The sequence below is a fragment of the Wolffia australiana genome, chromosome 4 (assembly GCF_029677425.1).
Source record: "Wolffia australiana isolate 7733 chromosome 4, ASM2967742v1".
Taxonomy (NCBI): Eukaryota; Viridiplantae; Streptophyta; class Magnoliopsida; order Alismatales; family Araceae; genus Wolffia; species Wolffia australiana.
The window spans coordinates 21,945,595-22,089,773 of record NC_135838.1 but is presented as its reverse complement, the minus strand read 5'-3'; the positions used below and the strand labels follow the sequence as shown (position 1 = coordinate 22,089,773).

Sequence of the window (144,179 nt, the reverse complement as noted above, 5' to 3'; positions counted from 1 at the left end):
CTTTTCCCGTAACTTCTGCAGACCCTAGATAATTTATTGCATAGTGATAGCAGTGCGACACCAAACTTCCGTTTCTCTCTTTATTTCGTACGTACAAATGGTAAGGATACAAAAGACATATATCCTATATACGCGAGTCATGATACAAATATTTTTGGCGGAGTCTGTCGGTGAACCTCTAGACGCAGACTTGTCCGCCGCTACTCGCCTCCAGGGACGCCAAGAATATTCCTACTACTGGCCTGGCCCGAAACTACAGTTATATTCTGAAGAAAGCTGGTACGGCAAAGCGAATAAAAAAGTTTCTCTCTACAGCAATATCACGTTCAAAATGGTGGGGATAGACTAAGTATACGTATTTGTACATACTAGGAATACAGTCTAGATCTGATGGATAAGTATGAACGGTAATGTACTTGGATTGATTGTCTACTCTTCTGTTCCTTTTTCAACTTCATTAGTTTTCAGCTCCCTTTGCTGGAACTTTGCTAGAATCCCAGGTATTCTCCCAGAGTACCCATTTGTTTAGATTTTGCATTCCATTTATCTAACACCACCTTTTTCTCGGCTTGATCTTACCTCTTTTTACTAGGTATTTAATCCAGGATAACTATCTGTTAAAACCTTTGAAAGTTTATGTTGTGGGACTCGATAGAGGAATTCGTTAATTCGTTTAATTAATTCCAATTGATATTAAGAAAATATTCCTGGAGGGTGATCTGAATGGGTTTAATCCTATAGAAAGGAACTAAGTCGATGAGGCGTGATTTAACAAAGACAATTAGGGAATAACTATGATATCCCTAACTTAACGGAAGTAGAAGATTTGAAATAACCAATCAAAGTATAGCACACGGAATTGTAAGGCCAACAACCACTCAAAGCAAATAAACAATTATGATGAACCAACAAATATCTCAAAGTTAAGGCGTCATAAGGTAATTAGGAGAAGGGAGCCAATAGCTTGGTTGTTCTGGTGTGAATGGCATTGACTGATGTTGATTTACAGCTCCACAGACAGGCGTGAATAAGCAGATGAGAAGATGTGGGAAGCAGATATAATGGGAGTGAAAGATTTGGTTGGCGAGAGAAGATGTTAACGTGTCATATGAGGGGGGTGGTGGTGAAGTGTGGAGATTTAACTCGAAAGGTAGATCAAATCAGGCGCGAGAATGGATGAAGATATGAAGACGGAAGAAAATGAAAGGCGAGGTGGAGATTATGGAGATGAAACGAAGGTGTGTGGTCAATGAGGTCAAGGGTTAGATGTTAGGAAGATAAGGTATGGAAGAAAGGGAGGGCTTTTCGGTGTTGAAGACGAGAAGTTGCTATAACCATTTTCCATTGTCGTTATCCCTAGAGAATCATTCTTCTGTAATAAACAAACATCATAACAATTCGCAAGACAAAATGTTCATATAGACACGCTCATCGGCCTTTTAAAGGAAAAGAAACATATAGTTACAAAGTAAATTAACCATGGATGGCTTAAGAAAAGGTTGTAGAGAGAACAGGTGGAATTGGCCGTTTATGTGGCAGAAAATAATGGGAGAAAGGTACAGGAGAAGATTATGAAAAAAGTCAAATTTGGAAGTTATAGAGAAAAGAGGAAGAAAGAAAATTAATGAGGGAAGAGAGTAGTGGCATATTCAATAATAGTGGATGGTTAAGAGGATGAAATAATGGATCGAAAGAAAGAGAATAGGTGGAGAACAAAAGTCAAAGAAAGTGGCTGAGTGCGGAGAGAGACAAAAAGAATGTGAGAGAGAGAGGAAAAAAAAGTTAATGGTAAGAGAGAGAGAAAGAGAAAGGGAGAGAAGGTGGGAGAGGGAAACGCTAAACATTTCCCATCAAATTATTTTGTGAAACTCTTAATCTCTCATTATATTGGATATACTTGGGGCAGTAGAAGTCATCGTAGTGTAACAGCTTAGAGATTCATTACAATTTCATCTACAGTGTAATGACTTAGAGAAAATAGATCTGTTTAGAAAAAAATGTTTTACATGTGATATTGAGTAGGGCTATGAACTACATAGTTAAAAAATGGGAAACACACAAAACATAAAATGATCGAACTTCAAATTTATCATCTCATCCCCTTTACTCTCTTGATCAACAATCATGACCAATTGGAAGAATTGGGTTTTTAAGGAGTTTAAAGATGATGAAAGAGAATAGAAAGTACAATCCTATCAAATCGTAAATGCTAAAGGGTAAATTGATTAAAAGTTGCAACACCCAACCTTTGATTCCCCACTGTCCAAGTCAATAGTCAAGATTAGATAAGAAATATGACTTTTTAACAGGTTGTTATGCTTGGTAAAAATAATCCTACATACACCATAAATCAGCGTTCTCAAGTACATTGCGAATCAAAATCGCAAAAACCTAGAAGGTAAAAATAAGCCCAAAACTTTATTTATTTTTTCAATTAAAAGAAACTTCAGAAGCTAAAATTGCTGATCTGAGTTACAAATACTTATGTTATGACTTGTAATTGGAAAAAGTTAAATCATGCGGCCTGGGATACATAATTCCCAAATACAGTAAACGAACTGAAATCAAAACTTGCTGTGCCATGTCAATTAAATAAATTGAAAAAAACTATTTTTTCATTTTTATTAAATAACATCAACACAAAACCAAGTACTTATGTTATGGATTATAAATGAAAATATCTGAATTTACCAGACTACTTATTCAGAATATTTGATTTTTTAGTTCAAATTAGAAAACTATTTGTGTATTGGCTCTAACAATTGAATAATACAAACATTCAACCAAAAATATTGTTATGTGAACATATCCATCGAGATTGATCCCAGTTAGTCACGATTGCACAAATATGATTTTGTCCTGTGTACTAGAGGCCAAAAAGTCATTGAATTTATTACTTTTATAAATTATTTTCTGAATTAAAAAGGAAAAAACCTAATTTTTATAGAAATGTCCAGTCAATTTTTGGACATCCATGTTTTACACTCATTTTCTAACATGACTTTTCACATAAACTATTTATCCTGAATAAGAACTTTAATTGGTACAGAGAAGTTACAAAACTAGTTCCTACTCAGTATGGATAATTATGATGTGTCATAGAAATACTGTATCAGTATGGATACACATGTTGCATACCGTACTTTAATTTGCTCTCACTCTTGATGGTCAATCTGTTGGACTGAAATAAGCAAGTGTTTGCTGTAATATATATTTATAAATATACATTTACATGAAATTAAAATACATTAAAGACAACTCGACAACTTCTAAATGTGAATAAAGTTATTTAAGTCATTTCTTACAAGTTGTCTTCAAAAATATCATTAATTGGAGGCCAAAAAATGAACCTTTATTGTCAGTAGTTATCCTACAGTTATATAATCCTTCATCTGCACAGAACTCCCAAATGACTTAGCATATAATTAAATCTCAAGGCCGAATACATTCTAGTTCATAATAATGCATAAGAGGGATGATTGGAGAATATCCTACCTGATGTCTACACACTCTGGCGAGAGATTAAATATATCTTATTTCTGGAGTCAATTTCCTCTTATATTAAGGGCATAAAGTACCATCTTCACAACTCAATTGCCTCTGTGTACTTCCCGCTATATCTGAGATATGAATAAATTGAAAATTGTAATTAGAGACTAGTACATCATAGTAAAAACATATCCATCTATCCATACAGATAATTCCAGTGAGAGCTTTACCTTACGAGTACCCATTATAGGATATAGGATCAATCATACTTATCATATAACTTAGATGAGATTGTGTTCTCAAAGATTTCAATGTCCTTCTTGAGTATCATTTGAAAATAATATTTAGAAAAATTTTTTAAAGACTACTGATCACTATATTATGATCACATCATAATTAACTCAGTCATTATGTGTTGTGAAGGACCTTATTATTAGCATCACACAATAATCATGATGGATAAATATTGATTTCAATAAAATTAAACATTATAATGATGTTTGATAGGCTTGATAGTCAAGTAATATCCATCCTTTAATGATACCCATTTGCGCAATGTTTCATTATATTTTAATTTTTTTTGTAAAACTATCTTATTTCAATTGAATGTATAAAAACAGGATAAGGAATAGTCACGATGTGAAGCATGTATATTTGTTAACATGCATATTATTGGAATATTTTGATCAAATTTATATATTGTCTATTTGAAGGATGATACTTTATTTAAAACCACTCTCCATGGAGACGATCTGTACGCATCACTAGGTAGATTTACTAGAGTGAGTACATAATGTATTTTATTGATTAAAATAAAAAACACCAAAAATAAATTAAAACCCTAATGTTGAGCTTATCAATATTCACACCCAAAAGGAAAATTTCTGACTGGATTATACCTCTTGTGTAGTCTATAGAGATATTTGAGACAGAAATCTTGATTAAATATTGCACAACATCTCACAAAACAAGTTTAATTCTTTTTATTCAAACTATTTAATTCATAATTCTAAACTATTAATATTATTTTGATGCATCAAAAATATTGATATTCATTATTATTTTACGGATATTATATAATACAGATATGAACATTTAGCAATAGCTTTATAAATCTTGACATCCACAATTCTATATATATTAGTTAAACATGATTTTGAAAAATTATCTGCCAGGATATAAATTTTAGAAATATATTTTGGTGAAAAATATTATTTTCTTCAATATATTTTAAAAAATTGATGCAATTAAAAATCATAATATGATGTGTGATAACCTAAGCTCCAATAAATAATAAAAAATAAAGCAAAATTTATCCAATCCAACAAAAAAATATAATTTTGTCAAAATTCCCCATCAATTATAAAATTAGAGCTTAAATTTGCATTAGCTTTGCACAAAAAATAAAAAGTTTAAACTATCGACCATTGATTCCTTAAAATTTTGCTCATTTGTCTGCATGATATAATCATTGAGGTCATTATATCATCACCACTTCAATGTCATTAGTAGCTGTATGCCCCGTATGTTTCATGTGGATCATTTGAAGTTGATTGTGGCATAACAGTTAGAAAAGAATCTGTCTTCTCAGTCACTGATACGAATTCATTTACAATCCTTACTTACCTAGATACTTGTGTTCACATGTTTTGTTTTTCCAGAACAACAGCATTGGCATCTTGATTCGGAATTGAATTGATGTACACATCTTGCCTCACTAAAAAAGACATGAGCCCTTTGAGCTGGACAAAATCCTATAGCCAGAAATGTCCTCATAATTTTATGATCAATGGTGAAGTTGGACATTTGTAATAGTGTATGCTTGTAATTTATGATCTTGTTCAGGCAGTTACAATTAATTTTCTCACCTACATATCAAGATAAAGAATGTAAATAGCGGGATAGATTCCGTGACATAAATCAGAAATGGGAAACCTAATATTAAGTTCAGCTATGTATGGATATTGGTTTCTATAGTACCAATATCCAATATCACAATAAGTCCTCATATCATCATATTCCTTCATCTCAAGGATCAGATGAAAATCTCAGATATTGGTTTTTCTGATATTTAACTAATAACTATAAAATACAGCTTAAATAAGTTATAATATTAGTGTGAAACATTAAATTTCTAACAAAGATATTTGGCTTTTATCTTCTTCTCGATATACATAATAGGTGCTTCATTTATGGTGAATTATTTCAAATGAGAATATTGAGAGGCAATAACAAGACATAAATGATCAACGTTAGCAGGGAATTTTACTAGCGCCCCTAGGATCAAAAACAGTTATGTTCGCGACATTTAAGGTACGGAATGAGCCATATATTAGGTTAATTATAAGGTTTAATTCAATTCCATGTTATAAAACAATATTTATAATTTTATGAATGAACGCAGAATGAATAACCGTTGAATCCGCAAGGTCAAGTATTGAATCAATGATTATGTAATATAATTTCTAATTAATTTGATATGTTTTAATTGAAATAAATCTAATTTAATGGAAAAATTATGTAAATTTTAATAAAATAATTTTAAAATAATTAGAAAATAATTCTTCTGAATTATTCTGAATTTATAAACTGATGTTGAAAATTGTAATAGAATTGTATCATTTTAGATGAAAATATTGATGCCTTGCATCTAAAGAGTTAAATGATAAATATAACGACATCTTTAAAACATGAAATGAATAACCTAGATTGAAGGAATCATGGATGTGATCCATGTTGAGGTTATTCATTTCATATTTTAATGATGTCATTGTGATTATCATTAAACTAAGTGGATATTTTTCACAAAACTCCCCCAAACTTTAGCATATCTTTTGACATCCAAAAGACCATTTGTGTATGACCCTCTAGGCCCATCTACAAGACATCATTGGGTTCTTAGGTTTGAGGGACACTTACACAACCGTGACCTCAATCAACTTGATTGACAATATCCTATTCGATAGACCCTCGAGAAGGGTATTTGAATAGAATAGCACAATCTAACCTCACTCATATGATAAGTATGGCCAGTTCCGTAACCATTAGTGTCGATACACTAAGGATAGATAGTAGTTACTCTTTAGTGGAAAGATTATAATGAACGGATCCATATGAACCTCTGAATGGTATTATACCAAATTGTCTAATAGGTTGATTCACATCACTGTAGTGTCATTGCTCAGACCTAAGACACCAAAGACGTCATGTAGATGGGCACTTGTAATTTGACTATGATGTACAAGTCTCTAATCGGAGGATTCTAAACATTATTAGTTCAGCTGCATCAAGAAATTCATAAAGGTGATAGAGTGGTCAAGATGGGATCGTCCATCCTCAGTGGCATCCAAAGGAAGCTGATGCGATGAAGTCCTTGGCCAAGGTAGTGAAATATCAAATAAGAGTTTTATGATGATTTCCGAATGCATCTGTTCAAACTCACATGACTAATTAGGGTTTTAAAGTTCAACATTCCTGTAGTCATCTTAGGAGAATCAAGGAGATGAGGGACTATGCATACACAGTAACTGATGATGAACAAATTCCATGAGGGAGTCGATGCATACTCCCTGGTGTCTTCTAGAGCATGAGGTATAGCTTGGCATCTCGCAAGTTGTAGGCCTAACCTATCGATTTGGTTAAATTTATCTGACAGTGATGATATAGATCATTAATTTGGAAGGGCACTAAAAGTTGTTGGGCAGCCCTTTTTTTGGACGTCGAAAGAAATACTTAAGTTTTTGGGGATTTTTATGAAAAATACCTATTTAGTTAAAATAGAGGAATGCCTTGAAGAAAATTCCCCCATGGCAAGAATTGTTCATGGGCCTTTTGCTTCTTCTCCCTCCTCCCCATAGTTCCACTCCATTTCAAGTGTGATCCACATGACATAATGATGACGAGGGAGGTAGAGAAGATCTCGTCAAGATGAAGGAGATTTGACATGTTGAGGGTCATGTGGATATTTCTAGAGGCTGTACACATGAATAACTCCACATGACTTGTTTCAGGATCCAAGAAATCACTGATGTGACAGTTGCCCAAGTGATTTGTTTCATGTTTTAATGGTGATACTACAATTTCGTTAAAGTCTTTGATTATTGGTTGTTTTGAGTTCTTCATCGAGATCCAGGCCTCTAGAACCTAATAGCTAGAAATTACTATTCTATCCGGATACTTTGATGTCCTCCATGATTTTCATTCAAATAATAATGTTCAGGGCACGTGCTTAACGATTGGTGATCTCTGTATTATGATCTCTTCATAGTTCAAGAAGTCGTATCATGTATTCATGGACTTCATTATAAGTATTCCATGTGCACTATAATGAATAGATTCTATCAGTGAATACGGAAAACTATAAACCTATAATGAATACATCCTACCCTCATTCCACTTATATTTACATCAGAAATAATGACTAATGCTAAATAATTAACTTTGTCTATGCTTCGTTGTGCTAGGTGATAGTTGGAGTGGTATGAATGGAGTGAGCAAATGGTTTTCACCATCAAGAGCTATGGAAGATATGGCCATTGATGCATGTTGATGATCAACATAGTTGTAAATGGAATGTGCACTGGTGAAACCCTATGATGTTGGTCATGATAACTGATAAGCAGAAATTTAGGTGGTTAACCTAGTCGATGTGTAATTTTAAGACTTATGCAATAAAATTTATAATTAACCCTCATTTACTTATTGCTGATGTAAATTGGTGAGTACAAGGTCGAACCACAGAGAAGGCTTAATGATTAAGGTTGAGTTTAAAGAAAATTAATAGTTTGGAAAGTGGATTAGGTGTAAAGAGTGTCAAAGAAGATAATTAATCTTATGTGATTGTTTAATTTAAATAATTTATATGTATAAATTCTTAATTATTAATTATAAGAATTATGAACTTATAACATATATTAGGATGATATTTAAATGGTGGAATGAGAATAGGATGGGAGTAATGAATGGATGTGATGAAGAAACCCTAATGAGGGCTTTCCTATGATAAGCCTAATGATGAATGGGTGGTATAAGCTATTTATCCCTACTCATAAGGTTTAATAACTTGTAACAGAGAGTGAAGTGATATGAGAATGCAAAATGGATAGAAATAGGGAGCCATCAGAGCATGTCACATCATCCATCATTTTAGGGCATGAAATTGACTTGTTCCACAAGAAAAGAGAGCCACCAGGTTGTTCCACATCATCCCTCCTTAAAGGGCCTCAACTTTGGAAATACGTTGGAAAACATCAAATATAATCTATAAAATTCTCTAAAATTGAAAATTACTTTATCTACAACTCCATTTTGAATCAAATGTTTACCAAATAAATCATTTTTAAAGATACTATTTAATTCCATCTTTATAAACATCAAGTTATAATGAATTTAATGCAAGAATAATTATTTAGTGGACATATGTATTTTTTGTAAAAATTACATAAACGTCATGATGGTGCATATAAAAATAGCTTAATTATGATCAAAATGCATCAAAATAAACATAAATTATCAGGCCTATTTGCAATTTATCAATAACCTTGAAGAAGTGACAATGATGTAGTCAGAAAAATACGAAGATCACACTAAAAAACAAACAAAAAGAAGAAATAAATGAGATGAGGAAGACACATAAGGAAAAATATAGCATTTAAGGATAGTGAAAAATAACAATAAAAATCAAATATAAAAATAAAATTAATGCATGCAGAAAAAATGGATGAAATCAAATAAGAGACAAGAAGAGAATAAGAAAAAGGAACACAAAGAATGAAATATAAATAAAGGAAGATAAAGATAATGAGGAAATGTGGAACACAAAATAGTAAAAATTTATAGAGAAGAAAAAGCAAGAACATTGAATCAGAGGAAGAAATGAAGAACCTAAAAAAGAAAAAAATTGCGGAAAAATAATAATAATAAATAAAATAATACAAAATAAAATAATAAAAAATAAAATAAAAAAAAAATATGAATTAATTGAAACAATAAAAATAAAATATATGATGATAATTTAAAAACAAGTATATGAATAAAAATAAAACTAAGAAAAATTGAACTGTAAAACTAAAAAAAAAAAGTTGAAATTTATAACTAAGGAAAATGATTAACATATTAGGTAGAAAAATAAAAAAATATATGTGTATCAGATACTCTCTGATAGATTAGGACATATGTCGAGGAAATAATCATCAATTTATGACCTTATTTGTACTAATATAGCTTCTGCTGGTGTTTAATGATGATTTCTTTTATTTAGTAATTTTTTCTTTTGAACTCTATCTGGAAAGTACTATTCTGATGCACACTTGATGATTTAGAAAGATATTCAAAGGATGATGTCAGGACAAGGTTGATTATGCCGTGACTCTTAAGTTCCAGTTTTTTCCCGCTTGTAAATTCTTCAATCCTTGATCAACTATTATGATCATAGATTATAATATTCTAGGTCAGAATTAAACTTTATGTTCAAAAAAATGCCAAAACTATCATTAAAAATCTCCAAATGGTTTATCTTCAACAAAGGTTCTTGATGGGGAGTTCTAGGTCACAATTCTAAACGCTATGAATTTCAGATGATATAAGAAAAAACATGTTGTTCAAAATTTACTGAAAAAAGCCTATATAATTCTTTAGAAGGTGAGATATTTATAGTACAATTTTTCACCAAGAGAGAGAGAGAAGAGGTGATGTGAAATTAGGGCTTAATCTACTTAAAGTTTTTCTATTCACTTCATGAGACATCAAAGATGAAACCAATCATTGTATTTCTCCATGAATTTAGCTTCAAAATATTCCTAAATATTATGGTGGACATACGAAACCATCTTCTTTAATTGAGATAGGACCTGATTATGAACATTCCATTAAAATCTCGTGCTCTAAACTTATGATTTGGGCAATTGACCAGATGGTCAAACATCACAAGTGTATAAATGGTTAAATCCACATGCATATGACATGTGGATTTAACTATTTTGAAGGCCATGTATGTGGGCCTACTTGTTTGTAATGTTTGGGCCTTTATGTTTGGCCACATGTATTTGTGTGTGTGCACCGATGTGGGCCTGTGTGTGGGCCTCTCCTTTTTAGAGGGTAAGGGGCCCAACATGTGGGCCTTCCCTTTCATTCTACGAGGGCGGGCCCATATTTAATGCCTACATAAGGGGGTTAATTGTTTCTTTTTTGTTATATTTTATTTTTACTTGTAAGTCATTATTAGTGACTTTGCCACCGCGTTTTGGGACGCCTCTGTGAAACCCTAGCCCATTATATGCCGCCACCACAATCCCCGCCACTTCCATCACTGGATAGCCATCACAACCATCGTCATTGCAAATCTGGCCAGAAGGATTGCCTCCCCCCCGAAGAAGGTCACACATCAATTGTGTTGTCGACCATCGCTCGCAGATTGTGCATGCTCCACACGCAAGTGCGTCATTTGTGCTGCCATCCTGCCATTGGAAAAGGTTACACTTCCTTCGCATTCACGGGCTTCATGACATCACTGCCACCATGACAATGCTACACTGTCAGTAGTGAGCTCGCCGTCATGCTTGCCTCAACAATGTACTACCAGTAGTCACATCATCATTTTCTCTCCGGCTGAAATTTGCAACCACAAGCTACCACTGCCACTGTACGCTTCAGCATGCTGTTGCATGTCATGTTGCCCCTTCGCATCGCCTAGCCACGCCATCGACCGCCATGCCGCTTGGCACCCTAGACACCTTTGTGACGCCGATGCCCCAGCCCTTGATAATCTCAAAATTTAGGGTTTTAATTTGTCATCGTTAATTGATATTATTCAATGTAAAATATATTTAAACGTACTTAGGAGTATTTAGCTAGTGATGAGTACAGATTGTCTCCATAGGGAACAATGATTAAGGATACAATTTTCTTACTATGTTGAGTAACCATAGGAAAAAGATAAATATAAAGATATAATAAGGGAGATATTGAAATTGTGTAAAAGGTTATAATTCAAACTTAAAAATTATCAAAGAATAGAGGAAGTAAAAGAAGAGTTACGAGATGTGTTACAAGGATAAGGTAAATGACGTTATGGGTAGGATGGTGTTCAAGTGCATGAACATGTGTGATGGTAGAGCGAGAGACAAGATGATGGGTACGGAAGGCAGTAAAATGATAGTGAAAATATAATAATAAGCCCTGATTAAATTAATGACAATGTCGGGAAAAGAACAATGTAAGGCGAAGACACTTACCTTAGATCCTTAGGTTCCACCAGGATCACGGCGATTTGCGAGTGTCAGTAAGATTCCCCTCTTCTGTAATGCTTCTTCCAACACACCCAAGACACCAAGAACACAATTGATGGATCTTAAAAGACACTATCTTTCAATCAGCCCACACAAGTAGGAGAATGAATATTTTTACTAGTAGGAAGCAAGTTATAAATAAAAATGAAGAAAATAGATGTAGATTAAGTGAATATTATGCCCCTTCAGGGTATGAGCCACTTATTAAGATTAATGCATCTATAGACGAGGGCTCAAAATTTAAAATTGATCAGTATATGATTCAATAATTCCCTTACTTTCATGGTTTATATCAGGAAGAGCCATATAAACATTTGGAAGAATTTGCTTTGATTTGTCAAACATTTCACTTCCGTAATGTTACAAATGAGGTTATTAAAATGCGATTATCTCCGTTCAGTCTTAGAGATAAAACTAGAAGTTGGTTTACATCTCTACCTCTGAACTTTGATTCATATGGAAATCAAATTATTAAAAAAATCTACTAAGTTGAAAAGACAAATTCATATGGATGACGGATAAGAGAATTTTGTCAAGGGCCCGATGAATTCTTAGGTGAATCATAGGAAAGGTTAAAGAGTTAACCCAAAAATGTCCACTCCATGGAATAAAATATTGAGAAATTGTTCAAATTTCTATGCAGGATTAAGAGATCAGGACAAACAGATGATTGACACCGCCTGTGGAGGTATATTTATGCATAAATATTTAGATGAAGCACTCAACATTTTAAAAATACTAATAGATAATGATTCATATTATGCTGCTCTTAATTGTAATGGGAGAAGTGCAAATTCTAAGAGAGGTTGGATGATTGATGTAAGGGCTATATAACCGAATACACAAATTGATCAACTACTAAAAGCTATTTCTGACTCAAGTACACACATTGATAGGTTAAAATCACCTAATTCTTCTCATCCTTATCAAATGGATATTTTACTTCTCCATCATTGCTCTAGTGCTGATCATGTAAAAATATATTTCCCATTGCATGAGTATGTTATGGCTATTGATCGGTCCAAGATGAATAGGCCTATAACTCAAAATTCTTAGAATCCTAGAGATAGTGGATATCCCAAGAATAACATGTCTAGGAATACCTATCAAAATTCTCTTCCTTTTCAACAAGAACAAAGAATTTTTTATCCAAGGCCCAACTACAATAACTTTAAGCAAACTATTAAACCCTTTTGTATGATGAGTTTTATAAGAATGCACAGGAGAAACAATGTAAAATGGAGCAAATGCAAGCTCAATTGATTGTAATGCTCCAAGAATTCAAGAAGGAAATGAAGCGGATGAGAGAAGAAAATAACTCGAAAGCGGACCTCAAACAAAAAGGTAAAGTACACAAAATGGATTCCCTATTAATGAAACTGGTTGATTCGTAACTCAACCTCATATTAATCCTAGGAATTTACGTTTGATGGAAAGTCATGATTCATCTTCGCACGAAACCATGCACACCATTTCTAAATTAAGAAATGGAAAAGTTTTGCCAAATATTTTCTGAAGTTCAAAAAGAAGTAGAAGTCCTCAGGAAGATAATGATGATCCTACCAAAATAGAGCCTAATCCAAGAGATTATGTTCCTCCCATTCCTTTCCCTGATGCTTTGAAAAATTCTACCGTTAAACCAAAAACTCAAACTTAGAATGAGTAATTTTGCGATGGCATAAAGGACTTAGACTCTAACGTATAAACCCTTTATCGATAAGTTCTTGAATTCGCCGTTGTAATTCTTTATGCTCCGAATGACTCATTCGATAATGGGGTATGTTTGGAAGGGTTGAAATTTGGATAAGAACAATGGCATGTTGGAATTTTGAAAGTGGGGATAAGGCATTGGGCAGTTCATCAAAAAACATTTCCTGAAATTCTTGGATGATGGGAAGCTTGGAATATTCGTTTGCACTAATGAGTTCTTGACGAGTGAATAGTAACAGGAATAATAAGACAATTGGGAGAGAAATTTCTCTAATTGCTTTTTTAATGGCATCATAAGATGCCAAATGGCGGGAAGGAGTAGGACAAACTTGCTCAGAAATTATTTTTTTGGACACAAGGTTTGAGATGGATTTTCTTACCCTTAAAAGTGAAAAGGCATGAGTTAGATTTCCTTGAATGGTTACTTCATTATCATACAACCATGGTCGAACAAGTAAGATACACCCTACATTCATTGGAAGAACATCTAGCCATATCGCATCTTCATTCATAGAATTTTTAACTGTGATAGGCACCTATGAGTAATAGGAATGGAACTAGAATTTACCCATGATACATCATGGGGATGAGGGTGTTTCTATGACTTAAGCTCTAGCCTTTCTATAACAGCTTGAGATACCGCATTCACGCTACTTCCATTATCAAATATCACCTTGAATATGAGGGACCTATTTTGACAAAGGTGACAAATATTGTGGTTCTAAGAGGATCTTCATGTGATGCTTGGGCTAAGACCCGTTGCATTACATGGAGGTATCATTCAGGGTCTTCAAATTCTAAAATAGCTGGGTCAACCTTGACAAAGCGAAATGGGGTGTTAATGTTGTGTCGTTGTTATTTTTGCTTCAATCAAATATAAATTTTAATTTGTAAAGATAGTCAGAATTTAATAGTGTTGAGTAAGGCCGTATCCACTGGGATTGGCTCTTAGGGTTCATATTAACTATGAGTTAGAGAGTAAAAAAAAAGGAAAGATCTAATAAGAAAATACTAATAGGGAATTTAATGATTATTAGTCTTAACTTGCATTCAGAATTAGGAAGTGTGGTGAATCTTTAGAAGATAATTAAGTGAAGCTTTAATATATTTCAATGGAAGTTTCAACAATATTGGTAAAAAAACACCACTATGTGCTTGTTGTAATGTCTAAGAGAGAACAAGGAAGAATTTATAAAAGATTATATAAAGGAAGTTCCACCAAAAGATTTTATTTAGACCTCAAATCATGTATGTATGTAATATAGCGGGATTGGTGATTTTAGGATATTTTTTGAGAATATTTAGAGGTTTATTTATAGGAGAAAATGCAGGGTCAAATATTGAAAACGAAAAGTTTGATAAAATGCCTAGTAGAACAAACTAGATTTACATGTATTTATTATTAGGAACGAAGGTAAAATTTACTGTATTTTATGTTGAGATGTATATAAAATAGAAAGTATATCTTCTAAGATTTTATTATATAATTTTTTAGATTTCTAATTGGTTTAAAAATATTAAAAAAGGTTGTTTAAAAGTCCTTTAGAAGATAAGCACATCAATTGTTTGAAGAAATTCCTAAATTGGTTTTTGGTCTTTTCGTTTTTTGCCCAAAATTGAATTACTTCGATTTCGAGAAATGTATTAAGGATGATTCCTAAATCTGTTCTTATATACGATTATATATCAACTAAAAACAAAGAAAATTGAAATTACTAACTGGATTTTAGCGGTGGATGGAGGTCGCTGATGGCTCCTGACCTCCGTTCCGGTCGTGTCGTCCTTCAGGTAAGTCTTCTTGTCTTCTCTATCTTCCACTCCTCTCCCTTGCTAATCCCCCTTCAGATCACGGCTCTGTCACTGCCAATGACCGAGAGACCCATGGACAAGAGACAAAGATGGAGGATCTTATCCCCGAGCAATTTTATTTCTAAAGATCAATTCAAAATTAGGCGGCCAAAGATACTTTTTCTAGAAATTTACAATGTCTTTATAGGTCAGGAACGGTCCAATGACCTCCTGACCAGTACGGAACATTTCCGGCGCCATCTCCGTCAACGAATCAGCAGAAATCTGCATTCTCGTTGCCTGAGTGAAGTCTCCAGCGACGGAGATGGAGGCAAGAGAAAAAAATTGGTTGAGTTATTCTGGACTGTTCAATCATACATATGAGGGTTCGACGGCTACGATTAAATTGTAACCGTGGACCCTCTTTATCTCTCGTGGACCCTGCACAATCAACTGCGCCACGGCAGTGCTGATTCCACCTTTCTATGTCTGATTTGTCCACTTTGGCACTCCTCACTGAGTTTTCGCATGGAAATATAAGAAAAACAAGAAAACATATAAGGAGCTGAACTTCAAAAAGAAGATTGACGGTCAAGATTATATTGTCATCTTTAAGAAAAGCCCAAACTGACACGGGCTTCGGGCCAGGTTGGCTCAAAGCCCAGTTTGGTTTTTGTTTTTATTTTTCTTAAGATCGCGGCCCATACTCTCTTGCCATTTATGGCTCGGCCCTATCCTTTAAAAAAATGATGTTTATGACAATCCCATATTGCTGCTTTTAAAAAGTGAGAACAGTATATAAAATTTGAAATCCATGCCAAAATGAATTGAAATGTACCTCTACTTACGTTGGGTGTGAGCTACTCTTACCTTCGGGCCGCTTTGAGGGGCCGGCCTTGGCTGCACATGCGGGTGCCGCATGTGGCTGTGGCCTTGGCTGTGGTTGCAGGTCACGCCTACGGTGCGGCGGCCTTGGCTGTGCACCTGGGCGGCTCCATGGGAGCCTCTTTTTGATTCATTTAATATTGTTTATATATTTTTATTTTTATTTTATTTTCTTCCTACTTAGTCAATGAGTTTCATTATATGTTTTTAGTAACGCAAAAACTCATTAAAAATAGGACATTTTACATAATGAATGGATAATTGCAAAAAAATGGAATTTAACATAAAAATGCATGTTCATTTGATTATATGACTTCATAAACCCTTAAAAATTGTACATTTGCATGCATGATTTGTTGTGCATCAAACCTCATACTCTTCTTCTTCTACATTGTCAACTAAAGGTTCATTTACCATTGAAAAATCATTTTCGTCAATAAGTAATGCTCGTGTATGACAATTGGGTGAAATATGACCTGGTTTCGCACACTTATAACATGTTGTTCTACTATTCACTGAAAGATTTTATGTATTCCCTTTCCTGTTTGCAGGAACATATGGAGGTGTTCTCCAAGTAGACACGGTAGTTCTGTTCCGTTGGTGCGAATTGGAGTGAATTGTTCGGATTTCCGAACAGAACACTGTTGAAAACAAACAGAACTTCGCACAGACGGCTGTGCGGTTTGCATTGTGCAAATTGTGAATTTTTTTTTTAATGGTTATAAAAAAAATATTCTCGTTCTCTTTCTCAGAGTCCCACTCCCACTATCCCAGTCTCCCTCCCTCATTCTCGGAATCCCGTCTCTTCTCTCCATCTCTCTCGAGTCTCGACAACGGCCCGTAGACACTATAATCCCGCCTTTCTCCCATAGACTCCATCACGTCTTTCTCCCCGCGGATTTGGCAGCTCTACTCCGAACTCGCATCTCTAACACCGGATTCGGACGAGGGTCAAAGTGGAGGCGGAAATAGGAGTCGGGATTTGGTACATTTCTTTGATTCTCCTTTCTTTCTTTCTAATATTCTGATGGTATCTTAATCGGTTCTTACTATCTGTTTCTTTCTCGACTTGTGTTTGCTGTTTTTTTCTTTATGGGGAATGATGTTTAAGAACGATTCATTGTGCAAGTTCGATGGATAAACCGTCACGAGGCAACAGCTCTGTTGTCTTGTGATGGTTAATGTTCATTTTTTGTGATTTGTGTTTAGTAGTTCTTTAAGGAGTAGTTCTTAGTTTATTTAATTTGACTACTTGCAGAGGAAGTGATAGAATCCGCGGGGGGTTTCTTATTTCTAACACCTTTCCATTCTTTAACATGCTCTTGAGCGGAACATATTGTTATTTGCTTGGCTCTTCACCGGCCATTATTCCCCAGAAATTATTCATCGGCCAGTCTTCTGGGTTTTGCGAGTATCTTGCTTCAATCCGTTTTTGCCGATTCTAAATTGCAAGAGCGAAGAATTAGTCAACAAAGAGCAAGGGTTTCCTCATTGAGATTCTCGGTGACAATTAATAGCATCTGGATTTAAAAAATAAACTTCTTCCGGGCCATAATTTTTAGAGGCGAGTGGAAGAATCAAGATTCTGGCCCTCTCACTAGTTCACTATCTCTAAACCTCCTTTCATCTATTTTTCTCACTAGCTCTCTAATTCTCCAATTTACTCTTTCTCTCAAATTCTCTATCTTTGTAATTCTCTGATTTGTTCCCATCTCTATCTCTGAATATCTCTTTCTATCTCTGTAAATCTTTGATTTGGTCTTCTTCTATCTCTAGTTCACTCTCCCTCTCCCTATTTCTTCAATTGTCTATCTCTAAATCTCTATTTTTCTCTCTCTCTAGTCCCCCAATTCTATCTATAATTCTCTCTCGCTCATTCTCTCTTCCTCCCACCCTAGTAATCTCTTTATCTCTTTCTATCATTCTCTGTTTTTCTCCTTATCTATCTCTAATTCTCTCTCTCCCTAATTCTCTGATTTTTCTATTTCTCTATGTCTAATTCTCTCTTCCTCTCGCCCTCTCGCTAATTCACTATCTCTAAACCTCCTTTCATCTACTTTTCTCACTAGCTCTCTAATTCTCCAATTTACTCTCTCTCAAATTCTCTCTCTTTGTAATTCTCTGATTTGTCCCTATCTCTATCTCTGAATTTCTCTTTCACTTTCTCTAAATCTCTGCTTTGGTCTTCCTCTATCTCTAGTTCGCTCTCTCAGTCTCTATTTCTTCAATTGTCTATCTCTAAATCTCTATTTTTCTCTCTCTCTAGTCCCCCAATTCTATCTCTAATTCTCTCTCGATCATTCTCTCTTCCTCTCACCCTAGTAATCTCTTTATCTCTTTCTATCATTCTCTGTTTTTCTCCTTATCTCTGTCTAATTCTCTGTTTTTCTCTTTATCTCTTTCTATCATTCTCTGTTGTTCTCTTTTTCTATCTCCGTTTTTCTCTCTCCCTCTAATTATCTGATTCTCTCTCTCGCTCTCTTATTATCCCTTACTCTCTATCTATCAAATTCTCCCTTGCTCTGTCTTCAAATCCCCCTTTCTCTTCGTCTCTCTAATTCTGTCTCCAATTATAAGATTTTCTTTACCTTTGCAGAGCAGGAGTGATGGTCATCAAGCAGAGGAAGCTACTCGGGATTCAACCATCGCCAAAAGAGCATACTCGGCCATGAGGTAGAAAGCTGGTTCTGCAGCTGAAAATACCCAGCCACAAATCTGACTGGAATTTTGAAGGTTTGGGTGAGAAGAGGGTCTTCAATTTTGAAGAGAGTTATTTTCCTTCAAAAATGTGTCCTGCTCTTCAAAAATAGATATGGTGTACCCCACGTTTTGCATTTGGTGGATTAAAATCCATATATACTCAAGGATATGTCTCCACACAGTGTTTAATTTTTCTTCAAAAATTAAATTTCCCGCCATAAGGAGAGATTGCGGCCTCTGAAGAAAAATTACTGATGAGACAAATTGCAGAATCTCTCTGTCTCTCTCTCTAAATCTGTGCTTTTCTATATCTCTATCTCTGAATCTATCTGTCTCTCTCTCTAAATCTCTGATTTGCTCTTCCTCTATCTCTAATTATCTCTCTCTCTCTATCTATTTCTTCAATTGTCTATCTCTAATTTTCTATTTCTCCCTCTCTCCAGTTCCCCAATTATCTCTATAAGATTCTCTTCATCTAATTCTCTATTTCCCCCACTTTCTCATATTTTCTTTCTACCTCGCTCTCGTTCTCTCTTCCTCCCTTACTTGTAAACTACCTCTCATTCTCTCTCTCTAATTCTTTCTTTCTCTCTCTACCATTCTCTGGTATTCTCTCTATCTCTTATTCTCTCTTTCTCTCTCTCTCTCTAATTATATGATTCTCACCTTTCCTCACTTTCTCCTCTCTACTTTTCTCTCATTCCCTAACCCTGTCTCTAGTTTTCTCGCAGTCCCTAATTCCATCTTTCTCTCTCCCTAATTATCTTTTTCTCCCTTTCTATCATTCTCTGATCTTCTCTTTTTCTATCTCCGATTCTCTCTCTCCTTCTAATTCTTTGATTTTCTCTTTCTCTTTCTCCCTTTCTCTGTCTTTAATCCCCCCTTTCTCTTCATCTCTCTATCTCCCTATCCCTTTCCTTCTCCAATTCTCTGTCCCACACTCTCACCATCGCTCTCATTCCCTCTGTCTTCCTCTCTCTCACTCATCCTCACGCTCTCCCTCTACTTCTCTCTTTCACTCACTCTCTCCCTCTCCCTCTCCCTCTCCTTCTCTCTTGCTCTCTCTCTGTGACAAAACTAGGAACCCTAACATTTGATTTCAAAAACGGCACCTTGAATTCATTACGGTTTGGATACATCCATCATACCTTGTTTCTTAGGTATGAGAACTAAAAAAAGTTATATTATTATTGAACATATACCTAAATATATTATTAATGAAATTTAATCATTCCACCCTCTAACCAAATCCTAGAAAATATGGAAGTACACTCTGTTTAATGTAAGTCATTTTAATGAAATTAATTTTCAAAAATCTATTAAATTAATTAATTCCTTTCCTTCAAAAACGAATGAATTCAGTTATGTCACCCAATGAGATGAAATGAAATACCAAAATGAATTCAGTACAATCCCCTCTTCTGATTAAATTGCCAAATGAATTCATTAAAATAATCCAAATTTTTTTCTTAAATCTAAGTGACAACAATGACATAAACCCTTCAAATATCAGGTACCATTAAAATATAAATGCCATTATCACTAGATTCAGTGACTGTTAGATTTTTAATGATAGAATTATACTGAATATGGTGTTCTGTGACTTTCGAGTTGTGAATTAGTATAACGTCATAATAAATTAGATTATTCTTAGTTTAATATACTTTGGTAGATGCATGACAATTTTTTGCAATTTAGTGCATTTTATGCAATTTCCGAACAATTATGTTCTTTCTGTGCGAATTTGTTCGTTTGTGCGAATTTTGTTCGTTTGTGCAAATTTGTTCGTTTGTGCAAATTTGTTCATTTTGAGCAAATTTATTTGTTTGTGCAAATTTTTTCATTTATGCGAATTTTGTTCGGTTGTGCGAATTTTGTACTGCTTTTGTTTCTAAAAAAAATAAGGGTTTAGGCTCCTTCCCTTCCACTGAATAGCTGCGCTATCGAACTTTCGCACATAAAAAGAACAGCACACCGAACAGACCCCTATGCGGTTCATTTGAGCGAATTTTTGTTCGTTTTAAACGAACAGAACAACCATGTCTATCTCCAAGGTAAAGGATGAGAGGATCAAGGAAGCTAACTTAGTGTGGATGAGTGATAGCAGGAAGACTGTTTCTATGTGTCTAAAAATTTGAGGAGCCTTGGGATAGGTGATTCTCTTACGAGACATACACGAGGATGAAAGAAGAAAGTATCTAAATAAATGGATGTTAAATATGCTTCTTCTAATGTTATCACATTCCTTAAGATAACTTCTCATTGTATGTCATCTTGTAGTCCGGTTCTAAATCGTGACAAGGTGTGGTGAGGATCTTCTCGTTAACCACACATCATCATCCGTTCATCAAACTCAGTCACATACTATAAGGCACTACAATTTACATGTTGAATTCATTGTCATTGATCAACAAGATTATCCTGGTAATTAGAAGGAACATATTTTTCTCTTAACTTAGTTTTCACTTCCTCCAAAGGATCGATAGGTCCTTGAAATCTACTATCTAAGAGGTGCCCCATATTGTTTCAGAATATTTTAGCTGGACATACTAACTTCAATTCCACAAGTCTAACCTTATGAGCCTCTGACATATCTACCCATGAGAAATATTAACTATTCATTTGAGATTCACAATTCAGATATTCTTTTGGGTTAGTAGCACCTTCAAAGGTGGGAATATCTTTAATTATTATCACAATTTTGGGAATATCTATTCTGAACATAAAGGTTTGTAGTAAAATCATGGTTAGGATTCCTAGGATGTTCTATGAGTGAAGGAGAAGTCTTACTCCTACTATTTTCTAAAGTTAAACGTTGTGTTACATTTATGAGGCCATCCATGATCACTTTTGCCCAAGGAGGGATAAACTCTTCTATGGGAGTATTAGACTCTTTGTCCTTTTGAGAATAATGTATACCCGATCGATTTGTCATAATGCGATAAAATGTACAAGCAAGTATAATCAAAATCTTTTTTACTAAAGAAAAGACAAAGTATATACAATTTTTTAAAATAAAAAACATCAAACAAGCAAACAAGACTTTTCGGCTCTGATACCACTTGATGTGGGACATGAAAATGGAATTCCTGACATTGATAAATTAATACCAATATCTTTTTCATTAAGTGTTCCTTGAGGGTGATCTAAATTCGGTTTTATCCTATAGAACAGGACAAAGTCGATGGAGCAGGGTTTTCACAATGACACTTTGGTAATACTTATGATATTTCTAACTTGTTGGAAGTAGGAGATTTGAAATGATCAAGCAAAGTGAAGAACCACTGAGAGTAAATTAATCATTATCATGAACCAACTATTATCTCAAAGTTAAGGTGCCTGGTGCAACACGATGGACTCTAAATGCGATAAATGACGTGGATGAGCATATGTTATTTCAGAAATCAATGTCGAGAAGTATTTCAGTCGTTGAGGAAATGAGATGTAAATCAGTATGCAACACGTGACGGTTTTGTCACGATTGAGTTTCCAATGACCTGTGTGAGCAGATCAAAGACGTCGAGTGGGAGACAATCTCGTCCAAGAGCGTCTGCACTACCCAAAGTAGTCGATCTGATCCAACACCATCAAGAAACTATTCTAACACAACAGGGTGGCTAATCCTAAATTCTCATTAAATTCACTCTAGGCAGCGGAGTACGCGAGGACGGCACTGAAAGATGCAATAAACACTATAAAATAAGGGGGGGGGGGGGAAGTAATGACTTGTAAATTGAGCTCCTACAGCTTATGGCAACAACCGGCTCTGGTGAAATTCCAACTCGGTAGGTAAACATGAGTCAAGTAGTGAGCCCTATTGAAGAAATCTGGGATCTTGACGGAGGAAAGGCCTGCCTGAGATCAATCCTGACCCAATAGCGACAGTGGGACCCACGGAAGGTCCTTTTCAGGGTGAAATGGATCTCAAATGGAGAGAAGTTATCGATCGATGAATGATGCCTGTGGGGAACCAAAAAACTGAAACATCAGATAGAACAGCTGGGTTAATCAACACACCGGCATCAAATAAGGAGTCCTGTTGAAAATGATTGGGTGGAGCAGCTGCGATAGGCAATGATAAGGAGTCCCCTCTGTCAATCGATTAAGGAGTCCTTCAGGGCGATCGGCCGCGAAAAGGAGTCCGTAAAGGTTAGTCCAGATCAAGAGTAGAATGTCTGATCGAAGCTAATGTTGGACGTAAATAGGGTGAGACAAGGATCTTAGATTGCCGCAACACAAAAACAATGGCTGTGAGTGGCAATGGTATGGGCGTGTATGAAATCCGGATGATTATTTTCCTTAGCAGCACCCAGACAATGGTCAGGACGGTCGACTTTCTTCAAAAGAACAGAAATCTAAGGAACCTTCAATCTCTCCGTGGAATCGAAATCCTCTTCTCTCTTCAGGAGTCCTTATTGTCTTTTGAATGCTTTCTCTCTTCTTCTTCAAGCAATAATGGTGGCGGAGAGGGACTCTTCTTCTTCTATGGTCTTCTTCTTATTTTTCTTCTTCAAAAACAGGGTAGAATGATGAGCAACCAAAAACATAACTGCCAATAGACTGAAAACGAGATCTGGAGTTCAACACAATGACTTGTTTTTTTAGCTTCCACTTCTCCCCTTCTTAAAAGGTGGGGGAAGTGGCAGTTATGGAAGCCCAAAATGGGCCCCCTTTAAGGGGAAGGCCTATTGGGCCTCCCCTTAAAAGGGATTCTTTAGGGGGAGAAGAAGCCCATTATGGATTTCTTCCCCCCTAAAGATGACGCTTAAACACGACTAAAATAAACACGAAGGACGGGGGGAGGCCGGTACTCACGCAGGAGGGGCCTCCAACAATTCAAAAATGATGAAAAGGAAAAGTACATGAAGACATCTTGGCACTCTCCAAGACGACGCGACTGTTTCTTCAAGCTTGATAGTGGAAGTGTTGGTTCTTCACGTTGGCTCTAGTTCCGCGTTAGGGCTGGCGACGAGTCTGGACACGATCAGCTGGTTGTTCTTCCATTAGTGCCACAAGTTACCTCAGAGACGGGAGCCAATAGCTTGATTGTTCTGAGGTTGAATGGCCTTGATTGACGTTGATCTGTAGCTCCACGAGCAGGTGTGAATAAAGAGCAGAGTAGGTATGGGAAGCATATAAAAGGGAGTGTGAAATTTGTTCGAAATGAGAAGATGTTTTTGTGTAATGTGAAAGGGATGTAGATGAAGTGTGGAATATAACATACATGGTGGATGGGATAAGGCATGGTAATGGATGAACTTAATAAGAAGGGAGACAATGAGAACTATATGGAAATGAAGGGGGTGAAATGAAAGGATGTGTTTGATGATGGGGATGATGCGGTGAGATGATAGGAAAATGGTGGTGATGATAAAGTATGGAGAAAGGAAGGAGGAACCTAATAGGAGTTGTCCAATGTTGAAGATGAGAAGCTGTCATAGCCGGTATGTTGATGTTATCACCAGGAAGTCACCAAAGACTCGTTCTTTTCTCACATAAAACTTCACATTAATTCTCAAGAAAAAGTATCCATACAATCAGGCTCATAGCCCTTTTAAAGGAAAAGAAACATGTAGTTACAAAGAAAAAAACTATCAATTGAAAATGGTTGTTTAAGAGAAAGCGTTAGAGAGAATGGTGGTTCACATAGAGAAAGTTGTAGGAAAGGTGAGGGAGAGAGGTTATGGGAAAAGTCTGTTTGGAAGTTATAGGAAAGAGATAAAGAAAGAAAATTAGGGAGGAAAGAGAGTGGTGCAATAGTAAAAAATAGTGGGTGATTAAGAGGATGAGAAAACGTGGAGAAGAAAAGTCAAAGAAAAAATGGCTGAGTGACGTGAGAGAGAAAAGACTATGAGAGAGAGGAGAAAAGTCAAAGGAAATACCTGAGGGAGGAGAGAGAGAAAAGAATATGAGAGAGAGGAGAAAAGTCAAAGGAAATAGCTGAGTGAGGAGAGAGAGAAAAGAACGTGTGAAAGATGAGACAAGTCAAAGAAAGGGGCTGAATGAGGAGAGAGAAGAAAAAACATGAGACATACAGAGAAAAAGAAAAGGGAGAGAAGAGAGGGAAATGCTAAGCATTTCCCATCACATTTGTAGTAGGCAATGAGTTTTCAGCTATAATCTTGTCATCTTTATCTTTGAACCAAGAAAGGGAATTACTAAGCATGCTAAGAAAATGTAAATCTGCCATTGCATGATCTATTTCTGATATCAAGGGCATTATTGAATCTATATATCTATATAGATATTTTACGGAACAAAATGTTAGACCCACTAGAGAACGCCAAAGAAAATTAAATCCCATCATGCAAGATGTAGTTAGAAAATAATTATTTAAATGATTAGAAGCTAGATTTATTTACAACATTTCTGATAATCCTTGGGTAAGTTTTGTGCACATAGTTCCCAAGAACGAATCACTGTAACACGAATGATCATGGGGAAGAAATTCAACCTAGACTATTAGCTTCTTGGAGGATATGGATCGAATATAGGAAGTTTAATCATGATATAAAAAAAACATCACTATCCTTTGCCCTTGATCAGATTCTAGATAAATTAGCAGGAGAAAATTATTTCTGTGTATTAGACAGATTTCAGGATATAATCAGATAGAAATTTACCCCAATGATCAATAGAACACTACTTTTACTTGCCCATTTGGAACTTTTCCATTTAGAAAAACTTTTCCAGTTTATATAGTTGGACTATGTAATGCACTAGATATATTTCAAAGATGCATCACTGCATTATTTTCATATCTAGTTGGAGATTGTCTATAAATCTTCATGGATGATTTTTCTGTTTTTGGAAAAACATTTACCACATGTTTGACTAATTTAGAAAAGTTTTTGCAGACTTGTGAGGAGAGACGACTAGAACTCAATCGGGAAAAGTCCCACTTATGGGTGAAGAGGGAATAGTTCAGGGACACATGGTTAGCAGTCGTGGATGAGATGTGGACAAGGCAAAATGGAGGTGATCCTAAATCTTCTACTTCCCCCCAACACCATGGAACATTGAGGGTTCCTCGGTCACGTAGGCTTATACACATGGTTTATCAAAGATTTTGCTAAACTATATAAACTCTTGGCTAACTTATTGGCTACATATGTGAATTTCATAATTGAGGGTACATGAAAACACACTTTTTTGTAGATAAAGGAGGCTCTGGTGAAAACACATTCTACAAACTCTAAACTGCAATCACCCTTTTGAACTCATGTGCGATGCGTTGGATTTTTTTGTATGGCTGGTACTTGGTCAATGAATTGAAAGAAGCCCGCGACCATCTACTATGCTCGCAAGAACTTTGGAGATTCTCAGGTACACTACACTACAACGGATAAGGAATTGCTAGATATTGTGTTTGCATTAGATAAATTTAGATCATACTTACAAGGTAGTAAAATAGCTATATTTTCAAATCATGCAGCTATTAGATATTTAATAAATAAAAAGGCAAAAACTAGATTAATCAGATGGATACCGTTAATGCAAGAATTTGACTTGGAAATTAAGGACAGTCGTGAGTCAAAAAATTTTGTGGCTGATCATTTATCTCGACTAAATGTTTGTAACCCAATTCCAATTGTTGAAACTTTTCCCTATGAGCATATCCTTAAGTTTAGCACTAGAAAATTTCCTTGGTTTACACAGATAGTGAACTATTTAGCTTTAGGAAGAACCCCATGATGGATATTATGTGTCCGTCAAGCCAATCACATTACCATGTTTATTTAAGTTCATTGAATAAAATATTACGTTTATTATTATTCGAGTGTGGTGATTAATAATGAAGTCCATGAATACGTGCAATGACCTATTAAATTATGATGTGATCATAATATAGTGATCACTAGTCTTTAAGCATGTATTAAATATTTGTACTTGATTGATAGTGGAGATGCACAACAAATTATCTGGATAGAATAACTCTAACTGATCCTACTTATACGATGAGTGTAGCTGATCCTATGGCTATTAGTGCACCAACACTAAGGGCAGATAGTGGGTGCTCTTTGGAGAAAGAGTTCTCTGAATTGATCCCGTATGAATTCCTGATTGGTATTATACCTAAACATCAATCAAGTTGACTCATGTCACGTTTGTATACGTGATCCATTCACATGAGACACCAAACACATCTCGTGGATTGATGACTACATTTTGATTACGACTTACAAGCCTCTAACTGTGGGATTTAAACAAGTCATTGTTCAGATGTAGTAAGATCTTACATAGACGATTGAGTGGTCAAGACGGGTTATCAACCCTTGGTATAAGACGAGATTGACTTAGGAAAAATAATGCAGATTGGCTAGGGTAGTGAGCATATTGGAAAAGGTATTCTCTAATCCATGTTACGCATCTTTACTAATCAAATGAAAGATTCTGGTTTAACCATACCCTAAGTCATTTGAGAGTCTTACACAGATAATGGATACATATACGGCAACCGATGGCATAAAGGTTCCAAGAGAGAGTTCAAACGCCACTCAGTATCCTCTTAATCACAAGGTGTAGCTTGGCACCCTACCGGCGGGAAACATAACCTATCGATTGGGTTAAATCAATCCTTAGTGAATTAACCTATGTATTGATATAATCAATTAATAAGGTTGGCCAATAATTTTTATTGGGCCACTAAAATTATTAACTAGAATGATACATGGGCCTAGAAGGGTATTGGTGGGTATATTTTCCTTTTTGAATTTTTAAAGAAAAACTTAAGTAAAATATAAATAGGGAAGGGGCACTCATTTCAAGCACTAGTCCAGCCAGATTTGAGAGCCTCCCCTCTCTCCACTCTACTCTCTTCTCCGCTCAACCGAGAAGAGTATCTCCATGGTGAGAAGATCTTCAAGATTTTAAAGGACAGTTGAAGAAGAAGAGGTGGAGATCTAAGCACCAAGTAATGCGTGGATAATTCTAGAGGCCAGATACGTGAACTACTTTAGAACAATCTCAGAGCGATAAAGTCAATGGCGGAACAAGTTTCCCAAAAGTCACATGGGGTGTATTAATTTTCAAGATCAATTATGAGACGATTTCATACACTTTTGCATCATCGAAACCCTTTTTTCCATGGTTGAACCAAGGCACAGAACCCAAAACCTTAGAGGATTGGTCTTACCAAGAGAAGAATAAATTTACGAGAGAAGTCCTATACTATTTTTGGGACGATCTTGAACTATTTCATTCAGGTTCTGATCAAATTTTGAGGATATATGTCCCAAAATATGAACATAGACATATCTTAGGATTATTTCATTTATCTTTTTGTGGTGGACATTTTGCATAAAAAAATTACTGCTTCAAAAGTTCTTTAATGCGGGTTCTTTTGGCCTACGTTCTTTTAGGATCAACCTAAGAAAGAAATACACCATTCCATAAAAACCAATTATACAAATTGAGATCTTTGATTTATAAGGTATAGATTTTAAGGGACCCTTTCCACCATCCTTTGGATATGAGTATACATTGATGGTTTTGGATTATGTGGCCAAGTTGGTTAAGGCAATATGGGCTTTCCCCCTTAGAAATAAAGAGGAGAAGGCCCAATTAAAAGGGTCTTAGGGCTCCCTAATGAGAGAGAGACCCACTAACACACCCATACACGAGCTCTCACACACATAAATGTGTAGGTCCATACAGTGGTTCAAACACGCATGGACAAACAAACACAAAGACATACCAGACCAACACACAAGGCCTACTAAGCTGGGAAAAATAAATGAAAGATAACGTCAAACCACCAAGGTCTTGTTGGCAAAGGTTGAGTGCTTTGAAGGCTGGATGTCGCGCGTCAGACTTCGCTCGATGAAGTGGTTAAGATCAGGTCTTCGAAGCTAGATGGTCCCGCGTCAAAGTAGTACTTAAAATTTTAACTCAATATATATTCTCTAGATTTGGATGTCCAAGAGCAATAATTATTGATGGTGGATCCTATTTTAACAATTGTACTATCAGATCTTTACTTAAGAAATAGGCTACGTCAGAACATGACCACTTCATACCATCTTCAGCTAATGGCCAAATTGAAGTAAGTAATAGAGAAATCAAAAAAATTATAAAGAAGATAATAGGGCCTGACAACAAAGATTGTATTGAGAGATTACCCGATGCTTCGTGGGTGTATAGAATAGCCAATAAGGGACCCATTGAGATGTCCCCTTATAGAATCATATTTGCAAAAGCATGTCATCTTCTTGTTAAGATTTGATAACACCATCAATTCAGTATTTATTTCCACAATTAGCACAATTTTATGCATTTAAATAGTTTAAAAAGGGGCTGTTATCATATACTACATGTTAATTAGTTTTTCCAAGTGAATTCTGATTTTTCTCTAATTTTCTGTTAATTTATGAATTTTTGGGAAATTAATTAAGCTTGGAAAAATTCTGTCTAAATGAAAATGGTAGGTTTAAAATTTAATTTTAATGTTAATTACTGTGGGGACAAATTACTAAATTTTCTAGATTTTTAAGGAATTTTATTGGACTTTTTGGGAATTTATTCAAAGAAATGAATTTTTAAATGAAAATAAAGTATATTTATAAGGACAAGAAAAGTTCTTAAGCAATTTCTACAGTTAAAGGGGTTTTCCTCAAATTTTGTTTGCAATTTTACCCTTAAAACAGCCCTCCGTCATGGTGGTAAAAACCTAAAATAGTTAGAAGCTTTTATTGAAATTAATCAGGATTTTTTCATGGTTTTTTAGGAAAAAATGGAAGAGAGAGAGCAAAAAAGACATACACATAAATCTTTTTTGGGCGATGTCAGTTTGCGCACACATGCTTACTGAGGTAATTTCTGCAAAATTACTGCAAATTCTCTCTCTGGGGGTAATTTCATCTTCTGGGTTGTGCATACAAAGCACACGCAGGGCGAATGACGTGGTGTTCTCTAATTGGTTGTTGGAACCACTAATGCACCGGTACGTGCACAGCGCTATGTATAATGCTTATTTTTCTATTTTTTCTTATTTTTAGCACGGGCAAATGGCACTACAAGAATGAACCAGATTTTTAAGTTCAAAAGTGTTGGCCAATCAGGGGACGACATGACATTGCATGTAGAAAATTAATTAAATCAGATAAATGGAAATTGATCTAACAACTTAGATTGGTCAATTTTCATTTATTAATAACTTTTGATCCTGAAGTCCGATTAAGATAATTTCTTTATGGATTTGATCATCTTGACCTCTGATTTCCATCTTGGTTGGATAATTCAGATCTAGCCTACATTGATGGATAGAAAATAATTACTGACTAAGGTTAAAATGATAGTTTTACAATTTAACCTAAGTATAAGAGCCAAATTTTGAGAGGAGGGGGTCATTCTGGAGGTGGGTCTATCACATCTGCCAGACAGAGAGGAGCTTCATCCTGGATCAACCCTATTAGGGGCTTTCTATTTCATTGTATTTGAATTTTAGTGTAATTTGGACTATGTTTTTGTGAAGTTTGTGATTTTTCCTCTTGAACTTGGTCTTAATTTCTATCGCTTGGCTTGAGCAGCATGTACAAGCCCTTACTAGAATTGAGAGGAGAGATTATGAAATTGACCTGGCTATTCCATTTTCACATTAACAAAAAATTATAAAAAGGTTTAATTTCTTGGAGAAAATAGATTGTCTTTATGATCTAATAGTTAGTGAATTTTGATACCAAATCCCCAAAACCAAAAAAAAACAAATCAAATTTCCTTCTGAATCCCTCTACCTGACTCCTTTGATCCTTTTCATTAGATCAAAGAATTCAATTTAGAACTCCCTATTTCTTCTACTCTTCCCATCTCTTCTACCCCCTTTCTAAATTCATCATCTAATTAGGGTGGTTGGGTCTTCATTGATTAGGGTCAAATTTTATACAAAGATCACAATTGAAATTCCTTACAAGCTTCCCTTGGACGATACCTATACTAATCATTATACATCTTACTTTAAGATTTTATAAATTTTAATGTATAAGCTAAAATTAACAACAACAAGGGATACTAAAATTGTACAATTCACCCCTATTTTTGGCTTATCAAGATTCCACATCGAGCGTATTGCACAATTAGGGAATTGAATCTCACTATGGAAGATGCAGGGAAAAATAATATATTACAGCTCCAAGAGTTACAAGAATTAAGAAACAAACCGTACAAAAATTTTGTAATTTAGACAGCCAAAATGAAGACCTCTCATGATAAAAATTAGAATTGAAGAAATTTTTATGAGAATCAACAAGTATGGCTTTACAATTCTCGTTTGAAATTATTTCCAGGGAAGCTTAGGAGCAGATGTAATGGATCATTTATTATCATTGAACCGTTTGATAATTGAGTTTTTTTTAATTCAGATCCAAAGACAGGTCGGCAGTTTAAAGATAATGGATTAAGGTTGAAGCCATACCTGAAACTAGAACCTCAACCTATAGAAGTGATGATAGATCTTCATGATGACCCACGGTTTAGTCGTACATTAATATATTATGCTTAATTTATAGATTTTTTCGTTCACTCTTTAACCTTTCTTTTAATACTTGTCTATTAAGTAAGCCATTGGTTCTCATTAACTATCTTTCTAGATAATTTTGGTTTTTAGGCGACCAAGTGCGTAGAGGCAAACATATTAAACACATTGACCCACAAAGACACAGTAACATCAATGGCGCAAGAATCACGGTTTGACAATCCCTTCTCCTACAATTTTATTTCTTGCATTACGGACAATGCAGATTTTAGTTGGGAGGGGGAAGATTGTTAATTTATAAATTCATGAATCAAGTCAAGTAGGGTGCTAAAAACTTTGTTCTCAAAATCCAGTATTTGTTTTCAAAATATCTCCCTTCATTTAAACCAACCCCAACTTGGGAAGTTAGTCCATTTTAAATTTATAAATAAGTGCATAGAAGTTAAGATCTTGTAGCAGATCGAGTATACCTGTTAATGGTAGGAGCCGTGATTCTAGACCCATGATCTCTTCCTAAGTGGCTAGGATATCTGGTAGGATGAGGAACAGACATGAAAATCAAAGGATTGAAGTATTATTTCCCTAGGTTGAGTGTTGAGTGAACCACATATCATTCAAATTTCCACTAAGTGAATCTCTCAAGTAATGGGGATCTTTATTATCTGGAATCTTTCTTGGATTATGGGTGATCACTTCTTCAAGTCTTAGAGCACATGATCATTTTTTCTTGAGCCACCTTAAGCTTTACCCTTTGCCCTAACCTAACTTGAGCAGTTCACATATTATGGTTTATCCATATAGGAACCCATCTATACCATCACCCTGTATTACTTTTTTTTCGAAGGCAAAAAACACGATGCCGGGTACGGCCAACCCTACGGTTGTGCCCGTAGACCAATCCAGCCGTGCCTTGGATGCCACCCAGGGGGATTTTATTTATAAAGTGAAGTGTTTATCAATGTTTATAGGCGTGGAGCGAGTATAAATATCTCAATTACACTCAAATCCCTCTCGTCCACGCCCATGTGCAAGAAAGGAAACAATACGTAAGTGATACCTTCCAAGTGCTCGGAGAAGTGCTCGCGTCAACGCCTCACCGGAGCCTCCTACATGATGATGGTGGAGAGATAGTGGAGCTGTCCCCACCTTTAACAACTGCGTAGATGAAGTGTGTGGCGAGGACATCATCCGAGGTGGGCGCAGTTCACCCCGCTGTCATGATCCTCGGATCAGGCGTGAGCGCTCCCACCTCGAGTGCTCCACGCGATCCGCCACTCCCGCGGGGCCTCCTTCGAAAGTGTGCGGCGCGTGCAAAGGTTCGGCAAGCCGAGATGTTCGACGAGATAGCATCCCCTAGAAGTCGAAGGAAGCGCCTGCCAAGAAAGGAAAAGGGAGGTCGGGAGTCGTGTGTGTACCACATTATTGGTGAGGGCATCTGCTGTCTTGTTGCCTTCTCGCAGCTGATGACGAACGCTAGTTATGCGAGGGCGGCACCGCATGATGTCCTGCCATACACGGTGTAGTCTCCACTGGGAGCATGTACCTGCATGAAGCATGTTGACTAACACCTCTAAGTCCAATTCTACAACAATATTATGAAGGTTTTGTTCCTCACAGAGTAAACCATCATGTATCGCGATAGCTTCAACTACTATGTTTGTTTGTACGCCATAGAAAGAGGAGAAAGCAAAGAGAATACTCCCTGTATGATCCTGGAGGATACCACCTCCCCCTGCTGGCCCCAGGTTCCCTTGGGACGCACCATCCACATTCAGTTTAAGGCTGCCAATCGGCGGTGGGTGCCAATGGATGACCTATAGCTGAATGCAGATAGGGGCAAGGGTCAACGAAATGCCCCAGGCACGAAGGAGATCGCATCTGAGTGCTGAGCTGTAGTCTCGAGTGGGGATGAGATCCACGACGTGCATGGGAGTCCCTGCAAAACGAGAAGAATTTCGCCCCTTCCATATCTCCCATAGTAAATAAGCTATGGTGATGTGTAAAATGGGGCTCCATTTAGAGCATATTGGCAAGAGAAATATCTTGTCAAAACACTCCAACGGGGTCAATGGAATATGAAGGAGTGGGCGCTAAAGGCGTGTGATTTGGCGCCAACATTCTATAGTTGTCTCACTATGGAAAAAAAGATGTTCCATAGTCTCAATATGTGGAAATGCGGGACAGTAGTTGCAACGTGAAATGAGAGAGTGGCCTAGACAGATCACCTGATCATTAGTCGGGAGGCCACAGTGTAGGAGTCTCCAGAGGAAAAAGGAGACGCGGGTAAGGATCGCTGGGTGCCAGATGCGATGATCACAGTGCTGGATGGGGGATTTCTCACGGAAATACTCCCAAGAAGAACTGCATGAGTAAGCGTCATCGAGTGTGAGCATCCAAATAGCACGGTCGGGAGTGGACCCAATTGAAGTGTTCTAGACCAGGGGCAACATGGCCGAGAGGAAGCCATGTTGCTCCCATAGGTGTGGCATGCTGTCCATAAGTAGCTGGGCAACTATGATTCGCACTCGATAAGGTACAAAGCAGGGTTGGCGAGCGAAAGGCTTGTCAGCGTACCAAGTATCAAACCAGGTGCTAATCGTATCTTGGCCTATACGCCAACATGTGACCTGGCGATCTCAAGCCACTATCGCTACCACGTCTGCCATCTTCAATGGCCCCGGATATGCATCTCTCGACGGGCCCACTCACCATACTTGGCGCAAGTAAAACTTCCCAATAGGGAGTGTGAGGTGCGCATGCGCCGTACGAGTTTTTTTTGAAGCATGTCATGGACGTCTGAGAGGCGGCTGATCCCTAAATCCCCCTCAGCCATTGGCCGACATGCTTTCTCCCAAGAGACCAAATGATGGCGACGCTCACCCTCGAGGTGACCGGACCATAAGAAATGTGTGCATAGTCGTTCCACTGAGCGGAGGACTATGAAAGATAGTGAGTAGACCGCAAGGGTATGCAGTGGGATACTCATGAGGACATGTCGAATAAGTTGGATTCGTCCTCTAGGAGAGAGAAAATAGAGTTTCCATCCCTCAAGTTTCTTTCTGAATTTGGCCAGATGGGCATCAAAGTAATGATGTCTAGCGCATTCGAGAAAGATAGGACATCCAAGATAGTCAAAGGGAGGCATCCTCGTGAGTAACAGGCAGAGTGTTGGATTATCTGAGAGCGCTTTGTAGTGGTGGAAGGACCAACTATAAAGCTACTCTTTGAGGCATTGACGAGCTGGCCCGAGGCTTGCTCGTACACAGTCAGGACGCTCATAAATTCCTTAATGGATTTTTTGGATCCATTAAGGAAAAGGATGGCATCATCCGCAGAGAGTGAGTGTGAGAGGATCGGGCATCCGCTTATCGTAAAATATAGTTGGATTAGGCCACGATTGATCGCACGTGTGAGCGATTGAGTCAAGACCTCATCCATCAATATAAAAAGGGTGGATGAGATAGGATCACATTGCCATAGACCTCTCGTGGTCGTGAAGAAGCCAGTGGAATTTCCATCCATCAAGAGAGAGAAATGATTCTCTCGAGTGCAGGCATCGACTAGATCGATGAACACATCAGTGAACCCAAAGCGACGTAACACTTGGGTAAGAAAATTCCACTCGACTCCATTGAAGGCCTTCTCCATATCTAAATTGACGATGACATTTGAGCCCCGAATATGAGCGTCTAGTGATTGGGCTAGCTCGTGAACTAGTATGATATTATCATGGATTTGTTGACCCCTAAAAAAACCACACTATTCAAGCGAGATAAGTCTATCGAGAAAGTGCCCTAGTCGATTTGTAATAATTTTGGATGCAGATTTTTTGCATACATTACAAAGATTAATGGGGCGAAAGTCTCGGAAGGAAATTGGAGTGTCCACTTTTGGAATGAGCGCTAGAAAAGTGGATTTCCAACTTCGCGGGAAGACTTTGCGTGTGAACACCTCCTTGATAACAAGCACCAAGTGAGTGCCTAGGATATCCCAGCATGTAGTGTAGAATTTTGTGGAAAATCCATCCGGTCCTGGGGCCTTGTTCCTACCGAAGGGAAAAATGACCTCCTTAATCTCTGCTCGGGTAGGAAGGGTTGTGAGAAGTGCACTATCTTGGTTGGTCACCAAGTGAGGGATAGAGGCAAGGATGTCCTCCCTCACAACAGTTGGTTGTGAGGAGAGGAGCGAGTGATAACACTCCACTCCTGTAGTTGCTAGTTGGATGGGCTCCTGATAAGCCAAAAATAGGGGTAGAAATTATGTAGTTTTTAGCCCTTGTCGCTGTAAATTTTGGCTTATGCAATCAAATTTATAAAAACTCTACTTAAGATGTGTAGTGATAAGTACGAGTGTCGTCCAAGGGAAGCTATTTAGGAATCCAATTGATATTCTCCTTGAATAATTTGAACCTAATTGGGTTTAGTTTAATCTTCAACACAGATTAAATCACCCTAATTAGATGAGAAATTTGGAAAGGGGGTACAACATATGAGAGAAGTAGAAGAAATAAGGGGCTCTAAATTGAATTAATTGATCCAATTTAAAGGATCAAAGAAGTCAATTAGAGAGATTAAGAAGAATATTTAGATGTGTTTTGGTTGATTTTGTAGATTTGATAATTCAGGAACAACTAGTCTATTGAATAATGGAATGGGAAATTCAATCTCCTAGAAAGTTAACCCTTTTTATGCTTTTTTATAGTTTTCTTGAAATGCACTTGAATAGCCAGGTAAATCTCTCAATTTCTCCTCTCAATCCTAGTCACGACTTGTACATCCCGCTCAAGCCAAGCAATTTAGAAGTTCAGACCAAAATTAAGAAGAACGATTACGAGATTAAAATAACAACATCCAAAATACACCAAAAAATTCAAATACAATGAACGAAAAAGTACCAAATAGGTTGATCCAAGCTGGAGCTCCTCTCTGTTTGCAGATGTGATAGAGCACCATCAAGAATGAGCTCCCCCTCTTGAAATTTAGCTTTTATACTTAGGTTATATGCTAAAAATCACCATTTTACCCCCATTTAGTAATTAATATTTATCTATCAATTTAGGCTGGATCTGAATGATCCAACCGTACAGATAGCAAGAGGGGATCGAGACGAACAGATCCGTAAAAAAATACCTCAATCGGACTTCAGGATCAAAAGTTATTAATAAATCAATTTTAAACCAGTTTAATCCATTGGATTTAAAATTGATTTATTTATTCATTTCGTTTTTAAACACGTCATGACGTGTTGCTCTCTCATTGGCTGGCGCATTTTGAATCCTTCTTTTTGCAGAAAAGTCCTTAAAAAGCCTGGAATTGCTGTTGGACGCCGCCCAAAAGTAATTGTGTATATGCCCCTGCCGCACTCTCTCTCCTCTGGTTTCTCCTAAAAACATTAAAATATATATTAAATAATTGCAATAAAACCCCGGAAGATTTTAAATTACATCTTTACGCCTGTAGCGGCGACCGAGAGCTATTTTCAGGGTCTTTTTGCAACGAAACTTTGCAAAAAGGCCCTTCAAAATTCAAAAATGATATAAATACTTTTTTTTCTCTTATAAATATACTTTTTTCCTTAGAATAAATACATTTCCTCTTCAAATAAATCTCAGAAAAATCCTAAAAATTCATAAAAAATTCTAGAAAATTCACTTATTCATCCCCATGCTGATAAATATCGAAATTAAATATTAAACTTGCCATTTTGATTCAAAAATAGTTATTTCAAGCTTCAATAAATCCTTTAAAATTCATAGAATTAACAGAAAATTAGGGAAAAATCAGAAATCACTTGAAAACAACCCCATTTTAAGCTCTTTAAATGCATAAAATTGTGCTAATAACATGAAATAAAGACAGAATTTAGGGTGTTATCAGCTCCTGCCTATACGTCTCTAATAGTGTCGTATAATTGGGACGTGCTCTATGACAGACTGAAGCATGAAAGAAACGTGTGTTTCTATCACCTTCTTGTAGCCATTGGACACGCAACTTTTGGAGATAGAAAATCTCCTGCGTCGCATAGCGTCCTCAAGCTGCTCTTTAAGGTGAAGCTGGCGTTCTCCCACGTCTTCCGTGCAACCATCTTGCAACTACCGCTCGATAGCAGGTAGTTCCCGCTTGAGTGCTTTGACCGGTGCGTGTACGTTTCCAAAGACATGCCGATTCCACCATCTAAGGTGGAACTTGAGATTCCTCAATTTGTAACTCAAGTTCTCCATATGTGATGTAGAGATCGTTCCATGCCAATGGCTTCGTACATAACGATGGAAGTCGGTGTCCTCTAATCACATGGCTTCGAAAGGTCCAAGTAATATCGCGGTAGGATCTCAATCGTAATGGTGCAACGCATTAGTGCGGTACTATTGGTAAAACAACGGTCGAGCCGTTCGCACAGGCGCATCCGCCTGACGTTCATTACACCAGGTCCACTGCTCACCTATGGTAGGCGGCTCCACTAGTGACGCCTAATGGATAAATTCGTTAAATGCTTGCATAGATTGTGACCGAGGTGGGCGGCCCCCCTAGCGCTCTCTAACTGCCCATATGCAGTTGAAATCCCCAGCTATAAACCAAGGGAGATCAACAAACCGTGAGTGGGAATGGGCATGTAAGGCAAGTTCCTCCCAGAGAGCCTCCCACTCGAGTTGTCTATTCGGGGCGTAAATGACAATAAGCTATGAGGGCTTCGGGGAGTACGGTACGTCCAAAGTGACAACCAACTTAGCCAGTAGCACCAACGAATAATCTCCCTTCAAACAAGCCATAGCTTATTCGAGGAATGACAATAAACATGACCATTTCGAGTTTCCTTGCTATGGAGTGGGAATGATCTGATGTTCTCATCGGTTCGATAAGCCCAACTATCCCTAAGTTGTGCTTTTTTATTAGTGAGAGGAGATGTGACTAGGTTAGAGGGTTACCAATCCCTTTACAATTCCAAACAAGACTTGGAATCATAAAACTACTGGCTCACGTGACGCACCCTTGATCGGGTGTTGTATATGTGGCATCTATGGGAGGCATCCAAACGATGTCCTAGAGGGGGAGAGGTATCCATGTGTGAATCCTCAGAGGGAGAGACATCACCTTTCTCCTCTCCCATGGAAGCCCGACCACTAGTACCTCCACAAGTGTCCTCTGAACTAGTGAGTGAAGCCTGACGATTAGTTAAGCGTTTCGCCTACTCGAAAGGGATATGTGATGGATGGAGGTGGGCCATGGAGATGAGTATATCAGGTGGGGGTTGCGGTTGGGTAGAAAAGGGCGATGGGTTGTGGCGTGATGGGGGAGATGAGGGGGATCGGATGGTGGGCGGAGATGTGATAGGTGATGACGAGGGGGGGAAGATGTGGGCTGAAGAGATGGCGAGGGGCGGGAAGGGGGTGCAGGATGGGTAGAGCTAGATCGAGGGGGTGATTGGCGAGAGGAGGCACGGGAGGGTACATGGGGGGATGACGAGGGGCGGCCAGGGGGTGTAGGGTGGGGAGAGCTAGACCAAGGGGGTGAGTGACGAGAGGATACATGGGGGGAAGATGAGGAAGCACGGGAGGGTGTAGAGTGGATACGAGAGGGACTCCACCCGACCTCTAGGTAATCACTCACCTCTGGTCCTTTTGACACATCTAGAATGGCGAAAGTATTCGAGGTGAGTGTGGATACACTTACCTCTTTGCCTTTACTAGTAGACGGGGCATCCTTAGCCTGTGGTAGGGTTCGGGTGCGCTTATCAGCGCCCTTCTTCGCCCACTGTGAAGCTGTGAGGGGAGGCTTAGCCTTTATAGGCTTCGCCGTCATAGTGTCTCGAGGGATAGAAGAGGACACACTAATCGCGGCCTGTGGTGTTGATGTGGGACGCATACCTAGGGGTGGTCTCTAATTAAGGTGACGCCCTTGGACGGTAGAATTCATCGCGACTGTGTAGTCGTTGGAGGTTAAGGGTGGAAGATACTCTTCCTCAGGGGTCAAGACAATCTGTGTCACCTTTTGGCGACACGCATGGAAGGTATGACCCAGTAGGGTGCAGTGTGTATAGAACTGTGGGAGGTTGTCGTACACAATGGACTGGCGAATCATCTCATCACCATTGCGAATGAGTATCATGCGATGGATGGGCTCTAGTAGATCTATCTCTACACATACCCTCGCATATCCAAGGCAATCGAATAGGTGGACATCTGTCTGTACTTATGAAAGTTCCAACAGCGTTGGCTAGGGATTCCAGGGCGGTAGGTGTAAAGAGATGGGGTCGTAGTCTAGGGAACTAGGACAGAGTGGGGGCAATGCTCGTGTGAGCTACTCGTTTGCTCGGCTGCCCATCGGTAGGTGTGCATCGTGGAGCCATTGATCGTCCATATGGTACGGCTCCAATCCTTCCTGAAGTCGGCTTCCAACTGGAAATGAATAAAGACGCTCCTACGATTGCGTGCTCCAATGACGACCGGCCCAAGGAAGTTCCTTGGCGCTAGGTATACTTTCATGATGTCGTCAATGAGTGGTCGCTTTGTAGCAAACCCCCCAATAGGGTATAAGCAAGTGGTGCTGCCATTCGCAATACCTTCTCTTTGAGAAGGTGACTATACGCACACCCTTAGAGCCAGTATAACCCCTCTTCACGATTGTGGCATCGTAAAAAGGGGTAGCGTAGTCTTCGGTAGTGGTTTATTGTGGGTCGTATGTGAAGGACCCGCCACCCTCGCTACCCAAGTCATCATTGGGAGTGGAGTTGTGCCGGAAAAGTTCTCTTGGGCAAGCTTGAGTCAATCCCCTTGACTGGATCGGTTAGGAGTACCCGAGTCAACTTGGGCATGTTGGCCCGAATCCGCCAGGTCTCACAGGGCGTGCCCGTTCAACTCTATCGGAGAAACTCGGTGGAGATCAGCGTACCGGTTAGGTCGACCATTGAATCAATGTCCACACGGGCTGAAGTAGCATGTTTGACCTGGGATTGACAGGTTGAGTCAACTCATCTAGAGTGAACTGAACCAACTCGGGCGTCTAAGGTGTCAGGATTGACCGAGTCCCTCTAGTCAACTTGGTCAGGGTTGACTAAGGGGACCGGGGTGACTCAATCAGGGTTAGATGAGTCAGCCTTGTCGACTCGCCAGGGTTGACCGAGACACCCTGGTCAACCTAGTCAAGATTGACCGAGTCAGCCTAGTCAACTCGATCAGGGTTGACTAAGTCTACCGGGTCAACCTGGTCAACTCTGACAGGGTCAGCTGGGTTGACCTAGGCTATCCAAGCCGGGTTGACCTGAACAATCCGGGCCAGATCAACCGCGACGCTCAGTTCGGACTTGGCCGAGTCGACCGGGTCGACTTGGACAGGTTCGACCGAGTCGACCAGATTGACTTGGTCGGAATCGGCCGAGTCGGTTTCGTCGGATCGGCCAATCTCGACCAGGTCGATTCGGTCAGAATCGGCCGAGTCGATCTGGTCGGATCAGCCACTCCCGACCTAGTCGACTCAGTTGTAGTCGGCAGAGTCTACAAGGTCAACTCGGCCGCTGACGGCCTATTCGACTCGGTGTGAGTCGTCCGAGTCGACCAGGTCGACTCGGAGTAACTCAGGCGAGTCAAACCAACCAATCAGTGCCACGTCAGCATTGTCCATGGGATGATGAGGTGGCGACTGCGTGGAGGGATCAAAACTGTATGATTCATGGGCCACAAGAGCATCTAACGGCAGCGAGGGCGTGGAACAACCAACAATATTGGGCGGCCAAGGGGGTGAGCTTACTGGTAACGCATTTAATGTGTTGCCGGTGCCATTATGATTTTGGCCCTCGAGGGCTGATGTGGTCGATTCGACGGTTGCAATTGGATCAATCTTAAGAACAGATCTAATTATGTAGTAAGATCGATCCACTCTCGAAGCAAAATGATGTACTAATTGAGCCGTCCGCATTTATTGCCGACGGCTCAATTTTTTGAACCGATGGGTGGTCCACCAGGAGTCCATCGTCGGGCCGTTGTGATTGCGACACGTGGCCGTCGCAACGGTCCAAATGGACTCGGTGTTCACCCGTTCGGCAGCATTTAATGCTGTCGAGATTCTGGCTTGCATTTTTTTGACTTTTTTTTTTGTCTTTTTTGGTATTTAAAGAGCTGTCAAATGCGTCCATGCTGGCGGATTCAACGGCGTGGATGCTTCTGGTAGCTGATGTGGGCTGAATCGGGTCCACTATGGCATCAGTGGACCCGACTTCGGCCCCCACATGGGCAGTCAGGGCCCGCTGGCCCGCCAACGTGGCAGCCATGTCGATGGGGCGCCCATGTGACTCTGCAGCCCTCATTGGATTGCAGGCTGCGAGTTATCTTTCATGGCGAAGCGAATTTTCAACTGATGGAAATTTGCAGTTTAAAATGGAAATTTCATATTGATTGAGCAATATAAAACGATACGTTTTGTTGAGACAAAAAGATAGAATATAAATTTGGTATATTTAGGGATCTGTATCATGGAGTTTATCGAAATTAAAATTCGGATGAAAAAACTTACCTCTTGGATTCAAAAGGCTCCAATCTTAGCTATAGGACCCTGTTGATGATGCTCTTGTAGTTGATTCCTATAGATTAAGGCCTTCTAAATCCAATGGGACATAAATCACTTCGATCCGAGCACTCTAGCAAAAGTTCTGGTGAAATTTCCAAAATTGGAGTCGTGCAAAATTTGAGTAAATTAGGACGTACCCTGTATTACTTACAATATGCTTTACTCCCACATATTTATCCTCTTCCTCTTTGTAGTATCATTTTTTCACGATATCCTCTTATCATTATCCCTTCCTTTGTCTTCGTCTACATCATCTCATCTCATCATTTTCCTTAGTAACATAAGAACAATAGCCTATGAAAACATTTAATCAAATACCTTTTTGATAAAGCTTCCATTTTTACTTCGCCCCTTAAAAAAAAGGAAAAATAATAATAAAATAAAATATTTGGGCCTTATGTTTCAGAAGAAGATATGCTCATTATTTAGAGGAATTATTGATCACTACATGCATCATCTCATGCCTAGGTGGACATGCATTTATGTAATTTACCCATTTCTTCCTTCATCATTATTTTTCTCTACACCCTTCTGGTTATTTGGAGTAAGCTATCTAAGAGCTGCCTATCCAGAAAACATCCCCTACCTACCCTTACCCATTCTTTTGAGCCATCCACCATCTGATTCTTTCTTCTTCCTTAGTTAGATAGAAATTTCACTACCGATGATTCATTGATACACAATTGATGTTCTGTGCCCTAACAAGAGAACAAGAATGTTCACCTTTTGACTTCAAGTAGGTGGAAGGTTACTAGGGAATCCCAGGGGTCAACATAGCTATTACAAGAGAGAGAGGGCCCTAGACCAGAAGGAAGGAGAGAGCATCACCTTGATTATCGTGTCATACCCGGCGAGAAGTAAACTGCCCTCCTCATGGCCACCAGGTCTTTCTAAAACCATAAGGGAATTCATCATTTGTTGTCCAGAAATTCATGAAAATATTCTTATTTATAAGTTTAGTTGATATCATCAACACTTCGTACCCAAGTTTCTCAGATCACAATCTAAGTAACAACCCAAAAAATCTTCAAAGCCATCGCTAGGGGACTAGCAATGATTTAAGCTGGGGGGTCTGATAACATGCGTTTTTAGTACCTTAACTGAACCATATTTACATGTTTATTTGCATTAAAGTTATTATGTATGCATGTTATCAAGGTTAAAATGATTAAATCTATTTTTAGAATGATGTTCTGAATGTTCGGCATTTTATTTATACTTGAAGGGATTTTATGATAATAGATCCTGAAATAATATAATTGTTTGAGTCAAAATATGATTTTTCTGGAATTCTTTGACATTAAATTCAGAAAGATATGATTTTTCTAATTCAAAACATATATTTATATGTATTTGTTGGACTTTTATGTTATTAAATATGAATATTTGAATTTTTTTTTTTTTCATGCCACCATGTGTTGCCGTTTGATTCATCGAACGGTGATGAATCAGAAATAACGATAATGATTGGCGACATCCGATCATTAACAGTTAATGATTGGTGACATAAAGTAATGTAAAATGAAGGATAATTTGAGGAAATAAATGGGGATGACGATGCAACTCTAATTCTAGGTTTCTAAGTGTTGATTCTGATGTCTTCAGCTCCCCATGCTTTTTTCCTGAACTTGGACCATTATACTTCACCAATATCAGGAATTTTTATATGTGATAAAGTGAAGAACAAAAGAAGAATACGTAAAAAACTTATTTTAACTAGGTTGAAAACCCAGGATCCAAGAGAGCTATGTGCTACTTGCTTTAACTAGGTAATGAATATTTATACGTAGGGCATGATCTAAAATGCCCCTCTATTTTTATCTATTTGTTATCCTTGTTTTTCCTTCCTTTTTTACAATGGTTGAATTTGAATTTTTGGGATTATTTGATTCGCAGTTCTTTCTCCTCATTAAGACTGAAGTTAGGGAAAATTATGAAGTGATCCCCTATCTCTCTAACTGCTAATTTTATTCCCAAAATGAAATCTGTTCCATTTGACCCAACAGCTGAAAGAAATAACCATAAATAACATGGAATTCTCAAGCCCATTCATGTTCATCCAATTTAAATTTTATAAGTTTATGCACATGTATGACCTGAAAATATTCATTTGTAATAATTATTACTTGATATGAATGTCCAACAAGTTTAGTTCCAAATGCGGATAATGTGCACAAGGTAATGTTAATGATAAAATTCAGATAACCAAGTTAATAACATGATATATTAAATACTTAAAATACTTAGAGTATATTTCAATTGAGTAAATTATAAACACATTTATCATAATTATCACTAATTACCACCATCTCTTCAAGCAATTGGATCGATTGGGTTTACTTTGCAGACTTAGGGTCGACTTCGTCAGTTTTTTCCCTGACTCATTAGTTCTGAGAGTGGATCAACTGATCTCAGACCATCTGATCTTCTAGCACTTGTTAGGTTCTGTGGTATTTGATGAGGATATGAAATAATTTTTTATGCAGTATAATGAAAAAATAAATGCATATTGAATCCATAAAAAGGATGAACATTTCTGTGTGTTAGATTCTACTCTCATTCAGTTCCTTAGAAGAGCACACACCCTTGAAAATGTGTCCATGTGATTACCAATATGGTGGACCTTCTTTTTCATATCTAAAAACTCTTGTGGATATGATTTAGCCACTCACCATCCAGTCACACTAGATGGATATGATTTATCGTCTCACCGTCCATCAGACTAGATATGATTTTTTGAGAGGAAGGGAAGAAAGGGGTGCCTAAGCGTAGCTTGTATGGACACTTAAATGGGTGCCCCCGATTTATACTGTATTTGGATACTTCTATCAAGTTATTATAGCTTTAGTGTATCTATCTACACCTAAGTATATGTGTAACCCTCTAGGGCCATGCATCGGTTTGGCTAATGACTTTTATTGGCCAATAATATTTATTACCAAATCTTATTAATTCATGTTATCAACAAACAAATTAACTAATTAAGGATCTATTTAACCCAATAAATAGGCTCAATTTCAAACCTTCGGGGTGTTTAGATACACATCCATCTTCAAGGTACAGTGGAGCTTATCAACTCTCGTGGAACCTTTACCATTATCGGTTAGCCTATATATAAATATATATGGCTTCCATCTTCAAAAGACTCTCAAATGACTCACGGTATGATAAACAATCAAAACCAAATCTTGCATTCCAGTTAGAACTGATGCACAACAGAGATCATTGTTTTAATCACTAGTCCAATAATGGATGCTTGGAAAATATTTTTCATTGCAGGGGGAGATGAAATTAATTCAAAACATGATTTCTGTAATATGGGAAACATGCTGTACCTCAGGGGGAACTTGTTCTACCCTAGACTTTCTCCATCGGAGAGTAAATTCAAGCCGCTCACGTACACGACCTATGGACGTATCCGCATGATCAAGGGACAGTTGGATCTTCCCTTCTTCTTCCCCAACCCTTCTTGAGGATGATGTTGATCTTCAGACCATCAACATTCTCTAATGTAATGAGTGGAGAGTGAATATGAGAATAAAGGATGGGGACCCATGTTTCACTGGAATAGGCACCTAAAATGACTGTCCCATTTATTGGTGCTTTTTATTAAAGTCCTTAAGCAATTATATCATCCGGTATCCTTTACGCTATTGTGCGTGCCTCTAGGCCCATTTACAAATCAAGTTAATAAATTGAAAGGACCATTAACATTTATTGACCAACCTTAATAATAAACTATATCAACATATTATATGTTCTTGAGGATACATTGTATTGCTAGGTTGCGTTTCCAGTCTATGGAGTGCCAGGCTATGCCTTATTCACTTGAAGATAAAAAGTATTGTTTAAAATGTCTCATGAAACCTTTACCATCAGTGATTATAGTGTATGTATAATCCTTCGTTCGTGCAAGAGTCCCTAATAACTTTATTTATGGTTAGCCATCTCACCCTAGTCAGTCCTATATTCAGTATTGATGCATAAAAGGGGTCATTGGAGAATACCTTCTCTAATATCCCTACTACCCCTTCCAGGTATTTGATGAACCTTCTTACACGAGTTAATTTCATCTTATACTAAAGCCGCACAATCCCATCTTGACAGCTCAATCTGGCTGAACTAATTTTTACATGAGATTAAACTAAAATATATAAAAATAAATAGAATTATGCTGACTATATGAAATTTCTATAATAATAAATATTATCCAAGAAAACACTTTAAAAAGTAAAATACAAAACCATTTTATGCATGAATGATGGTAATGTGCATTGAAACGATTACTAAACAAGATGATGATAAATTACATTTAATTGTAGAAATTTATATATATATATGTATATATATATATATATGTATATATATATATATATATATTGTCGTATCCTCTTTCTTGGATCATTGCTAGTCCGTTATCAAATACATCATCTAGAATGCATAATTATGCCAACGCATGAATCATATATATATATATATATCTGCATGTTGGTAGGTGTGTGTGTATAATTAATGATTATATGAATTATTTTAATCAATATGATGAAAAAATTCTTAAAATATAATGCAAATACAAGGTACACATACATATTAGCAGTACATTCAAGTTATTTTTCTTGCACTTATTTTTGGCATTTGTTGACAAACACCAATAAGGTAAATTTTTCTCCTCAAAAGTAGATTCGAGATCATAGACCAACAAATTATAAATATCGACCTGTCCTTGTTTTCTACCTCGTGTGTGAATTAGTTCTGACTATGACATTGATTGCTAAATATAAAATACGTGTGGGAAATGTGCACTCCACCTTCAAAGATAAATAGCAGAGTCACTTGGAAATAGTCCTTTCACTCATGTTTTGGATTAATAAACTTATACCAAAATTTATATTATACAGGTCAATGATTAGTTTGCAAAATTAGAGAAGCCGCCTAAGCTGAAGTATTAAAATATGATTATCAAAAAATATAAGCAGATGAACTACCACACCCATATTTTTTACAATGTCGAGGTCATTGATATTCATGTGTATGATAATTATTTAATTTTTTTGGAAGACTGCATAAATAGATGCGGAAGCTAGCCTAGAGTAATCCAGATATGAGGGTGTCTTTATATTAACCCAACCCCATAATATAAGCTTCTATGCTCTGCATTGAAGTATGTGTAGGTAGTGAACATGACACATATCTTATCATTGATGTAACAAGATGACAGACTTCTTGATTTACTAAAGACTTATCAGTCGATGATTTCTTCGTGCCGAGTAGACATTCTTGGAGAATTCTTGATGAGACAAAAGTTTAAAGAAGGCTAACATTCTGGTACAAAGTAAAATGAGTAATCATTGATTGGACACATAAAACTACCAGTTACAAACTATGAGGAAATCAAGTAATTGTAACATATAAACTCAATATGTGGGATGTGTGGATCTACTATCAGTAACTGAACTTTATACTAAGAAGGAAAACTAGTGTGTTATATTTTCACCCATATCTTAGAGTGACTAGACAAAAAATCTTTCTTATTTCTTGGACTTATGTTTAGGGGACAATCAGATCAATATGCATCCTAATATTTTTTCCTGATTTAGGGACACAGTTATCAAATCCAGCTGCTTAGGGGTCAATTTTTATTTGGAAAATTGATAAGCAAATCCTACTCAATTGTATTATTCATAGATGTCATTGTAAATGTCGCATTCATGATTGTATTAGAGCGATCCTTAATGTGGCTCCTTGGTACTAATGCCCAAGGGTATGCTCAGGTAGACTTCACAATACCCATTTGTATCTTCTTAATCCTTTCCCAAATCCTTCATATCAAATAGCTTTCAGTCCTTTTCTGTTCCATACCTTCTTTATGCCTACTAGACCTCTGCACATTCTCGAAAAGTTCGTAAATTCTAAAAGTTACATTTCCCTGGTTCAACTCCTTGACAGCACCAATGCTAAGCTACAACTCTTTAGCAGCCACTTCTGGCTCTTCCAAATTAACTGGAAGACACATTGATAGTAAACTAACCAAATATTTTATTTCCAAATCAAAAGATTTCTTTGCGTAAAAAAATAGGCAATGAGTTTTTAAATCCAAAATTTCAGAAAAATATCATAATACAATTTATCCTGATTCACTTTATCTCAAACTTTCTTACTTGAAACTCAATCCAATATGGAATCACCTTATGATAATTCAAAGACCATTAAAAGACACAATGTGGATCAAAATTTTTTATATAAATGACAAAATTCAAAGATATTATCCTGTAATAAATTCACATCACCAAATTTTCAATCATCTAGGTTTCAATTTATTTTCCAAGAATATTTTTTAATTCATTGATAATAAGGATATTGTTAATAATACACATTATTAATCTGTTGATATAAAGATATTTACCTGATTATTTGACTTAATTGGTTATATATGCATGTTATCAAGCCTAAATTGATCAAATCCATATTTAGAACAACCTTTTAAATTTTCTCGTATTTTCAGTATTTTGGGGGTCTTTCTAATGCTGAATTCTGATTTAAAATAACTTTTAAAATGTAATATGTTTCAGCCGAAATGTTTTGACATTATACTCGTAAAGATATGATTTCGATAAGACAAAATATATGTTTATTTATATTTTTGGCTTTGTATTTTATTTTGTATGCGTTATTAATGTATTATTAGTATTTATTTTTAATAATCCGAGTGTCATCGTAAATTGATGAATGGCTTTAGCCAATCATAAATGCATGATCATTTTTAATCACATTGATGATGTGGTCGAATGGGAAAAAATGAGGCATTTTTTATAATATATGCGAGGAAGGACTGAAGAGATCCGATATAAATTATCTATTATTTTAGTATCATTCTTTCCCTTGAGTGGTGAAAAAGTGCATCACCGATGATGTGCGATGGGACACATGGCACCACATGTACACGTGGCACTGATATGTAACTCATTATTTAGAGGTTCTTCAAAAGTGCGGTCAAGTGTGCTGCAACACCACATCCCCCAATATTAAATATTTTTTTATTATAAAAATATCATTATTCCTTCTTTTGGTCTTGTTCATGCAATGACATGTGGGACGACGCAAGTTTTCAGTCAAGGGTGACAGGGCAAATCTGAGCCAATAATTCCATTTAATGCATAAGTAAAGACAAAAATCTGAAAGTGATCTGGTGGCTCTGAAAATGATGAGAGGGAAATAAATGAATTAAATCTACAACTAGGAATCATCCAAATTAAGTGCTTGATATCCAACAATCTAGAAGGCCAATTGAGCTAAAATTTTGAGGGTAACTTTGTGTTGCTCTCCTCTATCCATCTGTATGTTAGATTTATTAGTTCTGCTTTAACTAACTTCCTCCCAGAGAGGCAGATTGAAAGAGATTGATGTATGAACGTTTCTCAAGGGTTTTCTTATTGTCTTGAGTAATCCCATAATCCTAGCAAAATGTACGTATAGAAGATTAGCATCTTACCTTACATTGGTCTTTATGTATCACATGCCCTATTTAGATCAGTATGTTCCTCCATTTTCATCCTCAATCCTCTTACATTTACAATCCTCTCTTACATGAAAGTCCTCTCTTTCGCCTCTCTTACTCCCTACATCTCTTTTCACCTATATCTCTTCTTAGATACTGTAACACCTAAGTTGAGTATTTAATACCTCCTCTCTCATCTTGCCATTTCCATTGCATCACTACCTCTTATCCTACATGCATCTCTTCTCACCTACCTGAATCACTATCAAGAGGTAGTTACATTCCTAAGATCCATGGTGGATCCCTATGGAGATAACTCGTAATCATTCACTATTTGGAGTTACTATGTAAATAATGGTCTCCAAATTATACTTGAATAATGGTATATGGCTCCCTATGGACATAAATTTAACCCTAAAATTTATTTCAACCGTCCAAATTAACAATAACATATATTATCTAATTCAAAAAGTATATGAGTCGCATCAATTATGACACTCAAAATATATCTTATATCAATTTTTTTTGTTTTTTTTTTTGTTAGTGGCAAAAAGCACGGTGTCGGGTACGGCCAACCTGACTGTTGTGCCCGTAGACCGATCCATTCGTGCCCTGGATGCAACCCAGGGGGATTTATATATAAGTGGAGTGTTTATAAGTGTTTATAGGCATGGAATGAGTATAAGTATCCCAATTACACTTAGATCCCACTCGTCCACACCCATGTTCAGAAAAAAGAAACGATACATATGTGATACCTTGCAGGTGCTCGGAGAAGTATTCGTGTCAATGTCCCACCGGAGCCCCCCACGAGTAGTTTTGGAGATGTCCTCACCTCCGTCAAGTGGTATCGATGAAGTGCGTGGCGAGGTCTTCAGCCGAGGTGGGCGAAGGCCACCCCTCTAGCTCCAGTGTTCCACGCAATCCTCCATTCTGGCGGGCCTGCCATCGCGAGGATGCGCCGCGTGCAGAGGGTCGGCATGCCGAGATGATCGACGCGATAACAGCTCCTAGCTGTTGGAGGGAGCGCCTGCCAAGAAAGAAAGATGGAAGAAGAGGTTCATGCATGTACCACGTGGTTGGCGAGGGCATCTGCTGTCTGGTTGCCCTCTCGTAGCTAATGTCGAAAGCTGGTTGTGCGAGGACGGCACCGCATGATGTCCTGCCATACACGATGGAGCCGCCACTGGGAGCATGTACCTACACGAAGCATGTAAACTAACACCTGTGAGTCCGATTCCATGACGATATTGTGAAGGTTTCGCTCCTCACAGAGGAGTAGATCATCACGTATCGCCATAGCTTCGGCTACTGTATTAGTCTGTGTGCCATAGAAAGAAGAAAAAGCAAAGAGAATGCTCCCTATATGGTCCCGGAGGATACCTTCCCCCCTAGCTGGCCCCGGGTTCCCTTTGGCCACATCATCCACATTCAATTTAATGATGCCGATTGGCGGTGGTAGCCAATAAATAACCCGGAACTGAATGCCAATAGGGGCAGGGGTCACCGGAATGCCCCAAGAGCGGAGGAGGTCGCATGCGAGTGCTGATCTGTTGGCTTAAGGTGGAACGAGGTGGTGGATGCGCCTGATCCACAACTTGACTCGACGCATGATATCCACGGGGCGCATTGGCAAATCTGCAAAACGAGAAGAGTTTTGCCCTTTCCATATCTCCCATAGTAGATACGCTATGGTGATGTGTAGGATGGGGCTCCATTTAGAGCATGTTGGCGAGAGAAACACCTTGCCAAAACACTCGAACGGGGTCAGTGTAGCATGAGGCCGCGGGTGCCAATGGTCTGTGATTTGGCGCTAGCATTCAAGTGCTGTCTCACTATGGAAGAAAAGATGATCCATGGTGTCTGTATGTGGGAATGTGGGGCAGTAATGGCAGCGAGAACTGAGAGAGTGACCTATACGGATCACTCAGTCATCAGTCGGAAGACCTCGGTGGAGGAGTCTTCAGAGGAAGAAGGAGACGCGCGTAAGGATCGCCGGATGCCAGATGCGGCGACCCTAGTGCTGTATGGGTAATTTCACACGGAAGTGCTCCCAAATGGAGCGGCACGTGTAGGCTCCATCGGATGTAAGCGTTCAGATGGCACAGTCGGAAATAGTCTCGAGTGTCGTATTCTAGACCTCGGGTAAAGTGGCTAAGGGGAGGCCATGCTGCTCCCATAAGTGTGGCGTGTTGCCCATAAGTAGCTGGGCCACTATGAGTCGCTCTCGGCGTGGTACGAATATGTGGATGCGAACGAATGGCTCATCTGCATGCCAGATATCAAACCACGCGGTAATTTCTCCTCGCCATATATGCCAACGTGTGACCTGAGCAATTGCAAGCCAGTGGCGCTGCCACGTATGCTATCTCCAAGGGCCCCAGATATCTATCTCTCGATAGGCCCGCTCGCCATATTTGGCTAAAATGAAACTCCCCAATGGGGAGCGTGTGGTACGCATACGCCATACGAGCTTCTTTTGAAGCATGTCCTAGACGTCCGTGAGGCGTCTGATCCCTAGACCCCCCTCGTCTATTAGCCGACATGCTTTCTCTGAAGAAACCCAGTGACGATGATTCTCGCCTATGAAGTGACCGGACCATAAGAAATGTGCGCATAGTTGTTCCATTGAGCGGAGATCTGTAAGAGATAGTGAGTGGACTGCCAGAGTGTGCAGCGGTATACTCATGAGGACATGCCTAATAAGTTAGATGCGTCCTCCAGGGGATAGGAAACGAAGTTTCCATCCATCTAGTTTCTTTCTAAGTTTGCCCAACAAGGCATCAAAATAATGATGTCTAGAGGGGCCAAGAAAGATGGGGCATCCAAGATAGTTGAACGGGAGGCATCCTCGAGAGCAACGTGTAGAATGCTGGAGTATCTCAGAGCGCTTCATAGTGGGAGAAGGGCCAACTATGAAGCTACTCTTTGAGGCATTGACGAGTTGTCCCGAAGCTTGCTCGGATGCTGTAAGGACACTCATAAATGCCTTAATGGATTTTTTAGATCCATTAAGGAATAGAATAGCATCATCAGCAAATAGTGAGTGCGAGAGAATCGGGCAGCCTCTCTTTATAAAGTACGGTTGGATGAGGCCTTGTTCGGTCGCTCGTGTGAGCGATCGGCTGAAGACCTCCTCCATCAATATAAAGAGGGTAGGTGAGATAGGATCACCCTGCTGGAGTCCTCTCGTGGCCATGAAGAAATTAGTAGAATTTCCATCCATCAGGAGAGAGAAATGGTTCTCTCTAATGCAAACATCGACGAGATCGATGAACGCATCTGTGAAACCGAAGCGGCGTAACACTTCGGTAAGGAAATTCCACTCCATATCAGCTTGATGATGACATTTGAGCCCGGAATATGAGCATCTATGAGTTGGGCTAGCTCGTGAACTAGCGTGAAATTGTCATGGACCTTACGACCCTTGACAAATCCACACTGTTCTGGCGAGATAAGTCTATCAAGAAAATGCCCTAGTCGGTTTGTAATGGTCTTGGATGCGACTTTATAGCATACATTACAAAGACTAATGGGGCGAAAGTCCCTAAAGGAAATTGGAGTGTCCACTTTTGGAATGGACGCTAGAAAAGTGGATTTCCAACTTCGTGGGAAGACTCTGCGCATGAACACCTCTTTGATAGCTAGCACCAAGTCGGTGCCTATGATATCCCAGCACGCAGTATAGAATTCTGCGGAGAATCCATCCAGTCCAGGGGCCTTGTTCCTCCCGAAGGAGAAAATGACCTCCTTGATCTCTACTCGGTTAGGAATGGCTGTGAGAAGTACACTTTCTTGGTCAGTCACCAGATAGGGAATACAGGTAAGAAGGTTCTCGCTCATAAGTATAGGTTGTGAGAAGAGGAGCGAGTGATAATACTCCACCCCTGCAGCTGCTAGCTGGGCGGGGTCCTAACTATATGTCTCTAATAAGGTCATGTAGTTAGGGCGCGCTCTATGACGAATCGAAGCGTGAAAGAAACGTGTGTTTCTATCACCCTCTCTCCGTGATTGGACACGTGATTTCTAGAGATAAAAGATCTCCTGGCTTCGCGCAACATCCTCAAGCTGCCCTATATCGTCCGTCCAACCCTCCTGCAACTGTCGCTCTAGAACAGCTAGTTCCTTCTTAAGTGCTTCGACTGGTGCGTGGATGTCTCCGAACACATGTCGGTTCCACCACTTCAGGTGAAATTTAAGATTCCTCGATTCGTAGCTGAAGTTCTCCATTGGTGACGCCGAGATCGTTCCATGCTAGTGGCTATGTACAAAATGATGGAATCATCATGCTCAAGCCACATGGTTTGGAATCGAAATGGGGGGCGATGGACTCGATGACTCGAGTCTGGGAGAAGGAGGATCGACATATGGTCCGAGTAACATCCCGGTAGGATCTCAATCGTGATGGTGCAATGCATCAATGTGGTACTATTGGTAAAACTGCGATCAAGCCGTTCGTACATACGCGCATCCGCTTGACGTTCATTACACCAGGTCCACTTCTCACCCACGGTAGGCAGCTCCACTAGTGACGCCTCATGGATAAAGTCATTAAAAGCTTGCATGGAGCGTGTCCGAGGTGGGCGTCCCCCTTGGCTCTCGCTAACGTCCCGTATGCAATTGAAATCCCTAGCTATAAACCAAGGGAGATCAACTATACGTGAATGGGAGTGGATATGTTGGGCGAGTTCCTCTTAGAGGGCCTCTCGCCAATAAGTAAGTAGGGCTTTGGGGAGTACGGTACATCAAAGGTGGCTTACTATGTCCAATCAGCCAGGAGTACAACCGAATAATCTTGCTTCCAAAAAAGCCAGAGCTTATTCAACGAATGACAATAAACATGATCCATTCCGAGAATCCTCGCAATGGCGTAGGAATGATCTGATGTAGTCATCGGTTCGATGAGCCCAACTATCCCTAAGTAGCTATCTTATATCAATTATTTTCACAGCTTTTTTGTGATATGAATTAAAAAATTACTCGATCTAGAGGTTTTATCTTGTAATAAATATCCATATTTTTTAATACACAAGTAAATATCAATGAAAACTTGATAAAGTAGAGTAAAACTTATGTTGTTGAAAATTTGAGTTTAATCAATAAAATTTATAAACCTATTTTTGTAAATAATTTAGTAGCTAGTGAGGAGTAAGGGTTGTCTCCATAGGGAATGGATCCTAGGGAAAGTAAGATATCAATTGGGTGAAGCACGATGGTAAGAAGAGTTATGTATATGGTAGTGAATGTGTGATGAGAGTGAACAATAAGATGAGAGATGGCTAATTAGGGTTTTACTAAGTAAAGATTAAGATGTACGAGAATGGAGAAATGCAATGTGATCGTGATGACGGCATGGAAGGTGGTGGATATAGTGAGTGATGTAGTTGTATTGAGATGGGATGATGAGGTGAGTGAGGAGAAATGAATGTTACCTTAAATTGGAAAGATAGAGGTAGGTGGGGAGATAGTCACGTCATAAGAGGGGATGGGAAATGGGTGAGAGTAGATGATACGGCATGATGACGGAGTGGATGAAGGGTCAGAATGGATGACGGTGATGAAAATGAATAGGATGATGGTTGAAGAAGATGAATGCACTAAGTGTGTTGGAGATGATTCAATGTAAGATGTAAGGCTAACCTTACATCCCTATATTTCACTGAGATTGTGGTGTCTTCCCACCATAGATCAACCTCCCCACTTCTCTATTGAACCTCCCCAAGCACTAGTGACACCAAGGAACACTTGATGGACCTTTAAAACTTTACTTTCTTTTATTCATCCTCACAAGGAGGAAGTGAGCATAAAGATATCTCTTACAAAGATGGGGGCTCAATTTAAAGATCCGATTGCATGGATGCATAGAGGACAAAAAGATGAATCTGCCCCTAAATTTTAGTTCAATTCAATTTTGGATAGTCAGGTATCAACCTGGAAGTTGGATCATTTCTAGCCATCGATTTAACTCAGTGATTCCTCTCTCCTCGTCCAGGTCAGCACCGTCACGCCATTTGGTTAGGGTTTTGTCTCGTCTCGGTAATAAATGTGATGATTGGCTGAGATTCCTTCTCGTCAGCTGTGATCAACTTATCTTGTCGCGACACGTGTTGTCCTGACAAAAAGATAAAAAAGGAGCAATGATAATTTATTAGTTTAGTATATTAATAAATCCTATTTCACAACTGATGTGGCAGTGCTTTATCATGCGTCGTGTCAGCCATTTCCCCACTTTTTTATGCAATAGAAGCTTAACATTTATGTGCTATGTGTACACGTGGCACCATGTGGTGCTGCCATGTCGCCCTAGCCATCATTATTGACCATTCCAAAGATAGAGAAAGGAAAAGACAAATAATATTTTAATAATCTCTTCTCTGTCCATAAAGCAAATTAATTGTGAAAAAAGAGCTTCTTTTCCTGATTGGTCCACGTCACCTGTGCTAGTAAAAGTAAAAAGAATAAAAAAATTATTCTAAAATTTATATTTAATAAAGACCCATAAATTATAGAAAATATCTATTTTGACTTTGAAAAATAATATCTTTCAGAATTTAATGTTAAAGATTTCATAAAAATCTTATTCTGACTCATAAAGTTCTTTTCTAACAGAATCTGCTGTCAGAAAAATCTCTAAACATACAAAAAATACAGAAAATTCAGAATATCATTCTAAAATTAATTTAATCATCTTAAGCCTGATAACATGCATATATAATTAGTTTAACTCAAATAAACATGTATATATGTTCATATTAAGCTACTTAAAATGCATGTCATCACAAATACATCAATATCAAATTATATTTATACTGTGAATTACTATAGTTTAGTCAAATGAAACAAATGCATCTTTCACACGATACCTATTCAAGTGTTTCAATATAAACTATATTGCTTCATATCATGTATTTTGATAAAAATTATTTTATAATATAAATAAATCAGATGTATAATTTCATTATTATATGCAGGAATAATTAGAACATTATGTTAAAGATTACTTAATATGGATGAAATAGTATTTATTCCTGTATAAAATATAAATGGCTTTTATTATAGTTAAAACTTGAAATTCTCTTTCTGTTTCACCCTCATCATTTTGGTCTAAGAAGTTCAAGGAAGCATATTCTGAGAGCTCAAGAGTGGATGGCATTGGGGACAAAGGTGCCACCAATTTGACTTTTCCAACCTCTATTCAAGAACCCTAGTTCAGCAACCAGAGCTCTCCATCAGCCAACAGCCTCTTGGGTAATGCAGCTCCTTGATCCATGCGTTCCACATGCCCCATTGCAGGGGCCTCTTGGTGTCACTGGTTTAGGTGGCCTGACTATCTCAAAATGTACTGAAAAAAGCAAACAATACATATCAAATACAAAACCCAAAAAATAACATTTCCAATTTTTTATTCATTCACATCATCAATATAGTCATATTTTTTATCATAATAAATGTCGTACAAATATTTCCTAAACAACATTCACATAATATTTCTCATAAATTTGAATGGAAGGTTAATCTGGTTTTATGGATAATTGTTATGTAAATAAAAATTAATTTGATGAAATAAATTTTAAAATAATTAAATTAACATATTTAAAATGAGTTATTTTTAAATTTACTAACTTGAGACTCCTTTCATAAAATTTATATGCATTATTAAAATAATGTTATATAACATAAGTTGGATTATCTAGTGGAAATAAAATCAAATGTAAATTTTTGGTTAAGTTTGAAGAAAAGATTACGAATAGTATGTATAAAAAATAATCCGTAATATCTTTAATAGTATCAAAACTATGAAGAATTAAGTTCATCAAGAAGAGATGATCATTCTCAGGATAATGATTTATAGATTCCTATGCTCAACAAATATCACAACTCAATCAATGAGAAAAGGGGAATTCAGCCTTACGAGTCTTTTTGCATAAAAAATGATCTAGCGATAGAGCAAGCAGAAATATATTAATTTTTTTCTCCTTTCTAACTATAACTATTCATGTTCAAGTCCAGGAGTGTCCTTATAAATTCCTATATGTGACCCATTGGCATTTCATTCATTTACCTATTTCCCACCATATATAATAATAATTATTTAAATATAACTCACAAAAATAAATAAAACAGGTATTCTAATAAATAAAAGAAATAATCAAATACCATTAATCAAACATCATCCTATGTCTATTCTATAAATAGCTATGATCTTTTAAAAACAGTTAAGAGGTCACATTCTTGATTAGGGGTCAGATATGAAGAGAATAATTATAGTGCATGTATGATGCTTATGATGAAGCACATGAATATGTGGCACACTTAATGAATTATGATGAGATCATTACGGTATAACGACAACGACGGAGGACAAATGGAGCACTTCAAATTGAAGGAGGAGATTCGATGTGCCATGGACCACATGGATACATCTAGAGGCTGCACACATGAGCAGGTTGACTCATATCACTCGAGGATCCAAGAAATTATGAATGCCATCTGTACCTAGATATTTCATTTCATGATTTCAATGATGTCGTTAAGATTTAATTTAAGTCTTTCGCTGCAGATTACTTTTTTCAAGTTCTTAAATCTCATGAAAATATCCCTTTAATTCTTCTTCACTATCAAAATAGAACTCCTAGGTTCTAAGATCTTCATTACTATTTTCAGTCTCATTCATCTCTCACATAATAAAACCAAAAATAAATATAAAATTTCAATTATAATGAGCATATAATGTATTCTTCAATGAGGCTGTCTCACTGATTCATTAGATAGTAATAGATCCATACATATTTGTTCTAGCTTCCCTAAAGATTAAGCTTTCCGGGAAGTTTAGTAAAATACTTTTATGTGTGTTTTGTTGTATGTTCAAATTAATGCATGCTCCCCAATGAGTTTTTGATCAAGCACAAAAGGTCCTCAATCAAGTAGTTGACTCATTGTAAGTGAAGATAAAATTACAGCCTTAGTTATATTAAAAGGCTACCTCGTTTGACCATGTGCTAAACATGTCAAATTATGTATTTAGCCCTTTTATTTTCTATTACATGAATATAAATATATTTTCCAACACCCTTCAAATATTTGTATGAATTTGACTTCATTTGATTGGTTTAATAACTTCTTCAAATTCCTAATTACTACCTTTGGGTATTTAAGGCTCAATTTACTGCTGATTTAATAAAAAATAATTACATGAAAAACTAGTAATGGTGATATCTTGATTAAAATGATGTGGTAACATACCTTAAAGTTTCTGATCATTTTAAAGCTGAAATCCTTGGCATAACGGCTAGTTTTTGCTCTCAACTTTTGAAAGGTATTTTGAACTTATGCCAAAGAGTAAATAAAAAAAATTCAAAATTAAAATGATTATTGTTTTATATTGTGTAATCATAATCAATACATGAGACTGTAGAACTTTTGAAAATTTTTCGTTATGACCTTTCATAATTCTTAGTCCCTAAATACAGCTTTGAGCCCTAATTTCAAACTCCCTTCCCTTTGCCCTTTGAAAATTGCAGTCCAAAAGCTAGAGAGATCTTTCAATCCCTGGAGAAATTTTTAATAAGTTTTTGAGTATTCTTTGAAGAGATAATTTTTTTTCTAACATCCATCCAGGTTGTTTCAGGATTCAAAAGAAAGAAGGCTGGCCTCTGAAATTCACAAATCCTCGACCTTCTGATAATTTTACAATCTTTAGCATACTTTTTTTACTGATTTTGAGAATTTTTTTCAACCAATGAATAGTTATTAACATCCATAAAAAACAGAAGAACTTGGAATCACATGTTTGGTTGAGTTTTGAAAGTGTTATAGGGGTTTGAAGTTGGACACAATACTCGAGTGATAAACTAAGAACGTGAAAAGGTTGATCTCTAGATATTTATCTGATTTGATTTTAAACATTTCATGTGAAATAACTGTTGTGCGACATTGTGTTACAAAACCATTTCACATGAACTAATCACATTTGGTACAAGAATGAAAAAGATATTGAGTTTTAAGAATCAAAAGTTAAATGCAATTTCATCAAGAGAAAAACGTGGAGGAGGAGAGGACTTGAAGAAAGAACAACCACGAACAGGGAAGTCTTACTTCAGGGAAGTCATACTTATATTTATGAGCTTTTTATCTCTGAATTAATAAAATTGTGATCTAAAAATATTCCTATTGAAATACATGAAATTGGTCCTCGTCTTGAATACAATTTGAGGAGTTGTCATACTAACTGTTGATGAGGAGAAGATATTCTTCAGAAATATATTGTTCTTGCTAGTTATTTGTAGTCGGTCAGGTTAAGGCTTTAAGGGCCAAGTTCAAGTAGATCAATCAATGTTGTTCCGTGGAAGAGTTTTGGGGTTGAGAATGACAAAGCTTCATTGACAAATATTTTTTTGGTATCCTTGTTCAGCCCGATTTCTAAGTGATCTTCTTGGGGGGTGGTAACCTCAAATTTAGAGATTTTAATTCTTCGTTGGTAATTGAGATTATTCAATAAAAATATATTTAATCGTACACACTTAAGAATATTTAGTTAGTGATGAGTACAAATCATCTCCTCAGGGAACTATGACTAAAGATTTAATTTTCTTACTATAGTGATTATCGATACGAGAAGAGATAAATACAAGAATATAATATGTGAGATAGTGATGTAGAGGAAATATAAGTAGAATTACGCAAAGTGTTACGAGAATAAGGTAGAGGGTGTACGATAGTAATCGATGCACAAAAGGTATGATGGTAACAATGGCGATGAGATAACGGGGACATAAGTAAGTGAAATGATAAATGAAAAGATGATAACAACTACAATTATGATAATGATGATGTCGGGATAGAAAGAATGTAAGGTGAGGACACTTACCTTAGATCATTATGTTCCGCCAGGATAACAGGGATTTTTTAGTGTCACTAAGCTGCCCCTCTTTTTTAGTGTCACTAATCTTTCAATCAGCCCACACAAGTAGGAAGCAAGTTCAAGATGCATTTCACAGTGATCCAGGCTCTATTTATAGATGAGAGGATATGAATGGAAAGATGATGCGAAGACAAAGTAATGCAGAAATTTATAAGCTCAATCGGAATATGACTGTTTGAAGTTGGAGAAATCGTAGCCCTTGATTTTTCTCTCTCTTTGTCATCCGTTTCTTCATTTTCCATTTTTCGTTAAACACTCACATCCTTTCAAATTTCTGCATCTCCTCGTCCTTTGCACTCAGACTTCTCATCTTCCGCGCCATGTGTACCTGTCTTTGAAAAAGACAAAAAAATAAAAAAGCAAAAATAAAAAAAGTACTTTTCATTATTTTTGGAGGCTGACGTTGCAGCACGTCAGCGTGCACCACTTCCACTTTTCTTTTCCTTTTCATCCACTCAGTACGTGCACGCCACATATACACGTGGCATCATTTTACGCGACCACGTCGACCCTCTCTTAGAAAAATCCAAAAATCATATGTTAGTCATAAGGGCAATCATCGCTGTGCAAATCGCGAAGCCATAATTGCCTGGAAAAATGATTGGCTGTCACCAATCATCAGTGATAGCTATGATTTGTCACCATTTGACGAATCGAACAGTGGCACGTGGCGGCACGAGATAAAATAAACACTATAAGATCTTATAAAAATCATATGAAATAAAATAAATCCCAACAAATACAAATAAATATATATTTTAACTTAGAAAAATCATATCTTTCCAAATTTAATTTTGAAAAGCTCCACAAAAATATATTTTGTCTCCAAAATTATATTCTTTTAGAATATATTGTTATAAAAATCTCCCAAAATGCATAAAACGCAGAAAAATAAAAAATCATTCTAAAAAAAAAATGTAATCATTTTAGCTTGATAACATTCAAATATAAGTGATCTGATGCAAATAAACATGTAAATATGATCTGATTAAAGTACTAAAAATGCATGTTATCAGGGGGCATTCACACAAACATGTTAGGCCACATCATCACCTCGGGATGGATATCCTTGAATATCATTAAGGATTAGCCTACGCTGTCTAAGAAAAATAATTGTTTCTCCCATTTCCTCTACCTCATTTCTTAGGTAGAAACATCCTAGGTTACTTAAAAATAATATAGATAGAGAACCTAATTCACCCCCCCCCCAGGTTATTTCTAAGCCACATAGACTAACATTACCAAATTCAAAGTTTTGAAAAAATATTTAGTTATGGGAGGAGCATATGTTTGAACATTTTGATGTATATATTTAATAGATGCTCCTTTCAATAATCATAATTTCATGATCTTAAGATGGTTTAGACAATTTTAACTTAAGGAGAGGTCACATGAGGCTTATATTCACATGGTTGTATTTTTTCCTTTCAGTTGGACCACGATTTTATTTTCAGCTTTTTTCTTCTTTACTTTAATTCATCTTATTTACATAATTTCTGAGGATAAGGAAGTTCCTTGTCATTTATGAAATTATAAGTTTTCAGGATATTTCAACTACTATCATTCATATTGGTAAATTAATTTACAATGAATACAAGACACATTTTTAGCTCCCTTACCTCAGTTTTGTTCAGGTTGTTCTCCCTTACCTATGTCTTCCTTTCATCACGTTTCATCATCATCTTCATTTTTTAATCTATAATTATTATCATTCGTTGAACCGTGATTTCTTTCAGCATCTTGGTTAAATTATTAAAATTAGATCATGAAAACCCCAATTGTTGATATTGAGGTTGATGATGAATTTATGATTTGATATTTGGATTCATGTTGAGGTTGTGTGAAATTTGAGCTTGGTTGGAAAGAATCTTTGGGCCAACAATTATAGTTAGAATTGCCCTCCTCTACTTATCAATTACATTGATTTTTCCCCGTTTAAAGTTCACATTGTCTTCCTTTCATCACGTTTCATCATCATCTTCATTTGTTAATCTATAACTATTATCATTCGTTGAACCGTGATTTCTTGCAGCATCTTGGTAAAATTATTAAAATTAGATCGTGAAAACCCCAAGTGTTGATATTGAGGTTGATGATGAATTTATGATTTGATATTTGGATTCATGTTGAGGTTGTGTGAAGTTTGAGCTTGGTTGGAAAGAAGCTTTGGGCCAACAATTATAGTTAGAATTGCCCTCCTCTACTTATCAATTACATTGATTTTCCCCCATTTAAAGTTCACAGTGGTTACCTCTTCCAACTCCTGATATGCTCCATCGGCAAGATTCCTTCTATAAAAAAATACAAATTGTAGAGGTCATTGGAGAAACTTCAATTTTCAAACTATTTGAAAACTTTTGTTTGTTCATCTGTCTTTGTGATCATATCCTTGAATACCATGTTGTTCCCACATCCTTTCAACTTCAGCATTCTTCATAAGCAGAATAGAATGGAACACCAGCAGAAATATATAATTTATTTTTATAAATACCCATTAGTAGGTGCTCCAAAAACAAACAAAATGCATAAACATTTAGTGATAAATCAAGATTTAGGAACACCCTTCATGCTATTTTCAGCTTCCTCCTACACTCAAGGATTGTAAAGTCTTCTAATAATAATTATTAATTCAAAAAATCCACTCCCCAGCAACAACGGTCGTATATCAATCCTAATTTGGGGGATAAACATATTAAGGTTTTCATAATCAAATTAAATAACTACTCATAAATTTTACATATTTTAAATATTCTCATAAAATATTTGAATCATTTTCTAATTTATATGAATTTTGCAAAAAAAATGAATTTGTAGAGCATAAATAGAGAGAATCACAACCAATGTAATGACTAACATCATTTAGCTGCAATAGAGAGGCAAGTGCACAGGTCTGCACAGACTGGTGAGTTGTGACAGATATTGTGTGTTCTTCAAGCCAATCACACTTTTATGTCATATTTAAGTTAATTTAAATATGTTTATTAATTATTATTTTATTTTGATTTTTAATATTAATTCATCAAATAAGTCCAATGACCAAGTAAATGTTAATGATACAATAATGTAATGATAATTAGTCTTTAAACATAGACTCCAAGTATTCCTATTTAAAGGATACTATAGATGGGCACAGAAATATCTATAAAGAATAACACTGTCTAATCCTACTTGTAAGATGAGTATGGTTGAATGTGATGGCCATCATTGTAGATATGCAATAAATGATGGTAGATGCTCCTTAGGAAAAAATTTCACAGAAGTAATATGTATTAATTCCTAAAGGGAACTGTACCTAACTGCCAATCAGTTTAATTAGTTTCATGATGAGGTAAATTTTCCTAACACTTGAGATGCCAAAGACCTATCATAGATGTATAGCTATATTTTGACTATGCCATAAAGATCCCTAATCCATAATCTTAGCTCAAAGACAAAGTCCACAAAAATTATTGAATTCTCAAGATGAAATTTTCTGCCCTCTGAATGAAAGAACACTGATTCAATGCATTGATTTCTTTGGCCAGGTTAGTGGATATATCAAATAAAAAATTCTTCAATGATTGATGGATATTATGTGGCTGTCAGATCAATCACACTTCCATAATTTATTTCAGTTCATTGAAATAAATATGTATTCATTAATATTATCATGTGATGTTTATAATTAAGTCCCTTAATACACTCAATGACTTACTGCATTATGATGAGGTTATAATACAGTGATCACTAGTCTTCAAGCATGTATGATATATATTCCTAGCTGATGGATACTAGAGACGGACATCGAGTTATCTGAATAGAACATCACTATATTGTCCTCCTTAAACGATATTTGTGGCTGATCTTGTGGCTACTAGTGGGGAGACATAAGGACAAACGGTGTGAGATCTTTAGAGAAAAAGTGAGCAAAGTGATCTTTACAGAATGACATAAGTATGAATCCCTCGATGGTATTATACCCAAGTGTCAATGAGGTTGATCTTAGACAACAAGGACATCTTGTGTATGGATGGTCGTGTTTTGACTAAGATGTATGAGTCCTTAACCATGGGATTCAAAGATGTCATTGCTACGTATGCAGGTGTGGAGCACTACAGCATGTCGTAAAGGGGGGCTGGACAAAAAGTGTTACTGTTTAAGAGGTGGAGATAATGCATGTTCAAACACAACCACCATGGAGAGTACGATCAATAATACACCATAGAGAGTACGATCAATAATACATAACTAGTCCCGTCACTCGATGATAGATTTTGACCTTGTAAACCTTCTCTGATATGACAGATTTATCATGTTTTTTAAAGCTGCCACGGTTGCAGATTTATGTTGAATAAGTTGCACATATGAAGGTTTTTGGAAGATACTACAGTCAAAACCAAGGACTTTTCCAGGTTTGGAGAATCATTTAAGCCATGAATGCAGCATAGATTCAATCTCTGCACAAGGAAGCCAGGTTAGCCAATGATTACATTGAATCTTTGACCAATTTTGAAACATCATTTTGCTAAAAATCCAATTTGAATAGAAGGCTTCTTGCCATCGTTCCACGTTTTTTGATTGTGAACTTCCCCAAAATAGGACACCTAATAGAGAAAATAATTTTATTGTATGAATGTGGTTTCCTAACAATATCTTTCACTACATGATCATTGACGTTGGGCCCATACTACATGCGGTTGATGAATCAATCACTGTGTTTCATAGGCAGGTCTGCACTTATCTATGGATTAAAATATTATTAAAGTTACTGCAACTTCAGAAAAAATTGTTGTTAAAATTATTATCGGAGTTCATTTTGAAAATAATTATTTCTCCGTAACAATGAGTTGAGATTAAATGAAAAATACATTTGCCTAATTTAATTTGTTGTGGGAATTTTTGGTGTAAATGATTACTTATTTTTCTGTAACGATGAGTGGGAACACTTTTGAATCAATAAATAAGATTTAGTCTCTGTGTACATTGATTTATTCTAAGAAGACTAGACTTGATCGCTCAAGGATTATACATGCATCTTAAATTTTTTCTTCAAATCAACTCTAAAACCATATCGAACTCTTAACTCACTCAAAGTATAAAATTTCTCATAAAATCTTAACTCTACTCAACAAAGGATTAGTAATGACATTCTAAAATCTCAACCAGTGAATCTCTTAAAGCCTAGTATTGCAATTCATATAAGATCCAATACTTAAAGATAGTTTTTTCCAAGAATAATTACAATCATATTTAACTCTGGATTTCAATCAAGAAAATGAGTTATTGTAGAAAATTTACAACGACTTGAGTTATATGCATTGACTTAGTACCTAAGCGACATGGCTAGGGCGCCTATATGACCTGAAGCTGTGCTGTATTTGGTGCCCTACATATGCAATAGAGTAAAGTTTGGTGTAATCAAACATCAGCCATTAGGCAATTGATCACACAGAACCAACCCCATTGCCATCCTAGTTTGGGGCTCATGCTTTTGAAACAGACGTTAGTGTTTTGCTGATCCCTCAAATTAATGAGTCAAAAGTTAGATGGGTAGATGGGTCAAACGTTCTACAGTAACTCCATTACCTTCTGTACATAACTAAAAATAGATGACTGTCCCATATGACAAGAGGGCATTGTTCCATGACAAACATGTTTGATTTATAAAAGGTATAAAGCAAGGAACCCACCATCCACATCGGCTAGTCTCACAAAGTTTTTACCTTTTAGAAACCTGATTAGACTACATAAGATCAGGTGATGCCCATCATACAAGGGAGTAGATTGACAATCTTCCGCACAGTATGTGGCGAGTCAACAATTAGAAAGAAAGTCAAACCATCTAAGCCAGCAAGAGGCCCCTTCAATGGGTACGACGAAATGTGGAACACAAGGATCAGGGAGCTGCATTACCCAAGAGACTGTCAGCCGAGGGCGAGCTCTGGTCACTGAACCAGGGTTCTTGAACAGAGACAGGCGAAGTCAACTTGATGGTATTTCTGTCGCCAGTGCCACCCAGTCTCGAGCTCTTGGAGGTTGCTCCCTTGGACTTCTCTGACCGCATAGACGAGGCTGGGGACAAGAAGACACTCTCATCTGCGCCAACCCACTTGCCTTGTCTGATGTGCTCCAGCTCATCTGCCACCTCCTTCATGGAGGGCCGCATGTCCCTGTGAAAGGCCAGGCATCGGAAGGCCAGCTCTGCCACCTCGTGGATGGAGGAGAGGGTCCAAGGATCGCGGTGTGGCTCTAGAAAGGGGTCGATGATATCAACGACACGTCCACCGCCGATCTTGTCCACAGCCAGCGCGGCCAGGTTGACCTCACTCTGCGCTCGGCTGAAATCCACAGCCTTCATGGCTGTGATCATCTCCACCAATACCACCCCAAAGCTGTACACATCACTCTTGTCCGAGAGATGGAAGTTCTGGTGGTACTGAGGATCGAGGTACCCCGGAGTGCCCTGTGGCCCGGTGGAGACATGGGACATGTCGGAGACAATCATCTTGGACAGCCCAAAGTCGGCAACCTTGGAGTTGAAGTTGTAGTCAAGGAGGATGTTGCTGGATTTTATGTCGCGGTGGTAGATGGGCGGGTGAATTGCTGTGTGAAGATGGGCGATGGCCTTGGCGGTGTCGGCGGCAATTGCCAGGCGAACCGGCCAGGGTAACCCAGGCCTGTGACTCTCTCTCTGGAGCTGCTGCGCCAGAGTTCCATTGGGCATGAATTCATAGACCAGAATTTTCTCCCCCTTCTCAATGCAGCATCCCAGAATGCGGACGAGGTTCGGGTGGCTGACAGAGGACAGGAGCTTGATCTCGTTCATGACTTGCTCAGTGGCTTCTGCATCACGGTGCCGGATCTTCTTCACTGCGACGAGCTCGTTGCTGGCGAGCTTGCCCACATATACTGTACCATAGGCACCAGTGCCCAGCTTATTCTCCTCCGAGAAGCTATTGGTGGCTTTCTCAATTTCTTTGAGCGGGTACAGGTGGACGGCGCAGCGGGCTTCAGAGAGCAGTCGCCTCGCGCTGTGGCGCATTCGTGAGGAAATGGACCGCCGCCGGATACAGCAGTAGAGGACACCCAGCATCGCCATGAACACAGCTCCCGTCAAGAGCACTACGGACAAGAAATGGGGCATTTTTAAAACGTTCATATAAATCAAGAAAATTCATGCGATTCACCTCCCACGAGGATCCCGGCTCGGGTCGCCTTCTTGTTCCAGAATGCTGGAGTCATGGACTCTGCATTCAATTGAGCAAAAGTTCATGAGGGATACCAGAGACTGAAAATTTGAGATCTTTCCCTGCTCCAACGGCAAAAATCTAGTTACCACCCAATGAATTCTTCTACCAACCCACATCACCCTCCTATTTCTTCAACTAAGTGGGTAATCACTACTATCAAGCGAAGGAAGATGTCAACAAAGCCGGTAATCTCCCTATCTCCCCTCTCCCTAAAAGAAAGAAGGTTGGACTTCGAAAGCAATTCAGAATAAGGTTACACAACAAGAAGAACACGATTAGAGAAGGACAGACCCTCGGTGGGATAAACCTGACATGATGAACAGGGTAAAATGGAAAGGGGTAGGAGAAGATATGATTGGTTTTGTAACATACCTCGACGGCATCCGCTGCCTTGGAGGAAGCCATCACCGTCAAACCCTTCTCGGCAATCGCAGAAAAAGATGTTCTCGAAGCTTGTCCTGTTATGTGGGCGCAAAAACGTCGCTTGCCCGTAGCTGCAGTTGGCATTTGGGTGGCACGGATTACTACTGCAGTTCCCCTTCAACCACCAGCCGAGTTCCACCGTTCTTAGCTCAATGGAAGCGTCCTCACTGATGAAAGTCGACGAGGAGAAGAGATCGGAACAGTCAATACGATCAATCAGATCTCTGGTCAAAAAGGGGAGCAGTCGATTATCGTCCCAGAGTCTTGTGTAAGCAGAGAAACAGCTGACAGGATCAGACTTGCAGCGAGCGGCTTCTTCTCCCAGTCTGCTAGAAAAGCTCGACAACGACGACAGACAGACAGTGGCAGTGTAGTTGGAGGAGCAATTCTGAAGGAGAAGAGTGTTTCTCGCTGTCATCGCAAATGAAGCTCCAAAGAAACTCGCTACGGTTGAGATCGGCCGGCGGCAAGACGGCGGTAGATCAACCGAGAAACTTCTCGATGTCACGTTTCTCACCTTGAATCCATCAAATGTGTAATTCTCGTGACCAAAGCAGGTAAGCCGGATCGGACATTCCTCTGAGAAGCCGAATGGGTAAGGAACGCTGTTCTTCTCGCCTCCGCAGGCTCGGTTGCAAACCCCAGACGCGAATGGAACAATCGCAGCCGTCGAATATAGGACGAGAAGAATCCAGCGGGCCGTCGCCATGTCCTAGGAGAACATCGACAAGATCGACGGCGGAGACCTCATCACGGCCAAATCTTGTTCATCAGGTATCAGGCGAGAAACCCTTGAAGGGAAACCCTGGGAGACGATCAAAACACGAACATTAGCTAAGATTCAGAAATACGAAAGATTGGAGAACGAATGGGTGAGAAAGAATTACCGGGATTTCACGATCGAAGACGAACTCGAACTATCAGCCGTCCAGTTAAAAAGCCCCCAAAAGATCTTTCTCCTCCGCCCTATCCTGCGAGGAAGAAACCGAAGAACCCAACTTCGCCTGCAGTACGGGCAACCGGAAAATCAGTAAAAGTCGCATCTTTTAAAAGCCGCCCAGTTGGGTTAACGCAAATGACAAACCCGCCCTTATCGCATGTGAACAGGAATTAAATGAACTTATTTCAAACACTAAATTAATCAATCTTGGCGGACCCGAAATCTATTGATCATTTCCTGATGGTCAACCAGTGTCGGGTCCCAGTTTCATCGGTATCATTAAGGAAGCACGAAAAAAATAAATGCATTCAGCGTTGACTTTTGCCGCCCATGTGTCAAATCACTGAATTTCGACCACACGCGGTTTCCAAGAATTAAGTATAAAAGACGATTTTTTTAATGTTCATATGTACAGTATCCGCATCGAAACGTTCAAATCGATCGTTTTCGCAGCGATTGATCAATTCCAATAACAAGGTTGTTCGAATCAGCGATCTAAATTGCTGTCAGAAATTGTACTCGTACCATGATACTAAGTGACTCAGAACAAATAAATCTAAATATGATGTGATAAGTTGTAGTTTTAACACTTGTTTCATGACTATCTGATTGCCCTGCTGAAACCTCTGATGAATAAAGATCCATCCACTTGGGCCAATTGTATTCCAATCGGAACCAGATCAAGATCTCTGATGACATCCAATCACCTAGAAGATGGAGAGATCCGGCGGAGGGCCATACAAGTTCTGCCATGAGCACGGGATGATCCAGCCGCCGCCCTGCGAACCTGTTTAGAAGAAGCTCTTACCTGAAGAAAAATTTTCCAGAGAAAAATTTTAAAAAAAATTGATAAAAATTGAAAGCTAACCAGGAAATTTCCCCAGGTCCAGCCCGAGAAATCTGCCAGCCGCGGTGACCAACTGAAGAGAATCCGAAATGTTGTCCCCCTCAGAACAGTAACACAGCACGCAAGTCACCTTCAACCCCTTTGCCTGGTTCAAGAACGAGAAAGGAGATATCAGATCATGAACCTTAAAAAACAGCTATCTAATCAAATTGAATTCTATCACCATCAATCATCGGCATCAAGCGATCCGATGATCAAGAAGATGTATCTAATTGAGTGATTCTATCTTGTTCAACTCATAGGCATGTCTGTCCCACTTATCAGCTTGATCCTGGATGATCAAATTGGATCAAACTAAGGCCAAGGAAACCCTGAACTAAGAAGTGACCCGCGAGAATAGTGAAAATAACCCCAGGGGATCATTAATACTATCCTAAATAGTGGAGGGTGCTTGGAAATATTCTACTCCTTGAAAGCTAGTTTGATCATATCTATCTGTTATGGGGATACCATGGGAATGGCACATTCATCCAATTAGAGTTGCCATGTGTCACAGAAGAAAATATGAACAGGAAGTTGAAAGCAACAGCTACTACTTCTCCCATTTTGAGATCAAATATTGATCAGCCAACTCAATCGATCTACTGACTCCATTGAGTTTGCCAAACTTTCCGATGGTTCTTGATCAGCAAATGGATGATCTGTGGATGGGTCCAACCATCACCTGATCAGATCGGCCATCTAATCGACCAATTGATCAGATCAAGGGGCCATTTCCTAATCCCAGTTCATCAAGAAGGAGAGAATTTCCTCTTTCAAAAAGGCACCTTGCAAAAGCAGAACAGTGCCGCAAATGGTAGAGATGGGCAGTAATCCCCGTCGTCCAAGTCGTCATCGAAGATGGCCGGGTCCGGTGATGACGTCCCCTCTGCCAGTGAGTGGAGGTGCAGCCATCGCCTCTGAGATGGGTCGTACTCCTCAAGCCTTTTCCATCCCAGCCTCTCGCACTCCTCGTCATCACCTCCAGCAGAGGCACTAGAAATATAGTACATCTGCAGATCACTGGCCACGAATAAACATCAATCACACCGGAAGAGGACAAGAACTGTTCAAAGACTTCAGAATTTTCGGGTGTCGGATACCTCGAAGCATGAATCCTTTTCCTGATTCCAGAGTCTAGACTTGAGAGGATTACTATGTGTTTCTTTCCCAGAGAGGCAGCGAATTCGGCTACATTCTTGGCAAAGTCAAGCATCCGTCCCTGCCATGCAAGAATTAGAACTGATTAAATGATCGATGCAAACTATTAGATTATAATTTCATGAATAGATTGAAAATCGTGAAGAAGGTTAGCAGATTAAGTTCATTCAGGGAGGGCCCGATGGTAGATTTCTAACTTCTCATTCAATGGTGAAAGAGTAGCACTCAAAATGTAAGAGTCCTTCATAATGCCTCTAAACCAAGTATGATATTTTTGAATACCGATAATCCCAATAATTCATAGTTTATTCATAGATTGCCTCTCATATCACCGCCTTCCTCATAAACCATAAGTTCCTGATGTCGTGTTCCAAAATTAAGTATTTCTAAAAATAATAGTGCAAACAAAATTTGGTTTTTCGTATAACTCTTCCCATATAAACAAGACAGAAGAGATAAGACATAATTCTTCAATTTAGGATCTGTTTAATACGACACATCAATATACCGTTCTGAAAAATTAAATCACTAAAGATCTATTTATTTCTCTCTATCTCTTATTTCAGTAAAAGGCACATGTTTCATTCAACCTCGCGGCAAGCAGGGAAATCTCCTGGAGCGTAATAACTACTATGATGAAGTGTAGATAAATTAAAAGTATTCAACAAAAGATCATGAAGTACCTTGACAACGGGAGACCTTTGCTGGACAAAAGTTAGCTTGTTAGACGGAGAGTCGTATGCTGAAACGAGTTATTCATGAACAGACGCAATGAATAACTCTCGTGAATAAGCTACTAGAATAATTATCTCCGCGTCGAAGAACTTGATTAATAATTCAAAAGCATTGTCGAGATGATCGTTAGGAAGGGAAGAAAAGAATGCAACAGAAAGTTGTAGCGAATCAGAAAATTGCACGAGGGAAGGTAGCCAATCGGGGAAATAGAGCAAGATAAAACAAAGCCCAAAGAAACAATCTAAAGGACGTAATGATTTAAGGAAAAGTTTGAGGGGACCGGCAGACATGCACCTTCAAGAGGAAGGGCGAGTTCGCCGGCGGGCGAAAGCCTGTAAGCGTTGTTTCCCACGCAAGGGAGGATTGAAGGGTCGTCTAGGTAAGCTACCCGCTCCGCCCCAGTGGATGAAACAAGGAGATCCACAGCAAGCTGCCCGACGTTTCCGATCGATAATGCCGGCTGGAAAGGACGACAAAGGGCAAGATCAGAGATAAAGAAATCATAGGATACGCCTTGAGTTCTCGGAAGAATCTGTACCAAAACGAGCGTGGAGTTATCTGGATGGAAGCTCTTGCCGTCGGCGAGGGCGAACTCCATAGTTGAAGCAGAGTATCACTGGCTTGGGGAGGAAGCCGAAGGCAAGAAGTAGAATTTTGGGTCACGTTGGAGAGGGTTCAATTTCTAAATAAATAAGGGGTTTATATGGCTCCAATGACAAAAACAAGAGTATTCGTTCAAAGATTTTTCACATATTTTGAGCAGTACAGCAGAGAAACCCATTTGGAAACAACTATAGAATAAAGATGGCAAATATATTTGGGATTGGTCAAATTTAACAACTCATATCCTGTCACAATTAGTTCTCCTCAAGGAAAAAAAATGTCATCACCAATAAAGTCCACGGGAGGTAGTTGTGAAAAAACAATTTAAATTCATGTGTTGGTTAATGGACCAAAACCTATTATAATAAAACCCATATGGGAACCAGAGGAATATGTTATTCTCTTAATTAAATATCACTCAACAAATGAGAGTAAGCAGCAAATTTTATCTTTACTTCTTATACAATTGCCAACCATGTTGAGAATGGAGAACGAAGAGTTATCTAGTCCCAAACCCTCACACAGGAGATGGAGACCAAGAGTTGGACTGGGATGTTGATTGGTATTTGAGACAGGAAGCAAATTATGTACCCTCCAAAGTATGATTGGAGGATGAATAATGGATCTTAATCCATCAAACTTGGGGAGGAATGATTGTAACAAGTTATTTCCATCAGTAGTCATCAGTCATCTGTTTGAGAAGAGGGATGATATAAGACAACAAATGAAACTGTCAGATGATGATGGAGAGGGAAATACAGATAACTGGGAGAGGGAGAGAGTGAAGGGGAAGAGAGAGCGAGAAAACTGGGAGATAAAAACTTTAGAGGGTGATGAAATCGACATTGGATTAAAATATGTCATTTCAAGACTTTGGTTTTTGCAACAATATTTATAAAATTTTCCATAATTTGGAAAAGTTAAGGAATGAATGATAGAGCAAATCTTTGTTAAAATATTAATTTTAGATATTTTTCTTTGTGGGATTTTTATTTTTTCTTTAGAGCAATTTCACTATAAAATGCTAAAAAAGAAGAGAATATTTCATTTATTGTAAATAAATTGCACTAATTTATATAATTTTAAGGATTTTTTGGGATTTTTGGACTAAAAGAATAATTTAAATAAATTAAAAAGCATGGGCGACAATTTAGTGACAAATATGCAGGCATGTGTACTGATCAGGGCAGAATTCGTGGGTGGCCATGCACTAGCTGGTGGTTGAGCTAGGTAGCGGTGTGTGGTAGACTTAAAAACATGTTACGCTTGGCGCATGACAAACTTTTTAATGCACTTGGTGGCATTCAGAAGTTTTTCGTCTAGGATATCACTAGAAAGCTTACCTAGAGAAAATCAAAATAATTTCAAATGAGAAATATGGGAGATCATACAAACCTCACTGTCACTTCCTCCAATGGGTGAGTGACGTTTTTTTCTTCAACATTCTTGATCAAACTTCAACCCTCTCTCCCACACTCTTGTATAAGAAGAATAGATCAAAGATATATGTTACATGAGCCCATAAATAACATATTGGAAGCAGACATCCAAGATAGGGTGAACGGTCTAGATAGAAGTGCCCTAAATAATCTAGTGATGGGGACCATCTAGCTTCGAAGACCCGACCTCAACCAGCTAGAGGAGCCAAGGGAAGGCGAAAGACTCAGCCTTCAAGTATTCAGCTTAGTTAACGGGCCTTGGAGGTTAGCGTTATACTAGTTTGTATTTTTTGGCACTTCTTCTCATTTTGTGGGCCTATGTGTTTGGGCCTACATCTTTGTGTGTGGACTTGGGTATGTGGAACCAAGAGTGGGCCTTCTAGAGGCCCATTAGCACCCTTATGTGTGGGGGTATCCCCCCACTGGTTAGAGGAAAAAAAACAAAGAATACCTGTTTCTTTTAATTTAATTTCAAAGTCATTATTTATGATTTTGCCATTATGTTATTGGGCAACCCCTTGTGAAACCCTAACCTGGTCACCGCCGCGTACCTCACCACAGCCTGATCACCACCAGCATCACCGGACGCACGTGTCACGCTCGTCCACATTGCCCATGCCTGTCTCTAGCAACCCGCATTGCCTTGCCAAGCCACCATCCCTGCACTGTCAAGCACCATTTTCGCCCTCGCTGCTCCACTGAATGCCATGTTCCCCCTTGCCACACTGCCAGACAGTTTCAAACACCATGTTCACCCCTAGTTCTGCACACTGCCACAACAACTTGCGACACTGGACACTTGTGTCGTCTCACCGTACAGCCAAGCGTCGCTCCTCTAGGCGTCCTCGACACCCCCATCGTGCCACGAAGCCCTCGACCGCATGCGAATACCCGCAAATACCTCGCCACACAGCTGTAGCTGATAAAACCCGTCACCACTGCTGCATGTCAACACATGTCGCCACCTTGCACATCACACCATTGCCGATACTGTTCCCACCGTCGCATGACGTCGTGGCCACTAGTGTGGAGACAATAATGACAAACGACGGCCGCTCTTTAATGAAAGATTTCATTGAAGTAATCCATGTGAATTCCTGAATGGTATTATAATTAAATGTTGATCAATTTGAGTCATGTCATTGTCATATATGTGGTTTGTTGACCTAAGATACCAAGGACATCATATGCGTGGAGAGCTATATTTTGGCATAGAAGTATGAATCTAGAATCATGGGATTGAAACATATCTTAGCTTAAATAAGAGGATATTGAATTGAGTAATACGATCCTGAAATTCCCATCCAAGGTAGTTGGGATATTAGAGAAATTTAGCTGTTATTGCATAAGATGCCTTCACAAGATGCCCCATTTGTCGCCCTTGCATTCATGTAGCAAAGGATTGAATGAGTGATCTTCATATCAAGGCATGCTAAGAAAAAGCTTCACACGACTTGTTGGGCATGTGGTGACAAGGTTTGTATGATTATCATTTTTTTACTCATGTTTCCATTCTTTTTCCAAGGTTATTATTACTGATAGCAAACATTTTTATGATCTAACACACCTCCTCCTAACTCTGTCAATTACCACATGTATTTGACTATCTCTATTGCCACTAATGAGGGTAAATCTGCGTTACTTTCCCTCACTCTTCCTCCCACTAGTGCGGATTCACCAAAACCTCTATTGCATGCAAAGGTGGTATTTCATTCATCCTCTCCACTTCACTCATGCCATGACTATCAAGCATCACCCAACATTTCCAAAACACGGCTCAAGTCAGTGTTGGCTGCCTCTAGTTGCCCTTGGGCTGTAGTGGAGGCACTAGGGCACACCACTACTAACCGTGTTAGGTTCTAGAGGCCTAGATCTGGATGAATAAGAGGATTCCATGCAGTAGAAGACTCCTAACGGAATTGTAATGGCATTGATAAAAACATGAAAACAAGAACCTGTGCACGGATCACATCCATTATTTGTTGGATCCCAGAGCGAGATGAGTCGAGCTGCTCAAGTGTGCAATCTCTAAACATATCCGCGCGGTCCTTAGCATGTGGGATATCATCCTTCTCGTTGACGACCTCTGTTCATTCTCTGTCGTCGTCGTTACGCAGTTTTGAATGCATTGGGAGTCGAGAGGAATCATGGGGAGAAGGGAGAAGCTAGGGAAGGCCCCTAAAAAATTATGGCCTAGGTGAATATCGTTCAGGGCCTTCCCCTATTTATACTAAGTGGGTATTTTTCATAAAACTCCCCAAAAATTAAGTATATCTTCCGACGTCCAAGAGACCATTTGTGTTTGACCCTCTTGGCCCATGTATCAGTCTAGTTAACCACTCAAGCGACCGAATAACCTTTATTATCCTTCCAAATTAATTAACTATAGAATCATATAGATTAATTAACGTTAGATCCATTTAACCCAATCTATAGTTTGAGTCACCAACACGTGGGGTGCCAAGCTACACCTCATGCTTTAGAAGATACAAAGGAGTGTGTATCGACTCACTCATGGAACCAATTCGTCCTTGGTTACCGTGTATATATAATCCCTTGTCCACTTGATGTTCTTAGGACGACTTAGGGTACGGTCAACTGTCAAACCCTAATCGGTCATCTGAGTTAGTATATATGTGTTTAGAAATCGTCAGAGAACTCTTCTCTAATATTTCACTACCTTGGCCAAGGACTTTATCGCATCATCTTCCTTCAGCTGTCACCTCTTTTACCAAGGGTGGACGATCCCATCTTGATCACTCAATCGTCTTCGTGAACTTCTTGATACACCCAAACTAACAATATTTATAATCCCATGATTAGGGACATGTATGTCATTGTTAAAGTACATGTGACCATCTGCAAGACGTCTTTGGTGTCTCATGCCTAAGGACCACTAACACAACTGTGATGTGAATCAACATGATTGATAGTTTGGTATAATAGTATTCAGGGATTCGTATAAATCAATTCAGTGAACTCTTTCCACAAAATAGCACCTATTATCTATCCTTAGTGTCTCCACACTAATGGCTAGAGGAACAATCATACTCATCAAATGAGTAAGACTAGATAGTCTTATTCTATCTGGATACTTTGATGTCCTTCTCGAGTATCCTTTGAATAGGAATATTTAGAACACATGCTTAAAGACTAGTGATCTCCGTATTATGATCTGATCATAATTCACTAAGTCTGATCATGTCTTCATGGACTTCAAAATAAGCATCACACATGCACCATAACAAATATGTTCAATTAATGAACATGGAACGAGATATGGAATGTGGGATTGGCTTGCCGGCCACATATATTTCCATCAACGCACACCTTTTTCAGGCTGAATAAGTCCTCATTTCATTCTCATAGGACCACTTTCAAGCTTAAAAAGACATGTTCAAGCTCTATAGAGCTTATACTGGAAGAGGTGTTATCCTTAACAGGTATCAACCAAAAGTGAGGGTATACAACCTTTTTTATACCATCTCTTTGCTTAATTTTGATGTAATCCTCATCCAAATCAAGGCCAAATGTGGCTCTGATACCATTCTTGGGCTCTATGACCTTGATTTGGGTTAATACAATTGATTATTGCAGCAAAATACTTGGAATGGAATGAAAGCAACATCAATAAAACAAATTATCAAATCACCTAGGCACGGATCACATTAGAGATATCTTAGATCCTCGAGTGATATGTGTTGAGCTGCTCAAGTGGGTAGCCGATAAATGTATCCATGCAATCCATGGCAAGTTCACCCTCCGTCGTTGTCGTTATGACATCCCAATCATATCATGAGTGGAGAGGAGTTATGGGGAGAAAGGAAAGAAGGGAAAAAGCCCTACTGTGGGTGAATTTCATTGAAGGTCTTCCTCTATTTATTAAATGACTATTTTTTTAAAAACCCCTAAATTTTAAGTACGTCATCCAACGTCTAAAAGACCATTTATGTATGACCCTTTAGGCCTATGAATTAGTATACTTAATGACCCCAATAGTCCAGTAACCTTTATTGGCATTCCAAAAGGGTTAGCTACACAATCATAAAGATTAACTAATGATGAATTAATTTAGTATAAATAGCAAGTCCAATATTCAGCCCATATAGTGTCAAGGTACACCTCATTCTCTAGAAGATAGAAATGAGTGTCATTTCACTAACTCATGGGACATGTAAATCATCGATTACTATGTATGTATAGTCTCCCATCTACTTGACACTCATAAGACAACTTAAGATATGATCCACTATCAAACCCTTATAGGTTATCTGAGTTAGTACTGATGCATTCAAAAATCATCGGAGAACTCTTCTCCAATATTCTGATGCCTTTACTAAGGACTTCATCACAATGTCTTCCTTGAGCTATCTCCTCTTATACTAAGGGTGACGGATGATAACACCAAATTAGATCAATAAAAATATACTTTTATACCTCATTTTTACCAATTATTTTTATATTTGCACTAGCATTATTTAACATTTAAGGATAAAATGAGAATTTTATTTTTAATTTTTGAGACTAACCCCACTAGACTTCTAGATGTTGGGTTCTAGAGGCCTTGAGATGGATGAACAAATCAAAACGATGCGCAGCGGAAGACTTTTGTGAATCGAATGGCATCGATAAAACATTGAAACGAAGTACCTTTGCACGAATCTCATTCGTGATTTCTTCAATCATGGAGATAGACGAGTCGAGCTGCTCAAGTGTGCAGCCTTTAGACGTATCCACGCGGTCATCGGCACGTCGGATCTCCTCCTTCTTGTTGACGAGCCCCGTTCTATCTCCGTTGGCGTCGTTACGTCATCTCGATCACATCAGGGATGGAGAGGGGGTGTGAGGAGAGTGGAGAAGAAGGGGAAAGGCCCCTGAACAATTCTGGCCTGGGTGAATTTTCTTCAGGGCCTTCCCCTATTTATAATAAGTGGTATTTTTCATAAAAACCCTCAAAATTTAAGTATATCTTCCAACGTCCAAAAGACCATTTGCGTGTGACCCTCTAGGCCCATGTATCAGTATAGTAAACGACTCTAACGACCCAATAACCTTTTTTGACCTTCCAAATTAATTAACTATATCATCATATAGATTAATTAACGTCAGATCAATTTAACCCAAACGATAGCTCGAGACTCCGACACATGGGATGCCAACCTATACCTCGTGTCCTACAAGATACAAAGGAGTGTGTATCAACTCACTCATGGAACTTGTTCATCATTGGTTACCGTGTATGTATAATCCCTCATCCACTTGACGCTCCTTGGACGACTTAGGGTATGGTCAACTATCAAACCCTAATCAATCATTTGAGTTAGTACTGATGCATTCAGAAATCATCTGAGAACTCTTCTCCAATATTTCATTGTCTTGGCCAAGGACTTTGTTGCATCATCTTCCTTGAGCTGTCAACTCTTATATCGAGGGTGGACGATCCCATCTTGACCACTCAATCGCCTTCGTGTACTTCTTGATGCACCCGAACTAAGACCGTTTAGAATCCCATGGTTAGAGACTCGTTGGCCATAGCCAAAGTACAACCGTCTGTCCACAAGACGTCTTTGGTGTCTCAGGTCTAAGGACTACTTGCACAACCGTGACGTGAATCAACCTGATTGACAGTTTGGTACAATACCATTCAGGGATTCGTACGGATCAATTCAGTGAACTCTTTCCACTAAAGAGCACCCACTATCTATCCTTAGTGTCGCCACACTAATGACCACGGGACCGGCCATACTCATCATATGAGTGAGGCTAGATAGTGCTATTCTATCTGGATACTTCGATGTCCTTCTTGCGTATCCTTCGAATAGGAATGTCAAGAACACATGCTTAAAGACTAGTGATCTCCGCATTACGATCTTGTCATAATTCACTAAGTCTGATTATGTATTCATGGACTTCATTATACGCATCACACGTGCACTATAATGAATATGTTCTATTAATGAATATGGAACGAGATGTGGAATGTGTGATTGGCTTGTCGGCCACATATATTTCTATCACTAGAGTGTAGTAGATTTTTCACATCTTATTTGAGATAAACGACTCTTGTAAATAAAATGATGAATTTGGGATATAAGTGGGAGAAAAGGAGAAACCCAATCCATCTCCTAGATAATAAGAAGAGGCCCAATATGCAAGAAGCCCATTATTGAAGCCCATTTAAACCTCTTTAAGAACTAGGTCAACTAAAGGCAATAATTGTAAAACTAACCCAAATATTCGAATGTGAAACGTCTATTTTCAAATCTTGAAACGAGGCAAAGTGCATCTAGGCTAGAAATCAACTAATTCTAGCCGTCCAAAATGTTGTAAGTAAATCCAACGGATGGGAGAATTAGGTCACTTCTATTTAAACTCTTATCCCTTCTCTTTCTATCCCATCTTGAATTTCTGCTACCAATTTATTTTGGAAGCCTAGTGCATCATTTTTATTTGATCCATTCTTGTTCTAAAAGAGCGTGGGACACAAATTTCAAGTGTGATCAATATTCTTGGAGAACAAGCACCACTTGGCCCTTGGGGGAAGGGACAATGAGGTTTGTATGATATCTTGAATGTTTGATTTCAATTTCTCACTTTATTCTCTAGATTCTACTAGATATTTTATACTTAAAATTTTCTAATACATCAAATGGCACTGAAAAAATCCTTATTTAAAAAAAGTTACAGTGTTTTCATCTACTAAATATTCTTGCCCAATTCTCCCACCCAAAGGCTTCCCACCACCTGCCAATTGCGCATGGCCAACGTAGCTGCCTATAAATTTCACCACAAGAACGCCGGCCAAAAGTTTTTACTTTTCCTTGGATTTTATTTCTTGCCCTAAGAAATCCCCAAAGTTAACATAAAACTATTTGAACTTATCCAAAAAATGTATATTTAATTTATTTAAAATGTTGTCGTCTAGTTTTCCTTCATTCATTGATTTTTCTCTTTAAAAAATACGTAAAAAACCATAAAAATATAAAATCACCTAAAATATAATTTCAACCCTCACTTATCCTCTGCTAAGTAAGGAAAAATTTATAAATATTTTTGCATACACTACAGCCTAAAACATCTTATTTAACCCAAATTCTAGTTTATCAGCAAGCGATCCCTCTTGACACAACTATGAAGTGACGTGAATCAAGCTGATTGACTCTAGTATCTCGGATGTAAGGACCACTTACACAACTTTGATGTGAATCAACCTGATTCACTTTAGTGTCTCAAGTCTAAGGACCACTTACCCAACTGTGATCTGAATCTACCTGATTGATAAAATGGTAAAGTCATTCAGGGATTCCTACCAATCAATTCAATGAAATCTTTTTGCTAAACACTACCCATTATCCACACTAATAGCTACGGGACCAACCATACTCATCATATGAGAGAGAGTGGATAGTGTTATTCTATGTGGATACTTTGATGTCCTTCTCGAGTATCATTTGAAAAGGAATATTTAGAACACATGCTTAAAGATTATTGATAGTCATATACTTCATTATAAGCATATCCTTAACAAATAAATTAGTTATTTGTTAAGTTGGATCATATAGTCATATACTTCATTACAAGCATCACACGTGCACTATGATGAAAACATTATAAGCATCACATATTTTCGTCAATTCAATGCTCCCTCCTTGTGGATTCAACCATTCCTCACGCTATGCTTGTGAGGAAATTATAAATATTTTTGTCACAACCATATGCCTAAAACAACATTTCATACCCCAATTTCTGGTTCATCATACCCAAAATTGGCATCCAAAACATTCAATTATGTCGCCATTTGGGGCATTTTCTGACACTAGAGCCATAAAATAGATCCTATCTGACTTTGGTGGCCAATGGTGCCAAACGATTGTCAACTAGCCCACGGATCAGGTCAAACCTGATTCAATTCAGGTTGGAAGGCTCAATCAACCCATCAACTGGGTTAACTACAGTTGAATGGATTAAATCTGACTTGATCTAATCTGATCTGATTGGATTTATAAAATCAGATTTTCATAATAAAAATGACTAATTTAATGATTGTTGGAGATGGGAGTCAAACCCCAATCCCATATTAAATAAGGCATGTACAAATGCCCCATTTGTTTTTTGTACACACTTAATGACAAAACCTATTTGGATAATGTATGTCATGCAATGCTTTTGACTTCTACAAGACTACTTATAATGTTTTTACCAGTATGACTCTATGAAGGGTTTAATTTATTTTTTATGATTTTCATTTTTTTAGGGAATGAAAGCTAATTTAAAAAAACTTTTAAAAATTTAAAATGATGCAAAAATAATTTTCCTAAGTAACCTACTTTAGGGATGTTTTATAAAATATATTTGGGAATTTGAATGGAATTTCAGTGTGGAAAATACGTCAGCTGGCCCTCTGACTGCACTTGTTGCGGTTTATGGCGGTGGCATGGATGAAGTGAGGAGATAAGTTTAACTATTGCTAACTTCTGTGGAGATGGCTAAAAATGCATGGCAGCAAGTGATCGAGCAAGGCTAGGGATGCAAATTTTACTATCTCCAATGACAATGGAGTTGGAGGCAGATAAGCACCAAGTAGTGTGAGAGTTGTAGGTGGCATGCATGATTTTAAAAATCTAGTATATTGGCAATGATAACCTAACAAAAAGATGAAGATGTGAAGGAGAAAAAAATGTAAATCACACTAACATCTTCTCTTGTGAATAACAGGCTTAGCGGTGCTTTCTCTTCACAAGTCTTCATTTAAACATCACTCATTCAATCCGTCTCTCTTGGAATAAAAGAATGGACCAAAACGTGCTTGCAAATTAGCAAATCACTCCAGTAATTTTAATTAGGAACAAAATTCAAGCATTTTTTCCATGATGGGGGCCTGTTTATAGATCCAAAATTGTGCACAGATAAGGGGTAGTGAATAAGGAACCACGCCCAAAATTTCACCTCATAACTCTTTTTGAATCATTATATATCTTCATGTGATATTGGAGCCATATAAGCAAGATGGTTTTCTCTCTCCTCCTATTTTTCTCTCTCCTTTTTGCTACTTTTGGTGGAATGCATCATGACACAAAAATGTTCAAAGTCTGGAAAATGCAAAAACTCCTTGACTTAATTTTAATTTTAAATAAATTCAAAATTAGAGTTTCTGGATTGTAAAATTCTTTTTTTTATTGAATCAAATGTCAAAATTTCCTGAAGCATCAGAAAATTTATAAAAATCATAATTTGAATAAAAAAATGTATATCCCCGATATATATTTAAATAAATCCAAAATTGTATTCTATGGCTCGAACAATTATTTTACCAATAAAAACTATATACTCCATGAAAATACTAGAAAATTGAGAAAATCAGAATTTCATTAAAAATTATATGATAAACCCCCATTAATATTTACTAAATTTATATCTGGAATTTCTCAGTGATAAAACTATGTTTTTCATGAAACTAATATCATCAATTCGGTTTAAATACCATAAATGAACAAAAAAATTGAACTTCATTCTAAAAAAGTAATCAATTATTTTATGACTTAATAACATTTATGAATTATCACTTCAATGGTAATAAACATACAGAATACATGAATTAATATCATATTAGCATGTTATTTGTGATTATTATAGGTGAGGACCCAAAACGTAGCAGGGACATGCATCTTCAAGCAGCAACAATGAGTGGAAAACTTGTGAGTGAATGGTAGAGTGACAAACTACTATGGAATTGGAATTCGCAGGGGAAAATCAAGTAATTTTGAATTAAATTTTCGAGGAAAACTAGAGCTATAATATGCGAGTTAAAGGGAAAATTGCACATTCTAGAGAGATAAATTGGTAGACAGTTGACAACAGAGAAATAAAGTAGAAGATAAAAAGAAAAGTGGAGGAAATGGGTGCGGATGATGGAGACAACGTGGGTCTATTGGTGACCGTGTCTTTAACTCCCGTTGACTTTTCCTTAATTTTAATCCTCAAAAATTTTCAGGATCGAGCATTTTTCTTTTGAAAAATATGAATAAAGGGTGCACAATTCAAAACACTTGTATAAACCGTGTTGAACAACCAAGATCCTGTAGAGGCGTATACAAAAGACATAGAGATTGATATTAATTTTTAGTGTACGAGGAGAATGTTGAACCTACTCTTCTATCACAAAATTGCAACGAACAGATGAATAAAGTGTGAATCTCTTGCATATAAACTATAATATATAATTTGGGCTTTCATAGATCGAATGGTATAAAGAAACTCGTAACAATTTTCAGGATGTAATAACATGCATAAAAATAAACCCTATTCGAGGGGTATTCAAATTGTTCTTTTTATCATGAATCTATACCAGTTGGGTATCTGGGAGACAGTGTGGATACTGTCGTTTATGGAGGGGGGACAATAAGAGCAACATACCGAGAGGAGACAGGAAATACGTGAGCAGAATTTTCGTGGGGAGAGAAAAGGAACTTGCTGGGGAGCGTGAGCGAATGAACAAACATTATAAAACTACAGGCTAGTCCCGTCTGCTCGATATGGATTTAATCGGGGGATGGTTTCAGTCGTTTTCCATGGACGCGTGGATGTATAGACTACTTCAACGCGCTCTTACGCTGACGGATTGTAAAACGTTTTTTAATTCTTGACCCCGTCAATCAAGATTACACGCTGTTCGTCCCCTCGTATAACTCTCCCTTCGCTCTCTCCTTCCCACCAAACTTGTCTTCCCCCTCCGTAGCTCTTCCTCTACGACAGCAATGGCGGGATCCTCTTACAAAGAAAGGAAAATGGATCAGACGGCCACCTGGGCCTTAGCATCCGTCTGTGCCGCGATCATCATCATCTCACTCGTATGGGAAAAGCTCCTCCACCGGCTGGAGAAATTCTTCGAGAAAAAGCACAAGCGATCTATGCTGGAAGCTCTGGAGAAGATCAAAGCCGAGCTGATGATCATGGGCTTCATCTCCTTGCTCTTCACGTTCACGCAGTATTACTTCAACGGCATCTGCATTCCGGAGAGAACAGCCAACACGATGCTACCATGCCCTCTCAGGGACTACAACCAAAAGGGACCTATCAAAGGAGTAGGAAAAGGCAAGGACAGACGGCTCCTATGGGATTTAGCAGAAGGGATGGAAACGAGGCGGATGTTGGCCGCCGGCGTCGGCAATTGTCCGGAGGGGAAAGTGCCCTTCGTGGCGGCCTACGCGATTCACCAACTTCACGTCTTCATCTTCTTTCTAGCCATCTTCCACCTGCTCTACGCTTCAGCAACCGTGGCTCTCGGAAAGGCCAAGATCCGAAGGTGGAAGGACTGGGAGAAGGAGACTTCGTCTCTAGACTACGAGTTCTCCAACGACCCAGAGAGGTTCAGATTCGCGCACGAGACTTCCTTCGTGAGACAGCACTCGAGCTTCTGGAACCGGTCCAATATCTTGTTCTACGTCGTGAGCTTCTTCCGGCAGTTCTTCTGGTCCGTGAGGAAAGCGGATTATCTCACTCTCCGCCACGGGTTTATCACTACCCACTTGGCCCCCGGCACCAGATTCGACTTCCGGAAGTACGTGAAACGATCGCTGGAGGACGACTTCGTCGCGCTAGTCTCCATCACTCCAGTCCTTTGGGCTTCCTTCGTTATCTTCCTGCTGCTGGACGTCGACGGCTGGCATACGATATTCTGGATAACGCTGATCCCCCCGGCGATAATTTTGGCTGTTGGGACAAAGCTTCAGGCCATCATCACCCGGATGGCACTCGAGATTAAAGAGAGGAACGTGGTGGTTCAGGGGATGCCTGTCGTGCAGCTCTCTGACCGCCACTTCTGGTTCGGCAAGCCGGGTCTCGTCCTATTCCTCATCCATTTCTCTCTCTTTCAGAACGCTTACCAGCTGATCTTCTTCGTCTGGGTATGGTACACGTTCGGATTGAGGTCGTGCTTCCACCATAGCATCTCGCTGCTCGCAGTGAGAGTGGCCATCGGAGTGTTTGTCCAGGTGCTCTGCAGCTACGTGACGCTTCCGCTCTACGCGCTCGTGTCTCAGATGGGATCGCGCATGAAGAGGTCCGTGTTCGACGAGCAGACTTCGAGTGCTATCAGGAGATGGCATCAGACGGCGAAGAAGAACCGCGGAGCCGGCAAATCAACGGCGTCCTCGCCGTTGAGGACGCCGGAAGCGAGCCGGCGCGGCAGCCCCCTCACCTCCCCGGCGAGGACGATGCAGCGGTTCAAGACCACCGGCCACGCCACGGCCATGATAAGCCTTCCCCAGCGATATTACTCGGAGAGTGAGCTCTCAGACCACCGTCAGGAAGATTTCATGGAAGTTGAAGAAGACCAGCGAAACTCTCAGTCGGACTTCTCCTTTGTAAAACCCGCCCCCGGTCGCTTGCCTCCTGTTTGAGTCCTCTCCGCTGTGTTTGATCGGTGGATGATTCTTGCATTTGTTGTTAGAATTCATTACTAAAGGTTTAGAAAATAAATGTTACCTAGTACCTTTTAACTCAGGAAAAGGGGTATTTCATCTTTCTGCATGAATTACTCCTCAAAACATCTTGATGGATTTTGTAGGGTCATCGTTTCTTGAAGGTTGTAATGAATTTCATAGATGTTATTGTATTGTTTTTCCCTAAGTTCTTATTACCCTTCCAACAAATTAGAGCTCATTTGAGTTGGGTTTTGCACTGTGAAACCATCATCCATTATAAATAGGTCACATGAACCAGTACAGATCATCATATGCCAAACCAATATGATGTTCGTGATGGCATCATACTTATGTTTGATATGTAAAACCACCTGAACAATTTCTGGGTTTTTTTGTAAAAAATCTTGAAACGAGTTACAGGGGGATAGTATTGTTCTCTTTTTCATGGAACATTAAAGGCGTAGATATTTGGATGAGTACTATGTTATCTAAGTTATTGATGCAAAACTAAACTTGTCTTGTATTATGAAATTGACAAGTATTTGTGTAATGATATCTTTATTTGGTGTATTCACATTTTTACTTTGATCAAGATGTATTTGATACACTCTATGTTTATGGATTTGGGGGGCATCTTTTTCAATTTTTTGCAACATTTAGCATGTTTAAGTGTCACTCCGCCTCTTAAGAAATTAGGCTCTATGCTTCAAGTTGAGCCATTCTAAGATATCTTGAAATATTAGGATTGGTTAAATAACAGGAAAATAAAACAGTAATGAAATCCTGAGTCATCCATTTCTCCCTCCTATGATTTAGGAAAAAATGAAGTTATCTTATGATTACAACAACTAAAATAGGACGGTTGGTCCACCATGTTGAAGCCTTTTAATGGAATTTTTATCCAAATTGAGCTATTTCATCCAGGTTGGAAACTTTTACCAGATTCAAATTTTAAATTTTCTGGTAGGGATTTTAGGCCCTTGTATAATGCTCAAATATATATTATTTTAATGGATAGAATAATCTCATAACTACTAAACGAGTTATTGTACCGTGTTAAAAATATGTATGAATGAGTTAGTTCTTTAAATGAGTTCGACTATTTGGGTCATATAAATGATTGCTTCCATTAACTTTTGCCTCCTCCGAAGGGGATAATTCTTTCTCAAGCTAAGTACATTGTATTTTTTTTTAAAAAAGGAAAATATGGACAAGGGCAAACCTACGAGTATTGTCAGTTGCAGGGACAAGCTCAGACACATGTGATGCCACTTTACACTGTCAGGTGGTTGGAGCTTTAGAATATCTAACTATCACAATATATGATATTTCATTTGAGATAAATTAGGCAGGTCATACATGCACAGTCCTACGTGGATCATTGGAAAGCAATAAAACATTTGTTACGCTCCCTAAAGGGATCATTAAACCATGGAAGGACATCTTGACGAAAGTTTTAACTCCTCTAAAGTGTCTACAATGGTAGAGATCTGGGTTGGAGACCCTGAAGATGGACGCTCCACATAAGAGACAGATTATCTCATCTCCTAGAGATCTAAGAAACAAGTAAGCGTTGCCAGATCAAGCACACAATCATAGTACAAATCTTTAGCAAATGCAACAGCAAAATTAATTTGGATGTAATGCCTCTTTCAGGAACTTAAAACTGATACGATTTCAGGTCCTATGTTGTGGTGCGATAATCAGGGAGCAACATTTCTAACGATCAATCATGCAGTTCATGCGTCCAGGAAACTTGCATGGGAACTTGCCTATCCCAATCAGTCAGTTTTATTTCATCAAAAAACTCCATTAATAAAGGTCAGCAAATCATGGGTGTAGTTATACCATAAATATTCCTTGAGAAGAAGACGTCCTAATTAATTTTTCGATAAGAAACTTTATCCCTTTAAATTTATGGGATGTTTATTATGCCTCTACATTTTTCTAAGGCCCATCCCATAAATATAAATATATATGAGACCCACCATACATAAGTATAGGTCCATAGTGACTAAGATGGATATCTTTATCTAAAAACTTGCAGTTCGACCTGTCACCCTTCCAGGACCTAAATAACTCAAAATTTGGTAACTTCCACTTCATTAACATACACTTATGAATCATTTCTTGGTCTACAACTTTTATCTCAATTTTTGGATTGAACTGCAAGTTCCTCATATATACTTATATATAAAGGAAACGTCATCAGAGCCCTCCACCTGGCCAGGGTCTGGGGTAAGTACATTTACCCCTGTCGTCTTCCGTGCAACAGGTTGTCGGATGACGTATCCTCTTCAAGAATGCCAAAAGATTTAAGGGCCACTAATTTATAGCTCATAGGACTTTCAACTTTGATCAATGCTCCTTGTTAGTTGTTAGGCCATCTCAAAGGGCTAAATAAATTTTTATTTTTTTATCTCTTAGACCACATGAATCTAACTTCCAAGAGTAGTATCCATTGTCTGAGAGGAGAGTGGAGGAGATGAGGGAAGGAGAAGAGGAGAGGAGGAGAATGCAGCTAAATGTCTTGGAGAGAAGGGAAGGAAGAAGACGGGACCAGGATGCTGATAAGTCTGATATGATTTAATTGAAGTAATATTACGAATCAGTGGGGATAACATTAACAAAATAGAGTTATTCCAAGGGGTAGGGCGGAGAAGAGTGTTTAAGCTTCTTCTACTTCACACATAGTGGGTAAGCCCTAAAAAGCAAATGAAGTATGCTTCACTCATGAAGAGGAGAATAATTATCGCCACTAGCAGGAACTATCTGTCTTTGAATCACTACGTTGAAGAGGTTCCACTGAGACATACCAAAAATATTGGATGTAAAACATCAAGATTTGAAATGGTCGATCTTAAGTAATAAGCACGCTTATAAGTAACAAAAATATAATGGGCTGACCCTTGGAATACAAAATCAACGAACCATTGGACGTTTATTCTATTTGATCTTGAGGGGAGAACACAAAATCTTTGAAGATATATGTATCAAGCTCAACATTTAAATTTTCAATTTTTTTATGGATACAGGTCTAGAATGGGTTGTTTGCCTGCCTTTTTGGTGAGACCACATCCAGCTAGAGTAGAATTGGGTCTAGACAAAACTAGTGAACCACAAAAACAGTAGGAAAAATCTGAGAAAGTTCTTGAAAAATTGCCATCGAGGACGTTCATGTTGAATTCAACAATACCTTTTGTTGTTGTCCACATATCACCCTATCCTGCGCAGCCTAGGTGGATCCATTGAGGCCCATTGGGCTGCATGCCATCCACAAAGTATTTTACTTCTTTTATTTGTTTTCATGTCATGTCTTCACCTATAATTATTCAAAATCATAAATATCAGATAAATATTATTTACCTCGTTCCAAGCATACTTTTCTAACTTAATTATCTTGAAATATGTCACAATTTTTTGTGCATGAATTATATGAATGATCGGATATCAAATGATTATATGCATAACTTACTAATTTAATAGATTATTGTAAGAAAAATATAAAACATAATTTTAATAACAATGCACTGTACTATCTCTGCTGCATGAAATCTAAGGGGCACGTTATTTTTTTTTTATGAACACGTGCCTATCATAGATTATGTTTGAATTCCATTGGTTAAATTTTTCAAATATCAAGGTAAATATTAAGCATCATGGGGGGATAATTATTTTATCTGAGATGAATGTATGATTCTTGTGAAAGCAAGAAATTTTGTAAGTTCAACTCTTAATGGTTGAGGAGGTATAGATCATATCACTACTATATGCAATCACTACTATATGCAAACTGCAAAACTGGGTTAAAACAATATATCATTTATTGATCTATATGATGGTATAGTTAATTAATTTGAAATGCCAATAAAAGGTTATTGGGCCAATGGAGTCGTTAAGTAGATTGATACATGTGCATATAGTCTGGTCACACGCTAATGGTCTTTTGGACGTTAGAAAATATAATTTAAGTTTGGCTGCACACAGGAGCCACTCAGCACATCTAACTCAATGAACAAAAAAATCGCATATCTGATCCATGTACAAATTATTTGATCAATAGTTTTTTAATGCTATTTTGATTTTTCTTCACGTCTTTCGCTATAAGAATCACTTCAATTCCCTCCAAATCAAGGCCATAGAACCCAAAACTTTGTAGATTAATTAATCATTGATCTATTTAACCTAATTGATAGGTTCAATTTCTAGTTCAAGGGGAGCCAAGCTACACTTTGTACTCTACAAGATACAAAGTGTATTGACTCTCTTATGCAACATTTGAATCATTAGTTACCATACACATACAATCTCTCATCCATTTGATGATCATAGTTTGACTTAATATTTGGCCAACTGTCAAACCCTAATCAATCACCTGAGTTAGTACTAACATATTCAGAAATCATTAGAGAACTCTTCTCCAATGACCCATTGCCTTGGTCACCGACTCCATCATATGATCTTCCTTGAGCTGTATCTTCTTGTACCAAGGATGAATTGTCCCAACTTGACCACTCAATCATGCTAGTAAACTTAATACTCCTGCCAAGCTAAGACTATTTGGAATTCCATGACTAGTAACTCTAAGGTCATAGTCAAATTACAACTATTCATCCATAAGATGACCTCAGGTCTAAAGGCCACTTACAAAACCATGAAAAAATTACCCGATTCATAGTTTGGTAGAATTCAATTCAAGGATTCCTACTGATCACATTAGTTAACTCTTTTTTTCTGAAGAACACCCACTAATGACTACGAGATTGACCGTATTCATCATATAATTGAGACCAGAATATGTTATTTGTATCTAGATATTTTGATGCACCTTTCAAGTATCCTTTAAATAGGAATATTTTATTGTTATAATGTGGTTGTCAAGCCAATCACGTGTTCATGTCATGTTTTATGTTCATTGATATAATGGAGTACATGAATTCATGCAATGACTTGACAAACTATGATGATATCATAATGGAGTGATCACTAGTCTTTAAACATGCATCACGAATATTCTTATTTCAAGAATACTTGAAAAGGACATCAGACTATCTATAAAGAATAGTACTATCAAAACCCAATAATATGGTAAGTATGGTTGATCTTGTGGCCATTAGTGTGGAGATAGTAAGGATAGATAGTGGGTGCTCTGTTGGGAAATTTGATTCATATCACTATTGTATAACTGGTCTTTTAGCCTGAGATGCCACGGATATCTTGTGCATGGACGACTATGTTTTGACTAAGATGTACGAGTTGATATTTAGTTGGTAAAGTTATTAGCAATAATATTTATGAATAGGCTAGCTCTCAACTAGCAGATATCGTATCTCATGGAATAATAAAGAATCACGCCCAAACACTAAGTGTGCAAGAAATACCTTAAAGTGGATATTGATATAGGTGAGATCATTCCAAACACACCTACAACAGTAACTTTTGATATTTTAAATTTTTTCTCATTCACCTTAGCTTTTAAAACTTCTTTACCAAATAATTTACTAAAATCTTTATTTTTACTAATTTTTTAATAAGGAAAATGACTTTTTCATTGAAATGGCATCCAAAAAGCATTCCTCGCATTAAAGAAATCCTAAACTAAGATAGATATTACGAAATTCCTTTCTGTGACTTACCGTTTGAGACTACGTGTATTGCACCAAAATTCACAATTTTGGTTCCACCGATAAAGAAAATTCTGACAGTGATTTAATTTTTACTGGAAAAACTTTCAAAGTAATATAATTATATTGACTGATAAATCCACTCTGAAATTCCTTTTAAAGAAAAGGGAAGTAAAATCTAGACTCAACTTTTGTATTATAATGTATTCACGCTAACAAGAAAGGGGTAGCAAGATTTCAGTAGCAGAACACCTGTCATGCAGCCCCTGATGTCGGACTATAGAAACCACTAATATGATCCTTGATACTGTGCATATTTTTAATGCATTTACATTAAATTTAAAACTAACTACTCCCAACAAACATGATTCATTACTCGGTGCATAGTAATAAGCCAACTATGCTCGTCATAGATATATATTTGGCACATATGAGAAATTTTCACCTAAACCTATAACTGAAAAGGAAAGAAAAATAAATAAATTCATCCGAGGAACCAACTCTTTGTTAAGATCTCGAGTACCTGTGCTTCATCAAACAGACATTCCTAAACAAGCTTAATGATGGTTTATTCTCGGAAATCATTAAACTTATGACCCATCCAAAAGGGAGTTCATGTAATTAACGTGTTGTTTTTTGAGTATGAGGATTCAAGAGTATAAGATAATCTCTTCCTTCTCTCTTCGTGAACTCCGACAAGATCAAGACCCTTGCTCTCCCTCCATGGCTTACGCCTGGAATCTCCCTCATCACCCTCTTACAAGCTCGTTGACCTCGAATCGCACCTTCCATGGCAGCCCAAGAACTCCAAAGGCGACGGCGCTTCCCCTTCCTCCATCGACAAAGCCCAATCGGCGAAGGTAAATCGACAGGAATTTGAATTCCTACGCCGTCCTCTTCCCACTCTGACGATAATCTAACCCCAGATGCGAGCTCTTCGATCTGCACGACGAGCTGGTTCCCTACGAGATCGCCTGGTCATGGCAGAAATCCATGGTGTCGAAGAGGCACGCGCTAATGGAGAGAGGCGAGGACTTGAGCGACGCGCTCATCTCTCTCCAACACCCTCCGGTTTACACTCTCGGCACAGGTAGCCGAGAGGAGTTCCTCAAGTTCGAGTTGAACTCCGCCCCCTTCGCCGTCTTCAGAACTGAGCGCGGCGGCGAGGTCACCTTCCATGGCCCTGGCCAGGTAATCTCTTTCTCTCTCGCTCTCTCTGAGAAACGATCGAGCTTGATTGCTTCTCTTCTTGCAGATTGTCTTGTACCCGATTCTCAATTTGAGGTTCCAGAGGATGGATTTGCACTGGTATCTTCGTTCTTTGGAAGAGGTGGTCATTCGGGCTTTGTCTTCTACCTTCTCTCTCAAGGCCCGTCGTCTCCCCGGCTTGACCGGCGTCTGGGTTGGTAAGCTTCCTCTTCCTCTTCTTCTTCTTCTTCTTCTCCTTCTTATTCTTCTTCTTCTTCTTCTTCTTCTTCTTCTTCCTCTTCTTCTTGTTCTTGTTTCTGCGCAGGGGAAGAGAAGATCGCCGCGGTCGGGATACGCGTTTCGAAATGGCTGAGCTTTCATGGGTTGGCTCTTAACGTAGCGACGGACCTCGCGCCGTTCGACGACATAGTCCCGTGCGGAATTGACGACCGCGGAGTGGGAAGCCTCCGCCGGCTGCTGGCGGCGCCGCTGGTCTCCGCCGGCGAGCCGGGCGACGCTGAGTTGATCGACGCCGCCCACGCCTCCCTTCTCTCCGAGTTCTGCGAGATCTTTCAGCTCTCTCTCTCTCCCATCCCCGAACCCAGATTTTCTCTCGGGGAATTGAGCAGATAATGCTTCTTATTGGGCAAATTTCAATTCTTTTAATAACCCACGGGCGATGCTTATTTTGGGAGAGATTGGCGGAGAGGAATGATCACGATGGCGGTTCTTTCGATCTCCCCGGCGATGGGTTTGAGCAAAATCGATGAAACTTGCTTCGGCCGGCGGCGTTGGACTGCGGGGAGGGGTCCACTGGGGAGAGGCGGCGCCGCCGTGGCTCGCGCCATGGCCACGGCGGGGGAGGTCCGGGGCTCGGAGACTGCGGCGAGGAGAGCGGAGTCCGCGCTTCAGTTAATGGAGGCGATGGAGAGGAAAGAGTCGGCCGTGGCGGCGGAGGACGGGGAAGAGGCGGCGGCGGAGGACGGGAACCTGGCGGCGCTTCTGCAAGCCTGCGTGGAGTCCGGCTCGCTGAGCCTCCTCAGAAGGGCGCACAACCTGGTGCTGAAATCCCGACGGCGGCTGAGCGGCGGCGCCGCCAAGGCCCTGGCGGCGGCGTACTGCAAGCTGGGCGGCGCCGCCGACGCGCGGAAGGTGCTTGAGAGAATGCCGAGCCGAAAGAGTAACAGGTCGGATCCGGACCCGAGAAGGCGCCTGGCGTACGAGAAGGTGAGGGAGCTGCACGTTGAGATGAGGGCGGCGGGGTACGTGCCGGACACCCGCTGCGTGCTGCACGACATCGACGACGAGGCCAAGGAGCGCGCGCTCATGTACCACAGCGAGCGGCTCGCCATCGCCTTCGGCTTGATAAGCACCGCACCGGGGACGACGCTGCGGATAATGAAGAACCTGCGCATCTGCCCGGACTGCCACAACGCCGTCAAGATCATCTCCGAGATCGTCGACCGCGAGATCATCGTCCGAGACAACAAGCGCTTCCATCACTTCCGCGACGGTCTCTGCTCTTGCGGCGACTACTGGTGACACGACGGGGTAAGCCGCAGGGAAATGACCATTCCACTTTATTTTCATGACGAGTTAACTAATAGTTGACTTACTGCCTTCCAGCAGTTTCACCCAATTCTCTTGGTTAATCTATAGTTGCACACAAAGCGATAAGCCGCATGGAATGGCCCACTTCTTCTGGTTAACTAATAGTTGACTTACTGCCTTCCAGCAGTTTCACCCAATTCTCTTGGTTAATCTACAGTTGCACACAAAGCGATAAGCCGCATGGAAATGGCCCACTTCTTCTGGTTAACCGAGACGTAGTATTGAAAGCACTTCTCAAGCATCACATTGACATGTGCAGCTTAATGGAATTGGCTAGTGAGGGCTGTCATCATTTCTGCCACAGCCTCTGCCCTTGTGACATTATAATGTTAGACACAAGGAAATGACCATTCCACTTTCTTTTCATCACTTCATATGGAGTTAACTTATTTCCTTTCAGTAGTTCCACCCGATTCTCTTGGTTAACCGATACACATAGTGTCTAAAGTACTCACTACTCAAGCATCACATTGACACGTGGAGCTTAATGGAATTGACTAGTGAGCGCTGTCATCATTTCTGCAATGGACTCTGCTCTTGGGACTACTGGTGACACAATGGTGTAAGACACAGGGAAATGACCATTCCACTTTCTTTTCACCCCTTCGTATGGAGTTAACTTACAGCCTTCCTGCAGTTCCGCCCAATTCTCTTGGTTCACAAAGTACTCCTCAAGCATAACATTTCAGCTTAATGGAATTGACTAGTGAGCACAGAGAGGCCGTCGTCCTGCGACTGCTGTCGGCGGAGCTGTGGCGGCAGCGGAGATCGCCGGCCTTCATGGGAGTCGCAAACCTGCATCTTGAACTTGCACCCGAACTTCTTCGCGAGGGAGCCCCATCCTGCTCGGCCGCCGTGGCCGGCGTTGTGCAGCAGCTTCTTCATGGCCGAGCACTCCCGCTCCAGCTCGACCACGCGGCTCCTCATGCTGTCCATGTCGAGCCGCAGGACCTGGCCGGACCGCCCCGGGTCCGAACCGGGGGGAGCCAGGGTCCCGGCGATGGCGCGCCGGAGCTGCTGCTGCTCGAAGAAGAGCACCTGCACGGCGGCCCGCAGCGGCAGCCTGTCGTTCTGCGCGGCGTGCGCGCAGGCCTCCAGCGTCAGCTTCTGGCAGTCCATCACGTCGCAGACACTCTCTCTCTCCTCCTCGGTCAGCAAGGGGTGCGCCTTGAGGTAGACGTCGACGGCGCGGTAGAGCCCGTCGTCGTGGACCCGGGCTCGAGCCGGGAGGGCTCGGGCCAGGTCGGAGAACTTGCCCGGCGCGAGACTCCCGTCCGAGGCGATCTCGGCCAAGTACGCGTCCACGAGCTTGCCCACCGCCGGCAGCGCCTCGGCGGCGCCGCCGTCGCCGCCGCTGGCGGCCTCCGCGAAGTAGCGGATGATCCGCTCGGCGCAGTCCACGTCGTAGAGCGTCTCCGTCTGGTAGGAGTAGCTGGGGATGAGCAGGTCGTCGAGGGTGGCGGTTTCCAGCTGCGCGGCTATCTTCCTCGCGAGAGCCTCTCTCGCCGAAGGGGAGGCCTGGACGATGTTGCAGGCGCGGAGAAGGCCGAAGAGGGCGGCGGCGCCGCCGCCGGAGGTCCGCCCCGGCGGCAGATTCGCCGCCACGGCCTCCAGCAGCGGGCGCTGGGCCGCCGGCGGCGGCGCCGCGCCGCCGGCGAAGCTCCGCCGGCCCGGAATCCCGACTCGGGCGTAGCTTAGAAGGCAGCCCTCGATCGCCGCCGGGCTGAGCCCGCGGTCTCTCATGGCGGCCACCGCGCGCGTGAACATGGGCAGGCTCAGGCCCGCCATCGACTCGAACCAGGCGCGGCCCGAGCGGTGGTTCACGGGCCAGCCCGGGTCCACGGCGGCGGCGCGGGCGGCTATCGCGCCGACGCAGCGGTCGACGAGGCCGAGCTCCTCCGCCGTGGGGATCAGCCTCTCGCAGGACTTGAGAGCTTCGACCGAGTCGCGGAGACGGCGGAGGACGCGCTTGGAGAGGAACCTCTCGCAGCGGGAGAAGAGGTCGCCGTCGCCGCCGAACTCCGCCGTCATCTCCAGGAACGCGGCGGCGCAGAGGAGCGGCGCCGCCGTCGCGGCGGTGAGCTCCACCTTCGCTCCGTAGCAGAACTTGGCCGCCGCCTCGAAGGCGGCGGCGCCGCCGGGGAAGCCCAGGAGCGACAAGTGGAGAGGCTCCATCTCCTCGATCTCTCCTCCATCATCTCCAATGCCGAGCTCTTCCTCCTTCTCCTTGATCAGCCGGTGGAGCTTGCCGCTCCTCGACATTAACGGGATCTTGAACACGAAGAAGAAGAAGAAGAAGAAGAGCAGGCTCTCAGATGGGTCTTATCAGATCGCCATGAAAGAAGCAGCAAAACTTCACCTTGTGGAGATGGAAGCACATCTCCTCCACTTCCACCACCACGTCGCTGGCCGAACCAGAAGCGCAGAACCTGCCATTATCGTAGTGCTCTCTCCATTAGGGAGACGAAGAAGAAGAAGAAGAAGAAGATGAAGAAGATGAAGAAGAAGAAGAAGATGAAGAAGAAGAAGGTTTACCATGCCTGACCCTTGGAGGACATGTCGGAGGTGGCCATGGTACGCTCCTGTTCTTCCATGGAAGCTGAGACGATTTCCTTCTTCCTGCCCTCTCTCTTTCTCTCTCTTGCTCAGGGGATTCAGGAGAGCTGGCACGCAGAGTAGAGGCGAGGTGTATGACCTAGAAATCTATCTTCTCAAATCTCAATCTTGTTTCCTTTGTACTGTCCTGGCCGTAGGAAGAATACTGGGCCAGGCTACAGTGAGTCGTAATAAGCCTGGGCACTGGCCCAGGACTGGGGTTCTTCACAGAAGAGCCAACAGTTCATGTTGAGCCTGTATCAACAAGAAGTCCAAAAATCAAACTATTCCTGACGCATTTTTCTTCAAAGATTTTAGAATAACACCTCAAGGTCAAACCGATTTGACGTCTATTTGCTCGTTGAGTAGGCTAGTTTTGTGACTGGCCTCGGTTTGAAATCTTTAGTGATTTTCTTAGAGGGTAGATTGTTTGTTCTATATGCCATAGAATCCTTCCGTGCATTTAATCCACGGATTGGTTGTTCCTTCGAGTGGTGAGGGTATCTATTATTGTCCAAGTATTCTTCTTCTGCTTGTCTGTTTTGCACCATTGGTTTTAAATGCTTCGGCAGTCTTATCCTCACTAATAAAAGCCATATTTGGTTTTGGTCAAGCCATACTTTTTGCATATTATCCCCATTGAATCTATAATAATATTTTCCAATTCGATGATGTTAAGCGTTCTCCAACAAATAATTTTATAAATATTAGTAACTAATTCCCGAGACTAAATTTCAAAATAGAAGTAAAATGTCTTTGTGAGCCCATGCTATAGATAAAACACAAAGGCATGTGTTGTGAAAAGTTTTCTAATGTCCTTATGTTTTTTTTGTCTTAATGCGATCGAGTATAAATTCTTAAAATACACATCAAATCAGAGTGAATTATTTTCATATATAACCACACCCAACGAGGTATAACTTTATGATTAGACAATGGTTTGGGGTATGAAGAAGGTGATGATTACCTTTAAAGAAAGTATAGTTAATGCCTGCACCTTTTTAAAAAGTTGTCCCCTTCTTCTCTCCTTGCTGATTTCCTATGCTACATTAGCGTTGAAAACTCAGTCAGAATATACCAAGTGCATAAAGTATAAAAAATAAAACACTGATTGGCATAATCAATAGATGATTCAATTTAGCCATCACATATAATAGTGATGCAATCTATACCTCCACAACCTTGCAGAGTTGAACTTATAGAATTCCTTGCCTTGACAAAGGTCATATATTCATCTTGGATGAAATAGTTATCCCCTTATGGTGCTTAAGAACATATTAAATGATATCGGTGTGTTCCTCACAAAATAGTAAGCCATTTAGATTTCAAACATCAGACATGATAATGCATTAATATCACAAATATATAAACATATTCATTATAATTTGATCTATTCAATTTATAAGTTATACATGTTATCATTTAATGTCAGATTATTTGTGTATTAATGCAAAAACAAATAGTTGCATTTTTTGAATAATTAAGTTAGAAAAATATGCTTGGAATGAGGCAAATAATATTTAACTGATTATTATGATATTAAAAACTTATTCATGAAGGAATTAAAGGGAAACAGATAAAAGAAGTAAAAGCTTAAAAATGTGAAAAAATACTTCGCAGGTGGCATGCAGTCCAGTGAGTCTCAATGGAACCAGCCCCGGCTGTGCAAGATAGGCTCACTTGTATACCCCATCTGTAGTTTCTGTTCAATTCAATGTGAATGCCCTTGATGATAATTTTTGAAGAACGTTATCAGATTTTTAAATCTATTTATAGTTCACTAGTTTCATCGAGGCCCAATTCTGTTTGGGCATTCTAGTTGATGTGGTCTTGTCCAAAAGGCCAACTATCCTCATAGCAATAAAAAATTTTAAATTCAAATGTTGATATTGACCCATATATATTTAAAGTTTTTATATTTTCCCCTCAAGATCAAATCAAATAAACATACAATGGTTTGTTGATTTTGTGTTCCAAAGGTAAGCCCATTCCCAGTTTCATTTTCATCGCTTAGGCAAACTTATAACTTTTATCTGTACATGTATTCACTACTTAAGATTTATTGTTTCAAATCTTGATGTTTTATATGTCATAGTTTTGGGCAGTCTATGGAACATATTTTGTGTATTTACTCAGAGATAGATACATCCTGGCAGCAACAATAGTTATATTGGGTTCAGGAATGGCAAGAAGTTAAGGGGAGAAGGGAGAAGTAGGGGAAGGGCCTTGAACTATTATGGTATGGCTGAATTTTGTTCAGGCCCTTCCCATATTTAACTAAGACGGTATTTTTCATAAAACCCCTTAACTTTAATAACTCATAATATCTAAAATATCATTTACCATTTTATGACCTATGCAGTTGTCTAGTTATGACTCGAATGCCCTAATAACCTATATTGGCTTTCCAAATTTATTACTATTACCATCACAAAAAATAATTAATGACTTGAACTAACCCAATCTATTGGTCGAGTTTCCAGCATGTGGGGTGTCAAGCTACACCTCATGTTCTAGAACATACAAATGAGTGTATTAATTCAGTCCTGGAAAATATATGTCATCAATTCACATTTATGTGTAGCCCCTCATCTATTTAATGCTCCTAGGATGACCAAGGATATGGTCAACTATCAAACCTTAATCGATTATCTGATGCATTCTGAAATCATTGGATAACTATTCTCTCATATTGTACTGCCTTAGCCAGGGACTTCATCCCATCATTTTCCTTGGGTTGTCTCCTCGTATACTAAGGGAGTATGATCCTTTATTGACCACTAAATTGTCTTTGTGAACTTCTTGCTACACCCAAGCTAAGAGTGTTTACAATTTCGTGAGTAGGAACCCTTAAATCATAGTCTAAGTGCAATTGTCCAAACCCTTAACTCAAGATGTCTTTGGTGGCTCAGGTCTAAGGACCACTTACACAACTATGGTGCGAATCAACCTGATTGACAATACTGTATTATATTGTTAAGGGAATTGTACAGATCAATTTAGTGTAATCTTTTTGCTAAAGATCACACACTATCTATCATTAGTGTCTCCATGCTAATGCCTATGGGACCACTTATTCATCATATGAGTGAGTCTTGACAATACTATACTATTTGGATATTGCAATGTTCAACTTATGTATCCTTTGAGTCATAATATTCATAACACATAATTAAAGACTAATAATCTTTATGTTTTGATATCATGATAATTCACTAAGTCAGATCATGTATTCGTGGACTTCAGTATAAGCATCACACATGCATTATAATGTATAGAATGTAATAATTCACATGAAATAAGACATGGAATGAGTGATTGGCTTGTTGACCACATACATTTCCACCATTCTCCCACATGGACAGAAGCTAGTCACTCGTAGTAAATCCCTTTGTTTTCTAGTGATGCTCAAATTACATCAAGCTAATGGCTTCGTCATGGATCCATTATATTCTAGATGAATGGAACACTTCCATTATGAAATATCCTTTTGTGGGTGATCTCCCTAATTAAGTGAAGCGTCTTCACAAGTTTGTAATGTCAAATGAGACCAAAACTCTTTCACTTTAGCAATAGCACCACTGGTGTCATATAATAAAGGAATACAGTCTATGATCAAAGATGTGACTCCAAGGTTAGTGATGAACCCTTCAATCACCCTTTCTCCTTGGAGGCTTCAGGTCAGTGATGAATTTATTTATCGTCACCAAATTTTAGGTTGAACTACTTGGAACCTTTCCAATGTTGTATAAGCATTACCTCAAATAGACTTTCTATCATTTGGATACCATTGAAAACTCATTTTTTTATGTTAGAGTTTTGATTCATCTTCTCCATGAACTAGAAATATTTTGTTTTTTTATTCTCAAGACATCAAGAACATATCTCACATTGTTTTAATGCTCATAGGAATTAGTGCTTAGGCCACTTTTGGCCTCGCCAATAGAACGATGTACATGAACACCTTATTATCATGTTAAAGCAGATATGTATCATATTTCTCCATCCACGAAAACCCCTTTTGGTAATGGTTTCTATGTTCATGAATTTGGAGAATCTCTAAAAATTGGTATTCCCAATAGTAGGTTGCTTCTCCTAAATCCCTTCATGTAGAAGATATTTTTCAGCCACTCCTTTATCAAGGAAAACATTCATACATCATTCTCAAAGAGTAGAATTTCCTCTACATAAAGAATTATGATAATAATGATAGTAGTGGTGCTCCCACTGGTCATCAAGTATACAAGCATGGAAAGTCTTCATTCCCAATGAAGATATGAGATTTAATCACTTTATCAAAACTAAAGATCAAACATAAAAATAGGGAAGCTTGCTTCAATCCACAATTGGATTTTTTCATCTTGCACACTTTGGTTTTTAGTTTTTGGTTGCATCCTATCCACCTTCACCTATTCTGATATTCCATAATCATGATGTGGTTCTATGGCATGAATGATTCTTGTGAGTTTTATCAAGGAAGCCAGTGAGAATCCTTCCTCCCTGAATTTTTACATGAAATAGTTAGACTTATTCACCAATGCCAATCTTTATTTAAATATCCACTTGCACACAATGGGTGCCATACCCTTCAGAGTGTCTACCAAGTTCCATATTTGGTTGAGGTCCATGGACTAAAATTCCGAATCCCTATGTTCTCCCTGATTCCCACAATTAGAATAACATCTTCGTCAGTTACATATCACCATCTCTAAGATAGATTATCTCAACATTTACTTAATCATCAAGTCAAAAATTATGATCGAGTTGTATAGTCCTCTCTAGAAGGCATATAAATTATTTGGTATACATCTGAAAAGTTCAAACCCAAAATACTCATCCGATGAGTTTGTGATATCTTTAGATTTGGAATATATTCCAGGACTACTTTTGCTCCAACTATCTACTCATAGAACAATGTATCTCAATAGTCAATAACTCATTGAGGGTGCCTAACGTTGAACCACATCTAAGCAAATTCTTCTCTCGTGTCGCATCAACAATATCAAATGCCAGCTCAACATTAGCATCATTTGTAAGGCCATAAAAATTATTTCTTTACTTGGAGGCTATCATCAAATTCTTGATCAATTCATAAGTAATCGACTTGTCAACTTAGTTGCATTAAATATGCAACATAGTGGGAAACTTTGTGATGAGTGTTTGTATTTATCAATAAGGGCTACCACCAGCAGTGTGTCATTCCATACAACCCTCAAGTGTACGGACAATGTGTCTTTGATGCAGGATAATAGGAGATGCAGGATGATGAGACTGACCGAGTAGAGCAGGCTAGCTTGACTAGGGTACGATAAATCAGACCAAAATTCACACGATCAAATTCGAAGATTTAAATCCGGTGTAAATACTGATGGTGCAGCCCCTTTTCTCGATCGAGGGGGGGAGTATTGTCTTCCAACCACCGTGGTTAAAACAAGCAACAATTTTAATAAATCAAACTGTCGATCACGAGAAGATTCAAAGGCCTAATCAACTAATCGCAAGAAGATTCAAAAGCCAAATCAGCTAATCTGACGGCAATGGAAAAACAATCAAGGAACACTCGAGGAAGAACACTGACACCAAAGAGGATAGAATTTACCTCAGCACTAGAGCAGTGCAATGTGGTGATGCGGGTAATTCTTGACACGTTGTTGGCGGGGGACGAGTGACGTGCGCTTCGACAGGGTGTCACAGATCCAACTGCGCGGTCAGTTAGCTGGGGGTCAAGGGGGGAGTTGCTCCTTGGGGGGTTCGGGGCAGCGCCCCGAAACCTAAACGGTATATGGGGCGTGCACTTGCAGAACAAGGCGCGGGGGGGTGGATCTATGCGTGGAGGGCGTGGGTGGGCGGCCTGCGGGCAGCGGGCGTGAGTGGGTGGCCTGCGCAATGGCGGGCGCGGCGATTGGATGGCCTGTGCACGGTGGGTGTGGGTGGGCGGCCTGCGCGTGGCGAGCGTGGCGGGCACCATGCACGCAGCGGATGAATGCGGCCAACTCGGCGCGCGAAGGGCGCGGGCAGGATGATGTACGTACGGCGGGCGTGGGCAGATGACCACGTGAGCAGCAGGCGCTGGAGGCTTATGGTCTTGCAGAACGAGGCGCGGGCGGGTGGATCTACGCGCGCAGGGCGGGGGTGGGCGGTCTGCACGCGTCGGGCGTGGGCGGTGGCTCTACGGACGAAGAGCACGGGTGGACAGTGTGCAGCATACGCACGGTGGGCGCAGGCGGGCAGATTGCGCGTTGTGGCATGGGCGGTGGCTCTGCACGCGGAGGGCGCGAGTGGATGGCCTGTGCGCGGTGACCGCCGGGGGCGGCCTGCACGCTGTGGACGCAGGCGGGCGGCTCGGCGGCGAGGGGCGGGGGCAGGATGATGTACGCATGACGGGCGCAAGCAGATGACCGTGTGCACAGCAGGTGCAGGAGACTAATGGTCTTCTCTCGACGGTGGCGACGGCGGCTCGAGAGGGACAACGGCTATGGCACCCTTCCTTTTTAGAAGAAGAAACTTCAAATCCAAAACAAAATTCACCAATTATTTCTTACAACATTGGCCTATGTGTAGGCCTTGGAGGAAAGAGAAAATAAGATAACCGTAAATTTAAAACCCTAATATTATTCGTCGTTGGTGACGTGTCAACATGTCACGTCAACATGTGTCATGACGCAGGACGTCTCGTTAGAAGGTGGAGGCACGTCGGGTACTAGTGCGTTGTCGTGGTCGCCATCAGTCTTCATCTAGGGCATATGAACAATACATAGTTGACATGTGTGGTGCAAGGACGTGAGTGTATCTTAACTATTATTCATAGTCCAAATTCTAAGCCCAGTATCTCTCTGTATTGAACAACTATGTCCTCGGGATCCTACATTTAGGCCCATCTAGATTTTTCTAGGTTCTTACTCCATCTAACATTCCACAATAAAATGATACAAATCATAAATCGTATAAATAAATCCAATATTAAATGAAAACTTTAATTACATTAAATAATTTCTAAATTTAGAACATTAAAATAATGTTAAGTTAAATCAAGAAAAAACCATTTAAACAATTTGAAATGGCTATATCACTTTTATTTAATTTAACAATTTAAGTATTAAATTATTTCAAATACATTTGCATTCCCCTTACGATTTTTATTGTCATCAATAATGAACTTATAATTTATTTAGATCAATAAAATCGAACACATAGTTTTACTGCTATAGAATCTATTTGACATTAAATAATTTAACTTGAAAATTTTTCAACGCAAATGGGAAAAATAAATTTCATGATTATATTTTTTATTTGTTTCACATAAAATGATTTAATATTTAAATTATTCATATGAATAAATCGATACTATATAATTTTTTATTTTTCCATTTTTGGAATTTATATATTGTTTAAAATAATTTATTTATTGTTTATAATAATTTCTTTATGAATTACTTAATTTGAAATAATTTTAAAAATCTGTCCTTACCCAAACCTAGCCTTGAAACACCATTGTCATCCTCTGTCACTTGCTGGCATCATTAATGACTCATGTTTACCACCAGTTTTAGATGCCCACCGTTTCCTCAACGACATAGGACAAAACACACATTGTACTGACTGTGTGGATAAAGCCACCTTTGGGCTTCCCTATTGGTCTAATCTACTCCCTTAATTTTTTATTCTCACACACATGGATTAAAACAATGAATGTTTGATATGGGCCAACACGAAACCTGTAGGTAAGTCCCAGGTTGAAGGTACATCATGCATGCTATCATCTTTCTGCGGGAGAAATATGATCTTATGATCACAAGGTCGAAGGTGCGAAAAATTATAAAAGAGAGATTTTCCTTCAAGCTTTTGATAAACATAAAGTATACTCTATTTTCTAGATTTTCTTTATCGCCATCCTTGTCTAGGGCTATGGTCTCTTTAAAATAATAAAATGATTGTGTAGAATATTGAGAATTGATACATCATCTGAAAAAATATCAAGATACTCCAATAGCTTATGTTTATTATCATTCACATTTTAACCTCCTATATTTATCTCTATATCTCTCTTCTCCTTATATGTTTCAGCATGGTTAGTGGAAAGGAATGGATGCCCAAATATGAAGCAGATTGATTGACATAACTTTTAAATTTTATGTGATACAGTCCATCGGGAAGTAACACTTTCATGATGTCAACGCAGCATTGCAAACACATTTTTTAGTAAGAGTTCTATGTAAAGAGATTTTAACTCTCCTAAACTTTTGGGTTATGTAAATACGCACTGATATGCAAAACAACTATCAAGATAATGTCATTTCATTATGTTCTACTGAATTGGATGTGATTCCATTGAGGGGTGAAAATAACCTTGAAAATTAATCATGTGAATGAACACACAAAACAACTAAATAACCAAAAGGATGATGCCATCCTTTTAATAAATATTTTTGAATTATATTTTATTTATAAAATTCAAAAAATTAATGTAACGTAAAATAATATCTAATTTAAAATATTTTATAATTTTTTATCTTAAAAAGGAACTAATTCTGCATAATTTGATAAGTTTCCTTCAAAAAATCATTTTAAAATATCCGATACTTAAGATTTTTTATATAAGTATGTTTTTATTTATATTTCTGTAATCAAATGAATAAAATTAATACATAAAAGATGAAAATAAAACTATTATAATTTAAAGTAAATAATATTTAATTTCCCCAAGAAACACTAATATATTAGGTAGAAAGATATTTAATTTATTATTAAATTATAACTATTTCACCATTTAAAAACTTCACAATCCATCGATGATATGAGTCCCTATTTTACAATGAGTGGAACATGATTTTTCCTAGGATTATATCATATCTGGTTTAGTATTTGTAAAAAATACACTCCGTGAAAAAATATACTCGAGTTAAATTAGGCAATACTCTTCCTGAAGATTATGAGTATACGGAACATGTGCATATCTTTAGTAATGCAGAAAAGGTTGAGCCAGGTTTGACACCAAATGATGCTTAGAAATTTAATAATAAATAAGTTTTATCCCATAAAATATTATTCTCCTTGTACTTTGGTACCTGTCTTGTTGACCAGTTTTAACACAAATGAGTTTAGCTTATGAGAACGAGGGTAGGTTAGAGCGCCATGACACAGGAACTATGCATTTTTTATAAGGATAATACTTTGGATTTTTTATCTCCTCCTCCTGGAAATAGATTTTTCAATGATTCTCAGATTATAAAATAAAATAATAATGAGATGTAGTTACTAGACATATGAAAACATGCCCTATGGCTCGTGAATTTTCAGAACTGTATAAAATTAATTGTATAAAGTCATATGAACAACTTTCCACTGCTATCTTCATTCACTTCAAATAAAAGCTAAACCTTATCTCAATCAGATGTTAAATAGTAATTACTCCATATTTTTATCTGTCAATACAGTCATCTATGATTCAAAATAATTACATGTGTAATTTTGTAGCCTCTAAACTTGTCTTCTTGTTGAGTGCTTACACTCTCTCATTATATTCATGACATGATCATCATTAACAAAGATCCGTCAGGTATTCATGATGGAGTGGGTACTGAATATGATTAAATTCGCTTGGATGCTCTAAAATATTATTTGGACTGGAATTGGAATCCTCCAGAATTGGCATCTTCCTTTTTCAATCATAGATTGTTCTTGACTCAACAAAACAAACACATGATATGTATGTCTGGACTAACATCCCTTGAACCTAATCGAAGAATTTCGCACCATGATGAATATGACATGGTAGGGTGATATATTTGACTTGTCCAATTGTTGATAATTCCTCTGCCATAAATTTCCTAGGAAAAAGCGTGCACATTCCATAACTAGTTCACAAAAGTCATATTTTCTGGTATGGGATATTTTGATTCAATAAAATACAATCATGATCTAGAAATCTACACGGATGCAGATTATGCTGCACCAGTTAAAAATAAATTGTTTCACCTGATTGGAACGCACAACCTGAATTTGAGGCAATATTCTGCGGTATTCGTGCAGCCTAATAGGTTTAGAGAATTATTGAAGATGTATATATTTGACATCATATATATCTACATAAGATTTTACTATTGTAACAAATCTGTTTGTCGTATTGCTCAAAATCCAGATCATTCAAATAATTCGAAATTTGGTGCCCCTCTATAAGGAGATATCAGATCAAAGCATCAACTAAGCTGTTCATGTTGTCTCAATACGCCATGGCCAATTTGTTTTCTATGGAGAGAGCAATTCTTTTATACGTCGACCTATTAGTAAGCTGGGAATCGAAAATACTAATCCAGAAACTTGGGCCGTATCTGGTTTTATGATGCTGGACCTTTTCTAGTTTTCTATCTTTTCTATATTGATTTCTACTGATATGTTTATTATTTTTTTTCCTCGTATTATCAGGCATAGGCGCATAGCTATCAGGTATCTCTGAAGTAGGCCCAATACAGGTATTACAACCATAAGATAATGAACAGTAAGAGAAAGACTAAAATTACATTGATCGACCAACTAAGGGTAGGTAAGAGAATGACGTAAATGTGATTACACGACGTCAATGTTATAACTTATCTCTCGTTCTGCCTGAAATGAGCTCCACTGGATAGACGAGCCACTCTAAACCAGATACCATTACAAGTTGAAGGATGAGCAGATCGAATGAGAGAGAGAGAGAGAGGAAGCTAGCCGCGTTTTCTATCTTTGCCCTCCTCATAGAGCTGATCCACGCGGGACTGCAACAAAATTGATCAAAAGTTGAGAAAGGTCCAGGCCGACAGAGAGATCAACGAGAAAAAAGAACGTTGTCAATTCACACCTGATAGTATTTAAGAAGTTGCGCCCTCTTAAGCTTGAAGGTCGGCGTGATGAGGTCCCGCTCTATATTGAACGGGGCCGTCTCCAGGTGGATAGCCTTCACCATCTCGAATCCCTTAAGCTGCTCCATGAAGAAGATAACGATAACGATGAAGAATAGATAAGATGACGCTGACAATGAAGGCCGACTGGTTATACCTGGTGAGCTCGTGCAGTCTTGTCCAGCTCCTCCAGCACGTAATCTCTTGTCTTCTGATTCTCACAAAGAGAATGAAATCCGCCGCAGGAGAGTCCATTCGCCGCTGCCCACCCTTCGAGGGCAGCCTTCTCTGGAACGACCACGCCGACGAGGAATGACTCGAAGCTATTCCCGTAAACCCATATCTGCGGGGGCAATAAGAAAATATTAAACACGTTACACTTGTAAAAACTTATCGAGTTTTTCCAAGTGTAGATGAACGTACGGCAGCGACGATTGGGCACTGCGCGTAAGCTGCCTCGATGTTCTCCACGGCGACGTACTCCCCCTGCGACAGCTTGAAGATGTTCTTCTTCCTGTCGATAATCTTCATCGCCCCGTTGGGCAGCCATTCTCCCACGTCCCCTGAAGAAGGTGTTAAGATTCAAGAGCGCCACTTTCCCTTTTAAAACTATTCTCGGCAGAGTGTTTACTTCACCAAATCTTCTCTAGTTCTTGGGTTTATCATTCTGAACAAGAGATCGTCTGTTCAAACGAAACTCACCGGTGTGGAACCAGCCTTCGTCGTCGACGACGGAGGCGGTGAGGTCGGGTCGACGATGGTAGCCGGAGAAGAGGGTAGTTCCTCGGAGGCAGATCTCTCCGCGAGGCGTGCTAGAGACAGCGTCGTAGCCCATCTCCGGCACCGACTCCAGTCTCGCCTCAACGGTGGTCGCCGGCACTCCCACTGTTCCCATCATCGAGAACACGTTGCTTATGGACGTGAAACACCCAGCACAGCTCTCCGTGAGCCCTGCAACTCAGACGACGATACACCCAGCTCAAAACCCAGATCATAGCGCAGAGGAAGATTAGTTTAAAAAGAAAAGTAACACCCTTTTTTGCGCAGTGGTTGGAGCTTGAATTGTAACACCCACCATATCCCTGTATGACGACGCTGCAGGTGGCGACACGCAGGAACTCCTCCACCTTCTCCGGCAACGGCGCTGCCCCAGAAATGAGGATCCGCGTCCGCCCCCCAAGAACTTGCTTGATCTGAAACAAGAATCAGAATCAAGCTAGTGATCTTGATCAGACGCAGAAGAAACTGAAACTAAAACAAAGAAAAAATTCCGAAACTCGGGGGACCTTGTTAAACACGAGCCTGTCGAACAGCGGCGCGGCCTCGTCTTGCTTCAGACCCCGCTTCAGATTCTTCAGCTTGCTGGAAATCATCAACCGTTGACCCAGTTAGATCCCCCCTTACTAGCGAGCGTTGATAATCTCTCACTTACTAGTCGTATGCGTACTGGAAGAGCCTCCTCGCCAATGCTCCGCCGGCTGAAAGCTTCTCGAGAACGCCTTTCGATAATCAAGTAACAGTCAACGCCAAAACCGGATACGAAGACAGAAATCTAACGCAAAGAACGAAGGACGAACTCGCGTGGATGCGGTCGTAGACTCTCGGCACGCCGCAGAAGATCGTCGGTTTCAGTTCTCGCACGTCCTCCATCAGATATCGCACGTCCTTTGACGACGGCGGCACAAAAGTAAACACCACGGGAGACTCAAAACGCGGCGAATATATGATACGTTAACTTACCCCTCGCCAGAATCCGACCGAGGCTCCCTTGTAAATGCAGTAATTCTCCATGATCTGGTCAAATACGTGGGCTAGTGGAAGGAAGGAGAAGTAGGAATCTTCTTCCGTCGCCTGGATTTCAAACTCGTCATTGAAGTGCCGCCAATGTCCATGGCCGCGAAAGCTTTAACTTACCACTTTGTCCGTCTCTTTGAGAAGAAGCTCGGTGTTCACCACCTGGGCGATGACGGCGCCGTTTGTTAATCTCACGCCCTTGGGATCTCCCGTCGTCCCGCTCGTGTACATTATCGTGCAGAGATCTTCCTTCCCTTTGGGCGGCAGGATGACGGTGGTCTTCCCCTGAGATTGAAAAAAAAACCCGTCTTTTTCTCTAATCTTGTCCATGGAAGGCAGGAGAAGACGATGGTTTTCTTCAACAATTGAGGGAAATGTAGGTTTCTTGTTGGAATTGGAGATTACCCACCAAGGAAGAAAACTCTTTCCAGGAGAAGCAAGAAACTCCGAGCTGGGACGCCTCTTTCTCCTGCGCCTGGGAGACCTCGCCGAAGCTGACAATGGCTGGAAGGATAGTATTGTAAGCTCGAGGGGAATCGCAGTTGAAACTCTAAATCAAGCTCAAAGTCCACGGCGAGGTCGTACTCTTTAAATGGGAAGAACACTTGGGGAGACAGGCCAGGATCTGGAGAACCGGCTCGGGGACGCAAGTCAGAGCAGAAAGTCAAACACTGAAGAGAAAGAGATAGGGTTTGACTTACGGACGAGAGCTTGCTTTCCTGAACGAAAGCGATGGAGACTTCGGCGTGGTTGATGATGAATTCCACGGCGTGGGCTCCTGTAAGGGTTTTTTTAGAGTGAGAGAGAGAGAGAGAGAGAGAGATGGAAAGAGACAAAAAGATATGCGAGAGATGGAAAGAGACAATAAGATATCTGATAGATGGAAAGAGATGAGAGAGAAGAGAGATGGAAAGCGAGAGAAAGAAATGAGAAGGAAGAGAGATGGAAAGCGAGAGAAAGAAATGAGAAAGAAGAGAGATGGAAAGCGAGAGAAAGAGATGAGAGAAAAGAGAGAGAAAGAGATGAGAGAGAAGAGAGATGGAAAGCGAGAGAAAGAAATGAGAAGGAAGAGAGATGGAAAGCGAGAGAAAGAAATGAGAAAGAAGAGAGATGGAAAGCGAGAGAAAGAGATGAGAGAAAAGAGAGAGAAAGAGATGAGAGAGAAGAGAGAGATAGAAAGAGAGAGAAAGAGATGAGAGAGATGGAAAGAGAGAGAAAGAGATGAGAGATAGAAAACGAGAGAAAGAGATGAGAGATTGATAGAAAACGAGAGAAAGAGATGAGAGATTGATAGAAAACGAGAGAAAGAGATGAGAGATAGATGGAAAGCGAGAGAAAGAGATGAGGGAAAAGAGAGAGAAAGAGATGAGAGGAAAGAGAGATAGGAGAGAAGAGAGATGGAAATAGAGAGAGAAAAAGATGAGAGATAGATGGAAAGCGAAAGAAATATATAAGAGATAGATGGAAAGCGAGAGAAAGATATGAGAGAGAAGAGAGAGATGGAAAGAGAGAGAAAGATATCAGAGAGAAGAGAGATGGAAAGAAAGAGAAAGAGAAAGAGAGGTGGAAAGAGAGAGTCTACCGAGAGTATCGTAGAGGGGTACGTAGCAGATGCCGTGGCTGTTGCAGGCCTACCATAAGTCAACGGAAGAGCATAAGTCAACGGTCAACCTACTACAGAACTGAGGGGAAACGGGGAAGATACCTCCATGGCGATGACCCATTTGGGGCAGTTTGTTCCGTAGATTCCGCAGCGGTCGCCCTAATACACCAAGTTAAAGGGAAAGTCAACGATGAGTCAACGGACGCAATGGTCAACAAGAAAACAGCTCACCGGGTTGACCAGGCGCTCTCTCATGGCGCTGCCCACTTGAATAGCCTCGTCGTAAACTTGTTCGTAGGTCTGCCACGCGTACTGTCCCGCCTGCAGACGATCTACACGAGTCAACTCTCCAGATGAAGGTCAACGTCTGTCGATCGTGTTTAAAGATGTAAACTTGAGAAAAAGAGAGATGGAGAGAGAGAGAGAGAGAAAGAGAGAAAGAGAGAAATAGAGAGATAGAGAGAAATAGAGAGATAGAGAGAGAGAAATAGAGAGAGAGAGAGAGAGAGAGAGAGAGATGGAGAGAAAGAGAGAGAGAAAGATAGAGAAAGAGAGAAAGAGAGAAAGAGAGAAAGAGAGAAATAGAGAGATAGAGAGAGAGAAATAGAGAGAGAGAGAGATGGAGAGAAAGAGAGAGAAAGAGAGAAAGAGAGAAATAGAGAGATAAAGAGAGAGAGAGAGAGAGAGAGAGAAAGAGAGAAAGAGAGAAAGAGAGATAAAGAGAGAGAGAGAGAGAAAGAGAGAAATAGAGAAAGAGAGATAAAGAGAGAGAGAGAGAAAGAGAGAAATAAAGAGATAAAGAGAGAGAGAGAGAGAAAGAGAGAGAGAGAGAGAGAGAGAGAGAGAAAGAGAGAAAGAGAGAAAGAGAGAAAGAGAGAGATAAAGAGAGAGAGAGAGAGAGAGAAAGAGTGAAATAGAGAAAGAGAGAAATAGAGAGATAAAGAGAGAGAGAGAGAGAGAGAAAGAGAGAGAGAGAGAAAGAGAGAAAGAGAGAGATAAAGAGAGAGAGAGAGAGAGAGAAAGAGTGAAATAGAGAAAGAGAGAAATAGAGAGATAAAGAGAGAGAGAGAGAGAGAAAGAGTGAAATAGAGAAAGAGAGAAATAGAGAGATAAAGAGAGAGAGAGAGAGAAATAGAGAGATAAAGAGAGAGAGAGAAAGAGAGAAAGAGAGAAAGAGAGAAATAGAGAAATAGAGAGATAGAGAGATAGAGAGATAGAGAGATAGAGATAGAGAGAGAGAGAGAGAAACGTCACCGAGCCATCTACGATTTCGCGTTCTCCGAGCATGGGGTTTCGCGGGTACCGCGTCACTGATCCGCTGGAGAAGAAGAAGAGGAAGAGATCAGCGATCTCGGTCTATTTAGAATTAGAGAGCGAGAGTGTGCGGGAGAGATGAAAATAGATGGAGAGAGATGGAATGAGAGAGAGAGATGAAGAAAGAGATGAGGGAGAAAGATAAAGGAGGCAGAGAGAGAAAGAGAGATGGAATGAGAGAGATGAAGAAAGAGATGAGCGAAAAAGAGAGATGGAAAGGGATGAGAGATATGAGAAAGTGTAAAACAGATGAGCGAGTCGTGAGAAAGAGACGAAACGAGAGAGAGGAGAGATGGAAAAAGATATGAGAAAGATGAGAGAGAGGTGACAAACATAGACGAAACGAGAGAGAGAGAGAGAAGAGAGATGGAAAAATAGATGACAATTGAGAAAGTGAGTAAAACACATGAGAGAGAGATGAGAAAGAGAGGCAGGATAAGAGATAGAGGGAGAGAAGAGAGATGGAAAAGTAGATGATATATGAGAAAGTGAGTAAAACACATGAGAGAGATATGAGAAAGAGAGGCAGGACAAGAGAGAGAGGGAGAGAAGAGAGATGGAAAAGTAGATGATAAATGAGAAAGTGAGTAAAACACATGAGAGAGATAGACATGGAAAGAGAGAGAGAGAAAGGAGAGATATAAATAGAGAGACTGAGAGACGGGTTAGAGAGATGCGAGATGAGAGATGAGTGAGGGGGAAAGGGAGAGAGAGAGAGAGAGAGAAAGGAACAGCAAGAGATAGGAAGAGGGAGGGAGAGAGAAAGTGAGAATGAGAGAGAAAGAGACAGACAGACTGAGACAGAGACTGCAAGAAAGAGAGAGAGAGAGACAGAGACTGGAGGAAAGAGAGAGAGAGAGAGAGAGATAGGTGGGCTTACCAGAGAAAGTCCCAGGGGCAGTTGAGAGCGGAAGGGACCTGGGTGAGGCCGTCCTCGGCGTAGACACAGCGGTAGACGGGCCCGGCGGACGGCTTACCGTCGGAGCCGGGCCGCGCCTCCCCGACTTGGACGGTGTGCAGCGCCATTCTCTACGGCGAGAATGGGTTGATGGGGCGGAGAGGACGAGGAGAGAGCGAATGCAGACTATCGGTCGGGACATGGCTCCGAGATCGGCCTCTGCTCGGCTTTTATCGTCATGCAGACTATCGCTCTTCCTCGGCGACAGAGGAGTAATGACGCTCAGACACACGCTCGGGCCCGACTGCGGTTCCTCTCAACTACTCGCGGGCGGCTGCGTTTATGAAGCGGATATAAAGACACGAAGCTCGCTGGCTGTTCTCGTGAAATCCGGCTTCCTCCATCCATCGATAGAGCGAGAGAGATTCAGAGAGATGGATAGATAGAGAGAGATAGAGATAGAGTTAAAGATAGAGATAGAGATAGATAAATTGATAGAGATAGAGGGAGAGAGAGATAGAGTTAAAGATAGAGATACATGATTTGATGGAGAGATAAAGATAGAGGGAGAAAGAGATAGAGATAGAGTTAAAGATAGAGATGGATAAATTGATAGAGGGATAGAGATAGAGGGAGAGAGAGATAGAGATAGAGTTAAAGATAGAGATACATGATTTGATGGAGAGATAAAGATAGAGGGAGAAAGAGATAGAGATAGAGATGGATAAATTGATAGAAAGATAGAGATAGAGGGAGAGAGATAGAGAGAGAGAGAGAGAGAGAGAGAGGAAGTGAGTTAGGACTAAGGGCACAAGCTCATCGGTCAGCATCTCAAAGTTGGTGGCATTTTACAGGAAATGAGGTAAAAATGGGCTGATATAGACATCTATTAGAGAGAGAAAAGGTAACAAGCTCACCAATCAGTATCTCAACGTTCGTAGCTTTTTACAGAGAGTCATATAAAAAATGGGGTAAGTGTAGGTACGCGTAAGAGTAGAGCGAGAGGGAGATGGTGAAATTATCAACCCGTATCGCCAAGTCAGGAAAGAAATGGGCCGATATAGATATGCATGAGGGGAGAGAGAGAGAGAGAGAGAGAGAGAGAGAGAAGGTAACAAGTTCATCAACTAATATCTCAAAGTCCGAACCTTTTTACAGAGTCAGGAAAGAAATGGGCAAATATAGATATGCATAAGACAAGAGATAGAGAGAGAGAGAAAAAAAAGGTGACAAGCTCATTAATCAGTAACTCAAAGTTCGTAGCTTTTTACAGAAAGTCATATAGATATAAATAAGGAGAGAGAGAGAGGTGATAAGCTCATCAGAAAGACAATCAAAGTTCATAGGCTCCTTTCTTTTTTCAGAAAGTCACTTACACAAGAAGAGAGAGAGAGAGAGAGAGAGAGAGAAGGTGACAAGCTCATGAGACAACATCTCAAAGTTTGCAACTTTTCTACAAAAAATGGAACCAATTGATAGACATATATTAGAGGAGAGATGGATAGATAGAGTGTGAACAACAATAAGAACAAGATTACAAAAAGGATAAATATGCCGAGATTACAAGTCAGGAAGCATATTTCTCATTTCGGCAACCGATGGCAGGGCCTCGTCGGGGTACACCTTTGCCACCAGCAGAGTAAAGCTTTCGTATCTCTCTAGAAACTCCTTCTGCAACACAGAATAGAAAGAGAGAGAGGGAAAGATAATAAGAAATATCCTTTAACGGAAGCTAACATCCTTCAGAGGAGATTCAGGAACAAATGCGAGACACAAAGATGAAGTAAACTTAGGAATTTTATCATGAAAACTCAGATAAAATCACTGCGATTAGTTTCATGAGCATAAGGGTGTAGATAATTTTAATCATAAACCAGCTTTATCGAAGGAGTTACCTTGCATTTATCCCACAGCGATGATAGTAACTCCTCCGATGTCAAATTCTTCTGGAGCTTCCGGAACATGTTCGCCAAGGACTTGTCAATCTTGTTCCAGAAGGTGAACATAATTAGATTCATAAATTAGCAGTGGTTTTGGATCAGGCGAGCTTACATTTGCCAGGCTGGCCTTCACCGTCTTCCTCAGATCTGTCTTCGACAAGCCGATTGTGTGTGGAATCTGGGATTCAAGCCACCAGATATGAGATTTAGAAAATAAATAATGTTTATTCACTCTAGATCATGCTTTACGGCGACTGATTTGCAAAACCCAGATTGGGATTTTTTCTTGCATCAAGAAGACATAATTTTCTCTTACCTCATCAGGAGGAATTGTGAACAAGAGTTCCTCAATCTTCCGAGCAAACTGAAACAATCTTTCAAATTGCTGTAACAGAAAATATTTGGTCAATGAAATATCCGTAGCCAAGAGTCGTACTTTATGATAATTTTGAGAAAATTAAGAATCTTACAAAGTATATGATTGAGCTGATATGACGAGTGCAGGCCTGCTCGTAGGCTTCACTGGCCTGGTGGTAGAACTTGGCCAATGTGGGCACGACATTGGCTAGATCGTAGAGGCTGCAGAGCCATTCATCGAAATATTAAACAGTCAGTTTAAGGTAATGAGAAAAGGAGAGAACTGATTGAAAATTAAGGTTCGCACAAATTCTGGTGGCGTTGATTTGATTGATGGGAATTGAGGTCGACCATGAATTGATTAGGATTTTGATCGAAAATGGTCAACTTGTTTGAGGAATCACTTTGAAACACGATAGGAAAATAAATTCGACCAGTAACATGACTCCAGCTCTAGAACTGGAAACCAGGATAATCGTCACTCAAAGTCTCTCTCTCTCTCTCTCTCTCTCTCTCTCTCTCTCTCTCTCTCTCTCTCTCTCTCTCTCTCTCTCTCTCTCTCTCTCTCTCTCTCTCTCTCTCTCTCTCTCTCTCTCTCTCTCTCTCTCTCTCTCTCTCTCTCTCTCTCTCTCTCTCTCTCTCTCTCTCTCTCTCTCTCTCTCTCTCTCTCTCTCTCTCTCTCTCTCTCTCTCTCTCTCTCTCTCTCTCTCTCTCTCTCTCTCTCTATCTATCTATCTATCTATCTATCTATCTATCTATTTTGATCGATTGAAATCAGATTGGTCATTTGATCAATTAGGATCTGGAAGATCCATCCGACCAAACAGAATTGACATATTTGATCGACCAGACTGACTGATCAAATAATGAACTGAGCATATCGAATAGACTATTCCAATAGATGATCGATCATCACTCTTTTTAGGATAGAGTGATTCGACCTGATCTTGATCTGGCCAAGTCAACTAATCAACTTCACCAATCTGATCATCAATCAGGACCACTCAATCGATCTACTCAATCAATCTGTTCAATTGATGAAACGAATGCCCCAATTACCTGTTCTGGAAGGCAGCGTAATTCTCTAGGAGAACAATGTCGGTGTACTTCGAATCAGCTTGCGCTATCTTCTCAAGTGTGACAAACATAATACTAACCTGAAATTTCCAGCATCACACAGAGGTTAGAAAGTAATCGATCAACATAGAGTGATATCTCCTATTAACTGAACCAGTAAATGCAGCAGGTTTTTACTCACAAACTTGGTGTATGCCTGGTCAACAAGGTCCCTGGATTGTCCCTGTATGTATTGCTCCATACGAGTAGCCAGTATTGCAAACCTAATTTTTGGGAATTAAGCAGAGCAGTTGGTATACGATAAAAAAGTTGGGTTCTGTCAACCTCTTTCACTGTAACGTTATGGTATTGAAGGGAAAGTAAAGAACACCATGCATCTGAGGGAAATGTTGCTACTTACACCATATCAGGCAGTAGTTTACATCCCTAATGTCAATGGTGAAAGGACAATGATGAACCGTCAGCGTAGTTGCCGTTAGTTCACAGATGATGACAATTATGATAAGCCATCATTGCACCCAGATGATGAGAATGGCATCATCATCATCATCCATCCAAGACAATAATGACAGTGATGATCCATCCAAGAAACTTGGTGTATCGATGACAACAGAGATAATCGGCTCAATAACGACATGCAAATGGCGATACACTTCAAACCCTTTCAAGAATCCAAGAAAGATAAATTAAGTGTCTTGAGAATGTCAGAGATGATGAGAAATGGCAGGAAGACAGCTGAATAATGAGGGATCGAGGTCGGCTGGACTCAGCTCCTCTAAGATGTGCAAGGATATTGCCCACTACCGTTCTTACCACAGTCCAATCTTGATCCAAAAGTCCCCTTTGACCAATCCAGCAAAGACTACTTTAAAGGCAAATGGCATCTCACCATACTCTAATTTGAACCACCAGGTGTGAACTCTACTGCATGTGGTGGACCAAATATTCTGCGTTCGGTAGTATGATTGGTCCATGAATGAACCCTATCCGATGATAACAAATTCTTTTTGAAACAATCAGATGATAACAATGATGTGGGAGGGATGAATCCAATCCTCTCCCCCTTTCCACGAGCCTCTCAAGATTACGAGATGACAAAGACAAATTACCATCTTCCTCATCATTCATATGAGCCAGGATGACGGTGCTGGTGACAAGATCATCCTCGTCATCATTACCGTCTGCGATTACAATGACAATGATAAAATCGTCATCCTCATTGCCACACAATATTGTGATGATGATAGTGAGGACTTGCTTTAAGAGGGGTGACACTAATCTCAGTAACTGAGTATGAGCAATGACTCCATTCTACCTGGGTATGTAGGAGAGAACACCAATTTGCCTGATGTTACGTTCATTTCTTTCAATCTGACGGCAAGCTTCGTCGACAAACTGTGGTGACATTAATATTAACCAAGTCACAAATGCAGCAATGTTAAGGAAATGATGGGTGGAAAGTTCAGGGATAGGAGGGAGCCTACCTTGGTGAACTGCTCTGAAATTCGGGTTTCAAGGTCAAAAAGCAAGCGGCGGACGAATCCTGCCGCGTCAGCTTTCTGACCTGATAGATAGCGTTCTGTGATACCATGCAAAGATATGCATCGCAAAGGATCACTTTTGTAAGCCCAATCCACAACAGCATAAAAATCTTCCTGATGGCAAGACATCAAATACAAGACAATATATAACCCAGATCTTTTAGCTTTATCATAATTAAATTTACTAGAAAAACATATCAATGAAAATATTACTCATAAGACAACAGTATGACGTGATTCAGGAGCCCAAAGACTCTAAAAGAGAGACCAGATGAAGACATGAAAAAACGTTGTTCAGAAACTTTCACCTGAATACCATCAAGTAATTCATGAAGAGCTTCATTCAATACTCCCAACTCAGCAGTATTCCCACCTGGCATGGCAGTGGAAAGAAAAAGCAGATGAAATTTAATTTTCTTTCACTTCAAAATCAGGGATTGAAAGGGAAATCGGGTAACAACAAACCATATTTCCTGTCATCTTCGTCAATATCCAGTATTCCCAGGTCATCTTCGTCAGATCCTTTTCCATTACTACCAGTAGGAATCGAAGGAGGAACAAGAGTTGGGACTTCAAAACACATAAAATGGGCAAAAAAGGAGCTCTGCACAGTGGATCACCAAAGCACAGAAACTATAGCTTCCATAAATATAACAAGAAATTCTAAAACAAAAAAATATTAACGGGTTGACCTCATCTACGAGAAGAGGGATGAAGATAGTGAGCATCTTTGAGTATGCCTCAGAAACATTGGATGTGTCTGCACTATTTGAAGACTGACTGGATCCTGAAGAAGGTTCAAGCCATGCTGCCGGGTTTTTAGATATCTTCGTACTTGCACGAAGCTCATTTGCAAACTCACGGGCCTATGAAGAAATGGAGACCCAGAATTCAGCGAAATCGTTTATTTTACCACGCAAAGTTTTGCATATTAGTGGGAAATGAAAAAGAAATAGATATTCCAAAAGACAGAAATATAAAGGACAATTTTCCCCTAGACAAGGATTCATAATTTCCTGACCTCTCTTCGAAGAAGTAGGTTGAGTGAGCGACAATAAGCTTGTCTCAAAGGACCCAAGCAGCTGCTGTCCAGACTCTGAACATCATAACATCAAATGAATGTCAATGAAGAAAGAGACCATTATCAACATTTATTAATGCAGGGATAGAGGAAAAAAACGAAAAAAAAAGGAACCTTTAAGTGCTGCAAAAGTCTAGCATATGTTCTGCACTTATATCGGAGGTCGGCATGGTCAGGTCTCTTCAGCTGCCCTCGCTATGGTATTAAAAAGAAATTCTGATGAATCAGAGAGTTGAGCCAAATAGATGAAACATGCTAATGAAGAGAAGAGAGAGATAGAGGAAGAACTGCCTGAGAGAAATAACTCTTATCAGAAATCATAAAATCAACCAAGCTGGAAAAGTAGGCCTTCAAAAAGTCTGTTGCCAGCTTTACAAATGTACTCCTCAGTTTTGCTAATTCATTACGTTTTTCCTTGACCTGAACAAGTTAAAGATTTTAGGATTTCTGGATGAATCCTTTTTAGATGAGGTAATATCTCACAAAATGAAGATACATGACATACAGCGCGCATATTTTCATAGCAAGGATCCAAGTTTGGAACTTCCAGCAGATGAATTGCATTGGTTAGCCATTCGCATGCCTCAATAGTCTTGATCATACGAGCTTCATTGAATGATTCTTCAGTTAGAGATGCTGCAAACTGCAGGAAACAAAAACTTCAATATAGATATTAACTCAAAACAGAAGAAACAGAAATTATAGGATTTTTGTAGTTTCAAAAATCTGGGTACTTGACATCGCAATGGATCATGTCATAATCTGAATGGAAGAAAAAAAGCCAACCAAAATCATGTCATAATCTTAGAATGGACTCCAATAAAGAAATCTCCAATGAAGAGTGAAGACGACAAGATTCAGGAGGAGACAAGGCGCAACAAGAAATAGAGGCTGAACCTCAACCCAGCTAATGAATGAGGGCTAGCTATATGGTATTTATAAGAAGAGAGAGAGAGAGAGAGAGTCTAAATGGGCCACTTATAGCAGCGCTTTATACAAGGGATTAGGGTTCGCCCAACCGATATCCGTCCGATAAACGTTTATCAAGAATTCGATATCCGATATCCGATACCGGACAACCGATATCCGATAGCAGGATATCGAAAATTCGATATCCGGTATCCGATATCGGACAACCGATATCCAATATCCAGAAAACGGGGACAGTGTCTGATATCGGAAATCGGTCAATATTCGCCCTTAAGGTGTGGACGGATATCGATACCGGATATTGGGGGGGTGAGGACGAAACGGGTATCGGATACCGGATATCGAATTTTCGATATCCGTTTATTTATCAGTTAAAAATATTTTAAGTATCCTTTCGATGTGGATATCGAAATCTGATATCCACACCCGATATCTGATGCCGTCTCCCCCCTGAGACGGAGGCGGATGACGACATCGAGACGGATATCGGTATCGGATATTGGCACTGTAGCAACCGATATCCGAAACTGATATCCGGTATCCGGATATCGAAAAAAACGGATACCGTAAATTCCCTTTCAGGTATCCGATACAGCATCTGTCCCGATACCGGCATCCGGTACCGGTATCGGGACGGGCGAACACTACAAGGGATGTAAAAACTATTTTAACAGAGAGTGAAGAAGCCCAAAGGAAGAAAATAGATAGGAGAAAGATAATCCCGTTAACCTAAATGTTGTGTTTGATGAGATACATATAGAGAATAGGAGAGAGAGAGAGAGAGAGTAAAAGAGAGAAGAGGGAATGGTCCACAGAACAAAAGACCCATTACTGAAAAATAAACCCTATTCAATAGTCCCCCTCAAACTGGAGAGTGGATGTTATCCATTCCCAGTTTGCCGCACAATTCTTCGAAACGCAGAGCAGATAGGCCTTTGGTGAAGATATCAGCTCGCTGATGGGCCGAGGGGACATATTGAATGCAGAAGCGTCCGGACTTCAGCTTCTCTTTGATGAAATGACGATCCATGTCAACATGTTTAGTCCGGTCGTGTTGTACTGGATCATGGGCGATGCTGATAGCCAACTTGTTATCACAAAAAATTTGTGTAGATTGACCACACGACAGCTTCAACTCTGCAAGGAGATTAGTGATCCATAATGCCTCGCAGATACCTTGTGCCAAGGCACGGAACTCGGCTTCAGCACTAGATCGAGAGACAAAAGGTTGTTTTTTTTACTGCGCCATGTAATAATATTTCCACCAAGAAACATGCAGTAGCCCGTCGTAGAACGACGATCAACTTGAGAGCCAGCATAATCAGCATCTGTATAGACATCCAACTGGAGACCACCGTTACGTTGGACTTGGATACCGAGACCACCTGTAACTTTGAGATAACAAAGTACGTGATTGGCAGCATGCATATGAGACGCCATCGGAGAATGCATAAATTGGCTCAACACGCCCACACGCGATGTCTAAACGAGTGTGAGTGAGATAGATAAGCTTACCAACTAATCTCTGGTACCTTCCTTGATCAACAGCCTCCTCATGCTTCGCTAGAGAAAGCCGGCGGTTCATCTCGATGGGAGTGGTAAGGGGTTGTGAATCTGCCTTCCTGAGTTCTTGAAGGAGATCAACAATATATTTCCGCTGGCAGAGGAAAATGCAGCAGAATATGTCACCTCAATGCCAAGGAAGTATCGGAGTAAGCCAAGATGTTTGATGTCAAAGGCACCAGTAAGGTGAGTTGCCAACTGTGCCACGGCCGCCGAGTCATTCCCTGTAATAATAATATCATCCACATACACAAGATGGAGTGTGACTCCCCCAGACGGGGAATGACGATAGAACAGGGTATGGTCACGATTGCACAGAGAATAGCCAAATAATTTTATCAAGTGCGTGAAGCGACCAAACCAAGCCCGAGGAGACTACTTCAAGCCATAGAGAGCCTTCTTGAGGCGACAAACGAAGGGAATCGCTGAAGAAGGGGCTCTCATTCATTCACCATGAAGAAAGGCGTTCTTGATGTCAAACTGCTGAATGGGCCAACCATGATGAGCCTTAAGGCCGATAAGGAGGCAAACAGTGTTCATCTTGGCAACGGGAGTGAATGACTCCAGATAGTCAACACTGAATTGCTGAGTATAACCTTTAGCCACAAGCCGAGCCTTACCATTCAAGTGAGCCATCAGACTTATACTTGACAGTATAGACCCACCGACAGCCAACGATGTGCTTGCCCGAAGGCAAAGCAACAAGATCCCAAGTCTGGATTATATCCAAGGCAGCCAATTCCTCATCCATAGCACGGCGCCACTCGGAGGAAGCCAACGCGGCAGCCACAGTCTTCAGAATGACAATAGAATCAAGTCGGGTGAGAAGGGCGCGGTAAGGCGGAGAGAGGCGATGAGAGGAAAGATAATTGGTCAAAGAGTATAAGGGGTTGGAGGTGCAGGAGCGAGAGGCTTTCCGAAGGGCAATGGGAAGGTCATCAGAAGAGGATGTAGAGGGAGAAGGGTGCGGTGCACTAGGGAGAGGTGCAGGTGGTGAGACAGAGGTAGTCAATGGAGGAGGCGGGCGACGATGGTATGTGGTCCCATCAAATTTTTGTGGAGGAGCGGGGGGAGGAAGAGAAGACGGAGGAATAGCTGAGAGAGAAGGCAAGGAGAGGGGTGCAAGTGGAACGAGAAAATCTAGGGACTCATCATAGGAATGAGAATGGGAATGAGAGAGCGTTGAGTCAGAAAGGTAAAATGGAGTGGATTAATCAAAGGGGACATATTTACTGACAATGAAGCGATGAGTGGAAGGATGATAACATTTATAACCCTTTTGATGAGGAGAGTAACCCACAAAGACACATATAAACGCCTTAGCATCAAGCTTGTCCCGAGGAGGATGATGGCAAATGACATAGCAAGTGCAGCCAAAAACACGGGGAATGAGATTAGTCTTCAAGGAGACCATGGGATAGGCCTGATGGAGAGCATCAATAGGGGAAAGGTGGGAGAGGACGTGAGAGGGAAGGCGATTAATGAGGTGGACCGCGGTGAGAGAAGGCTCACCCCAGAAATATGTGGGCATGTTCATGTGAAGAAGAAGAGAGCGAGTGGTGTCGAAGATATGACGGAACTTGCATTCCGCAAGACCATTCTGTTGAGGCGTGTAGGGACAAGAGGTTTCATGAACGATGTAGTGAGAGGCGAAGAATGTGGAAATGGTGGAATTAATGTAATCACAGGCATTATCAGAGCGGAAGCGTTGGAAGGAGATGGCGACCTGAGTTCGGATGAGAGCATGGAATGAAAGGATAGTTTGGGAAAGATCAGATTTATTCTGGGGAAGATAAGCCCATGTAACACGGGTAAAATCATCCACAAATATTGCTAACCATCGAGCGCCTGAAGTACTAGGAACAGGTGCGGGCCCCCATAGATCATTGTGAATGAGGGAGAAAGGAGAAGATGAACAGGAAGATTGTTCCGAGTATGCTTAGCTAACCGATAGGGTTCACAAACAAATCCGTCCACAGGACATCCATGAAACAAACAAGGAAACATGAATTTCAATGTAGAGAATGAAGGATGTCCCAAGCGACGGTGAAGAAGCCAAAGGGGATCCGGCGCCACAGTGGAGAGAGACACGCCGAGAGCAGGGACTGTTGGGGAAGAGAAGAAGAAGGTAATGACATAACATGAACAGAGTACATGTAAGGGTATATGTACCCTAAGAGGGAGAGAGGATAATAGGGCTAATGGGCTTATAGAATAGGGCCCATTAGCCCATGAGGGATAGTCTATCACTAATACCCCCCCGCAAGCGAAGTATGGATATCTTCCATACCGAGCTTGGAGACGGCACGTTGAAGAAGAGGACGGGAGAGTCCCTTGTTAAGGACGTCCGCTGCCTGGTCGGCGGATGCAACAAAGTCCAGGTCAAAGATCCCTTCGTCAACTCGCTCCTTGAAGAAGTAGCGGTTGCGCTCCATGTGCTTGATGCGGCCCTGTTGTCCAGGGTTCTTGGCCAACGCGATCGTCGACTTGTTGTCGCAGAAGAAGTGAATCGGGCCAGCATACTCCACGCGAAGATCGTGAAGGATGCCGTAGATCCACTGGCCCTCAGAGGCCCCATTGGCGAGTGCGCGGTACTCGGCTTCGGCGCTAGAGCGGGAGACTTTGTCCTGCTTGCTACTTTTCCAGCTGTCGAGAGTGCCAAAAACAAACGTGCAGTAGCCCGTGGTAGACCGATGATCCACAACGGAGCCGGCAAAGTCAGCATCAGTGTAGACTTTCACTGTCCGGTCAGTGCTGCGAGGGAAGAGCAGGCCCTTTCCGGGGCAGCCCTTCAGGTACGCAAGGACCCGGTGGGCGGCCTGATGGTGAATCTCCCGTGGGGAGTGCATAAACTGACTGAGCAGGTTGACGGCGAAGGCGATGTCGGGCCGAGTGTGCGTCAAGTAGAGGAGCTTCCCCACCAGCTGCTGATACTGGTGGGAATTCGTCAGCGGCGAATCCTCCCCTTTGCCCAACTTCACGTTGGGATCAATGGGAGTGCTCACTGGCGCACAATCGGTCATCCCTGTCAGTGCCAGTAAGTCGACGGCGTATTTCTGCTGCGAGACGAAGATCCCACGGGGGGAGTAGGCTACCTCAAGGCCAAGGAAGTAGCGAAGAAGGCCGAGGGCCTTGATCTCAAACTCCTTAGCCAAGGCAGTGCTGAGGCGGACAGCTTCGGCAGCATCAGATCCCGTGATAAGGATGTCGTCGACGTACATGGCAAGGATGGAGACACCGGTCGGGCGGTGACGGAAGAAGAGAGAGGCATCTCCATTGCTCTGAGTGTACCCTTCGGTCTTCAGAACAGAGGAGAACCTCCCAAACCACATGCGCGGGGACTGCTTGAGTCCATAGAGGGACTTCCGCAGTCGGCACACGTGACCGGGGGGGCCGAGTGAGTAGCCTGGGGGTTGCTGCATGTACACCTCCTCCGTCAAGTCGCCGTGCAAGAAGGCGTTCTTGACGTCGAAGTGGCAGATGGCCCAGTGGAAGTGCGCTGCAAGCGCCAGAAGAAGCCGGACAGTCTCCATCTTCGCCACGGGAGAGAACGTCTCGAAGTAGTCCACGCCATAGGACTGAGTGAACCCCCGAGCCACAAGCCGAGACTTGAGGCGTTCGAGAGTACCGTCCGCATGATGCTTCTTGGCATGAATCCACTTGCAGTCCACTACCCTCTTGCCCGGAGGTAGTGGAACGACGTCCCACGTGTGGTTCTTGAGGAGAGACTGCATCTCCTCGTCCATCGCCGCTTTCCAATGGGGAGAAGCGATAGCATCGGCTAAGCGTCGAGGAACGAGATCCGACTCGATGCGGGTGAGGAACAACCGGTAGGGAGGACTCAGCCGGTCAAAGGAGAGGTAATGAGAGAGAGGGTAGAGGGGGGCCTTAGTGCACTGACGCACCCCTTTCCGTAGAGCAATAGGCCACCCCAACTGATTGTCACCGTCGACAGGAGAAGGAGCGGAAGCAATGGGGGACTCCCCGGGAGGAGCAGTGGACGACACACCGGGAGTCGGAGGAGACTCACCGGAGGGCGAGGGTAGACCGGGAGAGGGGGGTGACGAGGGTTGGTCACCGAGAGAGGAGGAGGGTGACGCACCGGGGGTTGACAAGGATGGGGGCCGGAAGGAGGAACGGAGACCAATGGGAGAGGGAGAGCTGCCGAAGGGGGAAGGGCAGGTAACGAAGAAGAGGTAGAGGACACGTCCAAGGACCCCGCAGGAGGAAGTGAGGAAGAGGAATCAAGGGGAGAAAGATCCGGAAGTGAAGAGGGTGGAGTGGGAGTGGTGGACTCCACGATCGGACTTGGCCGCAAGGGGGGGGCCGAGGGAGCCTCATCCAGCGGAAGGCGTGATGAGGTAGAGTAGTCCCCAAAATAGGGTTCATGCTCGGCAAAGGTGACGTTTGCCGAGATGAAGAACCGCCGAGAAGGCGGATGATAGCACCGGTACCCTTTTTGGAGGGAAGAGTAACCCACAAACACACACCGGAGTGCGCGTGCATCAAACTTCGTGCGTGTGGGAGAAGTATCATGGACGTAGGTGGTGCAGCCGAAGATGCGAGGCAAGAGTCCCGTCCGCAAAGACGCATTCGGGAATGCCACAGTCATCCGGTCCAAGGGGCTGGAGAACTCCAGGAGTGGGGTGGGGATACGGTTAACGAGGTGAGTACTCGTCAAAACCGCCTCTCCCCAATAACGCCCCGGCGTCTTGGAGTCCAACAGCAATGTCCGCGCCGTCGAGGTAACATAGCCGATGCGACGTTCAGCCATGCCATTCTGCTAGGTCGTGGCCACACAAGAGGACTCGTGGAGGATGCCCCGGTCGGCAAAGAAGGAGGCGAGGTCAGCGTTGAAGAAGTCCCGGGCATTGTCGGAACGAAAACGCTGGATGCCTCGACCAAACTGTGTCTGTACCATGGCGCAAAAGTGTCGAACATTCTGCGCAACCTCCGACTTCGCAGTCAGGAGGTAGACCCACGTATAGCGGGTAGCTTCGTCCACAAAGAGTAGAAAGTAGCGGTGCCCTTTCAGACTGATCTGCGGGGCCGGCCCCCAAACATCACTGTGGACTCGGAACAGCGGGGTCGATGTGTGAGACGAGGATGAAGCAAAGGAGGATCTGCGATGCTTGGCTAACTGACAAGGTTCACAAAGCATAGTCTTAAGGTCCACGCCCGAACACAACGAGGGAAAAAGACGCTGTAAAGTGGAGAAAGGTGGGTGTCCAAGTCGCTGATGCTCCATCAGAAGGCGTCCCCGACGCTGCTCAGCCACCGAGAGAAGAGTCCGGTGCACCATGAAGCACTGGGAGCGGCCTCCATCGTCCAGCATCAGCAGTCCGTTCTCCCGCCTAATCAGTGTAGTCCGGCCCACCTTGTCAGACAGAAATATGCCGTCAGGTTGTAGGTGGAAGGAGCAAGAGATAGCATCAACTAAGCGCTGCGGAGACATAAGCACGGCCCGCAGGTCAGGGACATGGAGAACGTTGTGGACCACACCAAGGCCGTCCACATAGACTGCCCCGATTCCGGCCACACGGAGACGTCCACCCCCGGCCGTGAGGACAGTGCGGCCACCACGATGCCGCTCCTATGATACAAACCGGGCATTGCTCGCGGTCATGTGTTCGGTAGCCCCCGAGTCAAGGACCCAAGTCGTATCGGAGACGACAGGTGAGTGGAAGGCCGTATGGCCACAGTACCACACATCTGAAGATGAAGGAGTGGAAGACGCACCAAAGCCACCGAAGTAAGCCGTGGACGGATTCTGCAGGGCAGCCATCTGGTCACGGAGGCGGGCCAAATCTGCCTGAAGTTGGTCCATGGTCACTGGGGAGGGGCTGGCGGAGGAGGAATCAGAATGGGCCACCATGGCCTTGCCTTCTGCGGCCTCTTTCTTCTTTCGCCAGTCATTCAGGCGCTTCTTGCACTTGTTCTTCCCGTGGCCCAGTTTGCCGCAATACAAGCAAATCGTCGTCCCAGCTGGAGGAGCGGCGGAGGTGGGCGTAGGGAGGATCGACTGTGCCTTGCCGCCTGAAGGGAGGGCAGAAAGTAGTGCGGTCGACTCACCCAGGGGGCCGGAGGAGGGAATCCCATGGAGGAGGAAGTGGCTTTCCTCTTCTTGAAGCTCCTTCACCAACTCCTCGAGGGCAGGAGGACCTTCCTTGCGGTGCAAGGCACGACGACGTACGTCATCATACTCGCGGTTCAGGCCGCTGAGGAAGCCCATGATCCGCAGAAGAAGCACATTCTGGAACGTCTTGGACGTCGGATCGTCGGACGGTAGGTAGTAATCCACTACATCCCACATCTTCTTGTGGGCAAGTGCATATTCAGAGATCGTCAACGACCCCTGACGGAGATTGATGGCCTGACTTGCAATGGAATAAAGACGCCACCAGTCGCTTTCCCGGCCACAGAAGGAGCGCACCTGATCCCAGAAGCCTTTCACCGTTTTCTGATGCAGAAGACGGTCGCGGAAATCTGGAGCCAAGGTGTACGCATACATCCAGCAGAGGATGAACTGGTCCTCAACGTCCCACGCTGCATAATGTGGGTGGTCGACGGTAAGAGGGTCTTCAGTGCAATGCTTGAAGAGCTGGCGTGCCTTCAAGGTGGTCTCGACGAAGCGCATCCACGGGAGTAGATTCGGGCCCCGTAAGAGTGTCGTCTCCGGGACCGACGGAAGCGGATGAGCCACCTTGTAGGACAGTGGCTTCTCCAGGAAGTCGGTCTCGGTGAACGGCATGGTGCTGCTACGGCGCTGCTACGGCAGTGCTGCTGCTGCGGCTGCTGCGCGCGGCGCGCGGCTGCGGCTGCGGCTGTTGCGCGGCGCTGGCGGCTGCGTGGCTGCGGCTGCTGTGGCGCGCGGCGCGCTGCCGCGGCTGCTGTGCGGCGCGCGCGGCGCGCTGCGCGGCTGCTTGCGTGCGCGGGCGGCTGCGCGCTGCGGCTGCTGTGCGTGCGCGCGGCGGCTGCGCGCTGCGGTTGCTGTGCGTCTGCGCGCTGCTGCGCTGCGCGTTGCTGTGCGTGGCGCGGCTGCGCGCTGCGGTTGCTGGCGCGCGGCGCGGCTGCGGCTTGCTGTGCGCGCGCGCGCTGCGGCTGCGGCTGTGCGCGCGGCGCGGCTGCGGGCTGCGGCTGATGTGCGTGCGCGGCGGCTGCGGGCTGCGGCTGGTGTGCGTGCGCGGCGGCTGCGGGCTGCGGCTGTTGTGCGTCTGGCGCGCTGCGGCTGCGGCTGCTGTGCGCGCGGCTATAGGTGGGCGATGTCAAACCCTAGGGAAGGAGCTCTGGAGCTCTGATACCATGTTGGGGAAGAGAAGAAGAAGGTAATGACATAACATGAACAGAGTACATGTAAGGGTATATGTACCCTAAGAGGGAGAGAGGATAATAGGGCTAATGGGCTTATAGAATAGGGCCCATTAGCCCATGAGGGATAGTCTATCACTAATAGGGACTGAAGGAGGGAGAGATGTAGAGCGGTGAAGGACGTAGAGGCCACCCAGTTCCTCAGCAAGTGTAGTCATCTGCCCCGACACCTTATCACGATAGAAGCAGGAATTAGGGGTAAAAAATAAGTCTTGACCAAGATCTTGAACGAGGTGATGGAGGGAGAGGAGACTCAGGGTAAGACGTGGGACATGGAGAACGTGTTTGAGGGTAAGATGGGAGGAGAGTTGGACACTCCCCACACCGGCCACACGGAGGAGGTCACCGGATGAGGTACTGACTTTATGAGAGCAAGTACAGGGGGTGTAAGTGAGAAAACAATGGGAGGTAAGAGCCATATGTGCTGTGGCACCGGAGTCAACGATCCAGGGCATATTGGAAGAGGAAAAATGGTTACCTTGATGAACCAGGGAAGTAGAGTCCATCAGTTTTGACTGGAGAAGCTGTTGGAGTTGCTCAATTTCATCACGCCGGAGCTGGTCTCCCGTGGAGGATGTGGCTTCAGCAGTTGGTTGAGGGGCCTCAGGAAGAGACATAGGTGGAGTCATGAACGACCCCGCGGAAGCAGGAATAGTGGTCACCAAGTGGCTTTGATGAGCATTTTTCCATTGTCGTGACCTCTTCTCTTGCAGTAGTTGCAGAAAAGAGAAGAATCACCATGGGTATCGGGTCCTGTGGTCGCTGACTTCTGAGGGGACGACATCTGAGGTGACACACCCCGAATAGATATAGGGTGTGGGTTCCCAAGCGACTGAACGGCCATCGCGGAGACAGGTTCGGAGTGGAATATGCCAAGGCGGGTTTCCTCCATCTGAACGGCTGCAAGAGCTTCCTTCAAGGTGGGAACCTTCTCCCGATGAAGGAGTTGGCCACGCAAAGACTCATATTCGAGATTAAATTCCATGAGGAATTTAAACACCCGGAGTTGAAGAACATACCCACGATCGACTGAGTGAGGATCAGGTGACATATAGTGGTCCAACTCAGCCCAAAGAGGCGAAAATTCTTGGTGGTAAGCTGATAAGCGTCTAATAAGGACCTATCAAGCGAAGAAGAGAAAAGCTCACGTTCAAGATGCAGCACGGGCGGAGTAACCCACACGTGTGGAGAGTTTGAAATAAGGCGGGAAAATCAGTTAGGAGGAGGAGGCAGCGAAGGGTATAAATAAAGGAGAGCAGCAGAAGGAGGGCATCGAGAAGTTTTTCTTGAATCACACCGTAGAGATCCTCCCAAGTTCGACGCCTTCCGATTCCGCAGACGTCGCCGCGTTTCCGAGCTGAGGCCGAGATCAAGTCGGCCTTCATCAACTACCGCTTCTTACTACTTCTTTTCCCACATTTCTTGGACCGGTATTTTCTATTTCGTGAGACTTGTTCCTTTCTTGAATTTGTGAATTCTTGGATGAGCTTGGCTATTGCAAAAATTGTCAATATTAGCGTTACGACATTGTGAAACTGCGGAGTCCTAACACCGAACAGATCGTGGACCCTGGACCAAGTTAGTGGAGCGAGTCACAAGTTCATATATAATGGCCAAGTTGTTGCGCTTCGAGTGAGATTCTTGAGCAGCATTCCATATCTCCTTAGTAGAGTTTAGAGATAAGAATTCAGCAGCATATGATGGACTAATACTGTCAAGAAGCCACCGGTGGACTGAGCCCTCAACATCGAGCCAATGATCGTAGTGGGAGGCAGTAGGAGACAGTGACTCTGATACGATACCCATAAGAGTATATGAAAGGAGAAAGAGGAGTGGGCAGAAAGTAAGTGGGCCAGCTGGAGCTGAGCTGGCCAAATAACCACCTTTCTTGAAAGGTAGTTAGTTAGGAAATAAAGAAGCAGTATAAATAAGGAGGCAGGGGCGACAAGAAAGATACGGAGTATTTGGGCTTTCTTGAGCAAGGGGTCTGGAAGAGACGGGAGCTGCATTCGGCAAGGGATCTCTCCAGAATTCTTGGGGGAGCAAGCGCGAAGACACCGTGGGGTATTCAGAAGAGGCGAGGAGCATCGTTGAGGCTATTTTGTAAGTCTACTTTCACAGTATTTTTACCTGATTCGATACAGCCGCATATCAGACTCTTCCACAAGATGCTTCGTAAGTTTCCCTTTCAAGGTAATTTGAAGGTACTGAAGCCATTGAAGGAGATTCAACCCGGTGAATCTAAACTCAGAGGGCATACGTGGCAAAGAATAGTGCCAAGAGCTCAATTCAAATGAGTGAGAAAGCGCCCCCAGTGGCAGCGCGGCAGTAGAAGTAGTAGAATCGGTGGAGGCCATATTATAGATGAATGGAATGACCCAAGCTGGAGCTGTAGCTGACACACCTCGAACTGATACCAAGAGAGAGATCCGTACAATGAATTGGTAAGGAACAGTGAACGCCCAAGAGCGATCGAAGAATAGCCAAGATGGCCGTCGGAGTTGTCGTCAATGCCAATGAACGGCGAAGAAGGCTGAAGAAATTTGACCAAGCTTGTCAAACAGCTCGGTGAAGACAGCTTGTCTTTGAATGGCTGAAGGACAACTCGGTGAAGACAGCTTGTCGAAGACAGCTCGGTGAAGACAGCTTGGGGAGTGCCGAGTGGACGACCCGGACAAGCTTGTCGTTCGAACTTGACGAGGGGAACTGCCAAGTTGACAAGCTGGACGAGTTTGACAAGCTTGACGAGCTTGACGCTTGTCATTCAACTAGCCAAGGGAACTGCCGAAGAAAGCTTTACGAGCTTAAAGAGAGCTCGACGAGCTTGAAAGAAAAACTTGACGACGAATCCCCTGGCCAAAGAAAGCTTGAAGAAGACCCAGAGGGAAGCTTGAAGAGGCTTGACAAAGCTTGAACGGTCTTGAACGGCTGAGCTAGGCTAGTGCTGGCTCTGATACCATGAAGAAGACCAAAGGAAGAGAATAGATAGGAGAAAGATAATCCCGTTAACCTAAATGCTGTGTTTGATGAGATACATATAGAGAATAGGAGAGAGAGAGAGTAAAAGAGAGGAGAAGAGGGAATGGCCCATATAACAAAAGGCCCATTACTGAAAAAAAATAAACCCTATTCAATAAAGAGTAAACATAAATCCTAAATTATGGCAATTGCTTTCAAACACTCTCTCTAAGCATAGTATCTGAGAGCAAAGAGAATTGATATTTAGTCCTCCTGGTAAATAAACTGCTGTGAAGTAGAGGCGATCCTAAAAAAAGCTTCCCACGCTTCTGAAAGTAAGAGATCTAAAGATATATACATGGACATATACAGAGACATACATCTCTTCTGGTGTCCAGAACATAAACTGTGAACACAGTTGGCAGGATTCCAAAATGATACATGGCAAAGATAAAGGATCTACCAAAAAAAAAGAGAAGTAAAAGGTTTCTAGAAAGGAAATTCAATCAACATGGACCTAAAGAAGCAAATTTGGTATCTTAAGGCCACACTAAAAGAAGAAAAGATCTTAATTTTACCACCAAAGATGGATTATTTGACGATTACTTCTGGGAAGTACCTCATTTGGAACCCGCAAGCGTTCAAGTAACTTATCAAGCTCCTGAATTAAGGCCTCGTTGTTCACAGATTGCATCTCCAACTTGTTGTTTCTGGATTCTATCTGGAATAATAGCGTAGAAATAACTCAAGACGATGGATACAAAAACATAGCTGTACAACTCTTTACGGTTGACTATGTTGGTAGTGTGAAAGTAAATAGTGGAAAAATGTAACTATATCTTTCATAAAATAGAAATGGAAAATAAGCAGGGCACGGCCCAAGAACCCTACATACAATGGAACAGGCATTCCAGCTAATGCAAAATTTGAATAGTTTTCATCATTTGTTGTCATCTTTTCAAAAAAGAACTGCAGTTCGACTGAGGAATTTCGAACATAAACAACCAGTTTTGTTATTACAGGGATTATCCTCAATCACATACAGTAAAATTATCGAAACCTCGTGTCTCAAATTTTTGTGTTTTCTACTATTTGAATTTTCTTTTTTGGCTAATTGAACCTCAATCTATCATTCCTTATATTGATGCCCTAGTTAATTGATGTTGTCAAAAAAAAGTGTCGTCCTAATGCCATTTAATCATAACATTCCGCAGTACTTTGGCCCACCAAAGTTATGTACATGAAAACATTACGATTACATTAATGATCTATATCATAAGCAATTAGTTTTTGCTTTTTGGTCGACAACATAACTTCCCTCCACACTTCTTGAACAACCTTAGCAGTCTTAATTAACACCAACCGTTTCATCAAAAATAAAGCTTTATCATCAATGAAGCTAAATATGTGACACCAAAATAGGAACTCTTGCTTTGTGATTGTTAACACAATACCGATTCAATATCCTCCCTCATGTGTCTGAGTTTCACATTGAAAATATTGAGCCACTCCTCCATATCCTCAACACAAGCTGTAGCTGCACCTAATCCCTGAAGAACCTGCACTTTTCATCCAACATAGCATAAAGGCTTACAAATCTAATAGTTTCTTTCTGAGGACGTGACAATGTTATCAAATGTTTGTTTAAATACCAGCGTTGTGAAATTTAACATGCCGTTACTAACAATGTCGGCACTGTATCAAGGCACCGACTACCTATGTAAAGATAAAAGAGGAAAATACGAACATAATCACTTATTCAGTACCTCCTCAATTAAAGGCTCGCTCTCCAAAATTGCATGAACATTTGCAGCCTCAAGGGCCAGAAGTTCTCGCTTTAACCTTTCGGAAAATGCCTCTGCTTCGCCAATGTCCATAACAAATCTGTAAAGAGTCAAATTAATGAGTACCATTTCAACTCCAATGACAATGCAATACTAACAATTCGCTTGTGTCAATAACATAACCTGCACAAAACTTGCTAACAAAGATAATACTAGCAATTCTGGAAGGAACCCAATCCAATACTAGGGAAGATGGATGGCGTGAAGGAAGAAGGTAGGGGTATATGAGACTGGTATAAAAACAATTACACCAACGACAAAATAAAGATTCAATATGAATATTTTTCAGAGAACACTCCGCAGGGTTCTGCTGAATTCGTAGGCACCCCTTTTAATATAGCACAATCACTTCATTGCTTAAGGGTTTTGCTGCAGAGTTTGACTATTAGATGGTCACGATTCAATGAACGAATATTTACATGATATTGTTCAATTCTATCACATTATTCTACATAATCGGACTCTCCTTTATTATGTTCTCTCCCTCTCCCCATATCCATGTGTCTCATGAGCAGTTGCTTTCAAGAAAAACATTGTTTCTCCTCTCACACATGTTGGTCAGGCCCTACTTTGTTTACACTTGGTCTAGTTTTGAACTTCATGTCTTTTTTGCTCTTAAGTCAATCTGGTGGGCTCATCTGGAGGAGGATCTGGCCCTAGATTCTTGTCAAAACTGGCAATACCGATATGAACTGAGGCACTTTTAGTTAAAGGGATAGAGAGGAGAGTTGCCAGGATGGAAATGCCAAGAGATGTGGGCAGTGCGACTGCGTGAACATTGCCAGTAGGATGTCATTATGGACTGGATATCACATTGCGAGGGATGGGGATTGTGGAGGAGACGGAGCGTAGATGCAGGAGAGACGAGAGGAGAAGGGAAACTAACATTCACTTAAGAACCAACATCCAAGTCTGCCCCCCGTAGAGGGAGGGCTGAGCTATTTAAAGGAACATAAAAGGAGGACATGATGAGAATGCCCTCGATGCGGCCCGAGACCCCTATCAGAGACCAAGAGAGGGCAGGAGAGAGAGACTCAGAGCAAGAGAGTGACCAAGAGAGAGAGACTCAGAGCAAGAGAGTGACCAAGAGAGAGAAAATGAGTGAGAGAGATAGAAAGGGCAAGAGAGAAGGCGAGAAAGAGAGTGAGACAGAGCAAGATAGAAAGTGATAGAGTGAGACCAAGCGAGAGAGACGGCACGCGAGAGAGACTGAGACAGAGAGAGAGGGAGTGAGACAGAGCGAGAGAGACAGCGAGAGAGACAGCGAGAGAGAGACTGAGAGAGAGACAGAGAGGTCAAGAGAGAGCCAGAGAGAGAAAGTGAGACTGAATGATAAAGAGAAGGAAAGAAAGATACTGAGTAGGGCAACAACAATCACAGCACACGAAACCGTAGTCGATGGAGGTTTTCCTCGTTATTTTTTCAAAAATAAAACAATGGTTTTATTTTTTAGACGGACAACTTCGAACCCATCTAATTTGAACCGCACAGTTTGAATCGATTTGGGCCGGCCTATTCAATTCAACCACTGGACCTGATTGCTTAAGATGATCCAACCCAACGGTTGGATCTTCTTCCCAATTGGATAATGGGCTTGATGATGGTGGACCAGATTTGGTCAATTGAATGCTCGTTCTGATCAATCTTTTGACTGACCTGATCAAATCCTCCAGCTCTAGAAATTACACAACATTGAAAATATTAATACTGTTAATGAAAATTTAAAAACAAAACACAAACATAAATTACACTTGAAGACACTAATCATTAATTTGATCTTATAACTGGCACAACTTCAATATTAAAAAAGAAAGGAGGTAAATTGAATTCTAAATATATTTCCAAAAAAAAATTCTAAATGATAAATAACATAAAAGGAAGGATATAAGACTGGTAGACAAATAAAGGAAACCTACGTCCCAAGAAGGGCTTCCATGTCCTCTTCTTCGGCTTGTGAAACAAGATCTTTCTCCACAGTCACTTCTGTGTTTGTTTGTTCTGTTATCGCTGTCTCTGTTCCATCCTCTGCCTTGACTTGTGCAGTAACAGATGGCTTATTTTCCTGGAAAATTTTGGAAATTAAGAGATTACTTCTGTTTATGCATGGATAGAACTGCAATGCACTACAAAGCACTAAACGGTATGGGCTAGCAGCACAGTAATCCCAATAAATTTACAAATGACTTCCCATTAGAAGAACATCTGAAAAAAGAGAATTTTCTTTCAGTCAAACAACCCATGAGAATTAAGGCCTACACATTCCTTTACAGTGTAATAAATAATAATGAGTTCAAAATTTCAATATTTTCTGATAGGATTTGGAACATCAAACGTTTTCTATAATGCATTTCGATTTCATTTAGTCCAAAAGGTCACGCAGTATATGTAACTTCTAATTATTGCAAGTCTATAAATTTGTTATAAAGAGGGATTACATAGAGATGACGTGGAAGAAGGCACTTTATTTTCAAAATGACTGAAGAACTACAGAGCCTTGAAGAAAGTTTAAGACTTCCTGCTAGAAACATCTTCCTTCTCATTTTCGTTTTACTACTTTTATTTCTTATTTTCTTTCATGCCCAATTTTAACGTTTAGTTTTCTTCTGACCATTGTAACATTTTGGGTTCGGATCTTAATATCTGAACCCATCATGTACACTATAAAAGGGCACTTGCCCTAAAGAATAAATAAGAGGGATTTTTCTATCTCCCGACATTCTCTTCTCCCTCTGCTCCAAGCCTCTCTAATCTGCAAACCGCTGGAGTCAACAGCGCCTCAGAGGTTGGAGAGCTTCTTCCACTTACTCAAAAAGGATGGTGCCATCATAAAATATTATCCTCTTTCTTCAAAATAATATTATCCCTTAATGTTAATATCAATCGGAAGTCTCTTTCTCCTAGTTCACCGTCAGCTGTCCTATTAGGGTTGGACGAAAAGAGAGAGAGACAAAGAGGAAAAAGAGAATAAGAAAGCCATAACTGAATTCACATGAAACGCTGGTTAAATGCCAGCGTACATGGCCACTTATACAGAGCCCACTGACACGAGGGAATAAGTTGTGTGGGCCACTTATACCACGTGGCCCACTTACACAGAATAGACAAAACTAAACGGAAAATATATGAACAAACTATTACTTAATCGTGATCCACTAAAGTTTTTTTGAAGAAGAAGAAGAAGATCCATTAAAGTTATTTAGCCCAATTAAAAATCGTGCACAATAAGAAGATTCTGAAATAAAAATAACTAAAAATCGTTATACAGAAAACTGGAAAGCAATATATAGGAGAGAAGATAATCGAATAAGTTTAAAGCTAAATCTTATGACCCGAACAGATATGACGGACTACACCTTGGCCCAGAGAGCCATCTCCACAATATCAATGCCCACAAACTTGGGAATCTGACCCTGCACTTCTTTGCAAATGTGTAAGATGCAGAGAAGAAGACGATTCCTGAAGGATGAAAAGGAGAATGTGACCAGTAAGCCAAAAAAAGGGAAAAAATAACTAACAATCCATGAACCCTCTTCATTTTAAATGTCATTACTACCCACTAGCTCTCACCGGTCATCAATATTTCTCATTGTCCACTGTGGGGGGGCAACACTTTGACTCCGGAGGTTATCAAAGCCCTGAAAGGAAGACAAAAAACGAGTGGGCCCCCCTGTCTTATAACATCATCCAGAGCATAAGAAGAGAAATAGAGGTCTAAACTGAGACCATGCATTACCAGCATGAATGTACAACCGGTGAAATCATTTGGAACAACTTCCACTTTTGTAAGATGTTTTAGCTTGTATAGTTTTGCCGCCTGCACATTCAATAGGATTTGTACTTCAAAGATACGATGTAACTTTGAGACCAGAAAACAAGCATGAAGCTTTTCAAATTTCATGTTATTTTTTTTTTGAATGAAAGAGGGAAAATCACCCGAAATCGGTGATCAACCCTTTTTTTTCATGTTGATTTTTTAAACCAACAAATCTAATAATGATACTAAAAAATAACAAAAAGGGACAAGCTACAGTAATGGAAAAATCAGGGCCAATATTTTAAGATTTAACAGAGGAAATACAAAAGCACCGCAGGAAGAAGATCTGCTGTTTTTGTTGTCCAGGTGATAGCACTTGGGATTCTTCTTCCCATTCTTTGGTAAGGCAGATACCTTTTAAGTCAGCATGAAAATGAAATCCATTCGAGTGGCATGTCCACTGCCTCATCAGAGCTTGAACCAATGATAGCAACTTTTCCCAAATATTGCATCTTAAGGAGAGGAAATGGCACCTCGATTACACCTCCAGATGAATACTTCAGGACCCGGAGAAAAGCTTTTGTCCGCTGAGATTTAGAAGAATATTTGGCTACATGAACAACGAGAACTCATCAGCAATATTTAGCACCAAAGTTAAGAGCTAGAAAGTAACAACCTTAGTTCCTTAAGTATGAAGTTTTCACAGTTGTCTATTCAAAAATCTCTGTTCGGAATGTTAAAATGGACACAAATGTATTCAAGTCAGAATTAGACATTCCACTGACACTAATATGAGAGTTTATTGATGCTTTGAAAAGATAGTTTGGAATGGAAAAAATAAATCTATGGAAAAATACAAAAAAAGGTTTTAAAAGCCAACTAATCATCGTTTTCTTTTTTAGATAGTCTTGTAGATGAGCTGATGGTAATAAATTCATAAAATCTATAAATCCATAATTATTTCCACGCTAAATAATATCAAGTTTGAATATTCTTCAAAATTTCATGGTAACATGTTGAAGCACAATATCCTGTGTAATAAATTGAAGGAAAAGATGAGATAGTGGACTGCAGAGAGAATTTCTGAGAATGTGGAGAAGAGACAGAAAAATTGGGGCAAAATGAACTGATCTTTATTACTGAACAGATGCCCCTTTTATACAAATTTTCACAGAGAGAGAGAGAGGTTAATGCTTTTGTCCAACGGTCAAAAACTGACCGTTGGAAAAAAGCTGCAGAAGAGATTCCTTTTTCAAAAAAGACCTCCAACAGCTATATTTATAGCTGTTGGAGGGTGGGCCTGATATAAATCAGGCCCAGCATATATTAGGTCCTTAATGGACCTAATATATTCCATAAATGGGCCCCTCACTATTGGGCTCTTAATGGGTCCTTAGTGGGCCGTTAATGGGCCCTTATTGGGCCTTTATTTAAATCCATTTTAGGTTAGTTTTTCCATTAGATCCCTAGGATTAGTCTATTACACGTACATGGCCTCAGGCCCATAAGTTAGTAAAATTAGCCCTAACTGGGCCGTGATGATCTAACATCCTGCTTAAAGAAGAAAAGTAGTGCCTTGCTATCAGCTATAGATTTTAGCACAGTGCACGATTGGGCCACACAAAGGCCAGTGGCAGGTGTTGTGGGGGAGTCTTAAACGACAAGATCCTTATTAAAGAGGAAAAGTAGCACCCTGCTATCAGCTATAGATTCTAGCTCAGTTGATAAGCAGTTGAAACTAACATAAACAATGACCAGGATGACTTGAGGAGTACACAGCTTCAATCAAAGGGACTTGCACCTTTAAATGTTATTGTTGTATTAATCTCCAGGTAAAATAAAGGTAGTGCAATAATTGGCGACACACTTTGTCAGAAGAGGTTTAGCCATATGCAGATTAATAGCCAAACTAGAAACAGAAACTGAATGAAGATTTTTTCTTTTTGTAGAAAACATACTGAATGAAGATAAGGTGTGGAACGGATAAGCAATGTAGATGCAATAGAAACTAGTTTCCTTCATAAGCCATCCGAAATAATTATTATCTCCCCAACATCCCTTCATTTGGCTCGTGAACTAGAGGAAGATCTAGCTCCCCCTATCTCTTTTCCTATACCAGTTTTTCCCTCACTCACTCCCTCCACACTGTATTCCTCAAAATTCATTCTGAACTCTAACCTAATTAATGGGAAAATCCATCACAGGAAGCTAACTTTAACTTTTCCTTGAAAAGAAGAAGCTACAGCAGGTGGCAAAACATCAGAGAGCTTACCTATCAAACGACAGCAGGTGGCAAAACACAAAGAGTTCTTTGCGAAAATGCGAAAAACATACCATGGCCGGGCACCCAGTCATAAGGAAATTCGGCAGAAATCGAACGTGCTTCCTCAACAGAAAATCGTTACAGTCAACCGTCTCCGGCTGCTCAATCAACGACTCAAAATGCATCCCCATACGATTAATTAAACCGTCACGGTGCCTAAAAGAGCCTTTTCGCGATCGAAAAATTCAATTTTTTTACTGTTAAAACACGCAGGCATTGTCGAGCTGCGACAGATGACCCGAACTGCAGGTATATAACGATAAAAATTTAAGGCAAAGGGGTAGGGGGAGGCGAGAGCGTACTGGTGATGGCGAGAATTCTCGGTTTGGCCATGTGTCGACCGAGCCGACCGGTCTTTCCCCACCCGCCGCGGCTCTTTGCGACCCTGATCGACAGGGCGACCGTCTCCTTGCTTCCGCCGCCGTCTGTGGCGGCCTCGCAGGCCTTCCTCAGCTCCGCGTCGTCCGCGCTCGACTTCGCCATCGAGCTCAGCCAAGATCGCCCTCAATCTCGCCTCCCAAACCTCTCCATAGATCTATATTTCGATCTCTGATCGCAGCTCCAGCGAGGGAAGCGGAATTCCTCTTATTTTTCACCCTCCTCGGATCTTCTTCATCGTACAAATACGCGAGACGAGTTCTTTTGAAAAAAAAAAGTAAATTGAAAAGGCTTTCATTTTTTGAGATAGGACGGAACGGGACGGTTTTTCGCTCGCGTCAAACGAAAATTCCCCTTTTAGAATGTTTTCTCGAATTCTGTCCCGAAATTTCTAAAGTAAATGGTATTTTTCTTAAGACCTAAATATCAACCAAGTAAATATCAATATCAAAGTCAAAGCAAAAAAGTCATTTGACTCCCCTCCTCCTTCTACAGGTCTTTCTCTCTCCACACCTAGAAGGCCCCAAAGTATGTGGCATTCCCGCACAGAAGCCTGCGTGCTAACTGTGGGGACATGTCTGTATGTTGAACTCATGATTGGAAACCGAGGCCTTAAGTGTGACGCTACAACACACTGCTTGTGGTGACGCCCCACCTTGATCTTTTAGGTCAACGCCCTTATGTTGTGCGTGCCCGCCGGCGCTCAAGCGCGGCGGATCAATGGGAGGTCAGTGCGTGATGAGCACAAGGGCTTCCAAGAGTGCGCGTGTGCGGGCGCCAAGCGTCGCGCGCGCGTACGGGACGCATAGGGCTGGATGGCGGCGCCGTAGTGTTGCAGAGAGTCGTGTAGATGAGCCGCGCGGCTGCCTGCACGCATCGTGCGTGCTGCATGTAGTGCATAGGGCGGAAGACATTCCACTATGAGAGTAAAAGCATTTGCACATAGAGAGCGTCGAGATGGCTGCGAGCACTTGGCATTTGCGCATGTAGTGCTTGGCGCGCTATGCGCAGTTTGAGGTGCTGAGCACAGCTGGGTCGCATGGACTGCGTGCCATAGGTGTCAGTGCAGTGCTGGTGGAGCGCGGAACATCAAGGCTGGGATGGGCCGGCAGATGGCTGGGCGCCATGCCCACTGGCACATGGCGCCCAGCCCGAGGGCGTGTGTGTAGTGGTGGGGCCAGTAGGCACGCACAGAGCGGCGGGCCTCATGGCGCAGGAGCGACACTGGCGCACGACACCTCATCTTGTTATTTGGGTATCTTCCCATGTCTTCCTTAATGTAATGGCCATGAATACAATGTAACCTCTTTGTTATATAATGTGATGACCCTATTCCTATATGGGGATCCATCCCCACCTTCTCTCCTGACCCTTTCTAAGCATTCTTAAGCTATTGCGAGGACTTCCGCTCCAACAAAGCAAGGTTACTTAGTGTTATGCTCCAAGCGCTGAGGCCAAAGCGTGTTAGATTCGAGCATTGTTCCTAGCTCAAGATTTGACCGTGTGACAACATCTCTCTTTCTTTATTAAGAAATGTCCAGGTAAATAGGACAGAGAGACACATCCAATACTAAAAGAGGTTGTGATGGGTTATTGCAACCTGCCTTCAAAGAAGAGTTCCTCTTCATCAAGTGTGTGCCCCCCAACAATCAAATATGTCGTGGCAACCCCAAGCTCAATAGATACTAGTTGGATTTGATATTTTTTAGAATTTTATGAAAAGTATTAAATAAATATTCAATAATTTACTTCCGGTTCCAGGACGGTTTGAGCCTTGCACATAAACTTGCTCAACCAACCAGTTTTCCCTAAAATGGGGATGTGTCGTCCCTGTTCGGTTTAGTCTGACTGATCCTTGGTCCTAAATGTCAAACGCCATAAGTGATTGTAGTGAAGAACCAATAAGATGGTGTTGTGCACCTCTACTTTTGTTGTACTTGTATAAATATGAAATTCTTAGATAATGCATGAATACTTTTGCTATAATATAATTATTTTACAAAAATAATTACAGGCGTTGTTGCACTTAAACACCAGGGATTCAATATGATCATTTGGATGTTCAATTTGATCGTGCATTCAGTCGATCGAACCCAATCCCTAATCACCTGGGCCTAATATTTGATGTTGAATTTTAAAGGATCCACTCAGTACTTGACTTTGCCCACCGATTTGTTTGGATTTACTTAAAAGATCCTGCTCACTAATCAAATAGAATGCCCATCCTAATTACATTTGAATCAGAAAAAAGTGAATTGGTCAGTCCAGAAAATAAAATAAAAATTTTAGGAATTGAAGATCCACTACAATAACTAAATGACAACGGAATTGCAATTTCCATATTTGAGATATCCCCCCCTCTACCTTGCAGATGAAGATACAATGCTATTTTATGAAGAATGAACAGTCAATAGCACAACAATCATATTTTTAGGGTATAAATAATTTTTCTATGGACTTGTTTCAATGCAGCTTTCTTATGCATTAATCATCCATCAAATATGTGCCATATGCATTTATAGTGCATTTTGACATCCTTTCAAAGCATCTTTTACGATGAAACTTTTGAAAGAAATGATGAGGTCATGGAATTAAAAACTTTTGGAATTTTTGGAACAGTTGTATCTCTCCATCATGAATTTGCAAAGTCATAAATGTAACCTCTAACTTCCAAATGCCAATATTAAACCCAACAATCACCCCCTTCATCTTGATGTGTTTCAGCAATTGGCAATACAAGAGCTGACTAATGCTCTTCCTCGCCTTCAGGTGTGGCACTCAGGCTGCATGATGCGCAAATCTATGTAAATCATAACTCTTTTTGTTTAACTTTTTGTGGTGCTTCTTTTTGTCAGCCAAAGGGTATGTCGCCTTCATGATCCCGGAGATTATCTTCTTGTTACTTAAAAGACCCCAAAATATCATGGCTGAGTCAAACTTTTGCTGACATTGCCCTGACCAACCTTATTGTAACATATTTTTTAGAGATCTTTTTATTCAACTTCCCCGACTCAGGGAAAACCTCGAATAATTTCTTTGTGATTTTTTTCACAAAATCTTCCTTCAATGTTGGATTATGGGCCTTCATTGAATGCTTGAAAAAAAAAATTATGCATCTGAAGGTGTAAAGAATTCTGAATTGATCTTTAATAGATAGTAAACTCAGAAAACTTATTTCCATTATTGACTTTCTCCTTGGGAGAGTGTCTTCAAGCCATTCACATGCCCATCATGTAGAATGATCCATGCAATCAAGGGACTATTGGATATCCTCTTCTTGTTATCCAACTAGTCTTGAAGATCTGGTTGATCTTATCACCGTCAATACTTCGTAGTAGAATGAATAGAGAGAGAGAGAGAAAGAAGAAGGGGGGGGGTGCCCAGATCTGACTGCGATGGGCACCTAACATGGGTGGCCACTTCTTTAA

The 144,179-nt window shown here is 40.5% G+C and overlaps 7 protein-coding genes, 1 long non-coding RNA gene and 1 pseudogene across 13 annotated transcripts; 3 read left to right on the top strand and 6 right to left on the bottom strand.

The window, feature by feature from the left end:
* Positions 1-65,873: 65,873 nt before the first annotated feature.
* LOC144702394 (Protein kinase superfamily protein) lies at positions 65,874-68,659 on the bottom strand. Its single transcript, XM_078574421.1, has 3 exons — positions 67,900-68,659; positions 67,465-67,524; positions 65,874-67,399 (listed from the first exon to the last, which is right to left on the bottom strand). Exons 1-3 carry the CDS (start codon positions 68,657-68,659, stop codon positions 66,174-66,176), a joined length of 2,046 nt encoding a protein of 681 aa, XP_078430547.1. The 3' UTR covers positions 65,874-66,173.
* Positions 68,660-68,836: 177 nt separating this feature from the next.
* Positions 68,837-72,366, bottom strand: LOC144702395 (clast3-like protein). 2 transcript variants are annotated; one of them, XM_078574423.1, is made up of 8 exons: positions 72,211-72,366; positions 71,967-72,132; positions 71,621-71,679; positions 70,880-70,998; positions 70,565-70,799; positions 69,759-69,882; positions 69,598-69,677; positions 68,837-68,954 (listed from the first exon to the last, which is right to left on the bottom strand). In XM_078574423.1, exons 1-7 carry the CDS (start codon positions 72,268-72,270, stop codon positions 69,598-69,600), a joined length of 843 nt encoding a protein of 280 aa, XP_078430549.1. In that variant the 5' UTR covers positions 72,271-72,366; the 3' UTR covers positions 68,837-68,954. The 2 variants fall into 2 exon arrangements, with proteins under 2 accessions (XP_078430549.1, XP_078430548.1); XM_078574422.1 differs by lacking the exon at positions 68,837-68,954 and having other exon boundaries at positions 69,391-69,677.
* Positions 72,367-84,418: 12,052 nt separating this feature from the next.
* Positions 84,419-86,341, top strand: LOC144702393 (MLO-like protein 9 pseudogene; annotated as a pseudogene).
* Positions 86,342-92,417: 6,076 nt separating this feature from the next.
* LOC144702392 (uncharacterized) lies at positions 92,418-93,497 on the bottom strand. The gene is made up of 2 exons (XR_013581241.1): positions 93,357-93,497; positions 92,418-93,265 (listed from the first exon to the last, which is right to left on the bottom strand). It is a non-coding gene; the product is annotated as an uncharacterized LOC144702392 (long non-coding RNA).
* LOC144702390 (Biotin/lipoate A/B protein ligase family) lies at positions 92,484-93,617 on the top strand. Its single transcript, XM_078574414.1, has 4 exons — positions 92,484-92,620; positions 92,687-92,951; positions 93,016-93,166; positions 93,274-93,617. Exons 1-4 carry the CDS (start codon positions 92,484-92,486, stop codon positions 93,579-93,581), a joined length of 861 nt encoding a protein of 286 aa, XP_078430540.1. The 3' UTR covers positions 93,582-93,617.
* A 42-nt stretch (positions 93,618-93,659) lies between these two features.
* DYW1 (Pentatricopeptide repeat (PPR) superfamily protein) lies at positions 93,660-94,928 on the top strand. Of its 5 annotated transcripts, none has more exons than XM_078574415.1 (2): positions 93,660-94,499; positions 94,717-94,928. In XM_078574415.1, exon 1 carries the CDS (start codon positions 93,660-93,662, stop codon positions 94,488-94,490), a length of 831 nt encoding a protein of 276 aa, XP_078430541.1. In that variant the 3' UTR covers positions 94,491-94,499; positions 94,717-94,928. The 5 variants fall into 5 exon arrangements, with proteins under 5 accessions (XP_078430541.1, XP_078430546.1, XP_078430544.1 ...); XM_078574420.1 differs by having other exon boundaries at positions 94,687-94,928; XM_078574418.1 differs by lacking the exon at positions 94,717-94,928 and adding an exon at positions 94,608-94,674.
* Positions 94,929-95,122: 194 nt separating this feature from the next.
* On the bottom strand, positions 95,123-97,284 carry LOC144702389 (BTB/POZ domain-containing protein At5g66560-like). Its single transcript, XM_078574413.1, has 3 exons — positions 97,095-97,284; positions 96,919-96,988; positions 95,123-96,830 (listed from the first exon to the last, which is right to left on the bottom strand). Exons 1-3 carry the CDS (start codon positions 97,151-97,153, stop codon positions 95,250-95,252), a joined length of 1,710 nt encoding a protein of 569 aa, XP_078430539.1. The 5' UTR covers positions 97,154-97,284; the 3' UTR covers positions 95,123-95,249.
* A 10,342-nt stretch (positions 97,285-107,626) lies between these two features.
* On the bottom strand, positions 107,627-113,905 carry LACS2 (long-chain acyl-CoA synthetase 2). Its single transcript, XM_078574412.1, has 19 exons — positions 113,620-113,905; positions 112,680-112,743; positions 111,657-111,746; positions 111,528-111,584; positions 111,405-111,453; positions 110,524-110,600; positions 110,408-110,447; positions 110,232-110,326; positions 109,943-110,107; positions 109,769-109,879; positions 109,606-109,693; positions 109,461-109,527; positions 109,315-109,390; positions 109,104-109,221; positions 108,731-108,979; positions 108,452-108,591; positions 108,186-108,371; positions 107,989-108,108; positions 107,627-107,905 (listed from the first exon to the last, which is right to left on the bottom strand). The coding sequence occupies exons 1-19, from the start codon at positions 113,763-113,765 to the stop codon at positions 107,855-107,857; spliced, it is 1,989 nt and encodes a 662-aa protein (XP_078430538.1). The 5' UTR covers positions 113,766-113,905; the 3' UTR covers positions 107,627-107,854.
* Positions 113,906-115,102: 1,197 nt separating this feature from the next.
* Positions 115,103-140,987, bottom strand: LOC144702387 (exocyst complex component SEC3A-like). Its single transcript, XM_078574411.1, has 25 exons — positions 140,676-140,987; positions 138,584-138,660; positions 138,030-138,110; positions 137,864-137,931; positions 137,650-137,752; positions 136,213-136,358; positions 134,219-134,336; positions 133,907-134,011; positions 133,072-133,173; positions 120,139-120,276; positions 119,925-120,053; positions 119,748-119,828; positions 119,574-119,648; positions 119,245-119,418; positions 119,018-119,156; positions 118,861-118,925; positions 118,496-118,666; positions 118,327-118,406; positions 117,193-117,274; positions 116,994-117,091; positions 116,048-116,156; positions 115,894-115,962; positions 115,690-115,755; positions 115,533-115,622; positions 115,103-115,308 (listed from the first exon to the last, which is right to left on the bottom strand). The coding sequence occupies exons 1-25, from the start codon at positions 140,854-140,856 to the stop codon at positions 115,198-115,200; spliced, it is 2,658 nt and encodes an 885-aa protein (XP_078430537.1). The 5' UTR covers positions 140,857-140,987; the 3' UTR covers positions 115,103-115,197.
* Positions 140,988-144,179: the final 3,192 nt, after the last annotated feature.

Bases quoted from the DNA above. Each gene is read 5' to 3' on its own strand.
- LOC144702394 (XM_078574421.1), bottom strand. From the start codon at position 68,659: ATGGCGACGGCCCGCTGGATTCTTCTCGTCCTATATTCGACGGCTGCG. The intron at 67,525-67,899 runs GTATGTTACAAA...AATTGAATGCAG, and splicing joins AGGCAGCGGATGCCGTCGAG to AGTCCATGACTCCAGCATTC. The intron at 67,400-67,464 runs GTGAATCGCATG...TCTTGTCCGTAG, and splicing joins AGCCGGGATCCTCGTGGGAG to TGCTCTTGACGGGAGCTGTG.
- LOC144702395 (XM_078574423.1), bottom strand. From the start codon at position 72,270: ATGGAGTTCGCCCTCGCCGACGGCAAGAGCTTCCATCCAGATAACTCC. The intron at 70,800-70,879 runs GTATCCGACACC...ATTCGTGGCCAG, and splicing joins AAAAGGATTCATGCTTCGAG to TGATCTGCAGATGTACTATA. The intron at 69,883-70,564 runs GTGCCTTTTTGA...TTCTTGAACCAG, and splicing joins CACTGTTCTGCTTTTGCAAG to GCAAAGGGGTTGAAGGTGAC.
- LOC144702390 (XM_078574414.1), top strand. From the start codon at position 92,484: ATGGCTTACGCCTGGAATCTCCCTCATCACCCTCTTACAAGCTCGTTG. The intron at 92,952-93,015 runs GTAATCTCTTTC...CTCTTCTTGCAG, and splicing joins CCTTCCATGGCCCTGGCCAG to ATTGTCTTGTACCCGATTCT. The intron at 93,167-93,273 runs GTAAGCTTCCTC...GTTTCTGCGCAG, and splicing joins CTTGACCGGCGTCTGGGTTG to GGGAAGAGAAGATCGCCGCG.
- DYW1 (XM_078574415.1), top strand. From the start codon at position 93,660: ATGATCACGATGGCGGTTCTTTCGATCTCCCCGGCGATGGGTTTGAGC.
- LOC144702389 (XM_078574413.1), bottom strand. From the start codon at position 97,153: ATGGAAGAACAGGAGCGTACCATGGCCACCTCCGACATGTCCTCCAAG. The intron at 96,989-97,094 runs GTAAACCTTCTT...CGATAATGGCAG, and splicing joins TCCTCCAAGGGTCAGGCATG to GTTCTGCGCTTCTGGTTCGG. The intron at 96,831-96,918 runs GTGAAGTTTTGC...TTCGTGTTCAAG, and splicing joins TGTGCTTCCATCTCCACAAG to ATCCCGTTAATGTCGAGGAG.
- LACS2 (XM_078574412.1), bottom strand. From the start codon at position 113,765: ATGGCGCTGCACACCGTCCAAGTCGGGGAGGCGCGGCCCGGCTCCGAC. The intron at 111,747-112,679 runs GTGACGTTTCTC...GATCGTCTGCAG, and splicing joins GCGAAATCGTAGATGGCTCG to GCGGGACAGTACGCGTGGCA. The intron at 107,906-107,988 runs GTGTGAATTGAC...ATTTTGTTGCAG, and splicing joins AACTTCTTAAATACTATCAG to TCCCGCGTGGATCAGCTCTA.
- LOC144702387 (XM_078574411.1), bottom strand. From the start codon at position 140,856: ATGGCGAAGTCGAGCGCGGACGACGCGGAGCTGAGGAAGGCCTGCGAG. The intron at 137,753-137,863 runs GTGAGAGCTAGT...TTCATCCTTCAG, and splicing joins ATGAGAAATATTGATGACCG to GAATCGTCTTCTTCTCTGCA. The intron at 118,407-118,495 runs GTAGGCTCCCTC...ATGTCACCACAG, and splicing joins TTTCAGAGCAGTTCACCAAG to TTTGTCGACGAAGCTTGCCG.